This window comes from Cheilinus undulatus, linkage group 20 (assembly GCF_018320785.1).
Source record: "Cheilinus undulatus linkage group 20, ASM1832078v1, whole genome shotgun sequence".
Lineage (NCBI taxonomy): Eukaryota > Metazoa > Chordata > Actinopteri > Labriformes > Labridae > Cheilinus > Cheilinus undulatus.
In genome coordinates this window covers 31341108-31485286 of record NC_054884.1, presented here as the reverse complement: position 1 = coordinate 31485286, position 144179 = coordinate 31341108, and the positions used below count along the sequence as shown (strand labels likewise).

The window sequence follows — 144179 nt, the reverse complement described above, 5'->3', positions numbered from 1 at the left end:
ACATTTGTGTATGACGACAGTCTGAGTAATAAACACAGAACTTATTCTAGGTATTTTGAGTTTTTGACCCTCGACGATAACTTTGGGTTAGAGGATGGGGAAATAAGAGAAAGTGAAGTTTTTTTGTTCTACATCTTGCATTTCAAGTGAGGAATGCTTGTAGGAAAGCATATGTTTAAGCCATGGAGTATTATACTGGTTATTTTTGCTATTAGGTTTACAAAGTACATGGCTTTTATGCAGAATTATTCTGCCTTAAAATATATTTGGCTTTTAAAATGCAGCATCTCCAGTGCAGTACAACTAGTAGCCAACGTAGCTTTAGTTAATAGTTACAATCTTGCTGCTTTAATGCTCTTTTACCTGAATTTAAGGAACAGTGGATGATAAAACTGATAACATATCATAGAAATAGTGCACAATTTTAGAAATGTCGCAAATTTATTGCAAGAAAAAGTGAAATATCACATTGACATAAGTGTCTAGACCCTTTACTCAGCGCTTAATTGAAACACCATCAGCAGTAATTACAGCCTTGAGTCTTTTTGATTATGATGCAACCAGCTTTGCACACTTGGATTTTGGATTTTTCTGCCATTCTTCTTTGTAAATCGTGTCAAGCTCAGTCAGGCTGGATGGGGACTATTGGTGGGCAGCCATTTTCAGGTCTCTCCAGAAATGCTTGATAGGGTTCAAGTCAGGGCTTTGGCTCGGCTTGTCTAGGACATTCACAGAGTTGTCACAGGTTGTTTCCAACAAGTAGCCTGGTTCAGTTCGGTGCGGTACGCGTTTCCATGCATCAAAAGTTGGATAGGGTCCCAAAAAAATCAAACCATACTGTTCCACTTTTTTGGCACCCCTCTGAATGGGTACCAACCTTACCTATCTGTCCCAAAAAGGGGAAGCTACACACAACGATAGGGGTTTGCACTGATGTCACTTTCAGAGCGCAACACAACTGCTCAGCCAGACTTCAAAACAAATCCCGAAAGTCTGCTCTGTGAGAAGTGGGAGAAAACGGGAGAAAAACAGACTAATCTCTGCTTAAGTAAGGTATATTTGGACTCAACAGAGATCTGACTGTTTCCTTGTTTGCTGAAAATCAATATGGACTTCAGACTGAACTTTTGGCTGAGTCTGAGATCCTGAGTTCTGTTGAACAGGTTTTCATTAAGGATGTCTCTGCAATTTACTCTTTTGATCTTTTGCTCAACCCTGCACCAGTCCCCTAGTCCCTGCTGCTGAAAAGCACCCCCACAGCATGATGCTGCCACCACCATGCTTCACTGTTGGGATGGTATTGGGTAGGTAATAAGCAGTGCCTCATTTCCTCCAGTCATAATGGTTAGAATCAAGGCCAAACAGTTCAATCTTGGTTTCATCAGACCAGAGAGTCTTTGTTTTTCTCAGTCTGAGAGCCCTTCAGGTGCAAACTCCATGCGGACGATCATGTGCTTTGCACTGAGGAGAGGTAGCCTCTCTTCAATAAAGCCCAGGGTGGAAGGATGCAATGATGGTTGTCCTTCTGGAACTGTGTCGCATTTTCACACAGGAGCTCAATCAGAGTAACCAATCAGGTTTTGGGTCACCTCTCTTACTAAGGCCTTTCCCTCTGGTTGCTCAGTTTGGCCAGGTGACTCTTGGAAGAGTCCTGGTCTTGCCAAACTTTATTTTATTTTTACTTTATTTCTTATTGTATTTAAATTTGAGTTACTGAATTTTATCTAACCAAACATTCTAATTAAGACCGGCAGGACTAAGATTATAACTGTCTACATGATTAGACAATCCCCTTTCAAATCAAATATACTTCACATGAACTTTCTTTCTCCTTCCTTGTCAGTTTAACATTGAAATAACTGTATTCTTGCTGTATTCTGTCTGTGAGTGCATTGTGGAGTAATTTTCCATGACAGAGACTGGGAATGTGACGATGTGGAAAGCCCCTGCTCGCCTAATGTTTGGATTAATTAGCAAATCTCATCCCCTGACGTCCTCTAGGAGGAGGACGCACTTTATCACTCCAGCCTGTGTCTGTTTACCAAAGCAGGCTGAGCGATCCAAGCTGACAAAACGTCCTCTCCTTCTCTTCTTCCTTAGCTCCTCGCCAGAGTAATTGAGCAATTAGGCGTGATTGATTGATTTTTGGAGGGGGAGAGGAGTAAAAAAAAATTCAGCTCGGGGACACTGAAGGGATCCATACAGTAGCTTTAAATTAGTGAGAGGAATAGCAGCCAGACATCTGACTGCTGTGTGGCTGGGGAGGCCTAGAAGACAGATAAGGAAAATAAGACACTGTAAGTGTGTGGATGTGAGAAGTCTCACATAAAACTGCCAATGAGACGAGATTGATGTGTGGTTTGGAGAAGACAGAGCGGCGAGGATGAGGAGGAGGGGAATCAAAAGTGTAATTAGTCTCTGACTGATAGTAAAATGTAATCCAGCCCACATCATCATTTCCAAGGAATACTGCGAATACATTTCAGAGAGATATCACAGTTACATGCTGCTAAATTCACATGATATCTGATCAAAAGTCAACACAGAGAAGGCTTTTTCCTTCCATTAGCTGCCAACTTGACTCCAGCTTTCCAAACCCAGCCTTTTGAGGTCATTACTGATGAAAAATGAAGATAGATTAACAGCTCTATTTGTTTTTATTTTACACTTCCATTTATTTCCACATCTGTAACTGAATCACGTCCACACATGTCAGATAACATGACGTTTCATTACCATAAACAGTAGTGATATGGAAAAGTAGCATATCCATTAAAGCAGATCTTGTCTTCAATATAATCTCATTATTCCCAGTCGCTTCCATGTGCTGCTAAGGTCAAACAGTAATAAACAATCACATTGACCTCTTGTGCTGCATAGAGATGATATTTTTTCACAGTTTCCCCACAGAGAACAACCCAGCGAATGCTAAAAGGGCTTTTAAATGCACACAAGCTAATCTGTAAGGATCTGTCTGTGCCCGTTCTGCACATATGCCTCCTTCTTGTTCTTTCCCAGCCAGTTGCTGATATATGAAGGTATTAAATATGACACCTGTGTCACACGCAAATCCCCCACGCTGGGGTTCAACCGTCATTTAACCGGCGCTGGTTTATCCGTCGCTGGTGGCAGCTGCATGACAGAGATTACCTCGAGGTCTGCTGCCCACCCAGGCAGAACAACATCTTTACAGCAGGGTTTCCACGGCTGCAGGAGAACACACTGAAGAGTATACGCTGACACCGTCATTTCATCTTTGATAGTGGCTAATTTGTGCAGGATTTGGCCCTAATACCCATCCTTTATGGGATATTTAAGGTGGATCCAAAAGTAAAGTTGGTCATCTCTTGATAAATAAGATTAATTACAACTGATGGGCTCAAAGATGTACAATATGTGGATAAAAGTTTTTTGGCCACACCTGTTAATTTTGAACTCAGGTGTTTCATTCCGACCCATTGCCACAGGTATTAAGCACCTAGCTATGCAGTCTCAATTTGCAAAAATTTGCAATACAAAATGGGTCGTTCTGAAGAGCTCAGTGACTTCAAACGTGGTACTGTGATGTTGCCACCTTTGCAATAAGACAGTTCAGGAAATATAATCTCTGCTGGATAGCCCATAGTTCATGGTAAGTGATATATATATTAGAAAGTGGAAGCATTTAGGAATGACAGCAACTCATTTACGAGGTAGAAAATCAAGTAAAATTGCAGACCTGGGTCGATGGCTGCAAAGGTGCATGAGTGTAAAAGTCCCAACTTCCACTTGCATTAATGGAAGCACAAAACTGTGCAGCAGGAGAATACCGACATTGGACTATGGAGCTTTGGAAACCTGTTCTCTAGAGTGGCAAATCATACTTCTCTCTTTGGCAGCCAGATAGTTGAGTCTTGGTTTGGCGGATCCTGGGAAAACGTTACCTGCCTGACTGCATTGTGCCAACTGTGAAGTTCGGTGGAAGAGGGATAATGATATTGGTCTGTTTTTCAGCTCCACAGTCCAGTGTCAGGGTGTTACACATCTCCATCCAAGTCTTGGCGCTAGACTTGGTGATATGAGGTGTGCATGCAGCTGCTTGGCTATGGAAACCCATTCCATGAAGCTCCTGCAGCACAGTTTTTGTGCTTTGATTAAGGCCAGTGGAAGTCCAGGACTCTTCAGCTATGGAATCAACAGAGCGTTCAGTAATTAACAGGTGTGGCCAAACACTTTTGTCCACATAGTGTACATGATAGGGCAGAGGTTTGATTTGAATGCCTGCAATCTGTGCCAAGGGTATAACTAGAACCCAAGCCGACAGCTCTAAGGACTCCAGCTTCTGTACAGGCGGTACATGTCATAACTGATGGGCTAGCCCAAAAAAATCCTCTCTCTTTAAACTTATCATACAGAATTTATAAGATTTTGAGCCCGTCAGCAGCATAAACAAGTAACTTTAGCAGACTTTCTTTCATCTTAACCATTTGCCCTTGAGGACTACCTAGCATCCAAAACAGACTCCCTCATAAATGCGGTTTGAAGCTACACTAACTGAAGCAAATGCAAAACTTTCTGGACCATAATATAGAAGAAAGGGCTCTTTAAAGTTTTGAAATTAGAGAGATTTCTTCTTTAACAACAGCTAGAAACACAAATAGTCAGTTTCACAAAAACGTGCATCTGCACTCACAGAAACCCACACAAGCACTTTTACAGAAACCAATTAGATGTAATATAGCTTGATTCCAATAAGCCAGCAGAAAGCAGGTAGGAACTCCCACTGCTGACGACAGCGTTTTGTAACGATCACACTTTGAACATGCAGCAACACTTCATCTGCTCTCAGAGCGGTGATAAAAGTGTAATAAAAAGCAATGGGCAGTTGGCTTAAAGCATGTGTCAACAGCTTTTCTGGGGCTGAATTAAACATGAGAAAAGTGGCTGAGTTATTCATGAGCTGGTTGGAATCGCACAGCGTTTGAGGCTCACCGGCATGACGGCGTGCTGAGTGTTTAGCATGCATGTGAAGTCTTCGGAGCATAATCGATATCTGACACTGTCAGCGCAAACATAGAAGCACGAATACTTGGAAAGAGGAGGGAAATGTGACGTGTCAACTTCTCTTTTTCAATATGAGAAAAATAATCTGTTAAGTAGACCCTTTAACATTTAACACCTCTGCACGTCATTTCACACCATTCCAGCACAGGTTTGTAATCATTTTAAAGCTAACTTGCTGTGTTTTGGGGCTTTGAAGTAGCTATAAAGTATGGATGGCCAAGAGGGGAAACAGCCAAAGCAACAAATGAAGAGCATATTCAGAAAAGCTGCAAAGTAAAAAGCCAAAATAAATGCAATCACTGCAAATGTGAAAACATGCTGCAAAAGCTGAAACAACATTAATGGCAAACTTGTTGCAAGCTCAGCAATGATACAAAGCCCATCCACCCCTCCCCAACTCAAAGCAGTGGCATAAGAGAACCACTGCATGTAGGAATAAGTTAGAACTATTGTTGATTGTGAGGCTAACCAGCTCTGCAGAAGACGCCCCCCCCCCCAGGTCTGCCTCCTGCATGCATCAGCATCTATCCCTATCACACTGAACAGCATCTGGGACTAGTGTGCTGCAACCAAGCTCCATGCAATGTTCTTCCCTGAAGTCAAACTGTAACAAAGTGCTCATCAATGCAATGCACAGCTATGCTCAGCAAAAAGAGGTTTGAAACTGGCTAGTGTGAATAGTACTGTTAGTAGAAATGCCAAAGGCAAGGGCTGACCATAAGGCCCCGTGACTGAATCCAAAATCTCATAAGTTCATCTTTAATTCAGAGTCTACTTTTGTTCAGAATTTGAAGGAAATCCCCCACAGCATTCTGGGAGATATCACATAGACAATCCAGGGATGAACTGGAGGCCCAGTGACCTTAAAAATGGACTGATACCCTCAAAATCTTATCCTTGAGTCAGAGTGGACATTTGTGCAGTCTCTCCTCAAAGACTTCACAAGATATCACGTTCACATGCAAGGGGTGAACATGAGGCTTATTGATCATGACCTTTGAACTATGACCTCCAAGATCTAATGCATTCACCGGTGACTCATACAGGGCTTTTCCTAAGTTGAAGGAAATTCCTTGTATTATTCTTGAGATATCACATTTGCAAAAAGTTTGATATAAATCTTCCAGTGGTCTAGATTAGGGCAGAACAATTAGCAAAAACAATCTAATTGTGATTTTTTTTCCCAATATTTCAATTTAATATGTGATTATTATTAGATTACTCAACTTAAGCATTTTCCTGCATTTAGTCAGGAGCACTGTCATACATTTTACCATTTCATTGCAAAATGGATATACAGTAAAAAATGAATGTATTAAACTGCTGTTTTGATGAATTTCGAGTTCAAGAAATATAGCAACTTCTGCGATTTGTAAATTGCAGCAGGCCATATTGTGATTCAATCTACTTTGCAATTAATTGCCCAGCCCTAGTCTAGATCAGTGGATCTCAACTGGTGGGTCAGGTCCCAAAAGTGGGTCGCAGAGCAGTTTTAAGCGGGTCACGAATGTGTGTGTAAAAAAAAAGGTGGCAAAAAGTCTATGAAACACTGAAGTCTCTAGTGGACATGTGTCATTACCTTTAAAAGAGCTGATTTTCTCATGATAACCAAGTAATGTCTCAAGATCTCTGCAAGATTGGCAAAAAATTACATGCAGTGATGAAAGGGGTTGCACAACATGTCAGTTTTGTCCCAGGTCTTTTTCCTATCAGATATTTTTCTCCTATCAAACTCCAAACTGCAACATATTCAATTAACTAAACATGCATAGTTGAAAAATTTGGGAAATTTGGGTCATAATTTATCTTTAGAGAGACTGGTGAGATCTGAGGCTAAACAAGAGGGATTACATTCTCAAGTAAGGAATGAACATGAGGCCCAGATACTGCAACCACTGGTTTATGAACTCCAGAATTTAAAATCTAGTCGGTTCATTGTTGAGTTATAGTGACTATTTATGCAAGTTTAGAAAAACAAAAATACCACAAAGCATTCTTGAAAGATAGTGTACACAAGAATGACATGGATGGTTTTTGGGATGACCTAATGTAATGCCTCTGGCCTTGACCTATCATCGGTACTGAGGTATACAAAGATTTTTGGTTGCAGCCTTAATGGAAAACTTTTTTCTAAACCAAACTTAAAATTATGTTGTTGTCTCTCATTAAGATCTAGTAGATATTTTGGACAAGAACATGTTGATATTGGCTTAGTCTCTTGAATAACTTCCTCCCTTAACAACAAGTAAAAAGTTGGCATCTTCTTCAAGAAGCCACTTTGGTAATGCCATATTATCCTTTGTTTTAGATTCCCTCCCTGAAGGTAATAAGACTTTATGCAAACATTTAGTACGAGTGTGGGAGGAAGAGTCATCGACCTTCTCCTAAACACTCATTCCTGACTCAAACAGGCCCGTCTACCTAAACTTTTGTTTCCTCCATTTGAACGTGATCCAAACTGCTGGCAGAGACTCCTCCAGCACCTAATGAAGGGAGTGTCCGGAACTTTCTGGCGTTCCAGCTGCAGTCGGAGAGAGCACTTCCTAATTAAAAAAGACATAGCTGATCCAACAATACCCATTTACAAAATTTCCCTCAGCTGAACCTTGTATGTCAATTTTTTCAACTTTAATTGCTTCTAAACACGCCGTTAGTCCGTACAGAATGTCCAGAAATGAGTATTATGCAACCCCAGTGCCATTATGTGATTCTGTTTTACTTCACTCCTGAGATATCACGTTTAATCTACATTCTTTTGTACTCAAGGCTGAGAAATGTGACCACTTTTGGTTTTCTTCTCATGCTTGAAAAGCTGCCAGTAAACATTTTGTTTGTGGGAAACCTCTTCCAGCAGTGGGAACCACTTTATGCCTAAGAAATGTTCCAAAAACTGAACAGCTGGTGAAAAAAATGAACTTTAAACACCATACCTTTGAGGACAAAAAGTTTTAATGACTAGGCAAATGATAACACAATTTAATAAAAGCAACACCTTCTATTTCCACTTGAGAGAAAAAAAAAACACAGCCCATGGGAAAAACAAATCAGCATGTTCTCATCACATCTGCAGATGAAGAGCAGAGACGGATGCTCGGGCTGTAATTAGAAACACTTGTCATAAGGGAATAAGACACTTAAAAGTGTCTGACATAACTCACATTCAGCAGCAGAGGTCAGAACACATCCTAACTATGTATGAGTGATAGTCTGAGTTTTCCTCCATTATTCCCAGAGGGGCTGTGTACGGGCCAGCAAAGGTCCAGAAAGGCAACATTTCCCACATGCCATATGGAGCGAGAACATTTAAAAATGCTTTAACTAGGTGATCTGGACAAGGGCAAATTTAATAAGTAATTTTATTGCATTGTTTGGACCTATTGATTATTGAGGTTCATCTTTAGAATCTGCATTTGTAAATAGGAATGACAGATATTGACAATAAACATGGGGGTTTTACCAGGTTGCCATCTTGTTCTTGCAATTTAGGCAGTAATCTCTCTTTGTTAGTTTTGAAGTATTACTAAAGACAAAGGGGCCTCATATTGATCTTTGCCTGGGACCTCTATATGACTAAAACCACCTGTGTCCACAGGTGGCACTTCTTTTCAGTACAAAACCGAAGTTTAGCATTTTCAGCATTCAGCATCCTGGGCACAAAGTTGTCCTCAGTGTCAGCTTTTTTTGGTTGCTCTTGGACTTTGATTCAAACAACCAATCAAAATCAAGAAGGAGCCGGACCTCTAATACTTGCTTTGTCAGCAGCTGTAGCAGAGGAGAAACTAGCAGAATCTTGCCTTTTTCGGGGGTAGAAATTCCACATGTAGAGCTTCTGCTTATTGGTTCCTTTGCATTGTTTTTATGTTTCTTGATTTTTCAGACCTTACCAATACAACTGAGGTCAGTAGAAGTCAACTTTTGTAACTTTTGAGACAATAACCCTTGTAAAAAGTGTGATCAAACTGAGATTGTTGGTGCCACTGTTGCAAAAAAACCCAGCTAAGACCTAATAAGTAGCCTTCAATTAACAATATCAGTTCATCGTATTCTTTCTAATGACTTGGGAATGAAATACAGCTTGAAATTACTGACCAGCACCCCCATGAGTTCATGTATTTTATCAATGGAATGGATACACCCGCTAAAATGGTGACACTGGTTAAAGTTACCAGTCGCCTACTTCTGGGTTGAAACAGCAGACTTCTCATGACCTTATCTGGCTAGATTTTTGTGAAATCATGGACCAAAGTCAGCTTCAGAAGTAGCGCCACAAGGTTATGTGTTTGGACTGATTCTTTTCACCATAAAAATGCCTTCTCTAGGTAAAAATATGAGGAAACACTCCATAAAACGTCACTGTTATGCAGATGATACTCAGCTGTATCAATGAAGGCTGATGACAACAGTCAGTTGCCTAAAGTAGAAGCATGCCTTATGGACATTTGGGCCTGGATGACTATAAATTTGCAGCTACTTAACTCAGACAGGACTGTAGTTATAATGCATGGCCAAAATCACCCTAAAGAGGCTAGTTGGATCACGTAAGTTATGAAATGGATTTTGAATGAAATGAAGACAGATTGAATGATTGAGTACTAAATTAATATAGAATTAAATGGCAGAGTTTTCACATGTAATCCTTTGTAGATGCTAGTAAGGTTAGTCTATAATCATATTCCAGTTGTAAGTTTGGATTTTTAAATTTTGGGATACAGTTTTTAACATGTTTTCACGTAAAACAATCCAGTGGAATCCCTTCAAAATTTCTACAAGAATTCCCAGGAGTTTCCAATATGTCCCGATAATATGCAGAGAGGACAGGAAAACTTCCACTGTAAATACCCATCGAAAATATACAACATTTCTTTTAAAAATCCAACTAAAATACCTCATGGAAATTCATGAAAACAGCAGTTTACATCCTCTACCCTCTCAACTCCCAAAAATCCTGTTCAAATTCTGTAAAACTCTTAAATTAATATCACAAAGATGGTGAAATGTGCTAGCACTTGCATTGAAATAAAAGTGGAAAGTTATGGTATTTTTGAAACTGGAGCATGGATATGGCTAAAATGGTAGCTATGACAAGCTTTTCTTGCATCTTTGTACCACGTGTTTGAAAAATTTTTAGCAATTTGAATGTGGTGTGGTAAAAATTAGGCTTTAGAACAAAGCAAAGAGGAAGTTGGATAATCATCTCAAGCTTTAAGGCTGTTGTAAATTAGTCAGGAAGCAGCAAATACTTTCTTTTTCTATGCATGCAAAGACTAAGATAATCTTCAACATTATTCCATCTGAAGTCTTAAGAATAGAAAATGTACGAGGGCACAATAATACATGTAGATGAAGGAGTTCAACAGAGGAAATCCATCATAAATCACACTGGAAACTGAAGCAGTCAGCTAGAGGAAGTGCAAGTGTTTGGGTGATCAGAATGAAGAGTAACAAAAGCCTCCAATGATCACAAGTGTCTGTACAGAGCTAAAAGTTATCCAGCTGGAGACAATGTGCCAAAGATGGCTTCCCAACCTGGCTACCACATCTAACACACAGCTGTTTCTCATTGGAGGGTCACAACATGTTTTTCATTTCAGTTTAAATCAAATTAGTCCTACAGTATTTATGAGCCCTTCAAAGCATGCACACACCTGAAGCTGGAAAGGTTTTACTACAACAAAACCATCTGTACTTACACCAGTACATGCTTCTGCAGATCTTTATCCTGCACAGCATCCTTTCTCTATGTGCACGTAGGCTCAGTCTCCACACACTACTGCCCTGCTTACACAAAATGCACCCTCACATCTATGGGTAGGTTATCCCAATTCTTGTTGGAATGGAGGGGTAGGGCCATGCTCCAGAGATACATGGCCTTTCAAACATAGTTGAGAAATGTAGAGGCACAATCCAAACAGAGTGTTTAGGGAAATCTCCAAGAGTTCCTTGAAAGTCTTCAGCAAAATGGCTTTTCAAGCATCAAAATGAGTGAACAAACATCAGTAGTTTCTTCATAAAGAAGATTTAAAAATGACCGCAACCATTAATTTGTTTTAATTTAATGCTGGGTGTTGTATTATGGTCCCTTTTAAACTAGAACTCCCACAAGATGATTATATACCTTTGCGAAGTTGCTGACTGTTGTTGGTGTCTGTTGTCTGGCTCTTTTTGGTGATGATAGTCTAGACTCTCAACTAGTGGGTCAAGACCCAAAAGTGGGTCACAAAGCCATTTTCGATGGGTGGCACATGTGTGCCTGGAAAATATGTGGCAAAAAAATGTATGAAGTACTTTTTTATTTTGAAGAAAAATTCCTCATTCTCTTTGTTTGATCATGTTATGTTCCATCTCAAATCCAAACTGGCATTTAAATTGAAAACATTATGCTATAACTGAAAAAAAAATAAGAAATGTGGGACATGATTTGTCCATATGGAGGTGTTGTGAGTCTTCAGGCAAGACCTGTTAAGAACCACTGGTCTCCAGTGCAATGAAAAAACTGCCTAAAAATGAAACTGTAGAAAAAAAAAATAGCTGAAAGGGGGCATATTGCCAACTACCGTAACTGAGGCAGATATGATCTCATGATAATCAGTTCTCCCACTGTGCATGTATACTGGGACATGGACTTTGTCAGGTAAAAATGTCCATGTTTAATTGCTCTCATGCATAAGAAAGGTATATCTCCTAAGGGGCTTAAATATGGTACAAGGTCAATTCAACTTCACCATATGTATGGTCACTGTGACCTCTAGTCCAAGTGTGGATTTGTGCCAATGTGCAAAAATTCCTTTATGCACTCACCACTTACTGTGTACAAAAGATTTGAGGTTGTCTGTGTAGGTCCTGATTCATCCAGGTCATGGTTAAACAAGTCTAGGTGGAGACAACAACTGAACTTGATTGAGGTTCTTGAAGATGTTTCGTTTCTCCTCCGAAAGGCTTCTTTAGTTCTGTTCCCTGTTCACTTCCATCCATCCATCCATCTTCTGCCGCTCATCGCGGTCCACTGCATCCTTTTGGATGTCTTCTCACCCTATTTCTAAGGCTGAGCCTGGACTGAACCGCTTAAACCTGGGATCTCATTCTTTCGGTCATTACCCAGAGTTCATGACCATAGGTGAGGGTTGGGACATAGATCGACCAGTAAATCTAAAGCTTTGCCTTTCAGCTCAGTTCCTTCTTCACCACGACAGTACAGTACAGCGCCTGCAAAACCACTGATGCGGCACCAATCCACCTGTTGATCTCATGGTCCATTCTACCCTCACTCGTGAACAAGACCCCGAGATACTTGAACTCCATCACTTGGGGCAAAGACTCACTCCCACTTCACTTGACTTACAGCTAAAGGATAATGGGAATTCCTATAAGGACAGCAACAATACTGGCCAGAGAAGATTTCTGGTCTGAGAGTGGTGTCAAGCTGGAAGAATCATCTTTGAACTGAGATGGTAGACTAAGACTGTTTTTATCTCTTACCTGCAATGCAGCCTTGGATTCCTTTCGACAGGAATCTAAACAATGCTTTCTAGGCCTCTTAGGTTTGCAGTCCTGGCAAACCTGAAGAGCCCCAGAAGGACACGCCCCCAGGTAGAGCTAGGTCAACAACTCTGCTAATGACTCTCAGAACATCCACACAGATCAATGGCATGTAGATGGTCAGCAGAGGCTATTATTCTGGCTCTGGCCCCAGTCGCTAAAGAACTGAATAAGTCTTCTGGAGGAGAGGCGAAACGTCTTCAAGAACCTCAATAAAGTCAAGAAGTTGACCTTGCTCCCCCAAAATCTAATCCGTTCATCCTTGAGTCAGAACGGACAATTTTCGCAATATTAGACAAAAATTCCACAAAGTGTTCTTGAAATATTGTGTTCACATACAAGGAATGAAAATCTCTCAAAGCATACTTGACATACTGTGTTCCCAAGGACTAACCATGCAGCCCATAGACCTTTAACTTTAACCTACAAAATCTAATAAATGTATCCCTAAATCCTTGAAGCATTCTGCCCTAACCCTAATGAGGCCTGATCATCTTGACCTGTGACCTTTTACCTCCAAAATCTCATTATTTCATTGATGAGTCATAATAGACATTTGTGCAGAGTATAAAGAAAATCATAGCATTCTTGAGATATAGCACTTGTAAATTGGTCAAGACTTAAAAATCCCTGCAAGTACAGAAATGTCAGGTAACACTGTCACATTTGTGTATAGAAATGAATTGATGTCTACCAATGATGCATTAGGAACCTGAAGGGTCAGTCCATTTCTTAGGGAATCTCTGTTTTGAGGGACAAGGGGTCTTCTGAAAAAAATGGTGCAGGGATAAAAGTTAGAAGTAGTCTTGGTACCAAATGCTTACACACAAAAACAGGCATGCAGCTTCAAACAATGAAACAGTAAAGTTGGACAATGTCCAATGTCTTCCATTTTTCCTTGTTTACAACAAATCACGAAAAAATGATCTTCTCCCCATCTGGAATAGTACACATCCTTTCCTTTGCTTGCTTAATTCACATCTTCCAGACAGACACTATTTCTTAGTGTTTTTTTTCTTTTTTTTCTTTTTTTTTGCAGGAATGCTGGCGGTAAAACGTATATTTGCAGCACAGGAGACCGTCACATCAACTCTAAAGTCCTATAAAGTATCCTGAGATTCCTGAGTACAGAATGTCCTTCTATTTCTGTTGTCCTCCTCCTGCTTCAGCAACAATGATGACAATCCCACCTGGCAACAAATGTCCCAAAAAGAATGAAGTTGGGTAAGAATGAAATAAATCAGAGTGATTTGTTATGCTGTGGTGCTTCAATGTACAAAAAATGTGGATGGATTTCTCCTGAGGTTTGGATTGACATCTCTGACCAGTCCTGTGTGGGAGATTTGAGAAAACAAGCTGACAGGGTGTCTATTTTCTGTTTAAATCTGCAGGCGTTTGACTGACAACCTAACACATATAGGTGCTACAAACTGTCAGTGTTTCTCTCCCTGTCACAGAAAAAAAATCTGTTTAATATTCTTAAGTAGAAGGGTAAATATGTGGCATAAGGAAGCACTTGATTCAGGCAGGACGATTTGAGTCAGACACCGGATGGGAAGGGGACATGAAAGAGGCCCTTCATGAATCCAACTGGCCCCAGGGTCGAGTTTCAAACAACCCAACACTCTGGTGTTTGGACAGGAATACACACAAACATGCACGCTCACACAAAACCCACTGGACTGAGAACCATGTGTAAAATGTTTAGTGTGGCGACATGCACCTCATAATGTCAGGCGATTGGGAGTTTATTGTAAAAAGTCAGGAATTCAGCCCAATGAAAGGTTTAATGCTCTGTAAATGTGCTGAAATGAACTCAGAGGTCTTTTGAAAGACAAAGACCTGCAGGGAGATGGAGATGGACCACTGCTCTGCTTCTGGAACACCACACCATGCATGATAGCACGGTAAGGGTTACATGCAGGAGTAGATAAGGGAATTAATACAATTATGTATGTAGGCTTCTGCTGGGGTTTGCAATCCATCTCAGGCTTGTAAAAACCACATTCTGTCTTTGTATTTTCCAGTTTTTTAAGGGAACTTTGATGTGTTTAAACATGTTATCAGCTGGTGACTTTTATGTACCATGCACCTTAGTAGTCGTTCATCCCACTCTGGGATTTTGTGTAATCTTCTTCTTTGTGGGCGAGTTGCTGTTGCTCCTAAATGCTTCCACTTTCTAATAATATAACAGGTGACTGCAGAATATCAAGCAAGGATGAAATTTCTCAATCTCTCGTTACGATACGTTTCGATGCTAAATCATGCCAGGCGGTACCATACCATTCAGTAGACTACGATACATTTGATTTGATACGACATGGCTTGACATAATAACGTGTAATAACATAATATACAAATGTTTCAATTTCATACAATACTACACCATACAATATAACACGATAGGATTAAAAAAGATACAATAAGTTTCAATGCAATCAGTTTGAAACAAAATACTAAGCTACAAATGAAAACAAATTGGTTTGATATTGTGCAAAACAATTTGATAAAGTGCCAGTGTTAATTTTGTCGACTAAAACATGACTAAAAATGTTCAACAGCCTTTTTTCCATGAGAAAGACCAAATTAAGACTAACCAAAAATAGATCTTTGATGACTAAAACTGACTAAGAGTAGGTTTAGTTTTATATCAAGATGACTAAAACTAGACTAAAATCTAATCTAGCTTTCGTCAGATATTCAAAATCCATCCACTGTGGGTAAATCTGTTAAAGGTCACATATTTTACCCTTTCAAGACAAGTTTATGTTGGTCTCAGAGGCCCCCAAAACATGCCAGTAAGTTTGTTGCTGAAAAAAACCTCCAGTATTGGATTTGTGCATGCCTGAAAAACCCTCTGTTTCAATGAAGGTTCAATGTGTTAATGAGCTGTCTTACTCTGCCCTCTGACTGCACCCCTTTTAGGAAATGGATGTGGCTCAATGGATGTCGCTCTCTGGATCAGGAGAGGAGGGTGGAACTTTCTCCCAAGTGGGGAGGGCCATGCGAACCTGGGAAGCAGTGCTTACTCCCCGCATGACATCATGAGGGGAAAAATCTGAGAATGGTTTTAGCACACATTTTCTGAAAGGTGGAGAAAGAGGGTCACATATCATGTATTTTGCATATTATGTGACCTTTAAAATACAATGCAGCTGTAGCTATTCTGGTACTCAGCTGTAGACAGCAGGGAGCCAAGGTTTGGAGGAGTGCATATATTTAGGCAGATTTTAGGCAAGAGAATAATTGCTTGGACCAAAGTTAAGACTGAAATGTAAGCACTTTTTATGGACCAAAGATTGACTAAAATGTTTTTGAGTTTTCGTCGACTAAAACTAGACTAAAACTATAAATGGTAGAAATGCCTGATATGTAAAACTAAAAGATGTTTAATCTAAAGATGAAGACTGAGACTAAAATTAAAAATAGCTGTCAAACTTAACACTGTATAGTGCAAAACAATATATTACAATAAGATTTTAAATGTTAAAAAACTACACAATCTAATACAATACAAAACAAAATAATACTGTAAAGATTGACACAATATACTATACAAAACAATAAAATACTATATAATACAAAACAATACAATAGAACAGAATATCAAATAACTAAGGAATGGTGCAATTCAAGATGATACAGTAATCCACAAATATGACAAGATACAAAACAAAACAATAGGGTATAAAATGATTTAAAAATATATAAAATGTAATTCAATACAAGCTGAAAAAATATGATATTAATAAAGGAAAACAAAAACAATACGATTCAATATGAAACACTTAAATGGGCTCCAGTGCTACACATATTTACCTGCCTCTACAGTAAAATCAATGGAAAAACAACAGGCCACATGTAAACAGAGAAGCACATGCCAGTGTAAACTATAAAGAACCAACATGTATGACACATTAACAATATTGCACAAGATTTGCACAAAAAATACCACATAAAAGATAAAAAAGGAAAAAGACGAGATACAAAAGTATTAAGGGTGTGCTTGTGGCTAGAAGATATTTTTCCTCGCTGAGCTGCTCATGACCAGAGACAACTACAGTCAACTACAGACCCTTTTAAACTTCAGCCAAATAATCAGAAACATTGTATCTAACAGCCAAGATTAAATTTGTAATGTTACCAAGTCTTAATAGCCATCGGCATCCCCATCAGTCTAAAGTTGGCTGGTTCCTGAGCTTCATTTTTACAGGCACTGCTGATCTTAGTGTTGGGGACAGCTGTGCAGAAATGCTGGTAAAGAGAGAGTCATAAACTGGGGAAGAAGAGCGAATGTTCAGTCTGTTGTATATCCCTGGATGTTGTGAGTTTGTTCACCAAGGACTCCCAATGGTAAATGCTCGGCAACATCTATTAAGATCTGGGCAGATGGAGTGAAAAGCTTTAAGCTTCTCAGAGCTGCAGACCAAGAAACCATCAGTGGGTTTAAGAATTTAGTCCTAAACCATTCTTAACCGGTAGTTCATGGAAAGTATTACTAGAACACTCCACCAAAATCTGCTTTATTTGATCACATTTACAACCTACCAATTCTATCCATGTGTTGCTGCTGCTTAAAGGTTTTGGTTGCCATAGAAGATTGACTATCACCACTTTAACTGCCTAGTCGCTGCTGTTGTAAAGGCAGTGAGCATTAGTGCTAATTCAAATTCTTGACTTTGGCGTGCAGGTTATGCCTCTGCTTCTCCATTTATCACAACTGAAGGGGAAAAATTAGAGAGCCAACATTAAAGCTGATTCAACCACCTGTCCTCCCAGTTTCTCCCTCAGCGCTGCACTGATAACTCCAGCTGTGCCAATGTTTTTGGTTCAAAGGAAATTATTGATCATACTTCAGAGGCGTGTGGCGCCAGGCTGCAGATACAGAGTGTTGGGGTAGACGGGGACAGGGCAGGTTTAAATGAGAAAAGCAAAATGAATTATGCAATTCTCAAGCACATCCACCTTTTTTCTCATTATGGGGAGCCAGCTGAGTGGTAATTAAATTCATGCACTGATAGAATTCCCTGCTTTTCTGCCACCAGGCTCTTCTTATGCACTTTGTCATTCTGGCAGTTTCTAAAAACCAAAAGAGGGGGTTTAGAGACGGAGGCTTGTTGCTCACAAAACAAGCTTCTCAGTCAAATTCTTACTTGAGTCCTTTTCTTTTCCTTTAACATGAAGTTTCATGTGTTAAAAAACGTGACGTCTTCCTGAAAAATGGAACCTAAGACGTTAAAAAGTGCCTGTAAAAAAGTATTCACCCCCTTGGATGTTTAATCGTTTTAGTCAATTTTTTACAAAACAGCTTAAGATCTGTCCAGTTACACAGGGATCAATCATGAACAGCCCTTTTCAAGTTCAGCCACAAATTCTCTGTTGGATTGAGGTCTGGGATTTAACTTGCCAAGCTAGAACATTCATCTTGATGGCTTTAAACCATTTCTGTGTAGTTTTCACTGTATACTTCTGGTCATTGTCTTTCTGGAAAATCTGGAAAAATAAATCTACTCCCAAGCTGTAGTTCTCTTGCAGACTAATAAGACTATCCCCAGGATTTTCCTACATTTTGACACATTCATTTCACCCTTTACCTTTACAAGCCTTGCAGGGCCGGCTGCTGAGAAGCATCCCCACAGCATGATGCTGCCACCACCGTGCTTCACAGTGGGAATGGTGTGTTTGTGGTGATGTGCAGACCACAGATAACCTTGCAAAGCAGATGGATACTCCCATTTCCTTGTTTGTCACTGGCGAGTCCATCTTGCAAAGCTCCCATCTGAACTGTATGGGCCCGGTCAGAAAGTGACAGGACCAATCAGCGATGAGGGGCAGTACTTTCAGGCATGGCAGAGTCGTGACGTAAACAAGCAGCAGCAAGTGGCTGGTGCAATTATGGTGAAAGAGCTTAGTGCGTATGCTGCTAAAGCCTAAGTTTTATCAGAACTTGACGACATTTCTTTGTGAAAAGACGAACAAAGAACAGCAGTGAGTTGTTTTCTTTTCAAAAATGGCAAAAGTCGAGTACTTACATGTCTTCAGTCGCCATGTTTCATGTTATTCTTCGGTAGCTGCGCACGTGCAGCTTGATAGCTGCTACGTCACGTGTTTTGTTGCTCTTATTGGCCCGTAGAGATGTGACAGACAGAACATTCATTTAATCATACTTCGAGTTTTTTTCAAAGCCTCTGCCATTTCTCAAAGGTTTCCTATTGAAGCTTTCCCAAATAGATGGGTGAAACAAATCCATCTGGCGTGTCAGGTTAGACCAAAGAATGTTTTTTTTCCATTTGCTGTAGTCTCCTACATGCTCTTTGGCGAACTCTAGTTGAGATTTAATGAGTCTTCTCCAACAGTGGCTTTCTCTTTACCGCTCTCCAAAAGCTTTGACTGGTGAAGAACCTGGGCAACAGTTATATGCAGAATCTCTCCCATCACAGCAGCTGAAGCTTGTAACTCCTTCAGAGTAGTCATAGGTGTCTTGGTGGTCTTTCTCACTAGTCTCCTTCTTGCACGCTCACTCAGTTTGTGAGGACGGCCTGATCTAGGCAGATTTACACATGTGCCATATTCTCTCCATTTCTTGATAATGGATTAAATAAACTTAAATTAATAAATAAATGATGGGATGTCCAATGCCTTGGAAATGTGTGTGTATCCATCTCCTGACTAATACTTTTCAATAACCTTTTCTCTGAGTTGCTTTGAGTTTTCCTTTGTCTTTATGGTGTAATGGTAGCCAGGAATACTGATTAACCAATGACTGGACCTTCCAGACACAGGTGTCTTTATACTACAATCACTTCAGACACAGTCACTGCACTCAGGTTATCCCCATTTCACTAACTGTGAGACTTTTTAGCACCAGCTGGCTGGAGCTCTGTTGAATTAGATCAGTCACTTTAAAGGGTGTGAATATTTATGCAGTCAATTATTTTACCTCTCATATTTTAATTTAATTGACACTGCTTTGTAGAAATCTGTTTTCACTTTGGTATAAAATAATTTTTTTTTTGCTTTTTTGTCATAAAAGTCAAATTATTTTGACCATAGTTGATTTATAAAATCAGTAAAAGACTCAGACAACGAAGAGGGTGAATATTTTTATAGGCATTGTATACTGAGACAGAATCTCAGACTTTAGATTCATTCTATTGCATTAGAGGGCAAAAAGGACTTGGGATAGCAACTCTCTTCATTGGCAGCCATTGTTTACAGGTTTGCAGTACAAGTAAACCACACCTGTAGCAACTGCCTTGTTCTCTTCAAATAATACTGATTAGTCATTCTCTGACAGGGAACAACCGTAACAGCTTGAAGCTTTGCAAGATACATCCAGCTGATGACAGACACAGAATCTGGCCAATCCATCGGCTTCTGGTTATATTTCATTATAATCATTAAACCAAATTGTCCTCAGAGAGTTTAATCCTACCACATTACTTGTTACCTCCTATGCTTCCTCTCTGTATCCGTGTGGTTGTCTGGACTTAGAGAAAATGATGAGTAGCCCACTACCACTGCAGGGGTGGCCCCAGTTTGTCACGGTAATGTATCGAGCAGCTTTGTCCCCACAGATAAGAGCAGCATCCAGGAACGTTCCACATTTCCCTGTCTTACAAGACCCTTTAGACCACAGCTGCCAAGACGCTGTCATACAAGCAGCCATGCACACCGACCTGCAGCCAGGAGGGTCCTCCTCTGGCCTCGGGGGCCATCACACGGTGTGTTAGACTAGCAGGTTTCCTCTGAGGGTTGAAGAATTTCTCATAGAATAAGCGCCGGTTCACAGTCATTAGAGAAAGTGTGAGCCAAGGATATAAAACCTTAAATATACTGTTGGTATAAATATACTGGAACATTCTGATAGACACGAGAACAAGAAACAGGGAAATTTCAGCTGGATTTCTGAACACACAGACCACACAGAGTTCACATTATTCAAAGATGTTATGAAACCAAGTGAGGATTTTCGTTTGGAATCACTTTTCTCATATTTTGTCATGAAATTAAATTCCAAAGTATGTAAACTGGATTTACTGCGATTGGGTAAGAGTTTATGACTGGGTTAAGTGGAAATTATTTCCCACTTGTACCAATAAATGTCAGACTGACTAGGGAAAACCCTTCAATATAAATACAATTTTATAGTATTCCATCCATGGATTTACCCTTTGTCTCCAGTTTCTGCTTTCCAGATGGGCTCAGTGGAATGTAGTTTAGTTTTATGTTTTTGCTGGAAAAAACATTTAGTTACTCAGTTAACCCAGCTAGCATAATTAGTCTGTACCAGATACAAAAACTATAGCGCTGTACTTTGTGTATGGGTTGTAATTTGTTGAAATGCGAAAAATATCACAAATATAATTAAACACCTTCTTAAGTAATTAACACCTTAAAAGATACAATGGGTTATGGAAATGTGGAGGGATCTTTTCTATATTTAAAGGTAAAATAACATTTGGTAGCTCATTAGCTACCAAGCTAAAATCACATCCCTAGGTATTACCTACTGCATACCCAAACAGTATACTCTGTATGTAGCTTACAAACTAAACTGTTAAGACTAATTTATGCTGCCTTTACATATGAAAAAAGAACATATTACATGTACTCACATGCATCTGTTACATTGGAGTGGGTAGGTAAGGGTTAAGGCTTGGTTATGCTTTACCCTTGGACGGTCATACGGACACAAACTGACACAGCATTGTGATGCTGAAATGTCTGCTAGTTAGATGTGCACAGCCAGGCAAAAATTGGCTGCATAGGAGACTCACGAAGTGGCATTTCTGAAGATTTTACGTTACATTTGACACTGCAGATGCGTGAAGTATAAAACAGGCATAAGAGTTAGAGCTAGGAAAAAACTGCTAAAAATTAAAAACAAAAAACCTAGTTAAGAAACAATCAACATAGCCGACTAAACAGTCTGATACTGAAAATGTCTCCTCCTCCATGAAAACTCAAATGCGGCTAACATAGCTATGGCTAATGAAGCTGCGTTATGTTACATTTGCTAAAGCTAATTTAGCCACATTAGCTTGTGAAGCTAAAATGATATTATTTTTAGCTACGTTTGCTAAAGCTAACATTGTTAAATCTAAAACTTACATTTCTACTTTACCTCAAGTGGTAACGTTTGCTACAATGCAATGTTGCCACTGCTGTGTGTAGCTGTTAGTCATGTAAACGTAGTTAACGTTAACGTAACACTTTCTAAAATGGGAAATACCTTGTACCGGCAAATTACGCCACTTCTGTCCTGACAGTAGTGGAGTCCAAGGATTTCTTGCATGCACAAAACTGCATTGGATTAAGAGTATTAAGAGAGAAGAGTATTGGGGCCACTGAAAAAAAAAAATTTTGAAACAAAAATTTTTTTTTCACTTTTGAGAAAAAAGTCAGACTTCTGAGATTAAAGTCAGAATTCTGAGAAAAAAGTCAGAATTCTGACTTTATTCTTCAAATGAAAAAAGTTTCAATTTTTTTTTTCAGAATTCTGAGATTAAACTCAGAATTCTGACTTTAATCTCAGAATTCTGACTTTTTTCTCACAAGTGAAAAAAAAAAAAATTTCGTCTCAATTTTTTTTTTTCAGTGGCCCTAATACTCTTCCGTAGATTAACTCAGCTGCTCTTCATAGCTTATTTGGAGTCATGCTTTGTATAAATAGTGTGCAAGCATACTTTACTGCTCTATATTATAGCACAGGGATTTTCAACTGTCGGGTCAGGATCCAAAAGTGTGTTGCCAGGCTCGTTTTGAGGGTGACGAATGTGCGTCTAGGAAAAAAAACTGCGCCAAAAAGACTGTGAAACTCTTAAAAAATGCACGTTTTTCTCTGTCACTCTGTTTTGCCATGCTTGGTACAATCTAAGGTCCAAACTGGGACATTTTTCATTAAATACATTCAACTGTTAAAAAAAAGAAATTTGGGTCACAGTTCCTCATAAAGGAGCAGATTGCGGGTCTTATGTCTGGACCAGTGCCATAGCATTCCATAGATATTGATTTACATCACTGCAGATTTTTACAACCTGTTGTTTTTTTCTATTTCTTTTCAGGAAGCAGTGAAATTCTGAAATTTAAACAGTTGTGCGTATCTTGGCCACAGATAAGGGAAAAGAGCAATGTACTAAAACGTGTCTTAAAATTAAAACAATTAATTTACACTGAAGAATTTTATTCAAGGAAATGTGAGCTCTGTTGACCCGCGAGTCTTCATGGTTTTCCCATCACTCACTGACTTCCAGCTCATGGGACCGAGCTACAAATCTGCACCTGATAGTAAAAAAACGGCCTCAGACCTCAACATTATTTCAGCAGCGCAGGAAGAGACAGTCCATTCTGCAAATTGACTCCTGCGGTCTTGCAATACCCTCGCCTCCCCCGTGTTCTCCTCTGTTGGGAGATACTCACAAAGCAGGAAACCGATCCTGTGAAGACGGGCGTGGATTTATGACACAGAGGCAAGTGCGAGCGAACAAGGCCTATTCCCATCTGGGCTGGAAGCCACCGCTGTACTTGGAGATTTATAGCGAGGATGACACAGCTGATTACTCTCGGTTACTGAAGAGAATTGGACATGGACCGGCTTCAGGCCGGTTTAGAGCCTGTGTTTGTGTTTATGATTTTACAAATGGAAGCACGGTGACCCACTTTTGTTTGACCTGCTCTTCATCAAACCTCCTTGACCTTCTTCGCCATAGTTTCCCATGGATAGACATAACAGATAAGCCGACTTCTGAGAAAATCAATGAAGGCACCAATGAATGAAAGATAATAACACACCCAGACTAATGGAGAAAACACACTGAATGTCGAGCATGCCATCTCTGGATGTGAAGAAATGTGGAGACTTCGCTGTGACCCCATAAACCGCATATGCTGCGGACATTTCCTTATTCCTCTTGACAAATTTGTGGGCTTGGTGTTGCACTGCAGCCAAATCCTGGACTTTGAGAGTTCAGCCAAACCAAATAATGGCTGCACAATGGCTGTGGAGTTTTTATGACCCCTCTAACCCTGTCTGCAGCGAGAGTCTGGATTACAGTCTCGGATTTACTTAACCAGGAATCTCCCAAGTGCTCGTCACCTTGTCCGATGTCACACGGATGGCCTTCCGCCCACTTGGCATGCGCTACCAGCGAACCAAGATAATAAAGTCGTAAACTCTTGTTCTTACCAGCTCAATAAATCAACATGAGGTTGAGTGTAAACGACAAGTCAGAAACAAAGTAAAGCCAGATGTTGTCTGTTTTACTTGAACCAACATTCAACACACATTACTTTGCTATCAGTCATTTTCTTAACAGCATCTGAAAGCATCTTGTCCATTATTAAAAAGCACTTCATGCATCTGAAATTCTGAGGATCCGCCTTTAATGTGTCTTAGTTTAAAGAGAAACAACACCCTCAGACCAATTTATTCAGGCAACTTTTGTATAGTAGTACTGTTGATCAGTTAGGGTACAAATCTTGACATTTAAGGCAAAACATAATTCAGTTTTACACCTTGAGTTAAAAAATGTGCACAGTGTCTTCCCTCTACAGGTTGAAACCATCTGCTACAACTGAATTAAAAAAAAATCTCTACCAGCAGATCTGCTGCTAAGTGTGGTACGTGGTGCCACAGAGCTCAGCAGTTTTGCCTACTTTTTTAATGGTTGTTAACTTTACTAGTGGCTCCAACAATCAAAGACACAGATTGTATGACTGTAAGATTCTGGGTAATGTAGTGCTTTTGATCAAATACCAAAAAAGCCATGGCTTTCTTAGAATAAAAATCTATTAATTTAGAATATATTAAAATATGTAGAAACACATCGAATATATTTCCTCAAAACGACATTGACATCATACAAATAGTGGTTCTAAAAGTGGGGGTCAGGACCCCCTTGGGGATCACAAGACACTGAGAGGGGGTCTCCAAATGCCTTAAGAAAACCAAGAATATTTTTTGGAATTAACTTTATACCATTTTTGCCCATTTTAACCCCTTCCCACCATTTTTTTCTGCTTGTTTTTGCCACTTCTAAACCAATTATTGCCACCTTTTGTCTAGTGTTGCAACTGTTGACCGATTATTGCCAGTTTTAACCATGTTTTATACCCATTTTAACCACATTTCACCATTTGTTATGCCCGTTTTTGCCGGTTTAACCCATTTCTGCCAATTTCTGCCTGTTTTTCTGCCTCAGTTAACCCCTTTTTTGCCACTTTAATCCCATTTTGGCCACTTTTTACTCCCCTTATACAGCTTTTTATGCCCATTTTTGCCCTTTTAACCCATTATTGCTTTTTTGTTTGCCTCTTTTATCAAATTTTTGCCCCTCTTACCCATTTTTCTGGAAGTTTTTGCCATTTTGTCCAACTTTTGCTACTTCTGTCTCATTTCTGCTACTTTCAAAATCCCATTTTACCACCTTTTCCACCAGTTTTATCCATTTTTAACTTATTTTATTTTTTTAATGGATTAACATTCTTAAAAGGCTATTTACAATGGGACAAAAGAATAAAAATATTTCTTAATTTAATGAGTAGTTATTATTCAGATTAAATATAAAATATGGATATCACATCTTAACTTTATAATTGACCATGATTTTGCTGACCTCTATAGGCCTCCAGTCTGGCTGGGCCCCAGAAAGTTCTCCTGTTTATCCCCCGTATGGACAGCCTTGTCTGCATGTGACTGTTCTTGATTGTGCATGGCTGTGTTCAACCACCTTTAGGTACAGTGGGGGTCACTGTCTCCAGCACCTTTACTTTTGGGGATCGCGGGATGAAAAGGTTGAGAACGCCTGTTCTACATGACCACATATCATGGTTTCAAATGTTACGACAGTATGGAGAATAATCAAATCTGAAAAAGGAGTATCTGCAGAATAATGCTGTGGCTGATAAGGGACAGTGGGTAGGAGGGGTGTGCATGTCTCATCTCGCCTCCCTCCTAGTTCTTTCCATGATGTTACGAAGGTTTTTTTAAGTCCAGGGTAGCTTAACCTCAGCCGAAACTCTGGGGTTTTGCTAAAGTTAGGTAAAGCAGTCAATGCATGTCAGAAAAGACAAAAGACGGACACATAAAAATGCTTGATATCATCTCGGAATAAGAGTTTCTCTCTCAAACCACTTGCCCAACACTAAGCCTACTTTTAGGCCTTTTGGAGGCCTAAAGTCCTCTCCATCCGTCTCTTTCCTTTGGCTGTTTGGATGAGACTTTGTGTTAGAGAGGTTCCTCTATGTGATTGATGATCCATGGCCAATTAGAGGCTTATCCTTGGAGGCCCACAAAGACACCCAGGATCTCAGACATAAACACTGGCGGCCATGGGGTCTGAAGATACCTGTTGTCCATGTAAAAAGACCAAGGCTCCAAAACAACAGCTGTGGAGGACAATGGTTCCTCTTTGGAGGGTTCGGATGCTTCGCCGAATGGAAATACCTTTAAAAAGAAGTTGTGCCGGTCTGTAAAAGAGTCTGGAAATTCCATGGGTGAAGTCGGTATTCAAACGTGGTGCCATAACAGCGAGGAAAGACTGGTCAGTGGGTGGCTGCTTCATTTGACTCCCTGTGGTTGACGAGGACCAGGGCGCCAGGCGGGGGCTCATTAGACAAACTATGACAACAAGATGTTGCCCTTGAAAATCAATTATAAACAGAAGAGCGTCTGCATCTGTTTCTGCTTGGAGTTATGCAGAGCTGTCTGTCTCTTTTTGTTTTTTTTAAAAGGTCTGAGTCCACTGCCGCTCAGATGGTCGTCCCTGTGGGATTAGTGATGGCACTAAAGCCTCTGGGACAGTGCTTGTAAATCACAGCAGATGAACTGGGGCGATGACAGGTCTGGGAGGCCTCGGTGATTTGACTGCAGCGTTTATTAGAGCTTCCTCGGAGGGGGGTGTGCTCTCATTATAGGCTTCTTAGTGTTCCCCCCAGTGTCAGGCATGTAAAACTAGAGTAAAAAATGATTTTTGTGAGGGCCATATGTGAGCAGAAGGCCTTTTGAATGGGCCTTTCTTATTAATGCCCATTAATGACCCCTCAGCACTTTGCTTACACAACCTGGGGCCCAGGCTAACTTCAATTGATTCAACATGTCACCTTTTCACCACTAAGCGCCAAGGAGCTGTGTTAAAAATAGAAAACTCAGTAAATTCCTGGACCTTTGAAATGACTAGAGAGACCTGTTTTCCTCCTGACACACCAGCGCCACAGTTAACCAGACAGCCTGACACAAAGCCTGCCCATCAATCTTACTGACGTCTGCTCTTAACTTGAGGATTATTCGTCTTTGCTTGTCTCAAAAGTTGGGTTTATTATTTTTAATCAATGCCAGTTTAACAGAGGATTGTTAAGATCACTTCAGACTAAAGATTTAGTATAAAACAAGACTATTTTAGAACACTGCAGGGAAGAGCTGCAGCTGTGTGAACTTAGTCGTTGCAGTTCAAATCAAGCCGGATGATGGTGATTCTGTTTGCCTTTTCTTTTTACTCAGACAAACTTCCAGGGTTCCTGTAGATCCTTGAAAAGTCTAAAATAGCCAAAAATTGCACATTTGAAATTTGAGAGGTCTTAAATTTTAGCAGACACTTGAGTTAGATATGTCCTTATTCAATCTTTGTTTTCCAGCCAATCTTATTCTATTTCAATCATCTTCCCTCACAGATTGTTGCTTAAATATTCTCCATAACTAAGGGAATTCAGTGTTGGATGTTCTAAATTTCTGGATAATGACCCCAGACCCCTCTCTGATTTTATCTGACTCACTGTGAAAAAACACACCCTGTTGTTTGTGAAATACTAGTCCAGTTCTCTAACATCTGGGCTACCAAGTTGACCACTTCAACATTTCCTGGAACCCTACCTTGTTTTAATAGATCTTCCCTGACAAAAAATTATTATTCTGCTTTTTGATAGTTAAACTATCTAAAATTAGAATAAATGTACTGTGTTTTGATGTAACAGAGCAGTGGTTATCAACCTTTTTTCCACTGAGGCCCTCCTTTGCATATGTAGGTTGAGCTGCACCCACCAGGACCCACACGGAAAAAAGTGACATATTGCTGTCAAAAATACACATAACTTTGTTATTGTTGATCGTTTGAGGCAAACACAACCACAAGTGTTATTTGCAAAAGACCTTGGTATGCACCATAAATATGGGTTTACCAAAGTAATAGAGAAATTAAATGGGCCAGAAATCATCAAATTTGGACATTTATGACCCAAATGATTATTTGCTCTATACCATTTGACATTCAAAACTAATTCCTGGTCTGGTGTATCGATAAATCTCTGTGCAAAAAGTGGTTTTAATTTTTCTCAGTTCAGGTCTAAAGCTTGTAGGAACCCTGACTACTCACACAAAAAAATATTCTGCCTGCTAGATACTCTGGTCCTCTCTAGCAGCTTCATGGGTAGGCAGCATGTGCAAACTAGCTAATAACCGAGATGAAAGTCAAGGCTGATATCCTACTTATAAGATAACCAAGCTAGCATTTTTGTGTTCCTGTGCCATGAAATTGAGTTGCCAGTTTATAATGCGGGCGCAGACACACATGCATGAAGCATCTTTTTTTGAAGGGTTGTGGCTCAGTTGCTAGAGTCAGTTGTCCCGCAATCGGAAGGTCGTGAGTACGATCCCCATGTTGACATGTCCTTGGATAAAACACTTAACACTGCCTTGTTGGTGGTATGTGGGTATGGGTGTATATGAATGGGATAAGCTAATACCAATGGCCAATTCTCCTTAGCAACCTCTGCCATCAGTGTGTGAATATGGAGTGAAGGGTGTGAATGGGTTGGTGGGACCTGCGCTTTGAGTTGTCTGATGACTAGAAAAGCGCTATAAAGCCTCAAGTCCAATTTCAAAGGGAACTGGAGATGACACCCGAAGATTTAATGGTCACTAGCATGCATGCGTTGTCTCCTCCAGTTGCAGCGATGTGAGCTGACAGGCTTTCAGAATGCTGCAACTGTCCCAACAGTTGCAAATTTTAACTCATCATGAATTTTGATCTGCACTGGGTTTACCCTCTAAGACTGATGTATATAACAAGAAGAGACACAGGTTATTTACAGTAAAATAACTTTTGAACCATAAGTTGTAGCCACTTACTTTTTACCCTCTGGAAGCCCACCATTGTGCCGTTCTAATGATGATATCCATGCCTTCATACCCTGTGTAGAGGCTTCTCTAGCAAGCCTGGAACTTTCTGGGGTCTTTAGAGATGAAATCAACAACAGTAACTCAAATACCAAACGTCCTTTTATCCATTTTCAATCATTTCTGCCGCTATCCTTGCATCAGCCACCATATTGTTTCCCACAGTAAATGTCATGTGGGCTGTTGCATCATACTTTTCCAAACAGTGAATGTCAATACACTTAGATTCTGGTGGAGATGACCTGAATAGCTCATAATGGAAAGAAAGAGCACCACGTGAGGCTCTCTTTGCTGCATGTGAAGCCAGGAGATGTTAGAATATGAACAGCCACACCCACATAATACAAAGTAATGGCTTTCACCAGCGAAACCTGGTCAATGTAAAAGACAATCTTCCTTAAAATATCAGCTTCTTACTGTTTGAAGCTGAACCTCCAAGACTTTAAAGTTGTCCATTGTTCCTCTAAGTAATTTTTAACTGTGACTCCAAAGATACCAAATCCCAAACCCATTCCCCAACAATGAACCCCCATAGGACCAGCATTCTCTGGCTGCTTTTACTCTGAAAACCTATAAGTCATCACCATCACACAATACAAGCCTTCTCTCCTTTGTTTTTTGTTTCTCCCTGGAGAGGATGTTTACGGCCGGTTCATTTTTTCAAGAAGCAGTGAAAGCAGCGTGATAAAGGCCCTCATACTGAGACCACCACCAGAGCTAAAATAACTGTAAAGAGTCTCTGAAAGACCCCTTTGGGTTTAGCAGACCTCACAAAGTCCTCCTATTGTTACTCAGCCATTCCTCTCCTCCTCCATCCATCTGTTCTCCAGGTCCTGTCTTTAAGGCCACCTTATGGTCAGGAGGCATTAAAAGCATGTTAAGCTGTGTCATTATTCACTGGAGTGTGTCGAGCTATTATCTATAAAAGAGCAGTTTCTCCACTTTAAGGGGAACTCGCCAAATCCACAATAGATAGGGTCAGTGTGGTGTGTCCTCAGTTTACCAAAAATCCCCTCGTAACAAATGTAATTTCCAGATAGCTCACAGTTCATGCTGTGTCGATGCTATAAGCTGTTCCAAAAAAGTTGGGGCAGTGACAAGAAAAAACAGGGAAAGTTGTGGACTTCCCAGAAACACCTAAATAGTCCACAGTTTAATAGCTGATGATAGTAACATGATGTGGTATTAAAGAAGCACTCCTGAAAGGCTCAGTCATTTACCATCAATGATGGCAGTTCTCATCTTTGGGTAAACAGAACAACAGTTTAGGACAATCATAATCAACATGTATTTGAAGAAATTTAGAGATTTAACCATCTACAGCTAATTTATCTTTAAAGGATTTAAAGAATCAGGAGAAATCTCTGATCATAAGGGATGGGGTTGAAAACTAACACTGAACTGGTATCATTCTTAAATGGACAGTACAACACTTTGAAAAAACATTTTTCACTTAAACCAGTTCATTGCTGCATCTACAAATGTAATTCAAGACACTACCATGCAAAACAAAAGCCATTAATCCACATCCACCAGGAGCTCTGATGACTTCTCTGACCCTGAGCTCATCTGAGATGAACAGACGTGAAGTGGAAAAGGGTGCTGTGGACTCACAAATCCACATTTCTAATTGTTTTTGGAAATACTGGCTGTCAAGACCACTGAGCTAAAGGGGGAAAGGAACATCCAGTTTGTTATCAAGGCAAAATTCAAAAGTCAGCATCTGTGATGGTGTGGGGGTGTATTAGTGCCCTTGGCACGGGTAACCTGCACATCTGTGAAACCACAATTCCTGCTGAATAGTACAGATTTTGGAGCAAAAAAATAGGAATAGCGGCAAGCTGGCTATAATGTGTGCACTGCAGGAATAAATAAATATTTAAATACTGTTGGGAAGAAATTCTGAAAACTCATTTGGGGACCCAAAAAATTTCTCCCACGACCCAACTGTGGGTCCCAACCCAGACTTTAAGTATAGTTTACCATACTCGTACTTCTTTGACGTCAAACCAAAATACAAGTAAATGGAAGTATTTTAAATGTGTGCTTTATAGAGGTGTGACCAGATCTCGGATGAAAAATAGTTTTACTGATATAGCTTTTTGTATTTCAGTCTGTTGTAAACAGTGTCTAAAGTACTTTCAAAATAATCTAAATGCTTTTATTACCTCCGCCAAGGAGGTTATGTGATCAGGTGGGTTTGTTAGTTAGTTTGTTAGTTTGTTAGCAACATAACTCAAAAAGTTGTGGACGGATTTTGATGAAATCTTCAGGAAATGTCAGAAATGGCATAAGGAAGAACTGATTAGATTATGGGAGTGATCTGGATCACCTTCTGGATCCAGGAATTTTTTAAGGGATTCTGTACTATTGGGAGATAGGGCTAATGGTGGAGGTTTGCACTGTTACCACTTTACACCAGGAGATGGCGGACATGAGTAACTTCAATCCAAGCAGTATTTTGGCTGTGTTTCCATTCAAAGTTTTGGAGTTTATAGAGTTTGAAAGACGCACGCCCAGTCGAGGAGACGAGTCGGAGCATAACAGAGAGAAAGACAGCTAATTGTAGCGAGAATACTCACAATGCTGGGAGGAACAGAGGAATACTCACCCTCTCCAGTGACTTCCAGTCATCCAGTGAGACCATGGGTGAGACTGTCAGTGCATCTGTTGGCACCAGCAGGCAATGCTTCCACCATGATAGTCCAACTGTAGTGAAGCCAATGCTTTGCCTCATTGTGTTTCCACCCCACCGGGGTGAATGCCGTGGTGGGGGACACATGGGGATAGATCTAGGAATTTTTTTAAGGATTCTTCACTATTGGGAGATACGGCTAATGGCGGAGGTCTGCGCTCTCTGAGTGCTTTTCTAGTTATATAGTAATTGTAGCAATGAGTGCATAGTGTAGTAAAGTAAAGATGTGGAGGACTATTAAAATGGAAAGTTTGATTTGAGGAGCATTAAAATGTACAGACTGAGTCAGAGTTAGACAAAACAAACTGTGTGTAAGCTTTGATAGCCTTTTCAGTACAAGAGGAGTTAGTTTAAACATTTCTGAAAAGACCTGAATGCATCACAATTTTGACTTCAGCTGTATAAAGGACGTATTATCCACCCATGTATTTTTTCCAAAATTGAAAAGGTGTAAAATCTCGTCTCATCTCGTGAGATAAGAGTCTTGTCACACCCCTAATGCTTTATCATTATTAATCACAACATATTTAATATAAGGACTTCCAAAAGATAAAAATGTTTTAATTATTATTAGTACACTAATTTGAGTTTTCAACCATTTTGGTCTCATTTTGGATTTTTCTACTCTTTTAAGGTAAGGATAATTGACTTTTGGTTTGGATACAGATCTGTTTTTAAAGAGGATTGAAGATGAAAGCATGAACTTAGCCACAGAAAAAAGGAACTTGTTATGGATTGAAAAGGAAGACACTTGCCAGGTTTTACACTGGTTAGCACACCAGTAATAAAACAAAAAGAAAAAAGTCACGGATGCCGTTTGCTTATTTTCCCAAGACAATACCAGGCCACATTCAGCAGGAGTTACAACAGCATGGCTTCACAGTAAAAGAGTGAAGCTATTAAACTAGTCTAGACCTGAAAATGCATGTTGCATTATGAAGCACAAAATATGACCACAGAATTCCTGCGCTGTTGAGCAACTTTGAATAAACATCAAGCAAGAATGGGAAACAATTCAACTTTCAATACATCAACAATCAGTATCTTCAGTCCCGAGACGCCTACAGTGTGGTTACAAGAACAGCTGATGTAACAGTGGTAAACTGTCCCATCTTTTTTGGACAAAATTGCAGGCTTCATAGTCAGAACGTTTGCATATTTCCAAAAGAATGATACAGTTAATGAGTTTAAACATTAAATATCTTGTGTTTGTGTTGTATTCCATTGACTATGGGTTGAGAAGGATTTGCAAATCACTGTTTTTTGTTTATATTCACATTTTGCACAATTCCCCGACTTTTTTGAAATTGTAGTTTCGAATATTTGCATCATTCCAGATTGAGGATGGAGGTTGGCATCTTATGTGACTGTAGATTCACCTTTGCCTTGTAGCCCCCAATTGGAGCATGAGCCCATTCCTACCTCAGCCTCTTGGTTCAGGAGCCAGATAGAGTGTTATGAAACAGGATGAAAATAGACATGAGATGCTCTTAAATGTGTGTTAGAAATGTTTATTTTGACTTTATATAGACACTGAATGAGTCTAAAATATCTTATATTTACTTTAATTATATCAAGCGAGGAGGAGGTTTTAAATTGACGATATATTTCAGATAAAAATAAAGAAAATTATAGAGCTGAAATGCATTAACCAGAGCTTCCAGACTAATGTTCAGACAGCGGGACATGGAAGAGTGATTCCTTGGACTTGAATCCCCAGAGCCGGTCCAGCTCTCACACTCATCTGCAGAGAATAAACTAGTCCTTGATGCGATAAACAAATATTATTCATTCCAGTCCAGAGGAGGGGAGGGAGGCCTGGCTGTGTGTGCACTCGTGAATGAGGCTGTTTGTTAATGTGAGGCCCTGACACTCTGTTAAGCATGTCAGTCATCTCTCGCGGTAGCTTCCAGATTACTCTACAAAAGATTATGGTTTGACACAGCGCCCTGCGCAGCCATAAACTTGGCAGGTTTGACGCTGCTCTCAGAAAGTGTATTTCTGCAGGAGCGAACACGGAACATTGAAATTGTATAACTACTTTAGGAATAAATAACACGGTGTAAAATCCCGGCTATAAACCTTCTTTTTCAGCACTCGCATAAAAACCAAACCCAAGGAGGTTGACCGGGTCAGCGCTGGATGAAATCTTGTAGAGGAGCATATAATGGTTATCTCCGGTAATAAAGATGCTCTTGTGCAGGATATGCGATGGCCTTGTGTGTATTGTTGGCATTCATCAGGCCCTGCATCTTGATGGTGCATGAAGATTACACCGTGTAGCACAGAGGGAGCTGGCAGTGGAGAATGAATGAGATGAATCAGGAGAATTGGATGCCCAGCTTGGATTGGAGTTCATATATAACACCTGTTATTAGAAAGGATTTTCTCACAATAAAACTTATCATACACGTCGTTTGATTCTGTACATGCACAGTGTATGGTCTCTGCAGAATTAGACCCTAAGTTAGTCAGCAGGGAGTGTTTTTATTAGATATGATCTGTACCGGTATAATCGCCCTCCTGGGTCAGTAAAATGTTATTGTTCGAGGAAATGAAACACTGCCACGAAACAGACAATCATGCTGTTTTATTATCTTTGTTTCAATAAAGCAGAGCTGCAAAGTGAAAGCAGTGTAGAGAGTATTAATCAGAGGGTTTCCATCTTGTTGTCCGTGGCAGCCAGGGCCAACGACATGATCATTCACATAAATAACGCTCCAAACAGCCGGGCCAGTCAGAGGACAAGCAAGGGCAGGAGGCAAAAGGCCAGACATTGAATTAGACAGCAATTCTGGAATAAATGAATCAAGTCTGCAACTCAGATTTATCGGGTGTTTGGTGGAGCTTTTCTGGTGTCCTGCATTTCAGTGGGTATAAAACTCCAGCTAGAGTTTATAAGAAGTAAAAACTGGGGAACTGAGCAGAGGTGGTACAGACCTTAAAGCAGGGCTGATCAAGTACATTTATACAAGAGCCAGCTTTTTTTAAACAGGCAATTTGAGGGCTGAACTTTCAAATAAACTAAAGAAATTTTTTAAATAGTCTACTTAACATATTTTAAATATATTTTAAATGTACATCGTTTTAGGGGGCGACTGAGGTATTTTAGCTAAATATTTCTGTGGCTGTCATGTTGTCTATGCTGTGTAGTGATAAATGAAAAACCTAAGCAGGAAAATTGCACTCCCAAAATGCCTGAAGCTGAAAGTTTCCATAGAAAACTGCAGTTTTGATCAAGAATGAGCTGCTAAATACATGTTAAACATGCATTATATTTGCTAATAATGGCTTATAGGCGTATGAAACATAAAATCATTCCTGATTAAATCGTTTCCATCTAAGTTGTTTTTGGTTGTTTTAATAGCTGTAGGAGGTTTATTAAAAAAGTAAAATAGAAATTAGTGCAACATTTTTCCTCTAGATTTTTTACCCTGCACATATTTTGAATTTGATCATGATCTGGGGCAAATGAGCAGATATGGCCCCCAGTTGATGATCACTGCCTTAAAGGGATATTTAAGTATTGATGAGAGAGTCTCTTGCGCTTCAGCTCCTCCACAAAGTGGAGGTTGGTGCTCACAGGAGGACCAGCAACTAACAGAAGTGTTTCAATGGATCTACCAGATAAACCCAATGAGGAAACTGGAGCACACGAATCACTTGATGACATTTAATCAGGTGCAGAGGACTAATGTTTCGTCACGCACTGCATCTTCACCAGAGTCAAACAGTAATGGTGCAGTTTGAAAACCTTAAATACCCTCCTAAATAAAGAGTTGGGTTTTAAAGGGAATTGACAACAGTCATGGCATTAGCCTCATGTGATTTCAGTGAGAGTTGCCCCTTGGGGAAGCTAGGTTTTCATACAGTGAAAATAGCATACCGGCTGTAGCTTGTCTAGTTATCTGCCATTAGAAGAATAAAGCAACGTACATAAACTTACCTGGATGACAAATTTCCAATCAACTCCTGTGGTGTGAGTTGGATTTTCCAATTTATCTTTAGAAAGCTGAAGAAGGTCCCATGTTCAGTAAGGCAGGGAACTCTGGATGGCGAGTGATGCAGGCTGCAGGCAACTATGCGCTACTATCCTGGATCAGAAATTCTCGGAATTGAGTAATTGTGATTATACCTTTTATTGTCTTTAATTTATCCATATTTGAGCACTTGTTTGTCTGTTTGTACCATATTGTTCAATAAAATTTCTAATAAAAGAAATATCAAAAATCCTGGATCAGGAATGTCCTGGTGTCTCATTTATGAAACCAGGCTTAGACTTATGGAATCCAGACTTAGTTTGTGTGCCAAAACTTTGGAAATGGCCTACACCAAAAATAATTCCGATTTTTAAAACTGTGCCCATGTGCATATTCAAGCAGTGTTCTCTTTATAAACCCTGATCAATCTGGAAATGTGTGTGCGTAGATCTGCCTCCTGTTACACCCTCTACAGGCTTACATTTAGCCTTAGACAGTCAATGCAAAGCTCCTTGTGAATGAGAATGCATAAAAGTTAGATCAGAGTTTTTCAGCAGTGAGTCATGACAGCAACCAGAAAGAAATTGAAGAAAATAAACTTTCTGATACTGAAACTGAGGTGCTTGCGAATGAAGAGGTGATTGGTAAGAACAGTCACAATCTAAAAGAAAGATAAATTGATAATCACCATGTTTCCACCATTTATATACTCCTCTTACAATGTACAAAAAATCCACTGTTCACCGTTGCGCACGAGTTTCACTACAGCTGTTTGTTTATGGAGCCCATGCTAATTTCTTCACATAATTTAAGATCTGTCTCCCACTAGAGGACATTATTAAGTTTGACTGATCTTTATGAAAGGTGAAAGCAACAAAAATTCATCATTTATTATTTACAGTGCAAAAATTTTCATTTATAATTTAAGGAAAGGGGCCCAGAGGGTGAAAATGACAGGAAATAATAAAAAATGTATGTGAATTAAATTATTAAGTGATAATTTTTTTGTGACGGGACAATAGAAGTGATATTCCAGTAACTAAATAATCGTTTTTATCATTTACAACAAGTGGTTACCATGACTTTGACATTTATCATTTACAGTGCATTGTTTTTGTGTCTGCTGCCTGGAAGAAAGATCACACTTCCTCTCAACTCTTGACTTAAATATCTGAAACTTCACAGCAGCAGTGGAGACAGAACTGAATTACACTGGTTGAATGATGTAAATAAACAGTAAGTTCATTCTATTTCAGCATTTACAACAAAAGATAAAATGGGACAAACACTGAATATGAGCATTTAGCCATTATGAAAAGAAACATAACAAACACGCGTTTATTTTTATTTTCTGGTTTTACTGTTTGTCTCTGGAAAATACAACAAAAACATCAAGTCTGGCAGTATAATAAAGCATGGATGTTAAAAAACAGTGGACGATAATTAAAAAGTAAATAAATATAGACTTCATAGAAATATAATATATAAATATTATATATAATATAAATATAACATTTATAAATTATAACTAATGTAACTATATTGACGCATTTTGTGAGGCTTTTTCAGATCTTTTCATACTCGTATCACTGTTAATATTACATATTCACGTGTTTTCTATGCACACCGGCAGTTTGACGTTACGTGCCCCGGAAGTATTTCTCTTTACCTAACGAGGACAAAATGGCGGCGCGCTGCATGTGAAGGGGTCGGACGAGGTGAACGGGAGCCGGCTTTATGATCCGAGAACATGTATAAAACGCCATGCAGCAGATTGTCAGGTAACACAACAACCAGTTTGATATAATCTTATACTTGCCGCTACTTAAAAATGTATTTTTGTTTTATTCTGCTGAAAATAGCCGCGGAGGCTAAGGCGGAAGCTAGCAGCTAGCTGTAGCATACAGTTCTCCGTATAGAACCTGAGATGTTTGTTTGGAGGCTAGCAGTGACCTTAAATAGAAGTCAGGCACATCTGTACAGTCCAAAATTAGCGAATTAATTCTTGGTATTATAACAACAACACATTTGCTCTGTAATGTAACTCTTGTGCTAACATATAGCATGTTAATACAGAGTGCTATGTAATGTTATGAGACATGTAACCGTTACATGACTGGTCGGTGAGAGGAAGACTTTCACTTAATTCAAGACAACGACTTCCTCTTTCGCCTTATAAAGTTGATACGTGTAATAATAAAGGACCTCTCTTATATAGTTTAAGTTGCTGTTTGTGTTTTTAACCAAATAGATGACTTTATAACGTGAAGGACTGTCTAAAAGACCATAACATTGATCCAACACCCTTCAGAGTGTCATTACCAGTCAGTACACTAGCATTAAAGAAGTGTTGTTTCTCTGTCTTTACTGCCATTTGCCATTTTTATTCAAGCTATATAATAGATAAACCTGTAAATCAGTGTATTAGTTTATGATTTAGGCACTTATCCTCTTCAGACTGTTCATTTGTTGTATTTAAGCTTGGCAGATACCATAAAAATACGTAAACCATAGTTCTTTTGTTTGCTTTAATTTTTATGCTTTTTTTACCCATCAAACTGATTTACTCTTGAGTTTTTAAAGTTTTACTTTTTAAAGCGGATTATGATTCAAGACAATGACATGCTATAGGCTATAATTTTCATTATTGGTCGTCTTTCTCACCATGTGCAATATTTAGGCTCTTTTTCAACAGTGTTTTCAGTGTGGTCACTATCTGGTGTTTGCATTCATGAACCAGGGGTCTGTATCTGGACTACCATTAATACTGTTAATAATGTCATCACTGTTGTACTTGGCCTCCATTGTCACATAACTCAGAGTCTCTCTATTACGGCTTATCTGCTAAGATGTTTGTTTGGTTATTTAGATCCCTATCAGCTTTTGCACAGCAGCAGCAATTCTTCCTGGGGTTTACTCAATTCCAGTGTGAGAATGCAAAACATTCAGACAGATAATAACACAAACATAACATAAACATCTTAATAACACAATACAATGGCACAGGTACAAACACATCACCCACGCCCTAACAAAAACACACAACTATTGTATTCAAGTAAAAGTACAGTTACTCTGGTTAAAATTTCCCTGAGTAAATGTTCTATAAATCTACTAATCTATTAATCTAAATTAAAGTACTGGAAGAACTAAGTCCTGGGTAGAGGAGCTATGGAGGGGTTATACAGTAAATTATGATATGTCCTTATAGGCAAGACTGAAGGGAGAATAACTATCCAACCAGGTTGTTCAGGTAAAGTCACACCTTTATAATAAAGTAAAATACACGGCCATATCGATATTCATACAGAGTTAAGTTTAATATTTTCAAGTGTTTATAGTGATCCACGGAGCTGCAGTAACTCAAAAAAATCTGTGTCAAGGTTGATCTCCTGTGGTAAGGGCAAAGCAGAAAGTCAACCTCATAGTGTGGCTATTCATACTGATAAAGAATAACCTAAGCACTATACCTCCTTTAGGAACACCTTAAGTCACAGGCAGCAACTCTAACTCAGCAGATAACTTCAGTCATGCTGCAAATGTGTCTCACATTAAAAACATGACAAAAGAACCCCAGGACTGAACAACAGAGGACATCCAAACACAACTTAACACCACACCCAAGGACATAACGGGGAACATCACCCACATATCCCCCCAGAATTGACATCAGAGTGGGTGGAGCTTAGATCAGTTGGCTCTTCAGAGTTAGACTAGCAATGGAGGATCAACACTGTCAAATAACTCCAACACTGAGAACCGTTTCACTCAGAACAGAGTTAGAATTACACTTCAGGAGTGAAAATCAACTCAGAAATGTTCAACTCTTACATTCAGTTTTGGCTGTTCATGGATGTGATGTAGAATCTTTCTGTCTTGTTTGAGTTTAATTCGTGTTGCTCTACATAGTTTGGGAGTGAGTTCCACTCTTTTATAGCTGTGTACATCACTCTTTGTTGTCAGGCTGTTTTAAATTTACGTAAAATGAAACGGCCTCAAACTGCATGTCGTGCCACATAATTGAGTATCTGTGCACTAAATGACAGCTTTTCATAGCAGATGAAAGGTTTTTTTGTTGTCATAACATTTCTCATTAAAACCATCAATTAGTACATCAATCTGTTTCAAACTTCCAACCATGAAAGGCGTTCATGCATCTTAAGGACGAGTCTTTGAGTCTCATCCACCTGACAGTTTATAATACGCTTCATTTTCTGTTTTTGTCATTCACTTGATGCTCTTTTGTGGCTCTATTTTTAGTACTATGATGGAGCAATCTGGCACAGAAAATTCTCTCAGAATTAATTCTTATCTTATCTTACACTTGTTATTTATTACATGCTGCATGTTGTTTTATTTTTAGATTATTTCTTGCAGGTTTTATCTTTGCATGTACATGTTCCAAGAATTCTCTGATCTGTATTTTTGTCTGTGTTCATTCCTGGGTCATTTATGCAGTCCTGTGGTTTGTTTTTATGTTAACAAGTAAGATTTACTTTTATTGTTGATTTATCTACTGTCAGCAGATTGTTTGGTCCAAAACCAAAATAAAAATTTTGAAAAGTGGTCTTGATGAACTTGAGATTGGTTTGTCCACACGCATAATTTTTCATCTTATTTTCCATAAGATTAATGGAAGGAACTGTTGCTCTGAAAGTTCATTAAATAAACTAAACCAACTGTGTTTGTTTGATTAACTCAGAATATGTTTTCCTCATTTCTTTTAGGTTTAGTTGGTGTAAGCGTGAAACAGAAATTAATTAGATGCAACCAAAGCGCCCGTAGTCTTATCCAGCTGCACAGGAGAGATCCGTCAAACTGGCTGACGTACCAGCATCTCAACTTCCTCAAACGCCAGGTAACCATTGCAGGGTTTAGTATCTTCTTGTTCTTTTTTTTTTTTCAGTTTCATCCTCATGATTCTGTAAATATTTGCTGTTTATTATATGTCATATGTTTCCAGTTTTATTGCTGTAAGTTCTCCCCTAAGTCCCATGGCTTTTCTGTTTTCTCTCCAGTATGTAACAAAGAAGAGCAGCGAGCTTCACCAGCGGGCCATCCCCAAGCAGTCTCCCATCCTGACCATCGTGGATGAGAGAGACGACAGCATCGAGCGACAGGTGCAGAGAATACCAACTATCGATCCTGTGGTCGCTGATGCAGAGACACAGGCTGAGGGTGTTATCAGCAAGACACAGCCAGAATTATCCTCCTTAGATGCCGCTTCACCAGATGTGACAGCAGAGAAAGTTCTAACTTCAGTTGAGACGCCTCATGTTCACGTGGAGTCGGACGAGGCGAGAGAAGCTCGACTGGACAAACAGTGGAAGATTCTGAAGGCTGATGTGGCCGACCTGCCGGATATTTACGCCAAGCTTGCCAAAATCAAACTCACAGGTAGAGAGCTCACTTTGTCATTTTGTATTCATTCATACAACAAGGAGTTTTGAACATTTCTGGAAATGTGTTATTTTGGTATGGAGTCCAAGAATTGTAAGATTATCATTTTTTAATGATTTTTGCTTTTAAAATAAACTTTGAGAGGGAATTTCTTACACCAATGGTGATTGATAACACAATCAATTGTGATTAAATTAATGTGTTTTCCCCCTTTATTCAGTAGGAACTTTAAAGATTAAATTCACACTGGTAGATCAGATATTGAACATCTTTTTTTACCATTTTGACTCAATTTTTGATCATTTCTTGCTGCTAGCTTGCAGTGTTAATTTTGCTGACTAACACTGTGACTAAAATGTTCATCAAATACCTTTTTTCCATGACAAAAACTAGACTAAGACTTACAAAAGTAGATCTGTGATGACTAAAACTGACAAAAAGTAAGTTTAGTTTTTGTCAAGATGACTAAAACGAGACTAAAATGTAAGTTAGTTTTCGTCGGACATTCAGAATCTGGGGTATTTCTCCACTGTGGGTAAATCTGTCAAAAAACAGTCCATCTGTATCTATTCTGCCTCTTAGCTGTAGAAAGCAGGGACCCCAAATTTGGCAGGGTGTGTAGAACACACTAACATGGTTTGGTACCAGATTTAGGCAAGAAAATAAATGCTTGAACTAAAAGTAAAGTCTAAAATGTGAGGACTTTTTATGGACTAAAACTAGACTAAAACTAAAAAGGGTAGAAATGACTAAAATGTGACTAAAACTAAAATACATGTTATTTAAAGACTAAAACTAAGATAGAAATGAAAAATAGCTGCCAAAATTAACAAAATTAATGCTTGAATGCTAGTAAATGCTAACAAGCTATATTGTTTTCCCAGAGTGCTTTGTGAAGGGCTGTCAACCAATGACATGCTTAAACGTGTAGATCATTATGGAGATGGCCTGAATAAAGCATAATAGAGAGAAAGAGAGATAGAGAAACTGTGATGTGGCTGTCTGCGTCATTGTTGTTATATATCTGGATTATACCCACTTATTTTTTTTTGTCATCATAGAGTATAACCACTTCTGCACACACTACTACATTACTGGCTGATGCCCAGTGCTCTGTATTTGAATCAGTGTCAGGAAGGAGAAAAAATGGTATTTGATCATCTCCTATTTTAAACGTTGGTATCGATATTTGCCCTCATTTTCACGATTGGTGCATTTTTGCTGTGCGCTATTCTTTAATGTCATTAAAGGGAAGTTCCAGTTTAAACAGGCCATTTTAAAATTCACCTGTGAATTTCTGCTTTGTGATTTCAGCTCTGGTGGTAACAACAGCAGCAGCTGGCTATGCGATGGCTCCAGTACCATTTGACCCCATCATCTTCTTTGCGTCATCTTTGGGAACAGGGCTCGCTTCTTGCACTGCCAATTCAATCAACCAGGTCAGTAACCAGAAGGCTGCTTTCAGAGTTTAAAGTTTGTTCAATCCGCAGCAAGCCAAAAACTGTTGGTTTCTGTTCATACTCCTATCTTAACAATTCATAAATGTACGAACTGAGAGGTGATTTAGTGATTGGACAGTTTTGGTGACTGAGGAATTTAAATCCTTTGATTTTGATGCTTCTGATATAAAGTATTATATTTGTCATTTTTTGTTATGTTAAATTTATAAATAACTACAAGAAAAAGGCTAAATTGATCTGGGGCTTCTTTCTCTATGATTGCTGTTGCACACTTTCAATAGAATTCATGAGCTGGCATGGAATTAAACACACACACAAATTTTTGCACCTGAAACAGGGAGAAGAACTACCGTGTATTGCATGTGGGTTACTAACTGACTAGCTTAACTAAGTGTAGCCTCAAGAGATCCCTTAAATGGTTTCCTATACAGATTTCTTTATGAAAAACGAACATTAGGCGTTTAAAAATTCTCTGCAGATCATAGTGTGTAGGTTTCAGTCCTCTTGTACACTTACTTCACTGTTTTTTTGTTGAGTGTTTTTGCACTCATTTAGTCTAATCACAGCACTAGACTGCTAAATGTGCAGTGCTTTGAGGAGTGATGAATGCCACTCAGCCGAGGAGTTTGATCATTACTCACAAAAAAGCAAATGTTAGCAGTGAAGTAAGAATTACTGCTGGACTATACAGGTGTATCTAATAAACACTGTACAAATAATTCAGCTCTGCTTATTTACTTACATGACACAAGTCCCAAACAGTATCAAGTACGGCTTGTATAATTGTTTCAAGACCTTCAAACAGTGCAGATGTTCCCGATCATAAATCTGTTTTTATTTTAAGCACCAATTTCCTTTTGGAAAGAAAACATTGATGATTTGACTCAAATCTGGCAGAAAATCTGTCAGTGTTATAATGCCCAATACATCTTTAGTTGACGTGCCATACAAACATGACTCTGCTTGTTGAAGGACTAACAGCTAACAGTTAAAATGATCCCTTTGTTCTAGAAAATGTTTAAAGAACGAGGACATGCCCTCTTTACTCGCTCTGCATCCCTCTTTGGCTACGTATTTCAAAAATGCACCTATCTGACTGTGATGCCGTTGTTATTTTTCAAGCTATAAAGCTAAAAGAGCTAGTGAGTAGAGCTAGTTATATAATCGGGTGCTCATTATATTGTCTATTGTTGACGCTGTACGCAGGAATTTGCTCCGTGACTCAAGAATATTAGAATAATTGGCAACCTTTCCTTCATCCTCAGAATGAACTCTACTTAGTCGTGTATTTGGCCTGTAATTTGGCAAATACCTTGATTACACTAAAGGTTCCTGCCCTTGGGGCCAAATAACCCATTGTCCCCCTGCAGAATTACTCCATCAGTGTTTCAACTGATGTCTACATTGTGTTTGAGAGAGTTTTAAATGCTCTGAGACTGAGTGCCTGCAAGTTTGCTTGTCAGTGCAGCCACCCACTCCCCTCAAAATGAACAAGTTTCAAGCTCACAGTGCAGATAAAACAGTCACTATTCAGATTAACTACAAAGAAACTCCATAGTAAAACCTGGCAGTCAAAACTGACAATCTGAGACACTCTGATGCAATAGAAACATCCTCTATTGAACATGGATGTGGGTCATTGCATTTGACTTAGCTACAGTGTGACCCCTTCCTATGCTACCTCAGGATTACATATGTGGATATAAATGTGCAAATGTTTGCACACATGTTTTTGTAGTCATGCCTGAATAGTCCCATCGCTTGTTTAATATTGTGTTGTTCATCTGAAACAGAGCGGCTTTAACTCCTCCGTGCTCCCCCACTTCACACTGAGCAGGTGTGTAAATATCCTCCAGGTATTTGAAAAATGTCCCCCTCTCCTCATGCCGCTGAGAGTGGCGTAGACCCGAGCTCCGAGCCGTTCAGAGCGATGAGTGATGAAGAGGCGGCCGCCACTGTTCTCACTGCTCATACCCTGGGTGTCCCTTTATCTGCGAGCCCACCCTCACATCAGTCCTGTCAGTCTTCATTTTCTCCGCTAACGCCACCTGAGGTTAGGATGCCACATGGCTTCATATTTCATTGAAACAATGTTGTTTTCCTTTTGCTGCGTCTCTGTCGGCCTCCTCCAGTCGGCTCCATTTTCAAACCTACAATAAAAGGTGAAGTTCAGAGCACATGCTGCTCAACTTAGAGTTGCAAATTGGATAAGTGTGTGTTAAAACCTGCAGGAGGTACAGAAAGTCAGGGCTTCTAAATCTGGAAGTCCAGACCTGCTGTTCCCAAAGCGGGGGACTGCAAGACATCCAAGCACCAGCTCAGACTACACAAATTTAGCCAGATTTTGGTCTGACTGAAACTAATATGAGCATCGGGAACGACTGACACTTTGGTATTGTGACATGATTAATGACACGTCCAAGACGAGACCACAACTTGACGAGACTAACATGTCAGAATTTTTCTTGCATCATCATCTAGTTAGACATCCTATTTTTTTTTTTTTTTACGTTATCACATTTATACCTCAACATTCGTTTGATCATTATCAGGCCCATACCTGGACGCCAATGTACAGTGAATGGTCGGGATACACCTGTAGTGTGGCAGGGTAAGACTTTTGTTCCATAGTCTGACACAGTGCCGTCATGAACATCTGAAAAATCGTGTTCTCTGAGCCGGCCGTAAGGGAGATCTCAAGATAATTTTCTAAAAGTCAAAGAAAAACAAGGACTAATTTCATATGGTATATTTTACCCATTATTGTAAAAATCTTTCCAAAATGAGTGAGTTCAAAATAAAACCATTGTCATCGTCATAATATCCTGGAATTTAACTCTCTACACTACAGTAATAATGTAGAGTAGGGGTCAACTGATATGGATTATTAGTACTTCATGAGATCAATAACCAATTATCTATACCAGCATGGATTTAAAGCAAAATGTCAGCCCCAGCTGGGAATAACTACACAACAAAACAAAAAAGCCCCCAAATTAAACACAACAAAATAAAAGCTCATATCACTATAAGTGGGGAGGATTACATTTTGAAAAAAGTTTCAAATTTCTGAAAAATAAAATCTGTATCTCTGTTGCTTTAATAAATAATAATAAGTGTATTATGATGTAATATAATACTATGTTTTTTTAGGCTGTTTTGTTCTTCATTTTGTCCCCTCAGACTGGGGACAGTGGGGGTCCCTTGTATCTGGTGCTGTTATTTTTGCGGTCACAGGCTGTAAGTGTAGGAACCTTTGGTTGAGGCTGAAATCTAAAATATTATATGCATTTTAACATGTTTTGATTTAGAAAGTCATCAAAATACACTGAAGGGTTTTATATCTGATTTTCTAAATCGACCTATTCAAGCTCAGTGACTGAGAGGAGGCCTTATCACAACAATACAGATGTCATAGAGTAATTCAGTTTCTTTTGCATTAAATGTGGGTAAATGCTCTGTATGTATGGTACTATAAGAATCTTTCACATGCTTTCTATGGAAAAATATACACTGAATAGTAAAGAGATCTCAGTAGAATATAACTTCAACATCCCTCTGTGTTTTCATAAACGGTCCTGTGTGTATTAGCCTGAAATTCATCAGTGCTCGCTCTGTCTGAGGCCAAGAAATCCTTTTATGTGGCTTGTAGCTGGTATGTGAGCCTCAGCCTTCGCATTAGCTGACTTCATTCTGCTCACTAATCCCTCTCTCTATGTGGGGACATTTTGCGTGTCATCATAGTCTTAATTGACCAGAACTGGAGATGGGATTATTGTTTCAGAAAATTAGCCACCTGTTTATAAGAGAGGCTGACTTTGAAGTTATTTTTGTGGATGTTGTGTGAGGGCACATCTTTGATAAAAAGGTAATTTAAAGGAAAAACATCATTAAAGACGGTAAATGTATTTGTTGTTGGTTGCTTCTCGTCTCTACTGCTCGTCTGGAATGAAAACTATTCGCCTTTGTACCTAAGAAGCTGGTGTTGCTTTGTTTGGAGAAGAATGTCATTTTCCTGGCTATAATTACACACACAGAGGCACCAAGGATGTCATGTGTGACACATAATTACCTGTTGTGTTGCTGCTGTGGCAGCACTCTGTACTTTTTACTACCACCAAAAAAAAAGTTGTCAAGATCCTGGAGTTTAAAGCTTTGAGGACAAGTCCAATGAGGGGGCGACCGACTTTGATATATCAGCTACAAAAACACAAGTACAAGGCACTGAATACCACATTTTAAAACAAAAAGTTGTTTAAATATTCGATGGTATTGAAAAGCACCAAAACTTTAAATTAATAAAAGTTGTTAATAGAACGGATCAATAGGATAGGAGTGAATCCAATTATTGGCAGTGAACTACACACTGTCTACATTGCACAAAAACACAATCGACTTTTCAGAAACCACTGAATTTGCATACAGTTTGTTTAAATCACATTATTAAAAAAGTCACATTTGTTGCTCATTCAAGGGTTGGAGATTTTACAAAGACTTTTCCATGTGGTTAACTGTTTAAAATATAAACTAAAAATGTTATAATATTCGGTTGTTCACATGCTTTTTTCAGCAGTTGTCTAAAAAGACACAGCCTGCCATTTCATTGGCAAGCAGTGCAAAAAACATGCACAAAAACAAAGGCTACAAACCAAAATATTGCCAGTGTTTTGTGCAATTTAGACAATTCATTTGCAGAAGTTTGGCCTGCAGTTTCTACCCAACTACCCAATTTTGGGTGTCTTAAACTTCTAGTTTTGTTGCTGTGATACCAAAGCACATACTGAATAAATAAATATAATTTTAATTGTGAAACTGTTGCAGCCCTACTGCTGCACACTGTCTAAACAGATATTTTAGGGATTCACAATATTATGGCTATAATATAGAAATTAGCCGATATTTGCATAAAAGTTAGATATCGTACATGCAGACATTAAGATTTCTGCCAATATTTACAGCCAGACTGTCTACTAGGGGAGTGTATAAACTCTTGTATGTAGTTGTATAAATTACTTAATAACTGCTTTATCGTGGTTGAAATCAATATTTGCACATTTAATTTTGGCAGCCAGACCAGACAAAGCCTCGCTTTTGGAGCCCTTCCCCAATAGGAGGAAGCAGCTATTAAACTTTCAGGTATAGCAATTTTCTTACATCAGTGTTATCCATGATGGCTGCTAGTTTCTGATTGGCTGGAGTTAGTTTTTTAAATTTAAAGATTGGTACAGATTTGCAGTAGTGAATAGCATCTGGAAAGACATACCTGTAGCCATTATGTAATAGCTTGATTTTCCCTTTCGTTTGCGCATCGCCCAACTATCCTGCCAAGCTTCCAGGACCCCCTATAGTGCCCTCCCAGGACCCGAACTTTGCAGAACAGTAATTTTGACAGCTTGGTGGAGGTTTACTTGACATTTTTGGTCATTAAAATGTAGAAAGTAGCTCATAAAAGTGCCTGGGACTTGTATTTTTGCTGAAGTGGAATCAGCGTGGGCATTAACAGATTTTTACTGCCATCATGCCAAACATTAAAATTTGCAATTCTGACAACCCTTTATTACTAAAAACTCCAAATTGCACTAAAGCATTGAAGAATTTTTGCAGTTTATCCAGTAAAATGGTTTCTTTTTCTCAGGGTTAAAAATTTGACTTAAGCTGTCCTGTGTTTTTTAACAGTTTGGGACCTTTTGATGTTGTTCATCCTGGAAATAACTGAGATTTTATTTTAATTTGTTTAACTTTGACAGTCCTAAAGCGAGCGTGCTTTTTCAAGTCTGCTGTCAAAGACACACCTGCACCTGTGTGTGACTGATCTCAGCGCTGTGCTCATGTGTTTGTTTAGATAATCCCTCCATGAAGAAGTGGAGTTTAGCGGAAAAACAATCCAGAAATTACTTTCAGATCTTCTTCCAGTTTTTTTCTTTTAAATTAAACTCTTTCATCTTAAAAACTGTTGCTTCAGCATGAGTGTGGTTAGTCGTGATCAAAGCTCGATGTCTATTTCATATGAAAAATCAGACAAAAGCTTGATGAACAAATCAAAGCAGAGAAATCCGCCGGTGAAGATCACTTCCTATGGATTCTGCTGCTCTGCCCTAATCCCTTAATGCTCTGCATCTAAAGAGGCAGAGGAGTGTGCGAGTATGCGACCACACAGCTGTCGAATTACCTTGAGGAAAGGAGGGAAAAGCCTGGAAGGAAAGAAAAACACTTTGGCTCTTGGAAGTGGCAGCCAGACCTTCATCGGAGCTGTCAAGAGCCAAGGCTGCTCTTTGTCCCGATGGGGAAGTGGCCGTAGGGCGAACAGAAATGTTGTGGTTTCTTTTTAAAATGTTTCTCCATTTAGGAAACTGATGGAAGGGTGTAAGCACTCGCAGTCACGTAACAAAGGCATCTCAGCGTCTACAGTTTCTCACCACAGTCAGAAGTCTTCATGCTGTCATGTCTTAACTTAAAATCAGGGAGGACAGTCAGCTCCAACAGCAAAAGGATGTTGTTATCTAAGCTTCCAGTTCAAGAAGCTCTCATGAGCTGGCAATAATGTAACTCTTGTTGGCAAGCAGTGTTTGTTTTTGCTCTTGTCTAGGTGCTTAGACTGATTTTTAAACCCATATATGGTTGTTTATCTGAATAAGAAGGGATGAAAAACTAGATTTCTTTTCAAGGATTGATCAGATAAAGCCTTTGAATATTATTTATAAGAATCAAAAGCTGAATTTTCTGCAAGATTTGTCCATAACTACCTGGTTAGGTCTAAAAAATACTTGCACATCCAAAGAAAGCTCCAGTTAACAAAAGAATATTGGCTTATCATACATGACTTAATCAGAAAATACCACATTAAGAAAGCTCTATTTTATGGATCCAAACAAAATACACAGTTTTTAAGTGCTGAACATTTAGATTTTAGTCTAAAAATTACTCAGAGGTGATACACCTTTGAAATGGATCTAAAATGGTAACCACAACTTGTCAGGTGTAGTCACTGGCTTATTTTACCTGCCTGTTTGAATTTGGATGTGCATATTTACCTTCTTAGACTAAATCTGTCAGAAATGTATCTGCTTGTAAAACATGCTACCTAATGTGTCACTACAGAGCTCCTGCTGTCCCTGTGCTGGTCGTACCCCGGGCTAGTGCCAGGAGAAAACAGTGCTGGTTGTTTTTAGGGCTCGTAGGCCCCATACCAGCCATCGCCTCCGCAGGTGTTCCAGCCGTCATTACCTTCCAGTCTGGCCACTACTTCAGCTAATTGGATAATTGGGTCAGACGAAAGTTTCAGTCTGACCCCTAAAGACCCCCCGGGCTGTTTGAAGTCCCCGGCAGAGTATCAAAGACCAGATCTGGTCTCTTACTGTCACACAAGTCCTGCTCCAGTGTTTTGACAGCGGCTGCAGTGTAAGTCACACCGCGTCAGCTCCATGTTTGTTTTGACGAAAATTCGAGCTGGCGTGCTCTGCGGCTGCCGACTGTCATTCCTGCTTTCGTGACCATGACAGTCGGTCTCCTTTTGTGTCTGCGTCTCTCGTGTGGTGAGCTGTCTGAAGCTGGCACGCACAAACGAGCCCCCACACGCCCCCCGGCCCATCCTCTGCTACCACTTCAAGCTACGCCCTCCTCTGGCGCCCTGTGCAGGCATGCATTATTTACCCTCCTGCATGCCTCCTTCTGTGTGCGTCTTGGTCAGTCCCTCAGTGTGGGACTGAAGGGGGGATTATGTGCTATCTCCATGGTGTGATCGCATGGTTTATTTACTGCTAAAAAATAAGTATTCTGCTATAAAAAACTACACTTTTATCTTCCAAATATGATGAAAGAATTTCATAACTTTTACAAGAACATGAACATTTTTATGTAAGCCAAATCAGATCTACAGAAGCCCAAAGTGAATGTGCATCCAGATGTTTTTAGTCACTTCATTTTCCCATAAAAATGTCATTACTGGCTGTCTTTAAAGATATTGACTGATTTATCTAGCTGAATCAAGTTAAACCAACTTCTATGTCTGTTTTGTGCTTTAGCAGGTCTGGAGAGACGAGAGAAATGAGATGAGATCTCTAGAAACACAATCAAAAAACATGTACTACAACGGACCAATGAGGATATTAAATCTCTGGTTGCATGTCTGCTTTAGGCCTCCATAGGGACCAGAGCATCCACTTAATGCAGCACAAAAAAGCCATGTAAAAAAAGCTTTGAATGATCAGTTTTGACTATGACTTGTACAGCTACATTTAGAAGCTTTTAGCCATTCAAACAGTGAAAATGATTCAAATTGAAAGCTCCTGGGTATTCTGTTAATCTTTATACAAAATGACCTGTCATACAAAATCAGATTATCAAGAGGCAGCTCATGCTTTACATTTTAAAAGCATTTCAGGCTCCTCTGAGTCTTATGAAACAATAGACTACTATTTTGAACACAGGCTTGTGATCTTCATCTTGACCATATCTCCTTTTGTTAGCAGCAGCAGTCATCTTGTTTGAGGCATTAATCCACATATTTTGAGGTCAGGCTCAGTGCTGCAGCTTGAATTGAGATTGTAACACAGCCTGGAGAGTTCCTTTTTTTATGTTTGTATAAAATCAACTCTTGAAGCTCATCCAGTGAATTACATAAATCTGAACTGGCACAAATTAACAAGCTACACATGCTGAAAGCCCCTCAGTAACACTTTGGTGTATTGGTTAACATCAGCATAGTAAACTGTGCTGTTTTTCTGTGTATTAGTTTTTGTCTCTGTGGTACAGTGTATTTGATCTAAAATGAAACACTCACTATGAAACTCAAACTCTTAACTGTCACCTTTAATTGAATGTTGTTTATTTCTGCACCAGATGAAAATCGTTGGGATCGCCCTCGTGCACTGTCCAGGGTACAGATAGTAATCAGATATGTCAACATAAACTAAAAGCCTTTAGTCATTCTGAAAGTCATCAAATAACACTTTGAACAAATCCAATATGAAGCAGTGTTGGACATCGGAAACTTCTACTTCTTCTGTTCAGCATGTTTCTCAAGTTACATGGGATACAGTTCTCCTGGGTGGAGGCTATGGATAGGTCAAATACTGCAGTATTCTGACTTAAAAATTGTACTGAAAAACTGAAAGAAAACATCAACATTGTAGTAACTAACACCATGCTTTGCCTCTTATCTTTCAATATTTTGCAGTCTCAAACTTCCCACAGGACTGGAGGCACATGAGGTATGACATGGGATGGACAGGTGCATCTATTTAACATTGGTATTGCTCAGTTGAAAGACACCTGTTGGCACAAGAATTCACCTGTTGGACAGGTGACTTCCTGATATAATAGCAGGGGAAACACTGGGCTGGATTCGAACGCTGGCTACAATCAGCGACAAGGGGCAGTACTTTCGTGCACGGCGGAGTTATGACGTAAGCAAGCAGAAAGAAAAGGCCGGTGCAATTATGGTGGAAGACATTAGCGTGGATGCTGCTATAGCGCCAGTTTTATCAGAACTTGACGACATTTCTTCGTTTAAAGAAGAACAAAGAACTGCACTGAGTTGTTTTCTTTTCAAAAACGACAAAAGTCTACAGTCGCCATGGCATGGAGGTACTCCTTGGTAGTTGTGCACCTCGGTAGCGGCTATGTCACATGTTTTGTTTGTCTGATTGGCCTGTAAAGATCTGACAGACAGAACGTTCATCCAATCACCCTCCAAGTTTTTCTTTTTTTTTTTTTTTTTTTAAAGGCTCTGCCCTTTTCCAAACGCTGTCCATAGAAGGGTTTCCAGATGGATGTGTTTCTGGCGTGTCAGGTTAGGTATCAGTATCATCCCTGATTTTTACAGGCAGTGCATATCTGCTGAGATTCTGTCATAACTCAGCCACCATCCTGTTTTGAAATCACCAATTGTAAAACTTAAGATGTCTAGATTCACTGAAAAATGATGAACACAGATTTATTTTTAGAGGCAGTAATAGGTTATCCTTAAATTAAGTGTTCTGGAGCATAATCACAGGCTGAAAATGAGAATGAGTGACTGTGCAGAAAGGATCTGTTTAAGGACCTCTATTTTTTAATAGTCATTTATTTTTGTGAATTTCTTTTATTTTTTCCAAATACACCACAGATTTTTATTTAATCAAATATTTATACAGCAGTTGGTTTCATCTAACTCCTGGCGCGGTAGCCATTTCTTTCTACAAAAGATGTTTGCGTTTTACTGTATATAGACTGACATCTGTTTTGTATTATAAACAAACAGACAGTGGTAGTAGGTTAAGGTCATACATTTTTGCTTTTGCTTTCTGCTGTGTGTAAATGATCTATTTTCAGTTTCAGTTTCTTGACAAGGCTTATTCGACAACACTGCCTTTACTTCCCTTACCACATTCTTTGTCTTCATTGACTATCATGGCTGACTGCCTTATCACATATATCTATTTATCCACTTCTTCATCTGCCTCTGTGGGGCTGCTGTCTGACTACACCTCATTCCCATCTGAGCCCTGCTTAACTTCACCTTTTTTCCCCTCTTTAGGTTTTCTTATGTGGTGGTTGACTGATCTTCACCAGTGGTACTGGGGTCACCAGTTGGTGTGGTGTCCTTAGGCTGCTGGAAGGTGACTGAACCCAGTTTCTTATCTGTTTCTTCTCCATCACTGACATCCTCTGATAGAGCTGGAGAAACTGTTCCACTGTTTTTTTGTGAGTTAGTTTCTTTTGTTTTTGAGTCATTCTCTGGTCCATTGGAAAGTTGCTCTTGTTGTGTTGTATCTGAATTTTTCTGGATCAGAAACTTTTGAAAAATTCTCCCTGATAGACTTCGTCAGATTCATTTTTGCTTTGTAGATCTGTTTGATTGGGTTCGTTGATGGTTGTGGGTGCAGTTTCTGCCTTAGACTCTTTCTTTTGGTCACCACCAGTGTCTTTGGGGTCCAAATCTTCAGAGCCTTCAGTCAGGGGGGGCTTTGTCTGAATGTTATGAGGTTCTTTTTCTGTGGCTGGAACAGAAGGTGTTTCCTCACCCTCTCTCTGGTTCTTTTGTGGCTCTATTTCTGCATCTTCTCTTTCTACCACCATCCTCTTGGCTCTTTTTACCGTCCTGGACTGGAGAGCCAGGTAACGGGGTAGATGGAGGAGTGGGTTCTCTGTGAAGAGGAGGGCTGTTTCCAACTCCCTGAACAGTTGTCTGATCAGCTCCTGGCTGTTCAGGCGTGGGTTTAGGATCAGGTGTTGTGTTCTCAGGTTCTTTGCTACCAGCTGGGTTCAGTTGATTTTCTGTTTCAGACCCTGAGAGGTCAGAAGGTTGGACCTCTGCTTCTGAGGATTCTTTGGCTTGGTCTTCTTCTTGATCACTTCCATTGTAGTTAGTATGAAGACTCTGATTCTGTTGGAGAGATGGCTCAGCTTCTTCTTTAGTACTTCGTGATTGCAGTCCTTTGCTCTGAATGTAGCTGTCTCACTGCTCAGAGGGTTGCTCACTGTGCAGGCATAGTCTTCATCAATTTGTGTATCTCCCAGAGATATTGGTCATTTATTTCCTGGATGTAATTTTCCCTGTGAGCTCCACACAAACTTCATCAAGGGCTCAGGTCGTCTGGGCTCTGCGGAGCACAGCAGCGTCGCTTTGACTTCAGACCCATCGGTGCTGCTGCTGTCGTTTAATTTACAGGATATTGTTGGCGTGGCAACCTTGTCTATGACCTCCAGTTTAAATACTGAGCTATATAATTAATTGTTAATGTCTACTTCCACTTCATAGTCTCCACTGTCTTCATATCTGAGGTCACTAATTTCAAGCTCTGCTGTGATCCAGTTAAGAGTGAGCCTGTTTCCATACAGGCCATAGACCCATATATTACTGCCACCACGCTCTACTATTTTGTTGCCGTTGTGTTTCCAGAGAATCGAGTTGGGCCGTCCAGGAGTGTTGGGCTTCAAGTGGTCTCCCTTTCCCTTCAGGACATACTTTGGAGTCTGTCCAGCAACTGGGAAGAAGGTTAAGATGAAATAAGCCAGGAAATACGACAGACCCATTGGAGAAAGGCAGAAAAAGTTACAGCTATGCTGCTCAGCCAAAGTCGTACACTTTCACTTTGTAGTGAGGAATGAATTAACGGTCCTCTTCGACGATTTAGTCACTTCAACTGCTCAAGGGTTATTTTTCCTCCAACAAGTTTGGACGGGTTGACCAAAAAAACCCCTAGAAGCAGAAGCACAGGTAAGACAAAGGTGTGTGCCCGTGGGGCAGAGAAGCTGGGCAAACAGTCCGAGGGAAAGTGTCTTGTCCAGGTATGACATGAGAATTTCGGTCCCCTGTCTATCCCCGACCTTCACTAACATTCAAAATTCACCCTTTGTTCCGTTACATAGCCAACATGCTAGGCTAACGCGTATGTTATCTTTGGTAAAAGACTACTTTGAAGCCAGGAAACCTAAAATATCTCATGTAAAAATTGAGGGAAAATGTTAACGCTTTGTCGTTACCATGGTCACATCTCTGTTTTTTTGAATTTTAAAGAAAATTCAGCATGTCTGCTCAGGAATAATAAGTCGCTGCCTTCTGGTGGTTTTATGTTACACTGCTGTGTGTGATTTACCGCTTACACTTCTTAAAGAGTTGGCTGTAAATGCAGCCATTCTGGCCAACTTTACAGCCCCAGTATTTTCTGTCCACTTTTCAGACAGACTGGGGGTGCAGATAGATCTCCATCAGCGGCTCGGTAGGTGGTGGTCGTCAACCTCAGGCTGAGCCGGCGGCACATTTTCTGTGCCCCAACAGTCAAGGCTGCCTCAACAATTTTCCAGAATAGCGCTCTGCTTGTTGTAGTTTGGGGTACCTCACATAACACGGTGCCTCTTAAGAGGATCATTAGTTGTAACAAGACCTCGTAGCCGCTAAAACCCCACCGACCATCGTGCCCTTCAAAGACAATGAAAACCTTCCACTGCAGGGTTCAGGTCTGTTCCCTGCTGAGAGAGAGCGACAGAAGATACGGTTTCAAAGGTGGCTGTAGAATGCCTCAGCCATGATGACATTGCTGTATTTTTTGTGCAATTTATTGTCCTTCCTGAGAATTACCCCCTACTATACTCATACCAGAGAGCATTCTATAAATCACAGCAAAACCTGCAAAACAAACTCCAGATACGGCGATCTAAAGTTCTGATGTGGAAAAGTTCAGAGATCTCTCAAACAGATGGAGATGTAAAGTGTTAGCGCTGGTCGTATTAGTTCCACTTTCTGTCTGCTATAATTGACTGGTCAGGAGCATTTTTTTTTTGTCTAATGGTTGTGTGTTGGACATTTTTTGGAGTTAAAGGCCAAACTCATCAGAGGCTTAACAAAAAAAGGCAGATTAACAACAAGCTGAGCTCCATCCTTGTTGCAGATGCTGCTCTTAAGCTCCTGTTTTCTGACAGCTTCGTTAAAACAAAAGAACTAGCTGATCTTTGACACTGATACTTGACGGTTTTTTGTTCTAAGCTCTCCACCAAGCTGTTACTTCAGCCCCGGAGAACGATGAAATTCCTTTTTAATTGCCAAGCAAGATGGCACTAAAAGGGCTGGATGGGTATCTGTCTTTGATTGCTGGATTAAACTGAATATTTAACCAGACAGGCCTGTTTAATAGTTAATTTCTTTAAAGGCTTCTGTCTTAGCCAACCACGGGGTGCCAATCCGTTTCAAAGTGTACAAATGAATCTCCTGCAGCCTCAGACAGAGACAGATGCTTTCCTCTGATAAAGTCATGGAGGGTAAATCCATCTATTACATACCCCGGAGATAATGCCTGAGGGGGAGATGGAGCAAACACTGTTGCTAGGCAAACTGTTGGTTGGGGCAAATACAGAGATACTCTGGTTTCCACTGATGCTTATTTAGATAGATAGAAATTGTACACTTAAATATAAGGAAGGGATTAAACATTTAAATGTGAAGGGAGAATTTATCCAGGTTGGAGCTAGAGGTAATGAGTTTCTTTATTTTATTCAGTCATTTGCAATCAAATGTACTTTATGGTGCTCTTTATATAAAGCCTGGTCTCTGATGAGAGGCATAAAACACCTTTTCATATCGTGCAGCTTGTTAAACCTTTCTTTTCAAATTTACGGAGCTACAAAGAGGCATTTTATAGACTTTTTACAAGTGCTAAAAGAAAGCTTTTACACTAATACCATGTATTTTTCATTCCATTTCTTTATTTCAGCACGACCTCGGTATCAAATACAAGCTAGATGACTCTGGACAACATTTCGACTTCAAAAATAGTACTATAAAATGTTTTTGACATAAAAAAAAAGTATGTTAGACTTAGGGATGAGTACTCATATCTGCCCACATTACCCACATGTCTGATCCCTTTCAAGCTGAATAAAAGCACAGACAGTGTCTGTAAGGTCTTAAAAAGTATTAAAAGTTGATAAACCAATTCAGTGAAATTAAGGCTTTTATAAAAAGTCTTAGTTTGCAGCAACAACTGCCACGCAGACCAACATAAATCACATTTTAACTAGACAGTTTGAAAAACCTTCCTTATGTTCTGTTAGCTTAGTAAGCTGGTATGATGGGAGAATTCACACCCTATGCAGACTTATGTAAATAAATGATTAAGATGAATAGAACTGAGCTATAGTGAGCTATAGCTTATCAGCTACAACATTAAAGTGATCATTGACACATTAGTGCATTAGAAGCTTAAAGGTATCCTGAAATGGGCATTAATTGATAGGATTTAACTGCAGGACAGAGCCTGTAAATAGATATTTCAAGACTATGGTATTACAATGTTTGGGCTACTTGGGTAAAAATTTTGACTTTCCATCATCAGCTACCTTACAGCATTGGTTCCCAACCTGGGGTCCGCAGGCGCCAAAGATCTTATGGAGGGCGTGAGGCTTTGTCTGCTCTGAGGCTGCCAAAATTAGATTTGCAAATATTGACTAAAACCACGATAAAGCAGTTATTAAATTATTATTAGTTATTATTAAAAAGGTAATTTATTAAGAAAAGCATGTATCTTTTTAAGGTCTTTCTTCTCATAGTCGAATCTCACAGCTTTATTTGCATACTACAATTAGAAATACTCCTCGCATTTTCTTTTCCATGTTGCCACAGTTTTAACGTGAACTAGCTTAAAACACAAGTCTTAAAATGTATGAAGGTCTTTAAAAAATATTCAATTTTATGTCAGATTTTCTGTATATACCCCGGACAGATGTCTGTGCTTCATTTCGGTACCCCTGCCAGTCCAAATGAAAGGCACAAACTACCTTATGGAAATTGATGTAATTTTATGCCTTTGCCCTGTTGTGTGCTTATCTATTTTATTTACCTTATGATATGTCTCTAACACAGTGCCAGTAGTCTTTGCTTCAAGAGTTTTTCAGGCCTACGATACCGAGACCGCTTTAGTTCACCTTCCCCCTTTAATATTTCTAATGGACTCACTTAAGTGTGCTACAGCATGCCACTTCTATAAAGTTCCAACCAAGTTATCTAACAAGGTTTTTCAAAATCAAGTTCTGGTTGCTGATAATTCTTCTGTTCGGCCTATGACAAGTCTTGATCATACCTCAAATTTTCTGTGGCTTTAAATTCATGTCAGCTAACTAAACAGATAGAAATAGGCACTCTTAACATAAAAAAAGATTGATACAGCTTCCCTTTGTGTTTCTTTGTGTTACAAGGTAAAGTACAATACAGACTGCTTGAGTTAAGGTTGTAAGAAGACTTTTATCACCTCACTACATTTCTATTTTTGATCCCAGCACACTCGAATCTTCACAAACAAAACAGACAGCAGTTAGTTCAAAAGAAGACAAGAACGTGGCTTGTCAACAGCATGTCGTCATCTTTTGTGAAGACTACTCCCCTCACACGCGAAGTGTCTCTCCGAGCTTTGAGAGCTGCAGCTTGTTTGGGCAAACACGCCTCATCACAATAGTCAGCTCCACCTGAGGGGATGAACATGACTGAGTGATGGGCAGGTGGAGTCCCTCCTCTACACCTCACTGATTAGCCTTTAGTTTCTGACAAAACACCGTGATTATGGGCTTCAGTGACCGACGAGGGGAGATGCAGACACCCAAGAGACCTGAGTCAGAGGAGGGGGAAACCACCCGCCTCAGCTCTGTCTGGCTCCACTGAACCTTTCTGCACCTTTACTGGAGGGAATGCCTGACCTCATACAAGCTGAGTAATGCTGTTACAGCAGCGACAACACGCCATCTGACGGAGTGGTTTTCTCTCCCTCTCTGAAGTACTTCTGCTTGTAGCTGTGAGTTTTTAGGGGGCTAAAGTACATTCTCAGTAGTCTTGGTGAACACCGAAGGATCAATATTACTAAAGAACCTGTCCTAGAAAAATATGTTTACTATCTGATCTGAAAGCGGAATTTTAAAAGCATGCAGGTATATTCTGTTTATTCTGATTTTCTGTAGACTAAAGTATTGGTATTTGACACCAAGTATTTTGTAATCCCGCCACACAAGCCATTATTAGATTGAACTGCTGTATTGTTAGTATTCTGCCCTATTATGTTAGAACCTCCAGTCTGCAATGTTTGGGAACTGTATCAGTAGCCAGTTAAACACAGAGCTCATGTAACAGCACAGTAAGAAAGTCACATTTACACAGAAACACTTCTCTGAAAATATTTTATTTTCCAGTGTCAGTTTCCAGAAAGTTTAATCATCATATCATATTTCCTGATGTGGGCATTCACAATAAAGCGGTCAAAAAGAATACAATACACTTTTGTCACAAGGCTGTAGCGCTTGGCTATGAACAAACCAAGACTATCCACAGCTCACAGCATGTGTTACAGCCCCAGACTCTTTGCAAAGTGAGCACACTAACTACATTGCCACACGTTTTACTTTTTTACTGTAGCTGGGGTTTCATTACAGTTTTTTGCAAAATAAAAGCAATATTTCTTAAATTTCGACTAAGTGCAATTGTGCTTTGAATGTGTTTCCATTGAAGGGAGTTTTGGGCATGAGCCTCGCAATTCTCATAAAATCTAATCTCATGAGACTCTGCTGCAAGGAATCTGGACACTCAAAACCTGTTGCGTGTTGGTACGATTATGATGACATCACAGCGGTTGCCTTGGTAATTTTGAACAAAAGACGAAGGCAACGGATGATAGTTCAGAGGCAAAGTCTGTTTATATGGCAAAAGCCACGTATAAGGTAAGCCTGAACTTAAGAAAAGTCTTGTCTCCTCTTCTATCCACACATACTGTGCCATGCTGTCTCGGATTGAACTGGTCATGTGACAACGTACGTTATGTCCTGTGACTTGTAAATGAGGAAAAAGTGTTTCCATTGCACTTTTGCAATATATTTCTATATATATCTATATATTTCTATATTTATCTATTTATTTCTATATATATCTATATATTTCAGTTTTGTATTGTGCTATTTAGATTTTTATGCATTTCTAAGGGTTTATTGGAAATACAGCTACTTTTGCAGATTAAGTACATCCCCATAAGTAGGTAATGTTCAGTTAATTACCCGATTGCTTGTAATTCCAGTCTGCTACGTACTAAGGACTGGGCTCAGACTGAGCTGTTGTCTGTCACGTCACTCTGCTTCGGCAATGCCTCATATGTGCGCTGCAACACAGTACATGCATTTAAACCAGTGATGATGGTGTTGTAAAAATCAGTTTACCTCTGATCATACTGATCCTGGTTTCCTGTCCAACACTAGCAGATATTGGCTTAAAAAGTTAAATTTCATATTGGCAGATGTTAGAATTGTGCTTGTATTTACAACTGATCTCTCTATATCTACTGCAGAAATCAACTATATGCATGAATAAGTTTGTGCATTTTAGGGCGGGACCAACAGAAAGTGCGTAAGCAGAATTCCTTTTCTTCTGTTCATCTTCATTCCTTAAACTTTAAAGTGTGTTTTAACATTTGAATTGCATTTTTATATTGGTATTGATGTTGATCTGAGACAAGATGAAATTGTAAGTATTGTCGTATCCAATATCAGCAAAAATCCACAATTCTGCATTCCTAACTTTATTATTTTCCACCAAACTTGAGATTTCCCTCTCTATGTGAAAGTAACTCGGCTAAAGAGGAGTAGGAACAGTCTTTTCAAAGCTGAGATCCGTGGATAATTAACAAAAGCTGGCCTGTTTATGGCGTACCCATGAGCCAACACTGAATACTAATTTAATTCTAATGGAGAAGCTTTCTTTGGGCCAAGGGTGTCATTGCTGGAAAACTAAAAGGGGTTACGAGCATGTACCAAGAGGTTTTGAAAGTCTTGGGTGTTTCTCACATTCACAAAGTCTCGGTATGACGCTTCATTTTTTAGAATCAGTATTTACAGTGAGGGATTTCTTGGCTTTTTTAACTATTTAAATTGACATGTAAAATGAATGTTTCTTTTCTGGTTATTTATAAGCTCCAATTTTGATGCCTTTTAATGTCTATTCTTTACCAGACTTCATACAGAGGACTGTTCTGTACACGTATTCAAATAAGCATTACTTTTCCTCTTATCTATTTATGAAATACATCACATTACTGGTAAGTGTTCAGTGTTACTGTGCATTATGAAGATATCAAACCATCACCAGGGACGTCCCCTACATTAAGGCTCACTGTTATTTCTTACTACTATGTATTTTAAGTAATAGTTTCCGTGATTCCAGCTCCCTCTCTGAATTTTAAAAAAGGCTTTTAGCCGGTCTCCAATGTCTGTTATTCTGACTGAATTTCCTGAATCTTAACTGCCACCCTAGTCTTCACTCCTTCATTATGTAATCACACAGCATACCTGGGATAGTTGAGGAAGTCACAGGTGATCTTTTGCATACAAAAAAGCTTTGGCATGGCCTTGGCTTTGTTTGATTTTTGCTCATTATAGTTAAATTATGAGTAGATATATTCTTTGCTGTGCAAACACTGAAGGCTGCACTACAAGAATCTCTAACTTCTAAATTTAAAATTTAAAAGTATTCTGTTCTTTTAATGTCTCAGCAGCGCTTCCATCAGAATGATGATGCATCAAGGCAGTGGAGGCTGCTATTTACTTTAAGATGACAGAATTTATTTGGCCTTTATTTCCTTCCACTCTCTTATCTTGACACCCACAATCTCCTGCAACTCTTCTTACCAAATACCCAACTCTAAGGCTGGGCCCAGCCATCCTGAAGGAGCAGCGGTTCCACTTTGAGACCCATGTCCGTGCTCTTCACCCTACCCCTAAGGCCGAGCGCCCCCCCCTGTAAGGAATCTCATTTCATGACCATAGATGAGGGTTGGGACGAAGATCAGCTGATAAATTTAGAACTTTGCCTGGCTTAGCTCCCTCGTCACCAAAATGGTCTGGTTCAGTGTCTGCAGTTCTGCCAACACTGCACCAATCCGCCTGACGATCTCACGGCCCATTCTACCCTCACTCTTGAACGAAACCCCAGGATACTTCAAATCCTTCACTTGCTTCCCACCCGGAGGGAAAAATTCACCATTTTCCGGCAGAAAACCATAGAGATGAAATTCTGAGGTCCTCAAACCAAAACCCTCCTCCCCATGACTACACCTTAAGATGCATTTTTGCTTTATTATGCTACTATGTGGGATGGAAATCTAGTCTCACAGTTTTTCTGGACAAAATCTTCACAGTATTACCCAAGTAATCATCACAAATGCATAAAAATTACCATAGACACTAGGGGTGTAAATCACCAGTTTCATCACGATACGATACAATATTGGTTCTCAGAACGATTCGATATTTGCCGATAGCACAAAGTCTGCCACGATTCGATTTCAATTCAATTCAATTTCGAGGCCTGACGATATTGTGAACCCATTTACCACAATCTGTTACTTTTCACATAAAGGAAAAAAAACACAATATTAGGACTCTCTTGGCTGCTAGCCATTATCCGCTATCCGCGCCTAGCGGCATTGTGACTCGTGGATAGGCGGAAACTGTCATAACCAAGCACGTGGGGGGACTTTCAAAATAAAAGCGTAAGGTAAAAATGGCGATTAATATCCATGTTTATACTTTCAAGCGATTTGACTGAATCATTGCTCAAACAATTGATATATCGATCCAGATCGATGAATCGTTACACCCTTAATAGACACTGGAATCCCTTTACCTTATACTGAAAGATCCTTACATGGACTTTTGTTTTGGAAATGGCTGCACTAAAAGGCACACAAGGCTCAGTGAGTCTGCCTTTGAGTATACACCTCAGTGTTGCATTACTGTTGTGCTGTCAGTGTGTCGGTCCACCTGCTGTCTTCCTCCAGCCCTTCCTCTCTCACCTGAGGAAGTCATCCTGCTGGGTTGGGTGTGGACCCCCGTCTGTCTGTGTTTCAAAGGAAACTCTGCTGCCATATGATGGCACGTTCGTCTGTCCGACAGTGTTGTGTAATAACAGATGATTAGTGTTCACAAGACAGACCAAAGTGTGTCTCAGAGGAAGCTTAGCTACAAAATACCAACTGTGATCAATGTACCTATCTGTGTACGCATCTGCTTCTGCATTTTATCTTACAAGGCTATTTTGTAGCAAAACCAATTGATGGATAAAAAAAAATGTTTCCATTGGTGTATGACTTAATCCCTTCTATGAATTTAAAACTGTTTCCTCTTTATTAGCCCGAGCTGATGGCTTTTACCAACATCACTGAATCATCAGCAGACAAACCAAGAGGATGTATCCACTGTTAAAGTGAACTCTGCCGTCACTAGTATCTCATTCATTCATCAAATACATTTTCAAGGTGCAGAGTTCACTATTTTTCTTTGCAGTTTACGTTATTGTCATGCAGTGACGCAGACCTTGTGTAACCATTCAGATCCATTCATGACACACTTGTCCTTTTATGGCGTTCTCTTTCAGCCCACATCCCTCCAGCAATGCACAAAAAGCCTTGAAGCTCAACACGTGTGTTTTTCTCTGAACACTGTCAATATAACCATGCAGTCATTCATTTAAAAAGAGAGGTAACCGCTCTGTTCCCATTCATTTTACACCCACACAACTGCAATCACTTAGAGAATGATAGGCATTGAGGTGCATGAGTAGTCATAACCCACACTTTGTGTTTTACTCTGAACTTCTTTGTCTCAGTAACACAGATCCTGGGGATTAAACATTTCCGTCGGCTCTGTAGTGGTACCGTGAAGGGGGGGTGTCCTTTGCTTTGCTCTTTCTCCTACTTGTAGACCTTTTATCTCCACGCTGCTCTGTTGGTAATTGCTTATGAAGAGACTGGGTGGGTAGAGGAAGAGTGGCTCCAATTTCACCAGCCCACAATAGTTAATGGGGCTTCACTGCTTTGAAATGCTGCCTTTGTTTAACACCGTTTCATCCCTGAGACAAAGAGATTTATCTTTAATGTTTAGCTTTAAAGGAGACCAAATGACTCTCTGAAAGCAAATCCTATGACACTGACAAGTTACTAGAGCTTTACTGCAGTCTGAATTTTGTCATTAGAATCAGATTAAGCATGCTTTAATGTTTTAGCTTTAATATATAACTGTTTGACTTTTGCATCAGCAGGGACAGTGAAGCTGATTCCTTTCTAAATAGTATCCATCTGGTTAAAGGATTCAAGTCAGTAAAGCTAACAGCTGTTTGAGTTGCAGACCCTAAATATTGACCTCCCCCAAGCCAGTTTCAGACTGGTTCAGAGCCAGTTTAATCTAGCACCAATTCTCTTGGGGTTTTTCCATTAGATTGAGCAGCTTGGCTCTACTTGGTTTGGCCTGGCATGACAGGGAATTTGCTTTTCCACCACAATCGAGCTACCTGTTTGAACGCAACTCTCAAGCTTATGACGCGGTATTTTGAGGTGATAACATTGAATAGCTGCGCTTCAGTAAGCAGGATTTTTTTCAAAAGCTTGCCATTGTTTGTACTTCAAAGTTTCTTCTTCTGTTGGTAATCCTGCAGGTATTTCATAGTTTGGTGCAGCGGTTGCTACTTAAACACGTCTGCAAGGCATCCATGAATGATGACAAGCCGCTGTGACTTCACTGCTGTACACTCGGAGACGAGGCGGGCACGCTTGGACCCTGCTCCAGAGCAGGATTGTTCTGGGCGTGGTGATAGAAAAGTGAATTAGCACGGCTTGGTTTGGATTGGTGCAACCTCAAGTCATAATGGAAAAGCCCCATCCTGTTTTTCAATGAACTGGCTCTGAGCTTAAAAAACCTGGTTCCTGGGGACTCCTTGCTGGTCTAGGAGAAAGCACCAGATTATTACATTGGGTAACCAGGAAGGCAATGATGTAAAAACAACAAAAAAGATATAGGGAGTAGGGGTGCACCAATTGCAATTTTCTGGCCGATCACCGATCTTTAAAAAGCCTGACCTGCCGATACTGATTTTTGTTTTATAACTGACAGCATACACCTTCAATGTTCCAATCTTATTTTATTGAAAAACATTGAACAATACCCGTGAAACAATACAAACTTGTTGTTTTAACTGCACATGAGGTAGTTCTCTCAAATATAAATGAAAAGTTTAGAGCATTGCTGTCCAAATTATTAAATTATATCAGTTCCTTTAGTCTTTAATTTTTCATATTTTAGTCGGTAGAGGTACGTATGAAACCGATCTTATCCACCGATCTTATCTAAGTATCGGCTGATCACCGATCCCCCAAAATTAAGGAAATCGGCGTTGATTCCGATTTTGGACGATCGATCGGTGCACCCCTAATAGGGAGCTCCAAGCGCTACTGTTGCTAGGAAACGTAGACTCCGACAGTTCTTGGATTGAACCAATATTGAAACAACTCCAGAACAAATGATTGTGTCCACCATATTGAATCATCTTTGTTTTAGGTCATCAGTATTAATTCCTTAAACAGAGTGCAGTTAATGTCCATATGCATTGCTTAACTTTATTTTTAGACTAATTGCATGCTTCATTGTCCCTGTCAGCACACCTGAGTTCATCCACTGCAGCGTCTTCCTGCAGCCACTGTGGTGTGAAATAAGTCTAAATCTGAATCTGGACTCTGGATTTTTATTGGCCAACCAGATTCTACAGTAAAACCTTGTAGAAAGTTTCATATACATATATTTTTTTTAGACTGAAATTACTAAGTCGCCCTGTCAATACTGCAGGCTTACCAAATGACCCTAACCCTAACCCTAACTTGAACATTATCAGAAGTCATCCCAACAAACTGAGCTCTTCTTCTCTCCCATCCAGTTACACAGGGAGCTGTCTCATGTTAAATCCTGACAAGAAGAATCTCTTTCACATTCAAAGGACAGATGGTTGACATCTCACTTTAAGAACCCGTCAAGAAGCTAACTGGATATGTTTCTACTTAAGGGGATAGCGGGCGAGGGGACATGGAGAATATGGCAGAAAGAAGGATGGGTCTCGGGGGGGGGCAAAGCTCTAGCAGTAGAGGAGGACAGACTCTGACAGGAAGTTTGTCACCCTGTTCACAAAGTCTCATCCTATTTCCTCCAGCAAACAAGCCTGAAACTCATGGATGAATTATTTACTCATGCTTTTTGCCTCTGTTTACACTCTGATCCCTTGTGTTGAGAGCATCAGAGAAGATTCCAGCTGTGTAACTTTTATTTCTTTTAAATTTAGGGTCTTCAAAAGACAAAGAAACAGAGTGAGAGGTTAAGCAACACAAAGGGAAGTTTTTAAGAGAGTTTGTAGGGCTGAAACCACTTCTATTTCTACTTTATAATCCAGGATAAAACACTTCTGAGGCATTTTTGTACTTACTTGTACTTCTTGAGGCCAGATCCTTGATATTAACCATGTGCTCTCTTCGTCTTTTCATATTTGGATCAAAAACAAGGAGGTTGTGAAGCTGCTCTCTTTTATCTCCACTGGAAAAACTGAAGATTTAAAGCTTGTAAATTCACCAAACTGTCTGTACACATTCTTTCCAGTCTTTTCCCTCCTTGAATTGCTTTGTGCCCCTCCAACCTGAGCTGGCTGCGTGCTATCAGACGTCTAGTTTACAGAACACGCAGGTGAGGAGAAAGGGATGGAGGACAAAGATGTTGATTGAACAGTGCGAGTCTCACTTTGTGTTGAGTTTGTCAGATCTGCAGGATGTTTTGACAAACAGCCCCTTCGTGGACAAAGCAGGCAGTATGAGACCTGTGACCCATGTCCCAGCATGCTGCTGTGTTCACCACAGGCCAGCGATAAGAAAAAACACCCAAAACAAGGCGAATAGTTGTCAGATGTCTGAGAATTGCTGTTTGACATTGCTGTGTCTAACACTGGAGCCAGAGGTGGCCATATTAGATGGGCTGGAGAGGAGAGAGGGTTTAGACCCTGTTATGTCATCAGCGTTGTTATCAGATAGCTAATTAGGGAGTCAAAGGCTGGGCTAGTTAGACGTGTGAAGAGCAAGACACTAAAACATGCCTTTGAGTGACAACAGAGAATACACACTACAATATTGCTACCAAAAATGGAGCAAAATCTTCTTTAACAGTGTGGCAGTACAGTTTACATAACTATCAGCCATATTATGTGACAATATTATGCAGTTCATTAGGAATACATTTTACAATATCAGAAATATTCTTCCAAAAGCAGCAGCAGAAACCAGTTGGGTGAATCAGCTTACACAAGCATTTATGGATCATCTAGAGCCCGTATTATGGATAAATGTGGGTCTCAAAGACATTAATAAATAACTTAACGCCTGTAAAGTTATCATAAATGCTGGGATTGACTGTTAAGACCAATCAGATTGTAGTGGTGGGCAGTAGACCAGTTTTGATACTGTTGCCAGTAGAATTTTGCCATGGAGTAGATTTTTAAAACACCCTCATCACCAGTTTAAATGTGTACTTTACGTTGTAGTGCCCATGCGAGGCATAACTGATGCTACCATTAGCCAAGCAAAGTGATGGGACAGTCAACAGCTCAGTCTGACTCCAGACAGCAGGAGGTTTTGCTCTAGCATTATGAACAGTAACTAACTGAATGGCACCCACTTGTGCCGTTGAACCTAACGTGCAATACAGTAAACAGGTAAAAAAAATTCCTCCCTAAATTTTATGTCTGTATTAAAAGCAACAAAGTGAATGTGTTCACCTTGCAGAGCGTATCTGTCTGTCTGTCTGGGTCTTCAGCACAAGCTGGGTTGGCTTTGGTTGGTTTTAGCCCAGTGTTACAATGATTTGGCTTAGATAACTGTTTAAGGTGTGTCTAAACTTGTGACTCTCCTGATGTGAATCCATGTCGAGTCCAGTGTTAATTTTACAGCTATGTTTAATTTTAGTCTTAGTCTTTAGTTTTTTTTCACACAATAGTCATTTCTACACTTTAGTATAGTTTTAGTCAACAAAACCTCAAAAACATTTTCGCCCAGGTCTACCAGATTGTCTATCTGTGTAAGCTTGTAGTAGCCGGAAATTAGGGTAATGCAAGTTAGTCAACTATTAGATTAGTATTATTCATACATTTTTTAGTCAATTAAACTTATTAGTATTTTCATAAATGTTGGCCACAGTGCCTATAAGATGTTGTGCTCAAGCTGTTCTGCAGCCACCCACCACTAGTCGGAGCTGTAGCTCCACTTATAGGCATTCTATGTCCGCTTAAACGTCAGGAAGTAAACCAGCGCAGTAGAACAGTGGTTCACAAAATGCCATTTGGCAAAGTATGTTTTCAGTAGGTAGAGATGGTCATCTCAGAAAGGTGTGGGTTTGATTCCCCAGCTCCTTGTGTTCTTCACCACCGCTTTATGTGTGTTTTGTAAATGGGTATGGATGCGGATTAACAGGGTGCGGGATTAGCTAGTGTGAATGGAGTGAGAGGGTGTAAACACTCTGCAGACAGAAGACTGGACCTCACTATGAGTTGTTGTCTTCTTTGAGGTCCTCTTCATTTTGATTCGAGGGGCTTGTTGAATGAGCCCGTCTGGATGAAGAGGAGGGCTTCACCACAGGTCACTGCCTCAAATACAAATCTACCAGAGGCGCTGACGGCTGCTGTCATGTCTGAGAGAACAGCGAAGGCCTTCATCTGCGTCCACACTTTATCACTTCTCATTTCCAAAGGCTGTGTTTCTTCAGGACAGGAGCGGTATCAGAGCTGACACATACTCACAGCCGTTCAGTCTTCTTGTGGTCAGACACAGCTGCAGAAGAAAAAACCTAAACACTCACATTCCCTCAAACATACACACGCTCATACACATGCCTCTTCTCTAACTAGAGCCAAACTGTCGAGAGGCTTTCAAACTGCATGTCATGTCAGTCTCACCCTCGCTGATATTTAGAAATGCCCTCTGATGGTGGAAGGGGACTGTTTATTTCTATTTAAACAAGTGACCACTCTCACACAGATGAGTTTTCTGTATCCAGCATTCACAGATATCTTCTTCCACATCGTGTGAGACTGAAAGTAAACAGCTTGAAGTTGGTGCAAAGGTTTAGGCTGATCAGAGTGGGAGTGAAATGATAAAGAGCACTCCAGCAGAGGAATTGGTTTTGTTTATATGGTTGATATGTTTATAGTAGAGTGGAAATGATTGGTCAGACGAATGTCCAGCTCTGTAATAAATGACACCAAACCCAATTAAATAAATGAAGATTTATATCAGAACTGCAGCCATTTTACTTAAGGACATTTGGATTTACTCTGAGCTCATAAACCAAGCAGTTCCATACTGAATAGATCAGAAACTTTATTTCTGCTTCTCACGTGTGCAAAGCAGAAATGATGAGAAGTTTTAGCCCCTTTAGCATGCTAGCTGACTTTGCTGTGTTATCCAAGTTCATTGGATCAGTTTTATTCAAAGTTTGGACATTTTTTTTGCCATGGAAAAACATCATTCCTATTAACATTTAATAAATATATCAAATGTTACAGTTAATCTTAAACAGCATGAACTACCATTAAATGTTAGATTTTTTCAAAACAAATAACATAAATGTTGTCTTCCTGTATGAAGGATGTTTCCACCAAGGCCTCCTCCTTTATCACTGTTTAATCTGTTAGAAATTAAAGAAAATAAGTCAGCAGATGTTGATTTTTCATAGCAGATACCAGTAGTGATTTTTACTAGATAGACTGATCGCCGATATTTGGAACCAATATGTATATGAAGCAAAAAGTAACTTCTAGGAAGTTTTAGTAATTTCATTGTTAGATTAAGAAGGTGAGGATGTGAGCCTCTTATTCCAAAATACATAAATAAACTAGCCTGCCATTACTGATTACTAAAAATAAATAAAGCTATTACTTTTATGACATATAGCCAATCCAATAGTTTAGTAGACTGTAAATGAGGAAAGACTGTGGTGAGTAAAAACAGGCAAAGGCGCTGCTCACTGCAGAGCTGAATTAATGTGCTTTCTAATTAATGTATTTATTTTGCAATCTTTAAAATAAAATGCCAATACAAGCAACCGACCAAATACTAAACATCAAGCCCAATAAACAGCCAGACCGATAATCAGTCGGCCCCCCGAAACAATCATAAAATATCTTATTTCTTCATATCACCACTTTGTGTACTGGCGCTCGCTCTCATTTGACTTTCACTGTCTCTTCCTGTCAGTTGAATTCAACAAGATTTATTGGCATGGAAACATCAGTTTGCATTGCTAAAGCAATTTACAAATTTTTAATAGTAATTCTAATAACAGAAAAAAGTACTATAATTGGTATATGTATAAATAAATATGTGTAGGTGGACCTGCTCATGGAGGTGGTGTGGTGTTTCAGGCTCTCTTTTGGTCACAACAGCTCTCTTCATCCAGCAGATCTGGATGTCTGTTCACTCTTCAGTCTGGTGAATTCTTTTTGTTTGCTGCTGAAAAGTGAGAACTTGTCTGTGATGTCCTTGTGTAAAGGACAGGTGGTTAAAGAGCAGCTCTGTTTCCACTTCCTGTTGGCTACAGTGGTTGCACACTCTTTCCTCTAAGAGATCCAGCTTTGTCTGAGGTGCCCCCGTTGATGGCAAAGTCGTGCTTACTGAGTCTGTGCTCTCTCTGCTTGCGGCAGCTTTGCGTTGAAATTCTGATTTTCATTCTGTAGCCTATATCTGTGTAAAAATAACAGATATTGTATTGTATTGCTGTGCGTCTCTCTGCTGTCACTGCCCTGTCTTTCTTTATAAATTTACTTCAGTAAATCTTCCTGCAAGTGACTTAATCTGTTTTATAGCCAGAATATAAGCAGTCTCCAAGGATGAACTGAACCAGTGTTTTACTTTGAAAATCACAGACCTGCTGTGTGTATCTTTCCTGTGACATATTCTACCAATGTGGGAACAGAAAGCTTAATCAGTAGCTGAAATTTAGAGAAAAACTCGATTGGCCTGGTACAATTTTGTTTGTAGCTTTCAAAAGAAACAGACTGCAGACATGTTCTACCAATGTAGACACACACATCTGCTAAAACAAGGACATTTTGGCTTCCTCTTTATTATCTTCCTGTCTATTTTTGCCAAGAGATGTGTGAAGCTTGCGGAAAAAATAGGTAAGCTGTATTCCTCTACTTTGCCCGTGCATGAGACGTGGTGCTCATTCAGGCAGTCTGAAAGCTCTGACTTGTAAATATGCAAGCCAAAATAAAAAAAGTCAGGCTGTTTTGCAGCCAGGACATGTCTCTAAAATGCAGAGTTTGCTGGATTTGACCCTCAAACAGAGGTACATCTTAAAAAATTGATTTTGTGCAACATTTATGAAGCTGAAACACTCTGTGCCCCTTAAAATCCTTTAAAATAAGTTGTTAAATTCATATTTAAAGGCAGGGTGCAGCAGTAGTTTCTTGTACAGGGACTTTAATTAAACATGCCTTGTAATAAAACATGTCTTTGAAATCTGATGCCTTAATCTGTAAGATCTGGATCCTCCCTCACACATGAAGGCTCTGTGGCCGGGGTACGTTGCAGCATTAATGATGAAAACAGTGATTTGATTCGACATGCACACATGAACTTTGGAAACACTTCTAAAACCAGTTCTCCTGCCTTAGAAGCTTAAAACAGCCAAACAGAAATAGACAACAGTCATTAATCTAACGTTTTAAAACTTTTCTTTATTCATGGATGCAAAGACGCTGTCTGTCAGAGCCGTCTTTGATCAAACGAGTGAGAAGAAAAGCAGCATGTAAGAATAATCCCGTCCTTAAAACGTTTTCTTTTTTCTGACGTTCAAGCTTCATCCGTTTTTGTCTGCTGCTCCTTTTCCCCTCTTCACTCCTCAGACATTCGGAGTACGGCGTGCCTCCACAGCGCGGTAAATGTTCCCAGATCCTGCCCCTATCTCCACAGGCAGAGGGACCGATTGGGGCAGAGGTAACGTGGCTCTGCTCAGCATTAATTGGCTGATTAACATAAGGACAGTTTAGCACTTCACTGTCCCACACTCAGGCCATTAATCAGGGGGGAGGCTGTGCCAGCTGAACCGCTGCCAACTGCTCCACACAGACCACTAAAAAGAGAGGGGGGAGAGGGGTGGGCTCCACTCACAGGGAGATGTGATGCGCTGTTTGGCCAGACGGAGAACTGCAGTCTGCACGATGGTGCCGAGGAAGAGCGGAAGGAGACTAATCTGTGCTGTTAGAGAAGTTTACAGTCGGCTAGATGCAGAATAGAAGGAAAACGCCCAATGTTTCTTTCAGGAATGGCACAAACATTTCAGCTTTCATGTCTGATCACACCAGCAGATCTGCAATCATTTCATCACATCAAAGTTTCTGAGAGGAAGAAGAAGCAGAGAAATATCTGCAGCTGTCTGTGTGCAGCATTCCTGAGACAGACGGTGTTTACGGTTTTTATCCTCACCTCTGCTGATGACAGTGAGCTCTAAATATCAGACTGGAGTGATGGAGGTGTCCTTGGGGCTCTTTTTTTTAATGCTTTAGGGCCAAAATATAAGACATAGTAACATTTTTGTGTCCAGCTGTTGAGTACCATGAGCAATCTTTGCAGAGAGATTAAATGTTTTAGGTCCTACCAGCAGTTTTTCATCTTTCTATTTCTGCGTAAAAGGCTGAAACACTTTTACATGAGTAATATTTTTCATTTAGAGTCTTACAGAATTATTTAGCAGATGCTTTTGTTCAAAGCAACGTAAATCTGAGAGTAAAAACAACACAAGCAAAGATCTAGACAAGAAGAAACAACATCAGTAAGTGCCACAAAGAGCTTCAAGTCCAATTGGTCGCAGGTGCTGCCATGCAGTGTTAAAGGCAAAGCACATAAAGTATACAAGTTTTTTTGTTTTGTTTTTTTTTTTTTTTTCTTATGAACATTAACAATGAAACAACAAATAATCTCTGTGAGATCTCTCATCATCACCATCCATTAAATTGACTTCAACACAAATAAAGACCAAAGTACCGAGTGCTGGGTCACTCACAAAGAGCTGGGCATAAAAATCCCAGAAGTAGAGCAGGACAGTGCAAGCCAACTGTAGCTGGGAGACTCATTCTACCACTGGAGACAACAGTGGAGAATAGTCTAGCTAAGACTCAGTCTACCACTGGAGACAACAGTGGAGAATAGTCTAGCTAAGACTCAGTCTACCACTGGAGACAACAGTGGAGAATAGTCTAGCTAAGTGCATAGTGTTCCCTAAAGAGCTGGGTCTTTAGCTTTCTCTTAAACGTAGAGAGGGACTCTACGGAGCAAATGGAGTTGGGTAATTCCTTCCACCATTCAGGGACGACAGAAGAGAAGAGTCGGCTGCTGGCTGAGCGTAGCGGGCGAGAAGGAGTGTAAATTGGTGTTAACAGGCTCTCTAAAGCAGGGGTTCCTAAACTTTTCATCCAGTGACCCTGAAAATAACGGCGTCAGAGATCAGGGACCCCCATCTTCCCTCGAGGAGGATAAAGGGCACGATGTTGCTCAAAGCACCATGTATAAAACTTACATTTTAGGTATTTTTTAGAACTTTTACTCACATTTAAGCAAAAATGTCACTTGATAACTATTTAAACTCTTTTTAACAACATTTTTACAAAAGTATATAAAACATGATTTTATCTCGTATCAAATTTCTCTCTGTTTTTTGGAAAGCGTCCTGCGACCCCCCTGGGGTCCTGGCCCACACTTTGGAAACCACTGCTCTAAGGAAAATATATTTTACAAAGTGCAATACAGTTCTGATGACAATTTACATTTATTAAAGTCAAAAGGAAAGAAGTTAATGAAATAGAATTTTGCCATAATTTAGGTTTAAGGATCCTCTCTAAGTAAACTTATTTCTTATACTGTAGTTCATTTTTATATTCCTGTTTGTCAATATGGTAAAGAAAAATTTCACATTCTAGCAACAAATAAAGCTCCATCATTCACACAGCGTTCTGATGAAGCCTGAAAGTTGGACTTTTACATTGCAGGAAGAGGATCTGTTTCTAAAAGGGTGTTCTTTTTTAACTTTAGCAACCATGTTTTGTTTGTGAGTTGATCCACTGTAAAAATCAGACTTTTTCAAACCATCTCTGGACCTGGAGAACACGTTTTAAGGGATAAAGCTGCTTCCATGCTGCTCTCGTCTTTCTTTCTACTCCTGTAACTTCATTCCTTCATTTTAAAATCCTCTTTTTTCATCAGTGTGTTTTTGCAGCCTTATGTTTTATATTTTAAGGCTTTTTTTCCTGCTTCTCAGCCCCTCTGCCCTCCATTTAGACCTGCTAACAGTTAAATAACCACTTTGAAAGTGTCTAACAGGTTCTTCAGGCAGGCTGTGTAAAATCAAAGCATTGCTGGCATAGCTCCGAGTCTATTCATTTAAGTCGAGACACATCAATAGCATTTCTGTGACAGAGCAGCGATCCAAGTTCTACCGCAGAAACACCTTCAAATGACCTTAAACTGCCATACCAACGTTTTTGTGTTGGCTGCATGTGTTGTCAGTTTTTGTTTCGTTCCTTTTCTCTCATTTGACTTCAAAATGTCGCGAGTGTCTGCCAGAGCAGTTGAATTGACTTCTGAGGAGAGCTTAATCTATGTAAATCTTTTGGCTGCTTGTTTGTCAAGTGGTTGATCAGAGACGGTTCACAGGCGGCGTTGAACGGAGCTTTGAGAGCCCTCGTGTTTTTTTCAAGTAGACTTGGCTGGCGTGTATCGGAGCATCGCCCGCCCCGGAGGATGTTTGATTCTGTGGTTAAGCTCCAGTGTGCAAACAGGTGACACTCTGACAAGTGATGACTTGGTCTTTCTGTTGGCTTTAGCTGGTGCACCTGGGTTTCTGTGAGCGGAGTGACAGAGACGTGCTGTTTAGACCAGCTGATGTGTCTGAAAGCTGAAGCTGTGCAGCTGCTTCAGAAATGAGCAGAGATGCTCAGCTGTGTCTGTTGTGTCTGTGTGCTGCTGTAGTCCTCAGGAAGGTTTGTTCAAATGTAATTACATAACTATCACTCCAAAATATGGAAATCTGCTCTTATTTAGGGTCCATTTTTTGGCTTAGAATGAAACATTGTAGACACTTTGACAAACCCCCAGCCCTTGAACTCCTACCTTTCCAGATGCCATAAATCATATCACTTTACAGAGCCAAGCTATCTTGCGTTTCTTCCGTACCAGAAGAGGAAGTGCCTCCCTGCAGCCTGTTATCAATTGAGCCCTGGTGGTTGGCAGTGGATCACGTTCAGTCTTTGATAGCTCTGAGGATCTGGCAGCTGAACACCCCCTCTCCTCTGCTCCTGCCTTTGGTCTCGCCTCCTTTCCGTCCCCATCATCTGGCTGATAATTGTCGCTATAGTTATGGGTTTCATGTGTGAGTGTTTGTGTTCATAATTGAAAGCAGCAGCAGACGCCATCACTTCCGGGCCAGTCCACACAGTCACGTCTGTGTTCCTGTCCTGAAGGGCTGGCGTTCATCAGGGCGGTTTGATCAAACTGTTATCTGATCTTTTGTTTGTTTGTTTTTTTTACTCCTACTATCAGGTTTGCTTCTTTCAGTTCCACAGTTCAGGGTTCTGTCGTTGAGTGAATCATGAAAAGAGCCGCTCGCATCCTGAACAGCAGCTGATGTTTCAGTGAGATGTGTCAGGGTTTGTTTGAGAATGATGCAAGCAGAGTTACGTCAGGATCAAAACAAAAACAGAACTCAACTCTGAATAAGTTTAACTCACCTTCCTGACACTCTCTGAACAGACTGTATCGAAAATATTGGGACACACTGAGAATTTAACAAGAAAACCACAAGCAGAGCTGCAGAGTTTAAGGAGCTATGCAGCTGACAAGGGAGTTTGCTTCAAAGTCTTCATTGCAAGAGGCATCTAAAAGAAGCTGCTAAGTATGCAAATTAAATGGGATTTTGAGAGGTAAAAATGCATAAAGAGAATAAAGTATTAAAATAAATTTCTCAAAAATAAAGATAACAGGCATTCAGATTTACATAACTGCATATAATCTATCATAAAAGTTGGTATGCATATAAAAATGATGTAATCATTACATTTTCTGAGTAGTATACTGTACAGCAGGGCATTAGGACATTTATATATGGCAAAAACCCAAGTCAGTGTTGTTTTGATTGATATTAGGATTATTAAACATGATTAGTCATTGATTTTACAACAGCTGCATCACATTCATGCATGATGGACAAACCCTGTTTTAAAAGTGTCAACATTGCGGCTTGTGCTTCAGGTGGACAGAGGCACAGGCAGAGCATTTCAAGAACCTGATGCAGCGCAAGACAGGAAAATATCAGGCACTTTTAAAAACCTTCACTTCTCTGAATGTGAAATTTATCCACGAAAATGAAACAGTTTACTATATAGTACATTCACCTAATGGAGTTCAGATTAGATGAAAAGATGCCTCAGTTAAAAAAAAAAAAAAAAACATCGTAGGCAACGCTCATGCTTTTATGAATTGCGTATGCCTTTAAGGATGCCTGCAGTCAGTATTATTGCAGTAAGCTGCAGTATTTTAAATTATTTTAAGAGATTTTCTAGGGATGCACAACATTGAATTTTTGAAGATTTTCCATATGCCTGTATTTAAAAATGTATCTAAACTAATATAGATATCTACATATAGAAATATCAATCTAGTTCAGATCCATAAGCTAAGTTTTTAAAACACCCGGTAAAGTTTAAGGAACAAGGATGCACAAAGAAAAGATATCAACTGATTTATGTCTGTCCTGCCAAAATCTTCCAAAACATATTCATACATACTGTCAATAATTACAACAATGTATAAGTTGTAGATATTGTCAGAGATTTTTGTATCTGTAGCTACTGATAACTTATTTACCTACGATCTGCTGATTCAGACATAATGCTGAGAATATCATGCATACTGAAGATTTTCCCTGTTCGAACTGAAACATATTGCATTCACATGAGATTTATTTTTACTCTATGTTTTTCGGTAATTTTTCATCTGTTTTTCTGACTTAATATTTATTTATTTATTTATTTTTTACGGTTGGAGATATAATTTATACAAAAAAATAAAACGAGAGGAAATATTAAGACTGAGAACCAGAAAAAAAAAACATCTAACATAGAAAATGAAAGAAACTTTTTTTTACAGTAAGAATATAAGTATTTTACAGGATTATTTTTTTACTGTCAAAGGGAAGTTTTTAAAAACTTGTTTTACATTTTCATTACAAAAAACCCATACATCTAAAATAGAAGAAAAAAAATCTTTTTTTTACATAGTTCAGAATGAAAGTATTTTTATCTTTGTGCAGTCAAATAGAGTATTCAGGTACTTCTTCCTCCACATTTTCATTAAAAAAATTAGATAGAAAAAAACTGAAATTGTCATTTGTTAGAGATTGTGGTTTTAAATGAAAATGAATAATTATTATGTATTGGCTGCTATTCATTCTTATAAAATATTAAATTTGTAAAGGAAAATGATAAAAGTGATATTTTGAATTTTTATTGCCAAGGAATTTGAATTAAAGAATTATATTTCCATCATAAATTAACTTCAAGGTTATGTCTCTTATGTATGACAAATAAAAATGTTGAGAAATGTTATATAATGTTAGAATTGTTTGATAAACTCAACACAGTGATATTTTGTATTGTATATTGGGTTATTTATAATAACATCTGTTTTTATTCTTTTTTATTTCTTGTTATTTTTTAAAGTTTTTAAATAAAACCTGCATCTCTTACTCATTAATATCATTAACCACTTTAAACTCAACCAATTAATTATTTACATGAATTCTCTTTTTTTTATTTGATCTTTTTTATATTATTTTATCTTATTCTATTTTATTTATTGTGTTCTTTTGGTTCCTTCTACAGTACAGATGTTGATAAAGCTTTGGTGCCAAGGGCTGTCACTACATGATGTTTTGTCTCATTTTGACACAGCCATGTGACCTTGCCTGGAGGTAGCTGACCTGTTCTCCAGTTTAAACTGATGAACCCTGAACTCTTCCTGTAGACCTACCTGTAGCAGCACACGTGCATTCACACCAAACTCAAATGGCCCGATAATCTTAATGCCATCGCCGTAACACATGGCAGCGCTGGGCGGAAATAATGACATGGAGCTGAGAGGGCTGCTGATGTGAACCAGATGAGGAGCTCTGACTCTAAAGGCAGAGAGAGAGAGAGAGAGCAGAACTGGACAAACTGTGAAACGACAACATAGCACTCACAGCGGGGTGGACTGTCTGACTTTATCGTCAAATTATCCGTAAACATTAAAACAGCTTCATCCAAACAATGACAGCGCTGTGGAAACGTTCCTTCGTGTTCTTCTTGTATTTACTGCACAGGTGCATTAAAACCTGCAGGCTCTTAATGCACAGAGCACAGCTATACACAGGAACAAGCTTTTTATTTATATGATGTTCTTGGAAACTAAGTAGATCCTTTTTATGGGCGCCGTGTTGCAGCGGGCTTGGCCCCGGGCCCGTCTGAGGCCTGGTTCAGCACCGCTCTGCTCTGGCCTGGCCACAAAGTGCATTTCTCTCTCATGCGGCCCCTGACCTCCTGACGCATTTCCTGACCCAGGAAATAGAATTAACACCTCAGCCTGGGCTTTCGGAGTCCCAGAGACGCATAAAACAGCTGTCCATTAGCCGAGCTCCGTCCAGTCAGGACAAGCTAGCTAATGCTGCGCTACGAGTGAAGCAGAGATGGAAAAGGGAAGCAGGAGATTTTCTTCGAGCTGATCCCATCGCCTGGTTTAAAGTCTTTTTAGTGCTTTAATGGTTTAAGTGCCTCTGCAGTTTTAGCAGAAACTGGAGCCAAAGAAGGAGTATTGTATCCCTGCTCGTACAGGTTCAGTGTTCCTCTTGAAGCCCTATGTCTCATAGCTGAGACATAGGGCTAAAAATCAGACCACTGTGATTATTTAAGGAGGATAAATGAAACTATATAATAATTGTTAGTTGATAATTTCCCAGGTGTTTAAGCCTTACAGGATTTCAAACAAAAACAAACTATTTACTCAAGTCTCCTTCAGGGATGGGGCATGCATTTGAATATTTGAATTGTCATTCATTTATGATTTTTTACATTAAAGGATTGAAAAGACTTGAAGCAATCTTTAATCTCCCATTACCTTCAACAGCACCTGGTTTGTAACGTAGTGTTAGTACCAGATGCAGTTGGTCCATGCTTTTCTAAATGCACCTTAGAATCAGTAGAGTCTGCTATCTGGTTATCAAATGGTCTGTTATGACTAGCTAAGGTAAGGCTGGGCAAATGTCATGAAATCACAGTCAGGCCTGCAATTTTCAAATCACAAAAGGTGCAATCTGTTGTATCCCTCTGAGGCTAACATTGTTGTGTACAACAAGAAGAGACACAGTTAACTTCTGAACCACGAATCTGGCCTCTTTTTCCCCTCTTAAAGCCCCCCAGTTTTGCCAGTATAATGACGCTATCCATGCCTTTGTTGCCCTTACAGAGACTTTTTTCTAGTGAGCCTGGCACTTGGATGACTTTCCGGGGTCTTTAAAGATGAAATCCACCCCAGTAGCTCACATGTTGAATGTCTTTTTAATGTGTTTCTGCTGCTTGCGGATAATGCTGTTTTCCTGCAACGATTGTCACGTGGGCTGTGACAACCACTGACAGGCTTTTCTATCAATACGTCATGCTTTGCTAAACTGTGCATACCTCAACACTTTGATCCAGGAGGTGACGGCCTGAATCGCTCATATTGGAGAGAGAGAGAGAGACAGGGAGCCTGTAATGTGGCCCTCTGTGTCACTGCAGACAGGAACGGCTTCAAGCAATGGCTCAAAAACAGGCAAGAGAGAAAAGTGCAGGGGAACTTTTGTAAATAGGTGAATAATTTGAAGACTTTTTGTCACAAAAAATTGTTATTTTTACACTTTGTCATCCCGAAGAGATGGGAGATCAAGTTTGTGCAAAAAAAAAAAGGCTAAGTCATTGTTGTTTAATATGTGGCCAAAAATAGACAAAAAGTGGTGAAAGGGGTTAAAAAGGTGCACAAATAAATAAGTCCATTATCAGAACCCAATCATAGCTTCACGCTTTTCAGCTCCAAAATGAAGTAACTGTTAGCCAGGATGCTAGCCATTATAATCCGGGTTTTTCAAGGGCCAGGTCAATTCTTCAGACAGGCCTGCTTTCCAGTAAAAAATAGGCCTGCAGTTCAGGATTTACTTCACTTGCAAGCAAATAACTGCATACCCACCTGCTGTTTGCACCTCCTCTATTAATTTACAGGTTCTTCTATCAGCCCATGTTGAGTAAACATGTCTACTTTGTCCTTTTAATGCAGGTAGATATTACTATGATCTATGATTTATTGCCCGTCTCTCCTCCAGTCTTTATCAGAGAAAGCTTATACCTAATGAAATATTTTTAGATCTTTTTGTCTTTGCTTTGTATTTGAAACTTTACTCCAAGTCCTACTCCAGTGTTGTGACATATCTCGTTCATCAAACCAAAACAACGCAGCTCACTCTAATGTTCTTAAAACTATGCCATTGAAATCCTACGCCTCCACCATCCACCAGAGGTTTTTAATATTATGTTGGCTTTCTGATGTCATGAGTGCTGTAAATCTGGGCACGTGGGTTTAAAAAAGAAAAGTGGATTATCTGTTTATTAGATATTTTATATGGCCCATATATCAGGAGATATGGATGCAGATATGCTGTAGTTTAAGTGCTTTATCTGGTTTCTTCATTAGTCAAAGGCTCTTATGCAGGAAAGAAAGCACACACATCTCTATGCGTTTTTACCCTAAGACACACACTATTACACACGTACACACAGATTAGCCAGTTCCTGCGTTTAAGCACCCCATGTGTTTGCATTTTAGTCACACATTGCCAATCTCATGGGAGCACTTTGAAGCGTACTCCTCCAGAGCAGATCATAAAACAGGAGTATAAGTAGTTTTTCACATAGTTGTATCCCAGAACGCCCCCAACCACCTTCACCTCCAGCACCGGCTCAGCCTCCCACCCAACAGCTTGGCGCTCCACCTTCCACCTACAGTCCATTTACTCTGACAGGAAAGGGCGAGCTCTTGGCTCCAAAATTTTCTGTTTTAAGCACCTCCACTCATCTAGTTTCTCTCCAGATGTTGCATAACAATGCACAGCAGCAGCTACGGTGGAAGTTTTTTTGTCATTTTAAAGTCACCAAGGTGATTTAAAATCCTAGTAAAGTTAAAGGAATCAACACTGGAGAGTGTGAATTCAAAGAGAATTGAATCACAGTAGCTTTTCTTACAGCCAACTCTTTTGTTTTGTTAGCACTTCATATCAATGCAGTAAAAAGTTTTGGTTGTTTGCTTGTAGGATTCCAACTTTTTCACTTAAAAATGCTTAAATTTTAAATTTTCTAAAAGCACATCTGCTCCTTTTAAACTGCAGAGTAGGAGGTGTGGGAGAACCATGTGAAAACAAATCTGCATCTGTATTGTTGCCTGCTTTAACCCCAAGAGTCAGACATAATCACTGCTCCTGATAATGGCTGCTTGGAAAGGGATGGATGTATTCGTGCTGTGAATAAACCATTGTTTTTTTGGTCTCCACAGTACTTTGAGGTGCCGTTTGACTCCAACATGAACCGAACCAAGAACCGTCCACTCGTCCGAGGACAAATCAGGTACAGTTTTCTCTCTTTGGGCTTATTTTTGGGGTGGGTGGACAATGACATTTATTTTTGCAGTACTGTCACTCCAGATTTAGTTGTAGCTCTGCTAAAATTCATGTAAATTAATGATTAACCCAAGTATTTTTGAAAATCTCTTTACAATAGAAGCCCCCACTTCTCATGTTGTTGAAATGCTTTTATTATGAAACAGCCATATCAGGAAATCTGGTTAAGATGCTTGACCTACCATCACAGGAGTGAGACAAACTTCACACCACACTGTCTCCATTGTTAGAATAAATGTGTGCTAATTGAAAGAAGGATAAACTAAATGGGTGAAAAGGGCCCACACATCTATTAGGTTATAGACTGGGCACCTGCCTTCACCGGTCTTTTGCTAAGTTAGGCCCGCAATGCAAGAGGGCTCATCAGTAAGCTCTCGTGTCCCAGACCCAACCCCCTCCCTGCTAGATCTCACTGCCTCAACCACCCAGATAATTTTCAGTACAAATGCAAAGCAAACTATCACACAAACATACACATATCTCTGTTGAAATTACAGAAGAGAGAAGACAAAAAATTTCTATCCGAATGGACAAAGTGCTATCTCTTGCCAGCCAGTTAGGCCGTCTGCTTGACCTCCCCCTAGACCCCCATTTACATGCAGGAAGGAAGGGGGACCGTTGTGAGAAAGAGAACAGGAATGGCAGATTCAGGGTGAGAGGCCGTTTAGGCAGTCACATGCTACAAAATAACATAGCACAGTTACTTAAAAGAGCATCCTTATGATTGCATATTGGTTAGGTCAAGCCCCACGTACAGAAACTAGTTTGAAGTTAATGGCCCCAGTTGAAGTTCAGGACCACTATCACTATCAATCATTCTAATGCTCCAAACAATACAAAGAATGAGGCTTTCAGTCCTGCAGCATGAGCACTGAGGACTGTAGCCTCTGTAAATGGGCACCTGCTCTACTAAACGAGCTAAACCAGGACGGGCAAATTCCCTGGTAATACTGACTCCAATATAATATACAGTATATATAGATGGATGGATGGATGGTTGGATCAACGGACCACTAGATGGATAAATGGATGGACAGCTTGTTGGATGGCTTGGTTGATGGATGGATAGATGCAGGGTTGTAAGGATGGACAGCTAATTGGATGGATGGATGGGATAGAAAGTCAGAAACCTTAAAATTTTTAGTCACGTTGCCCACCTCTAGCTTATTTTACTACATTTCTCTGAGAATTGTATGCATAATAAACCTGGTGTAGGTATCCTATTTTCATTTTGACTTTTAAAGACATCAAGCAGTGACTGGAGAAGAGAGTGACAGAACAGCTCAGCATGAGTACAATTTCATTTCAGTGCAAAAGCAGCAAACACTCCATGACAACCACTGAGCCTTCAGAGCTGCCTTTTTCTTTCCATTCACCCTGGACAGGTGACAGTCTGCCACTGGTGACCTTATTGTGTGTGTACTCAGACCATGTTTGATGAAGCTTACGCCTTAAATAGGATGGTAACCATACTGATTTGCATTCATCTGTTTAGCTTCCAGTTTTATGGCACTGATACCAATAAAAGCCATGCATGCCAGCAGGGACGATCCCCTGCTTTACACTGGTCAGGTGTAATAATAGCTAGTTATCAGATAAGGAAGGAGGAGGCATGTGTTGTAGGTCAGGGTGTAGTTTACCTCCTTAGTTTGCTACCTCCTCTGTTTAGATCTGAGATAACCTCTGCATTGGTGCTCAGTGAACTGCCACGCTCTGGATATGCTCGTCTCTAAATGCCTCTTCAGGCGTCTGCCACCTTTAAGCAGCAGACCAACTGATGTCAACTGATGCATGAACCAAAAAGCACAAACCAGCGACATGCTCCCTTCAGTTATTGTCTCTGCCAGGAAACAGCTTTCTTTGCATTTCACTTATGCAGGAAAAGCTTCCTTTTCTCTCTGGTTTTTATTTGCAAAGAAAAGCACACGACCTACTAACAGAAGAGCATAAAGCCACTCTGCATTGAAGACATCTGTTGCCTGTTGATTTATACCAGCATCATTTTCATTTTATGACTGGAGAGATTGTTAGTACCAAATCATCCCAGGTTCAGGAATTCTCCACTGACATTTTGTTTAAAAGTGGATGCTAAGGCTCTTGAATTGTTGATTGAAGACGCTCTCTCTGTCTAAACACTTCTGTGGAGCATTCAGTCAGTGTGTCCATCTCTGAGTAGAAACATTAGACCTCTGGCTCTTTGTCTGTCCTCTCTCACTCATGTCATGTTGTTTAAAGACAGAGAGCAGATGTGAGGCGAGGCTGTCCTGTCAAACAAACATCACAAGGCCACATTTTACAGATCCACGGTGTCCTAATGGCTTTATGTTGGCTTAAAAGACACTCCTCTGCTACATCTGCAGAGAATGTCAGCAGAGGAAGCTGTCTGTCTATACATCAGGACTACGATGGTGTATCATCTTCATCACCTTTGTATTTTTTTCTGTGAAACAAGGAGGACAGTCGTTGCCTTTGTGGTGGCTTTGGGAACTCTGAGGTTTCCTCTTGTAATGATGCTGAACAGTTTCATCTTGGTCGGAGAATGATGTAGATCCTTTATCAACTGGTGGGTTGGGACCCAAAACTTTTGTAAAAGTATTTCCCAAGTGCTGTTAAACAGAGAGAGGAATTTTTTACACCACTTTTCCAAACATCCTAGGTTTATTCTGGATGCTTACGTTATTTTACTTTGCCAGACCAAATTACTTCAAGGGTTAAGATGATTATCCCCTTTTAGAACTGACCTTTTCATTGAGCCATAGCACAAACCACTGTTGTGCAATGGCATGCTTGGTCTTTGTAATCTTCAAAGCTTGTAAAATCACAAAAAATTGGGGGGTTATCTTCCATTTTATACACAGTATAAAAACTTCAGTAGGGATTTGAGCTGTCACTGAGAAAGCATTGTGACAAAAATGAAAGAAGTCAGTTTCAACTTGAAAAAGAGAATTGTTGATGCTTACAAAGGTTTCACTGAGTTTCCAAGTGTCAAGAACTGGAGTGAGAAGTGTCATCTAGAAATTCAAAGAGAGCCACACAGTCCAGAACAAGCCTGGAAAGGGGAGGAAGAGAACGATTGCAAAGACTCCTGGGAAAAAACTAATGAGAGATGTGTCTAAAGACCCCAGAACAACTGCCAAGGTACTTGTGAATGACTTTGCCAAGTCAGGGAAGTGTTTAGAATACAATAATACAATACAATTCAATACAATAAAATACAGGAACTTTATTTATCCCCGAAGGGAAATTCAATCATCTGGGAGTCTCATCTGTTTACTTTAGAATTATACAGTCTAATTGCTGATGGTGTGAAAGATTTTCTAAATCTTTCTGTCCTGCAGTGCAGGGATAGGAGCCGTCCACCACCGTTGTTTCTTTGCTCATATGAAGTGGATGATCCATGTTTCTCAGAATGGCCTCCACCTTGCTTACTGTGCGTCTCAAGACAATCATTCGAGCCCTGCACCAAACCAAACCAGAGCTCTTTGGCCATAGAGATGTTGCTTATGTTTGGAGAAAGAAGGAAGAGACACACAACCCAAAGAACACTGACCCCACAGTGAAACATGGCGTTGGGAGTGTTATACCGTGGGGATGCTTCAGTACATCTGGAACTGGGAATCTTGGAAAGGTGGAAAGGATCATAAAACTAGGTCTGGGTCGTCGATTTGTCTTCCAGCACATCAGTGACCAAAAACATACGTCACTCCTGTTGAAGAACTACCTCTAGAAGTCCAAAGTGAACGTTATTGAGTGGCCTGCACAACTTGAATCCTGTTGAAAATCTGTGGGGTGAACTGAAGACCGTCCATGCCAGAAGACCATCAGAGCTGGAAGAGCTTGAGAGATTTTCCAAAGAAGAATTCCTCAGAAGACGAATCTGAGACTTGTTGAAAACTACACCAAACGACATCAGACTGCAACAAAAGAGAGACTGGCAAGGAAAGCTTTTTGCGATAGATCATTTTTATCAGGATTAGTTGCTTTGGAGTTCCTTCATTATGAACTACATCAACAAGTACTCTTTCTCTGCTGTGTACAGTTTAAGGAACAACCTTATTTTGTCTGCCCAGTAGTTTTGTAGGTTTTTATAGTCTTTTACAGTTTTATGACTTTCCGTCCAGTGGCTATATTTTCAGGATTTTACACATTCGGAAAGTCCAGAATAGTTGTTTTCCACATTTTGTACCCCCCCACCCCCCTGTAACCACTTGAACATTTAAAAAGTAAGTTAGGAGTAGATTTTTTTGTCTCCTACAGGAAAAAATCCCTTGTTTTATAGTTTTTGATCTCTGGCCTTTAGTGTGATCTTACTAGAAGGCCACATTTTTGGCTTCTAGTACTGAAATTATCCAACTTGATCTTAAGACTTGGATTCCTTACATAAGCACGGGACAGCAGCACACCTCAGGCTATATGCCACACTCCCTCCTGACCCCCACTGAGTCAGCCGACAGCCACATTATCGACAGCCCATAGTTGGCCTAAACGGCTCCACCTCAGCCCACATAAATCAGACATAACACCCCTAATCCCATTAATGCCCCTGTCTCTCTTCTCACCACACCAAAAAAAAATACAAGCTTTTTGAAGAAAAAGGCCTGTGTTTGGTCAAGATTTTAATCTAGTCCTCTCTTTAATTTATGGAGCATTTACTGGTGAATCTGAACCAGACCTCACCATCACTGCTTTCAATAAAAGACGAGAAGACGAGGAGGAGGAGGAAGTCTTCATCCGCCTAAAAGCCTGAGCTGTGGTGATTTTTCTTCAGTTTGATCTCTGGAGTGTGTGCACATGCTCTCTATCTTCCAGGGCTACTTTTATTCCTGACAAACTCTTATCAGATGAGCTTCTCGTTTTGAGGCTCGGCCATGCCTGGCTGCTGACTGTCAGTGAGTGTGTGGCCCTCATGAGTCTGTGAGAGCTGAATTTGTGGAGCTATCTTTGTCTTATCTGCTGTCTGCACAAGCCCACTAAACTTTATCATCCTGTTATTCCCAGAGCTTTTGTCTCAGTCTGATCTGTGTATTGTGACCTCCGTTTTATCCAAAGTCATCTTTTAAACCTACCTTTGTACACTTTTCCTCCTTCTTCTGATTTTACCAATGCTTACATTCTTTATTTGTTTTCTGTCTCTTCTTCATATCAGCCCCCTCCATGCCGTCTGCTTTGCTGTGGCCTGTGGAGTTCCTGGAGTCACGCTGCTCACGCTGGCAGTAAACCCCCTCACAGGCTTCCTGGGGGCCCTCAACATCTTCCTCTACACCTGCTGCTACACTCCCCTAAAGAGGATCAGCATCACCAACACCTGGGTGGGAGCCGTGGTGGGTGCTATTCCTCCTGTCATGGGCTGGACGGCTGCCACAGGTTGTCTGGAGCCAGGTACAACCCACCCGCTGGCATATAGGGTGTTGACAGACACACATTTATAAAGTAGGCTAGTCACATTACAAGACTTTCAGACTTGGATATAATTCAAGTAAAAACGTTTTGATACTGATACCCCTTTCAGTAACATAGCAGTGAGTCATAGGCCCCAGTACTGGGTATTTTTTTGTTTTATTATAAACAAAAACCTCAAACGATGATCTCTTTAAGATCTAGTGTTTTTCACTCCTGTACTTCTTGATACTATCCCTCGTTAATGCTGCATTCACGCAACATGGATTTGAAAACAGGTATAAGGGTAAGTTGCTGTTTTAGGCATCAACACTCAGCTGATTTAATGTTTAATGTGCACTCAAAGTGTTATTGTCTGACTGAATGTACTTGTTATTGTATAAGATGGCACACGGAGGTATAACATCTCCATTCATGGCTCTGGCGTTAGTAGAATATGCCAAATTACAGCTATAATAACTGCTTTACGGCAGCTACAGTAGCTCATAAGAGACAAGTAAACATTGGCTCCGACTACAAAAACTCAGCCAGAGTTTGCCCAACTGATGCGTCACAGCTCATCGTCAAATTTCAAGCCTGATTAAGCACATTGGGAACAACAATCAGTATTGTAGTGTGACATAATTTATGAAAGGTCCAAGACCACTGTTCAACAACTCTAGCATGTCAGAATTTTTCTTGCATTGTCACACCCTGACATGACGTCAACAACCAGACTCCTGCCACCTACCAGCAGGAGAGCATTTGCTCTTTCTATCATTTACCAGAGTGAAATCAAGCAAGCTGTTTACCTACAGTGTATATTAGGGCTGGGCAGTTACCCAAAATTAGATTAAATGGCATCTGCAATTTTCAAATTGCAGAGAGTATTTTTTTAACCTGAAATTTGTGCCAAAATACTAGTTTAGAAGTTTTTTTTTTTTTTTTTTGCAGCGCAGATGTTATGCATGACATATCATGCAAATCACTCAAGTGCCATTTTTAGAAAAGTCTACAAAGAAATCCTACTTTTTTAATTTTTGTACTTTTTTCTTATGGAATATGAGAATGACATAAAAACTATCCTGTCCTTCAATACAACAATTCATATCCGATATGGTCCGATATTTTGACAACTCAAAATCATCACAATTTTATTTTTTCAGCCCTTGTTTAATGAAATAATGTGTTGGTTATACTAAAGAATGTTTTATTGCTTGTGTTTGTTGGAAAATACAAAGGTGAGGAACTTGAGGAAGCATTGCATATCAAATCACAATATTGGAGAACAAAATGGCAATTAGACTATTTTCCCTAATAATTCAGCCCTAGTGTACATACTGTGATTCTCTTGACATTGTATCACATTCATACTCCAGACTCAATTTGAACTTGCACACAGTCTCATAGACAGTGGTGACGGCCAAGACGGGACAAGATATTTGTTACATAGTCTGACATGGTGCAGTCGTGAAAGACCAAAAAAATATTGTAGTCTGAATCGGCCTTAACTTATATCCTCTGTGGGGGTGTATGCTGTTGTTTCCCATTTACATACTTTAGTCGTTGCTTTTTTAATTCAGTGAATGCAGAAATTTGGTTGTGTATTTTAGTTCCTCAAGATCACATAAACATTTATTTAAATGGTGTTGGTAAGATTCAAACGTGTGTCTCCTACACCGAGGTAACTTTTGGTTATTCTACCTTGAATGGTTATGACAGTACGGTTAATATTCAAATCTGCTAAAGGAGCAAAGATTTTTCAACTTTTCCTTCATTTCCTCCTGAGAGAAATTTGCTTTGCAGCCTTGCAAAAAACATGGAACATGGGAAGCAGCCACATAAACTCAGACACAACACAGAAATGCATAAATACAAAGAGACCAACATTTAAAGACATCTTTGGGCATTCATAGTAATAGAAGAGCACTTCATGATATTGTATGATGTTGTGGCAGTTTCTGGAATTCCAGGGTAGATTCGCCACATCCAAAACTCGGGGGTTTAGTCACTGGTGCATAGTACTTAGTCCTGTATTTGAGAAAAGCTGAGCCCCCCAAAGATGGGGAAAAAGGAGATAAATGGCTGTCAAAAATGAACAACGATTTTAATACTTTTTATGATCAGACTCTAAGAAATTAGATCTACATGTTTTTTGTTCGAGGATACTTTTGTATGAACTACAAAATAAACATTATATTGTGATTGTAGTCATTATATGCAAATCTAATTTTGTCCAAATCAAAGCAGACAGTACCCTGCAACAGCCTTTGATATCGTATAGGTGGGAATGTATTTTACATTGAAAAAAAAAAAAACATCAAAAAATGGTTAGCTGCCCAGATATAGTTATAAAACTACTGCCTCATAACCATTTTCAGATTAAAATGTGTAACTTTAATCCCAACGTGCACAACATTAAACATAGATTTCAGTGGTTGGCTTTTAATTCAGCTGGCTGAGTGTGAATTAAAGGAACAGCACATTAGTTTTAAGTCCTTCACACTCAGATCATTAATCCTCTCCCTCCTCGCTCTTTCACCCCCCACCCTCCACCCCCCTCCTCCCCAGGTGCCTTGTTGCTGGGTGGTTTCCTGTACAGCTGGCAGTTCCCCCACTTCAACGCCCTCAGCTGGAACTTGAGGGAAGACTACTCTCGCGGTGGCTACCGCATGATGTCCGTCACCCACCCGGGCATGTGTAAGCGTGTGGCTTTACGTCACAGCGTAGGTCTCATCGGCCTGTCTACGTTAGCCCCCCTTTTGGATGTCACCACGTGGACCTTCCCTGTCATCTCCCTCCCCATAAACGTGTATATCAGCTACTTGGCCTTCCGCTTCTACCGCAAGGGAGACCGCAGCAGCGCCCGCAAGCTGTTCTTCTGCAGCCTGTGGCACCTGCCCATGCTGCTGCTGCTGGCACTCACCTGTAAGAAGCCACGTAAGGATCCTGAGAGTCCGGCTTTACCTCCACCTCCTTTAGCACTGCAGAGCTAGCTCCCCTCATAGACCCTTTATCTCACTGAGACTGTCCCTCAGTGTCTCTTTTAACCACTTGTTATTTCTCAGAGCAGCTGGATGATGGACTCCTGATTTAATCTGTGTTTAATTTAACCCAGCAGTGCTCATCGAGATCAGGAAATGAGCTGGAAACAATTGGATCAAAATTAACAGAAACACACAGAATTATTACACCAGGTTGTAATCATTTCAATGCGTGTGTACTCACTGTATATATTCTGTATTTATTTATGTAGAGGCCCAGCTGTTCCTCTCCATGTTGTACATGACTGATGTTAAATGACCCTGTACAGTGTAAATTGCTCGTATGGATCCATGCAGGGAACTCTGTCTGCAGATTTACATTGCATTGTGCAAATGCAACATAGAGGAAGAGAATATATTTATAACAAAGTTAGGGCTGATCCTGACTTAGAATTTAGTCAGGGAAACCTGATTTTGACTCCCATTTAATCTCCACAAGAGTCAGGTCTTACCTGAATGACACTTATCAGTGCTAAAGTGAAGAAAAAAACATCTGACAGCTGTCCTTGTCTGCTAGAAACTCCTTATATTTTAAGTTAATTCTTTGAAGCCCTAGCTAAGAGCTGCTAAGAGATTTTAACATTAAAATGCTACATTTAGCATTTTTAGCAGCTTGATTTACCATGTCAAACATGTACCATGTTTGTTATGACGGACTCTTCATAGATAACAGTGCTGACTTTAAAAGTTGTGAAAGAGAAATACAGAAGGGACCTAAATAATGAGAAGAGCTAGTGAAAGCTCTGCTTCAGTCCACCTGAGAGTCATCAGCCCTTTTCATATACTCACTCCTGGAAATATTGAGGAAAAACTCAGGAAGTAGGCCCCTGACATCTTCTGAGTTACTCACATAAAAAAAACTTTTTGTCCTTTTATCGGTGCTTCCTATAGTTTGACATATTTACTATTAGAGCTGAAGGATGTATTGTTTTCAAACTGCAATTGCAGTGTGCAAATATGCAACATTTGCAGTGCAGGACATGCATTGTGACCTGAAGTACATCATGCTGCAGCTTCTTAATTTTGGTGCAAACCAAAGCTGCCAGTTTTCTCCTTTCTATGGATTTTCACTATAAAAGTCTGCCTGATATCATCAAGGCAGATCTTAAGTGAGTGTATTCTTCCTGCCAGCAGCACCTCATCCCGGGGCCCTTTTTATTTAACCTTTATTTAGCCAGGCTAGTCCTACTGAGACCGGTGACCAGTCCAGGGTGCACCCTTCATCTTGCCCAGTGACATTTGGGATAGGCTCCAGCCCCTTGCGATACCAAACCAAATAAGCAGTGTAGAAAATGGATGGATGGATAGTCCCATTGAGATCAGAGAGCTCTTTTTTAAGGAGACCTGACCAAGAATAGCAAAAGTGCTCATACAGCTGGAGCTAGACACTGATGAGATGTAATGGAGGTGGCTGGGGTGGAGGAGGGATGCAATGTTCCCATTGAAACAACAGACTGACTGCAGAGGAGAGGAGAACAGATTTTAGAATATGACAGAAACAGGATGATTGTATCAAGAGGTCGTGGCAGAATGGGATTGGCTCAGAATTTGAGTAGATGCCCATACCAGCTGATAACCAGAGCAGGGAACAGCAGAAAAAAGAAGACACGTGAATGAGTGATTGTTAATGAATGAGGGACGTATGGGAATGAGCTTGAATTTACACTAAGCTTTATCACTATGAGCATTTATAGATGTTAACAACAACTTCTGGAACAATGACGCTCAGAAAGTTCTGATTCAAGAGTTTTCACAAAAGATTAAAAAATATTTAGAGTCTACAGGTTTTGCAGTTTCAAGTTAGTCTGCAGATTGTTCCAAGAAAAAGGGGCAGAAAACCCGAAAGCCGCCTTCTTGACTCGGTTCAGACTTTGGGAACAACAAACTGCACAAAGTCAAACAAACTCAGGTTGTGCAATCCATCTGCCAAGATTGGAAGAGAGGAAAGGCAGTCTGGAATCTGGCTTTTATAAATGAAGATACACCAGTGTCCAAGATGAAGTGTACTCAAAGAAGAAGCTGACTTTAGAATACCAAATAAAGGTCGAAAAGCTGGCTCAGCTAGTCTCTTTTTGTCATAAAAGGAGAAACAGGACTTTGACCAGTCTAAACCTTAGACATCCACTCATGGTTCACCTCAGCGGCAGGTGTGCACTGCACTTTGAGAGTCACAGTAACCAAACATGGTGAGTTTTCATCTTAAGGTCACACTCATGGCTGATCATGTACTGTATGTGGCTTTGACATTGTTAGAAATGGTAGGTGACATTTAAGATAAAAAAAAAGTAAGCAACAAATTTTAAGAGTTTATGGAGAAACATGTTCCTCCATCTCTTCTCTCTTGCTTCTTCTTGTCAGGAGGCTGGACCCAGTGTGTTATATTTGAAATCTTAAAATGTCTTAAAGACCAAAGTTTGAAAAAAGAGAATTCAGCTAATGTATTGTCAGGCCAAAACCTTGTATCTCCATTCTTCATGATTTGGATTGTTTTTTTCATGAGTCAATGCTATTGTTAACCTTTACATCCACCAGTTGGTTTTAACAAAATTTACAGCAGTATAAAGCATCAAAAAGATGCCAACTATGACCATTCAGTGTTAAGTTCTTGGAAAAATGCAGTGTATTGTTCATTTCCTGTGTGATTTGGAGATACGAGGTTTGTCCAGATACCAGTGGTACATTCAAATCTACTGCAGTTGTCCAGTATAATTTATTTTCACATTTGAAAATTGCTTTATTTACCTATTGCAGAACAAAAAATAGATTGCAATTTCAGTTTTTTCAACCATATTCAAGAACATACAGGAGAACAGAAAACTTAATGAAGCAGCCTTATTATCTACGCTGAAATCCCAACATTTGCGTACAGTCTCATGCACCAGTCCCGGGATATCAGTGCCATCTCCTCTCCTACTAAGTCATGTAGAAATCTTCCTGAATATTTTCAGCTCCATTCTCAAATCAGCTCACCCCAACTCCAGGTGGGAAATTCACAAGGGATGTGAGAAGAAAAAATACCCGACCAAGTGGAGGTGTAATATCCACCTGTTAGCAGCTCAACTAAAACAACTGAAGGAAGTTTCCAGGAGTTTTCTGCATATGAAAAGGGCTGAAAAAAGTCTGATTGTGCTCCTTTCTGGGTGTTTTAACGGTTTGATTAAAGTTTAAATGAGTCATTTTCAGCTTGATTGATTAAAACATCAACAGTTTAGCTTCTGGTAAAAAAAAGAAAAAAAAAGAGGCAGAAAAAAACAACTTCATGGTCATTTGGAGACTTTTTTTTGCTGTTTTCAGCCTGAATGTTGTTGATCTAGCTCTAACAGCTTTAACAAAATGCAGCAATTCAGCTGATATATGGGAGTCAACTTTGGGTCTTCCTGACTCATTTTTTGAATCATGGACTTCTTTGAAATGTTATGAAAGGCTTTGAGCTTTGTTTTCAGATTTTAAAAACAGGACAAATACAAAGTTATTCTGAAGCAGCTGTTGTTCGACTTTGACCTCAACCCTGTTACTTGACTGTTTTGAACGCCTCATTGTATTTTGCAGCTCTGCAGACGCACTGATGGCTCATTTATGTAACGCAGCACGGTTAATTCAACACGGTTGTGATGCACCAAAACAAGGAGAATGCTTAACCTCTGTGAGAAACACGAGGGCGAATATTCTCTGACAATAAAACACGTCATGATTGTGAGTCAGTCTTCTGTGTCATCATTTACTCCCCTCCTTAAAAATCAATTTTACTGTATTAAATAGATGGGTAGAGGATAGAGCCACACACAAACCTCCATCACGCCTCGTTAGGTGGTGGTGCAGGCTCCACCTCATATTTGGATTTAAGTTTCAATTAAAGCCTTAGTGGATGTGCTGCCTTTAAGCACAATCACCAGGCCACCTCTGCACCTGTCACTCAACATGTGCTCCCCTTCCGCCCTTTACCCCTAGTTTTGGTATTTGGTTACATTTCCATCACCACTCTAACAGAAACAAGCGGCCCCTTCCCCTCTCTGCCATCCTCCATCCATAAAAAGAGAGCAGAGGGGGGGCAGAGGGATTTTGCCAAGGCCGGGAGACCTGAAACGGCTCGACATCCTCATAAAGTGTCCAAGCGGCCGGATACGGAGTTTCATATCAGAGGCTGAAAGGAGAGCAATGGAGCCAGCTGTTACAGTCAGGAGAAAAGTGGAGAAAACACACATGAACACGGAAACCTGCGCTGGGATTGGATGTCGGACACAAACCCCGAGGATCAGTGTGGCGGCCTGTCCTGGTTTACAACATCCGTTCCTACAGGGACGCCGGGTGGCAGAACAACCTCACTCTCTTCTCTGGACCTTCCACTCATACTTTTATTATTTATTCCATTACATTGCACTGAAGTGTAATATCATTCAACAACAGGCTTTTGCACAAGATAAATGTTTCAGGGCTTATAAAGTTTTATCCAAAAATTTCATGCAAGTTGTTCAAAAACTAAAAAAAAAAAAAAAAAAAAAAAAATACAACTGCCAACAAATGAAGTTTTTAAGCTTCTCTTTGCTCCAAAATTATCACTGTCAAATATTCTGCTGAGTTCTTTTAAAAATGTGAGCTTGATTTTGCAGAATGATGCAAATGCACACTTTAAACCTGAATATTAGAATAACTGTAAATCTGAGATCCTTCTGTATACTGTCGTGATCAACAGCTGTGATTTTAAGACAAAAAAAGTAGTTTAAATGTTGCTTATTTAACTCGCTTTTCCGAGTTTTGCACCTCTTCTACAGTTGCTTTTGAGTGTCATTTGTTGAGCCTTCTACTGTAAATATATCTTAATATTCAGTGTTAGGTCTATGGCTGAGCTTTTAACTGTTGCTTGAGTCTTTTACCTTAGATTCCCCTCACTACTGCTTTTTTAAATTATTTAAAAATTAAGTGAAAGTTTTAGAAAAAAAAAGACTTCAAGTAGCCCAACTGAGTTGTTCAAAGACTCTCAGAACAAGAGGTGGTTTTCCTGCCCCTTTCTTCCTCAAAAATGCACAAGCATCACTTTCAGCTGTAGCAGGCTGGTCATGGACTTGAATATATTAGTAAAAACACCTAAATAGAGCTTGTACACCTTCCACTTTAGAATTTCAATTACTTTTTAATGCTATACTTGATGTTAAAATCCTGCACACTGAGAGTAAATCTAACTAGAGTCACATTTCAGGTTTTTTCTTGCCTAACATGTAAAAAACCATACTTTTTTTGCCTTATTTTTTAAGAATTTTATTGTGGACAGCGTTCATTTACACACTACTCCATCACTTTTGGAAGCTTTTATGGTCTAATCAACAAGTCTACTTGGAAACTTGAGACCTTCACTGATCAGTACATACACACACAAAAAAAGAACTTCGCTTATGTACAATGATAATATTTTTAAATGAAAAACCTTGGTATTTTCCTTGATTGTTGTATTTTTATTGAAGTTTAATGAAAATATATATATATTGTAACTTTTCACTCTCAGGGACATTAACTCATCCTCAAAGCTGTATTTTTATTTTTACATTTGATTGAACTGACTTAATATTACGTGATTATAATGCTGTAACTTAAGTTTAAGAAAAAAGTGGTATACTGATGAACAGCAATAAGTTTAAGGCTACCTTTGGTTCCCAAATGTCTCTAGTTGAGCTATATTTCAATATTTGAGCAACTTGCAGAGTGGAACAATAAAGGTCTGTTTTCAGCTTATTATGTCATGATTTTAACTGTTAATGATTGAAATTTTGAATTTTTTTTTAGCTTATTTCATGTTTTTGACTATTTCATACTCTCAATTCAACTTTTTGTCTCATATTTTTAGCTGACTAGCTCATGATTTTTACTGTTTATCCTATAATTCCAATTTGTTTGTCATATTTTCAGCTTATTGTGTGATTTAAACTTGATACTGTAAAGTCAACTTTTTGTCTCATACTTTCACCCCATTATCTTATTATTTGAACTATTTATCCTATAATTTTAACTATTAGTCTTATATTTTAAGCTTATCTCATGATTTAGTTTTTTTGTACTGTAATTTAAACTTTTTGTCTTGTATTTTTTCTGATATTTTCAGATTTTATCATAAAATTTCAACTTTCTCTCTTATATTTTCATTTAAGGTCATAATTTTAACTTTTAATACTGTGATTTAAACTTTTTGTCTTGTATTTTAAGCTTATCATGTCATTATTATAACTATTATCCCAGAATTTTAACTTCAGCATATATCATGATGTATTTTTTTTACTGTAATTTCAACTTTTTGTCTCATATTGTTTTTCTGATATTTACAGTTTTGATCTTATAATTTCAACTTTCTGTCTCATATTTTCATTATATGTCATGGTTTTACTTTTTATAATGTAATTTTAACTGTTAGGCTCGTATTTTCATCTCTGTCTCATATTTTAAGCTTGTGTCATGATTTTAACTTTTAATTCTGTAATTTCAACTTTTTGTTTCTTCTTTTTTCATTGTGTTTCTTTATATAACTTTAACTCATTATTTCTGTCTTGTTTTTACTTTAAATGTCACAGTTGCAACCTATTAGTAACAACTTTTTAAAACTTTTTATCTCTAATTCTTACTTTTTATCCCATGATATTAACCTTCTCTCAGTATTTTTACAATATGTAATCATTTTTTCACCATCATTTTAACTTTAGTTATTTAGACTTTTTGTCCCATTGTTAAAATTTTAATGCAACTATTTTGAATACTTGGCTCAAATTGCTGAGGTTTTTCTTTTCTTTCTTTCTTTTTTTTTTTTTTTTAAATTTTCCCTTCTTATATATTTTCAACTTTGTTCTTGTTTTGTTTTGTTTCATTTTTTACTGGTGTTAATGGGCTTCCATACATGAGCCAGCAGCATTTCGTATTTGTCTCTCTTATTTTACTAACTCACACACATAAAATCATGGACATCCCCCTCTGTCCCAGTGCTACTATCAGCCCTTAAATCACTCATGTTATTGGCCGCTTCTCTGTGAGTCTAAGTTTTAACGCCAAAGTCAACAAAGTGAGGAGTAAAAAAATATGAATCCGTAAACAGCAGAGTTTCCTCCAGCAGGCCCGGATCTGCAGCTTTAATGTCCTCACATCAGAGGAGGAAACACAGTCTGTCTGTCTGTGGTAGAGCTCCGATTCCTCCAAACCTGCTCTGAAATCTCAGGATGACGGATGACCTCTGCTCCCGCTTCAAAAGGTTGGTTATTATTTCAAAATAAAACCAAAGAGCTGCAGTTTGATCCTAAAGCAATGTTTTTAGAGTGAAACTGGACTACATGAGGAGGAAAAGTATCATTGAATGAAAATAGATGCAAAAAAATAGGTTAAATCTTTGAAGCAACAAGTGATTTCGCACTTTATGTGAGCTAAACCTCCTTTATAAAGAATTTACATTACATTTTTATAGCGTTAAATCAGATGATGCCGTCACTGGAAGTTGTTATAATGACTCAGACAGTGAATTCGGAATCATTGGTGGAAAGTGCAACCAAAAGTGGGGAAATAAACGTCTGCATGTTCAGGACAGGCCTGCATAAGCACAGTTAGCATATCTGTTCGTTTTTAAACACAGTCTGTCAGTGGGTTTAAATTACAGATATAGACTATGACTCATCTACAGCTCTCATTAAACACTCACTAAAAGTTTGCTCCCTTTTTTGTTCCCCGACTTTTAAATAAAGGGCATGTTTCTGACGTCGAGCATTTTCTCTGATCTCTTTGATATTTAACAGAGGTGTGTCAAGGATGACTTAATTATTTCCAAAAAAGGACAAATTTCAGACAGTAACAATTAGAGTAGGCTAATTTAGTAGACCAGTAAAATAGGTGGAATAATAGTTCTCTAATGTCGCCTACTGACTCCATGTTTAACTTTTTAAGTCCACTAAAGTTAGTGTATTTATGCTAACCATGCATAAACACAGGCTAATCTTATGCTAATTGGCTAACTCCTTACTCAAGTTCAGTCTAAAAGCAATACTTGAGTTTATTTTACTCGTTTTTTTAATCAAATTAGCCTATTTTTTCCCTCTAATATTACACATTATATTATGTTTCAGAATTGTATATTGCACTTTGGTCAACTGTGGTTGTTTAAATGTGCTTAAGAATAAATTTGAACGTAACTTGAGATGTCGTCATCACAGGAGACAATAATAACAGACCAAAACCGTGGATATCATTTTCAGCAATTATAGGGACTATAAAAAAAGACTATTAATGGGCTAAAATAGTCTTCTCTGCCCTTAAAGGGACAACACCCAATTCCACCTGTTGAACTGGTGATTTTATCAAGAGTAGAGCTTCTTTGTAAGGCTAAAGGTATGCGACACATGCGCAGAAGCTTGGAAATGCTGTGAGGAAAAACGGCAAAAGTTAGTAAAACTACGTCATAGGCTAGGAGAAGGCATTTTCAATAATGAAATAATACAAGGGGCGAGGAAAATGCATAAAAACTATCTAAAAATGGCATTCAAAGTTTTTAATTATAGTTTGTTTGACAATATTTTCATATGTGTGCGGACTGTTATTACCTTAATCACAGGTGTCCCGACGCGTTTTGCTGCACGGAAACTAAGCAATAATAATTTTAATTGAATTTATAATTAGTTTCTAAAATGACCCATTTAGTTCATAATAACTCTTTATGCGCCTTTTCTTTTTTTTTTTTTATATGAGCCACAGTTTACCATATGTGATCTCCATTAATTCATATGGAGAGTCAGACCTCACTCAAAATTAACAGGCTTTGTTTACGAGCCAAATTGTCTTTTGAAAATTGTCGGTATTATTTTTCCCAACACTTTCCCCTTTGTAAACTATTTTATGAGAATGATTTTAAAGTTTTCTGCTGTTTGTTTCAAATAAAACATGGCACAAATTGTTCTGCTCGTGTCAGAATGAAACAGCAGGAAACAGTTAAAGTCGTCTAAATTCATTTAAACGATATGTCAGAGACATGAGAAACGGGAGTTAATTAGCTGCTTTACCCAATAAGAAAGTTTTCCAAACTCTCAGCAGAGTCCCGCACACACGCGCCTTCTCCATACTGAGGCTCCCACGGCTTGTACCGCCCACTCTTACCTCTGATTGGTCCGCTTCTATCAACAAACGGCTGTGTATCAATTCCCAGCGCTGCTATTGGCTGCCGCTGCTGTCACTCCTGCGTATGTGTCTCTATAAGGACTCTTGCTCCAACGGCAGTTTTAACAAACCTGAGATGAGCTTGGAGCTGCACCACAGAGAATATTTCCACTTTTAACGACAAATATGACTGAAAATTGCTCCATGCCTTTTCATTCCTGGATGTATGATGCTCTACGGGCTTATTTAGAGTAGTTTTTGTTTTTATTTGTGAGTTTTATTTATTTTTAGCGGCAGGTGAGCATGAGTGTCATTTTGCGAGGATCGCCGAGGTGCCAGCGGGAGTGAGTTGGGCAATATGCGCCGCTGGGAGATGATTTCTACCCGACAGGCTTATGGAATATAGCCCGGTTTGTCACAGCCTGTATGCCCCCTGGTCCAGCCCCGCGAAGAAGAAACTACTTCTCCTCAGCATCATGTTTTTCATCTGGGTTTACATGCTGTACTCCTGCGTGGGCTACTGCTCCACCATGCCAAGTTTGGTGGTGGACGGTTACCGGGGCAAGGAGACAGGTTCCGGGCTGGGTAAGAGGACAGAGGGCGGCAGGACGGAGCTGGTGTCCCGGCTGCTGGGTAAACCGCAGCCGTGGGAGGATGTAGAGAGCGACTACGAGGAACCGTCCATCAGGACCGCCGCGTCCAGGGACCTGCTCAATAACGAGCTGGACACGGACTGGGACGAGATGCGGGAAGAGCTGCGGGGAGAGCAGCAGAGAGCTCCGGAGCCAAGCGCCATGTCGAGCTTCTCCAACGGCTCCGGGAGCAAGAAGCTGCCGCAGGCGATCATCATCGGGGTGAAGAAAGGAGGGACCCGGGCCCTGCTGGAGTTTCTCCGGGTTCATCCGGACATCAGAGCCGTTGGAGCGGAACCGCACTTCTTCGACAGAAATTATGACAACGGACTGGAGTGGTACAGGTACATTAACTTATTTTCAACTAATACATCTTGATTAAAGTCAAATTGCTGATTTAATACATCGAAAAAGACCCTAATGTGACTAATTTTGATTGGTTTTATTAGGCTAATTAACAAATAAAAGGTGGTAGCATGGGGTGCTGTTGAAAAGATATGCGGATACTGGTCAGTTTAAGGGTAAAAATGTATATAGCTCGTATTTATTTGATTTTTTACGTCTCAGTTTAATTCTTTATAAATTCCCAAGCAGTCTCGCAACCGTGGGGAGTAAATTTTCTCCAAATAGCTGCACAAGGGCACCAATTTTATCTCAATAAAAGTGCAAAAAACTGGAAAATACTCACATTATTGCAGTTACTGCACGCGGGGCCGTTAATTATAATTAATGCAGTGACAAGTGACGCACGACGTCCAACGTAGAACTTATTTTATTTGATACCTTCGGAAAATAATTGTATTAATTGTCGGAAAATGTAACCACCTCGTTAGTTTAGGACGTTTTTCAAGGCTGAAATAGGTTTTTGTTATATCGTGCTGCTAAACGTATATACTGTTATTTGTGCATAAGATATTTATTACAGCCTTTAAATACGTTTTCTCAAGTTTATTTGAAGTTTTGTTCGCATTGTAGAGAATTTTCTGTAATTCCTGAAGCACCATTATCACAATGGGAAGCTAATTCGCCCCAACATGCTTCAAAATGACAAAATTTTGTCTTAATAGAAATGCTCCAAATCAAACAAATTACTCCCTTAGTACACTTATTATCGAGTAAACTCTGAGATTATAGCAAAGTGAGCCTGTTAAGCTAAATAAACATGGTGACAAGTGATGCGTCCAAAGTCTCTTTACGCCTCAGGCGGTTGGCTCGCGCACGTGAACCCTCCTTTAATTAGCCGTATTTGTTGTTTCATGGTTAATTCATTGAATGCAGACTCATTTAGTGTTTTTAATTTAAAACATATCGTCTTGTGAGATATTGTGAGCGTGCTCGGTGATCACAGTGAGGGAGGCTGACGTGTTTCTGCGATGTGCAGTGATCTCTATTGGACGCAGGGCTACATTGCACCTTCGCGGTGACGAGCCAGAAGGCTTCTGCTGTTAAGCTGAAATGTTAGATTTGGTGTTTTTCATTCTCATTGCAAAGCTTGGAAAAATAAAAGTTATTTGGAGCTGCTCCTGGCATTGCAGTGACTTATGTAGATTTTAATAGTTGAGCTTGTATGGGACAGTGTGACCATAAATGTGTGATTGTGCAGTGCAGCTCAACTTAAAAACACAATTTGCACTAATCGGCTCATTTCAAAGATCAAACATCCCAAATCCCCCCTGACTTCTTTAAGATAATTTTGGGGACTTTTTAAAGGAAAGTGTACAATGTTAGTGTTTTTGTGTTGTGGAGTATTTAACCTAATAGATCTGAATGGGTTTATCCCGTTTAGACCATTGTAATGTGAATGGGACCACGGGCCTCACAGCCCACGCTGCAAGAAAACTGCATCTGCAACACAAAGTGAGGAACAAAAACCTGCAACAATACCATTTAAGATCCTTAGAGGTTTACAAACTAACATTATCCTCTTTATTTACATTACAAAGTGCTAATATAACGAGCCGAGGGGCCGTTGAGCTTAATGGCTGCATTTGGGAGCCACTAAAGCGCCATATGTTATCTTAAGATGAAAAATAGCTTAAATATTACTAACCCTCATTAAATTTTCAATTCATTTTAGCAGAATAAATATTTTAATAAGATTAACATTAATGTTTGATCAGGCTTTTGTTCATTCCTTTATTTTACCCCCTATAAAACAACACAAATGTAGCCTATATCTTTACATGAATAGTGGTTTAATCAATGTATTGATCAGCGACTGGAATCCACTTCACTTTGCAATTTCTGCAGCCCTTTATTTTGAAAAAGCTCTCAAACTCAAGTCAGCAGGTTTCACAAAGTTCAGTCTAAAGTTGGATAACTGGAGAAAATCTGAAAAATTGAATTAATTAAAAAGCCATTGAATTTTGTGGCCTGTTGAATAAAAACAACGTTTTCTCCTCATCAAATATGCAAAACAGGCAAAAAGGAGCCTCAATGTACAGCAAAGTAAGAAAAGAAGCTCTGAATAGGGAAGTGAGTGTTGGCACATTAGAGACACTGTTTTAATTTGGCACCACGTTCCTGCTTTTACGTTGAAAGCTACACCGATTTACTGCAGGCCATCTTTATTCTAGTAAGCGTTTGGAGTAGCGCTGTTATTTAACTAACTTCTCTGGACGGGGAGTGGTGGAAAAGTGCTGTCTGCTACTTTTTAGGCCGTGAAATCTAATACATCTCCAGTCATGACTCAAGGTTTTCTGCTGAGATAGAGTGGGAGCGGATCCTCTTTCCTTTTGCTCACATTTTCTTTCCTCTCGGTGCCAAAAAGTAGCTGCATGTGTTTGTTTTTCTTTAAGAAGAACGATTTTGTTTTGCTTTCACTTTAGCTGTGTGCAGCTTCAGATAATGTTGTGATATGAGGAATTTTATGCTGCAACAGGATATCTGAAGAGTGTAAAATCCATTAGATTGTTTGTCTCTCATAGAAGTGCTTTCGGGGTGTATTTTTGAACAGTGAAATCTACTTTTATGGATGAATTTCTGCAAGAAATGTTATTTTTGTGGAGAGAAACTGGTGTCAGCAGCTCCTGTAGGGGAGAAAAAGTATTTTTTTTTACCAGGAAGATGCACCTAGAAAAGAAATCATGCGTCATTCATTGCTGATTCTGTAAAGTTTCCCATTAGGAGCAAAGAGAACGCTGAAATGTTCCAGACGGAGGCAAACTTGCGTGGCATTGAAATCCATTCTGTGGGAATATGATCTGATCACAGCGAGGGTCATTCACGGAGGCGGTTACAGACACATCTATGTGTGTTTTTGAGTTGAGCAATTCCTGTCCTTGTTTGTTCATTTGCACAATCTCTTTCTCTCCCTTTGCCATCCACTTTTGTAATGAGCTTGCACCATCTTCCCCCCCCAGCGGACGCACATTTAGAGCTGGAATTCCACCAAGTAAATACAGCCATAGAGCGAGCAGAAAGGACTTTTTAAGGGGGGAGGAGGTGGCGAGAAAGAAAGTTTGAAACTGAATGGAAGTGGTGATAACAAGTCTTATTGTGGATTTCTGATGTACTTTGACAGTTTTTACTTGTGCCAAAGACAAACACATGATTCATGCTTTTGACCGAGGGGTCCTTGTATCAGGAGGTACACATTTTCCCAGTGAGGTCATGCATGAACTGGCCCCAAGGAACACACATACACACATACACTGAGGGACATAAAAAGAGAGCGTGTGAGCTCAACAGGATGGTGTGAACAGGAACATGGGTTCATTATTTCTTGTTTTGTCTCTGCACCTGTGTGGTGAAAGTTGACCGCTGTTATCTGGCAGTGATAGGCTTAAAAACTCCTTATCATAAAAACACACTATAATGGCAAAATCAATAAGTTAATATGTAAAAAGATCAATAACTTGTGTGGAAAATATCAAAGGTCAGAGGCAGCTGTGTGTGCATTTTGAGAAGCAACAACTTAAATCATCTTACGTGGCATTTGTGGCTTTGGACGTTGTGCAGCAGACTAATTTTTACACTTTTGAAAAGTTTGAACGTGGCTTAAAACACAATCAAATGGTTTAAAGGGGCAGAAAGACAACTTTCCAAACTATGACATAAATCCAGTGGAAAATATAATCTAAAATATAAAAAAGACAAAATGAAGGCCACAAAACTCATATAAATGTAACCAAAGCTTTTGCAGCGAGTCTCTTTTTGCGCAGATTTCTAAAGATTGAAAAAAATGACAAATAACAGCTTCACAAAGGCAATTAAAGACAAATTAAACAAATAGTGAAAATCCCATAAATTAAGTAATGCATTTAAGAAAAAAAACAGAGCAGTTTATACACAATTTGGCCTCTCTGAGACATTTTGAACCCCTGGTCCCATCACTTAGTCCTTCCTCTGTGCTTTACAGGCTCACATCTAAGGGTTGTCCCGATTTTTGTTGGAATGGAGAGGTGGAGTAAGATCCTAGGGCTACATGGCCTTTCAAAGGGAGATTTCGCAGAGGCACACTCCAAACAGAGTGTCATGGGAAATCTTCCAGGACTTCTCGACTCATTAGCAAGATTTGAAAATTACAACAACTTAATATCAGAATTTAACGTTATTCAATGCACTGTGGCCCTTTTGATTTTGAACAGGCTTGTCGAAAAATGTACTCGTAGTCATGTCGGTTGTCATGTAAATGCTGTTGATGACATTTAGAAGCTTAAAGGGTCGTTCATAATTTGTAGGGGAAGATTTCAGCACTTACAACTCTGTTTCAAGGAGAAATTGTGCTGTAGAAAACAAAAGGTAGAGATGGAGCTAAGCCTTGAGGTAACGTGTCAGATTTAGGGCTGCAAAATGCTGGAAAAACTGCAGTATACATTTCTTTCTATGATGCATCTATTGTGCTATAAAAACACAGGAAGTTATCCCAAGTCAATGCAGTATGGTTTTATAGGCATATGGGTAATGTGTTTGAATTAACATAATTATCCAACAGTTTTATTATTTATCGCTCATTCTTCTTTATTGTAGGATGACAAAAACTTATCTGCATGCATTGATATTGATCAATTTAGTGATAAGGATTTTAGATGCAATATAATGGATGTTTCCAACATGTTTCTCCTGGTCAGGCTTGACTGTAGACAAAGCTTGGTCCCTGAAAGTCCATGCAAATCGGCCCTCCTTAGAAGTCATATAATAATCATAATGCATGCAAGTTGGATCGGTAGCATTAGCGCTAGCCCCATGGCTGAATATGCCACTTGGTCCTGGTCCAGTTGGGTTTTGCTGCTGACTGAACTGAGCTCTGACTTGGACATACTGGCCTTACAGTTAAGTCTAACTGGACGATCTATTTCATCATGAAACAAACAAAAAACAGTTCATACAATTTTAAGAAGACATGATTTACATTTCTAAAACAGGCAGCAGTAAAATGTATATTTTTGTTACTTTAATGAGCATTAGAGAGCGTTTAGCTTCAAATAAACATTTGTAGAACAGACTCTGTCTTTGCCAAGCTGGACCCTAGAAAATTTTCTCTTTTTACCCCTTACGGGTGGCCTTACTGCTGAATCCAAATAAACCCCCCAAAAATATTTTTCACCCCTAATTTGGCACAGACTAATCTAAAGCAGATAGCTGTCTTCAGCTTCCCTGACATGGTGTGGGAGCATGACTGTAGCTAGACCTATGTCTAACAGGCAAAATTTACACATAGAAGTGAGAAAGTATTCTTCCTTTGACATTTTTCTCAGTTATTGCAAAAAAGTTTGCCACTGCTCAGTGTGATAATTAGCTGACCGAGCTAAATTCAAAACTTTCTGATGACTTAGTGAAGGCTTACTGCAGAATAGAAATGAGACTAGTTTTAGAATACTTCTGTGTATATATATAATTTGCTTCCACTTCTAACAAACTTCAGAGTCCACAAAGCCTTCCTGTCTTTATATCATTTATAAGCTGTATTGTCCGAGTATAGTCTTCGTTTTAGGAGTTATGTCACATTTGTATGTAGAAAGTGAACTCCCCTCATGGTGCTGCAGCTTTTGAGAGGTATTTTATTTACTCCTACTCTTGTTGACTGCAGCCCTCTTCCCATGCTGTCAGTCTGTGGTGCACGTCGCTCTCTTCATATTCCATTTAGCGCTATTGGCTATGAAGGGGCTTTGATATATAATTACTGTTGTGTGGTTTTGCTGTCGTGTCGCGGGCTCTGGTCTGAGCTCGCTGTCAGGGCCCGGCAGTGTTGGTGCTGGTGCTCCTCCCTTGGAGTGACTTTAGCATTAAAGAAGGAGCATATTAGAGAGCACACACACGCACAGTCCAAGGCCACATGGTGGTTTGTGTTGCATTAGGATGCTTCTTTTTTTTGTGTTACTGTTAAATAAAACTCTTTGGAATGTAGCAGAAATGCAAGATATTTGTGGAGCTTCATTTCAGGGCTTTTAGTGTGTTTTGATGATGTTTGATACAAGTTAAAGGCTGCATACTGAACCATGTAATTATCAGCCCTTATGTGATGTGGTTTATGATCAAAGTTTAGGCTGCAGAGAGACTGCTGGGACTGGATCAGCGCCATCCCTGTATCATAGCTGTGATAAAACACCATGGAGGTAAACAGTGCCACACACACTATAAGGACAAGTGGAGCATTGTTATAAAAGGGGCTCCCTTTTAGGAAAAATCATGTTCCACTATAAGGACAGTCTGCTCAGTTTGAAAGCCGTTATCTAAAGGCCGGGCCCCCCCCCCTACGGAGCCAGACTGCAGCTCCTCGCCGTGTCGGGGACAGTTCTGGATGGGTGCACGTTCCTTTATCTACTCACTGCAGGGGTGCTCCTATTTCCACGTAGGTGACCCGTCAACTGACCTCGCCCTTCTTCCTCTTCCCTAAAAGAGGCCACCTGGTTCTATAGAGCTGGCATCAAAAACACAGAGATGAAGTTTGCATACATTGGGCGTTTTCTGTGTCAAACTAGCGTGTGAGGCCACAAATAGTTTCTATCTGCAGTCACAAAAGAATGAAACACTGACAGAAATGTCGCTGTGGCTTGGCTCCTCTGGGAAAGCTCTAGTATTGATTGGTCAGGCCTGATTGGAGGTAATGTGCAGAGCTGGGTTAAGGGTCTTTGACTGGGGTCAGACCCACGTCTGCTCTCTGACAGAGTATGTGTGCTGACCATCTGCAGGGCTGCAGAAAGCTGCTGGATGCTACAAGCCCCACTGGGGATTTTACAGCACAAAACAATGGCATGACCGCAGTTTTAAAGCCTCCTGATTTCTATAAATGACTCCTCGTTTTGGTTTTGATTTAAAACTCAGCGTATGACAGAATCAATAAGCTCTGAATCTTTAAGTGGCTCTAACCCAGTTACAGTTCTAGCAAGGACACAGATGAAATCAGATGATTAGATACTTTGGCGCTCTGATTGTTTCCTGATTCCTGGAACTCCTCAGCTCCTCCAGGGGATCGAGCGCCCGGCCAGCCAAGCGTACAGCTGACAGCAGGTTCACATCCTCTGCTCAAATCCTCCACCGCAGCGGCCAAGAGTCTGAAACTGTGCCTCTGTGTTGGCTAAACTTCCACTTTGAGCTCCCAAAAGAGTGGATTATTCACCAATAGTACCCCCTCTTCCTCCCTAAAATATCAGCCTCTGCTTCTCCCCGTCTTCCAGCTGCGCACTTTCACTGCTGGTGTGTAAGAATAGTGTCACATGTCATGCTCAGTTTGTCCAATCCTGGGCGTGGCTCGCTGCAGGCCTCACTGACCACGAGAAGCCTTTGGTCAGAAAAAAAAGCAGAGGCCCTGTCTCTTCACTGCTGAAGCCTGCATGGTTCATCAGAAACGGCGAGTGATCAGAGGGGGGTGGAGAAACAGAGAAAAGGCAGCTTTTACCCCCAAATTACAAGCGGTTAATTGTGAAAAGGGAGACCTGTGGAGAGAGGAGTGGCAGCTTTCCTCCCCCCCTTTACCTCCTCTTGGTGTCCACTGAGCTCTACCCACGCTGCTGAGGACAATATGGCCGCCGCAGACAGGAACCTCCTGCTGGAGCTGAGGATAAAAGCCACAGGAACTTTCTGTCAAACACTCACACGGTGCATGCAAACAGAAAAACAGAAAAAGCGTGGGCTATTGTTTGGGCTCAGTCACTCACTGAATCTTGTGACAGCTGCTGCAGTGTGTCTCCTACTTCCACAATGAAAAATACTAATAAAGAAGTCTAATGAAATAGATTTGGAGGAAGGAAATGGTGCACAATCCCTCCCTGTGTACTGCGTGTGAATTAGCCTCTTTTAACAAGGTGATAATTTGGATGTTGTCAGAACAGAGCCAGGCGCCCTCCCTCTACAGTTTAACGGTCATTCACTGCTGCTAAACAAACACTATTTAGCACATTATAAAGGTTCCCCTGGAGGCTGGAGAAACAAACACTCTAATATAGTTTTGTTAATTATCCCTGTGAAGTCCTCGCTGCTTCCTAAAGAAGAGAAATGGAGTCTGTGGAAAAAGAGGAGAATGTGATGACAGTAAACCTGCAAAACCGTCACATGTCCCAGGTATTAAGTCCCAAAGGTAGCCATTAAGGTGCAGGAGAGTGAGCCTGCCTCTGGGAAAAAAGAAGACGTACATACACTCTCAGAAACGGAGAGAGAGAGAGAGAGAGATAGTGGCCAAGGTCTCCTGAGGTTTCCATTAGCCTGGCAGTAAAAGAGCAGAGCTCATTAGAAGCCCTGAGTTGTCTCCCTGTGCAGCTCGGCAGCTCGACACTCGTCACTCTCTCCGTTTAGATGAACTCCCAGAGCTGCCGGGCGCTCTCATAAGACCTGTAAGAACACTTCAACTCCAAAACAACCTGGCCAAACTCAGCTCACTTCCAATTATTTTCCACCATGAGGAGTTTTTCGCTCGCTTGTTTAGCTGATCAGAATCAGACGGCTGGGCTGGAAACTGTAGTGCAACTTTGGAGGCAGAAAAACCGATGCATCATTATCAAACTGATTCAGTTCTCTAACTGGGGGAGTTGGAAACAGAGCTGATTAGACTTTTGTCAAAAAAATAGGTCATGGGTTTAGAAATGAGTAAGAAACTATATCCAAAGTAGATTGATTCTCTTAGATCATGTCACTGATGTGAATAAACCCTCTCTGAACATTTTAGCCTTGTTATTTTAGTTTGTGTAGCACTCTGAACATTTCTGCTTATCATAAACGTATATTACATTAACATTAATTCATATTTACTTTAGAGGTTTTTATTTTGTTACGAGGAGCATTTTCCCTGGACTTTTAAACAGTTACCTGAAGCGTTGATACAAATTTCCCATAACTCACCTAGAATAATATTTATTCAACCTGAACATTTTTTAATAAGTTACCTTTACACAGTTTTATTTTATCAACCTAAATAAGATGTCAGTCCTTAACATTTTCATTTAACTACCAAGGATCTTTACAGTTAAATTGCCATGAACATTTTTAGGTATGGTCTTTGAACATTACTTTGTTTGCCCTAAATGTTTAGTTTTGTTTTTCTGACCCTTACTACAGAGTTGGCCTGAACCTTTCTACTGGTGGTGTATAGATAATTCGATATGGCTCGGTTAACCGATCTTAGCGTCAGCAGTCCGAGTGCATTTGTCCGTGGAGCCCTGGATCGGTAAAATGCAGCACAAAGTGGTCTTGGGACCGGTTTTAACGTTAGAGATCGGTTCATTGAGGCGCTGCTGCTTTTCATAGCCCATTCTGCCATGCTCTGGTTCAGCGCCTTTAAACGAGAGTCCTGTGCACCGTAGGTGCTTGGTAGGTAGCTGGCAGCTGGATGTGTTCGGTCCGGTCGTCGCCTAAACGTCTTTCAGTTGCAGTTCTGCACCTCAGGAAAAAGTCATGTGGACTTGAAGGTTCAATTAATCACTCTAGGATTGTGGGTACTGTAGTATTCTTGGCAGAGATTACAAATAAACTGATTTCCTTAAACAGAGGGGTTAATGTCCTACAAACTTTACTTATGGAGAAAATGAATTGGGTTTTCACTTCCAGAACCACGCCATTGAGCTCTACTGCTAATTTCTAGCTCTTGTCCCTAGTTGGGCCTCGAAACACAGTTCATAATATGTACAGTATTCAGAAGCATAAAATGACACACTACTTTGTAGTATAAGGATTCAAAAAATACATATACCACAATAAATCAGTACAAAGCCTACATAACCATGTGGCAACCAGCAACCCCCTAAATATCATCTTTTTTTTATTTTTCTTTTTTGAGATTGTTATAACCTGAACATTAGCCTATTTCACTTTAGTCAACTTTGATCATTTTCACCCCCCCCCCCCCCAAAAAAAAAAAAAAAAAAATAGCATACCCAATTACTTTTTGACCCTGAAGATTTTTGACCAAGTTACCACAAATAACTTAAATCTGCTTACCCGGAACATCATTTCATATTAACTCTGGAGATTTTACTTTGTTTTTGTATACATCTTTACTGAGTTAGCCTGAACATTTTGCTTGTACCATCTTGAATTACTTGGTAATCTTGAACAGTTTTACTGAGTTGGTATAAACATGTATGTGTGTATATGGTTATATGGAACATTTTTACTTTATGACCCCCAGTTTTGACATTTCCAGGACTATTTCTGTTATTCTGAACATTGGTTTTTCTGGAATTGACCTTTTTTTTTTTTCTTTTTTTTTTTTTAACCAAGGTTGATGATTTCACTTGCTTTCCTTCAGAATTCCAACGTAATTGTTACCTGTAACATTTCAATATTGGTTATCTTATACATTTTTACCTGGTAGGGGTGCGCGGTATTTGCGGTAGATGGTATACCTAAATGTTATAAATTTGGCCTTCGGTAGAGATTTGGACTCTACCGACCAATCGTGATAACGCTTGTTAATGACGTCATCGTATCTGCCTCAGTGTGAGTTAGCAGGCAAAAACACGTGTTTTTTCACCTCAAAGTCTGATGGCTGTACCGCAACTAAGTCAGTGTGCTGACTCTGTCAGCCTGTCTGGGGGTTTAACACAAGCTAAGTGTTGCTTTGGCTGGTCGCAGAGGCCAGCACTGCAGCTCTTCCTCTTACAACGGCATGAACAACCATTTAAAAGTCTATTTTAACTTTAACTTATCGTCAAAGGCAAGAAAAATGCCATGGTATGATTTTCAGGCCATATCGCCCAGGCCTGTTATCTGGTTACCACAAACAATTTTACACAATTACTCTGTATTTCTCAGTAGTTTTCGCTAACTTTGAACTTTAAACTTAGTAAGCCTGTTTTCATTGTTTCCATTCTGAATATTTTCACTTAGCCTAATATATCTGAAAATATGACTTGCTTACTCTTAGTATTTTCAAAAATCAGTGATGAAATCTGTTGAAGCCAAGCTGTGCATAAATCTGTTATAACTAACTTATTTCTTTGTTTTCTTCTATTTCTGATTTACTTTTGTACTTGGCCAGATCTCCATTCCAAAAGAATTCTTTGAGCTTAATAGGAAAAAGCTGCTTATATCGAAGTTATTGTTGTAGAACTTGTGGAAATTTGGCATCAGTGAACCTCTGTGATTTGTATATAATTTGATCCAAATCAGAATAAAATTCTATAATAATTCAAGAATAAGAGCAGTAGAGGATGGAACATCTTTGGCGAAGGTTTGTGAGAACTTTCCACCTCTGGATGTGCTTTGACAAAGAAAACTTTAATTTAGCTGTTGAAAAGATTTATGAAAACATACATCCTCTTCAAGCCAAGGGCTGACATATAGCATTAAGCTTGCCTTTCTCAAATATCTCTCTTTTTGAGCCTGCTCTTTTTTTTTCTGCTTTTACTGCATTTACAAAATAGCTCGTCTGTCTGGCACAGAGTTCGAGCAGATCCCGTTTCACTCCTGGAGATACGGCATAGGGGTGAAAACATTTGTCATCGTGATCACAAACCACAAAGAACCTGAACCTGAACTTCTATCTCCCATGTCTGCTTTTGGCAGAACTTTGTAGCAGAAATGGTTAAAACTGTCTCAAACAATAATTATCTTGTCCTCCAGGCATTCTGAGATATAGTGTGAGACATCTCGGCTGAAATCCAAAGAAAACCGAAGGATAGCCTGAGGATTTCAGCTGCCACTCTTTCCATCTCCAGGTTAATTGTCACGACTGGCGCTATCCTCACTCAATTTAGCTAATTATACGTTTGCTCAGGAGGCAGGCTGTCTTCAGGAATTTGTAAACCATTAACCTGCTCTAACAGCTGCAGTGTGATTAATGGAAGCAAAATAATAGTGCACATACACTCTCAGGAAGATGATTTTCTGCTCACTGAGTGACATACAGTAAAGAGGAAATCCCCTCTTTCTCACTGGTACACTTTGTAGTTCACCTGCCTTCAAAAAGGTGTGCAGGCAGTTACGGTTGACAGCCAATTCAAACAGGATGCAAAGTAGCTAGCTCGCTCCCTCAGTGTGAGTGTGTGCGACTGCGTGAGCGTCTAGGGAGTGGGGGTGGTGGCATCTATGTTCTTGTGGAGTCTGTTTCATCTTTTATTCATCTTTGCTGTAGCTAGATCAAGGAGTCATGTGCCTCTTGGTGCATGTCAAGTGTCAGGAAATCAGTCAGAATGGCTGATTCTGGCTGCACAGCCACACAAAAACCAGCCAGAAATGCCAACACACACAAACTCACACATGAACTGAGTCTCCACCTGCAGCCCTTCATTGTTGTTTGCCCTCTTTGTTTTTTATCCTCTCACGGTTCATCAGTTTATTCCATCTGAGCTGTCAGTCAGTCACACCCTGGTCCTGATGGAGCGATGGGCAGTATTTCAAGTTTTTCAGGTTCCTGTAAAACAATAGAAAATATGTATTTTAGGTTTTTGTATAACAGATGGCCATGTAATTAACAACTGGGAAAAAATTCAGCGATAAAAACGTCTTAGTATAAAAATTACATTTCAGAACCATGAAAAATAAGGCAGGAATGTCTGCTCTAGGATAACCTTCTTATAGTTCAAAGGTTCAGGGCCCAAAAGTGTATAGTGATGTAAACTTCTGTTTCTTTTCTGCATTTATATTAGACATCTGAGTCAAAAGGGTGCTACTGGATATGCTCCGACTCCTAATATTGCTCCTTCAAAATCAAAGTCTTTGATCAACATGAGAAGTGGGGACTTTTAATGACAAATACAGCATAAATGTAATGTGTCTTTAACTGAAAATATGAGCAAAGCGACAGCACAAGATGTGTTAGTTTATTTATTTATTTAGCCTTTTTTAGAGAGAGATGGGACGGATGTAGCTGGAAGCAGGGTTGAGAGAGTCAGATAACATGTTGAAAGAGCCACTGACTAAAAGTCCCTGTAAAGTGAAATCCAAACTTTGTGTCTAAACACACTAGAGATGTTGGAATAAGGCTGCTACAAAAATGTAAAAACACTGACATTTATGTGTGACTGAGTGTTTTATTTAGGCCGTTTGAATTTTGTTCTTCTCCTGGCTTGGTTTTATTTGGGCAGGGCAAATTAAGGAGCCCATGACATCACCAATCATGATGTGGAAATACCCCGTCCCACCGTAACGCTACAATGATATAAAATCACTGAGCATTTCATCTCAGTACAGTCTGTTTTTAGCTGATGTACTGTCGTCACTGAAAGTTGCATCCAGTTCCATTCTGTGTTTTGTTCATTGTGAGGTAAATTTCCAAAATCTATCACCCATGGTGGCCCACGGGTCATTAAAAGCATTACAACAGACGGATTTGTACCAGAAAACAGTAAATCAAATCCCCAACTCCAGTCTCTCTGCTCTGACACAGAGCCAGGCAGCTGTGCTCTGATAGATGCATTTTTAAAATTTGAGAGGATCATATTTCTCATGATTGGGTGTGGCTTCAGCTCATTCAACTGACACACCCACACCATCCCACTGCCTCATTTTTCATGATTTTGAAGCTTAATTTCATAAACTTAGAGATGTTTTTCACGACTGAAATTTGGCCTGGTGGTTCATACCATAGTGGCCTTTCATACAACAAACCTAAAATAAGGATTTTTTTACCACTTTACAGGTTCTTTAAAGATGTATCAGTACATTTATTCATTTCAATTGATCTAATTTAGGTGCAATTAGATTTTTTTTTATAAAATCAAGATATTGATTCCTGTTTGAAACCATGGCAACAAAAATAGAAGTCATAAATAGCCAATATTGGGCAATTTCCTGCACACTGTTGATATTGCACAAATATGTTGCCAACAATTGGAAAGTGGTTGGAACTGGCAATAAGCAAGGGGTTCCTCCTCCTTTTCCAAATATTGCCAGGGAGTTTGTTGAATTTTGGACATTGTTGTATTTCTTCGTTTTAAATGTGAGTGAAGATCATTAAGATTGTCCAGTTTTTGATTCTGTTAAATGATAGGAATTTTTTGACTGTAAAACACATTGTAAGAGTATTTAACAACCTCAACATATGTGAATGTTTCCATTATTTCTGGACAGTTTAGATGATGTGTAAGAGGTTTGGAGCTGCACAGCGTTGCAGTGGTTTGCACTGTGCATCAGTGCAAGAAGGTTCCTTGTCCAAATCCTGGTTGGATTTCGCCTTCCTGTGCAGAGTTTGCATGATCTCATTGTGTATGCATGGGCTCTCACTGAGTACTCCAGCTTCCTCCCACAGTCCAAAGACATGCTTGTTAAATTATATGGCAACTCTTAACACCTAATGACAGATTGTGGGATCAGAGAAGTGGGACTGAAGAGTTTTTCTGCAGTTTTTTATAACTAGAAATAAAAAAATTGCCTAATATTGGGCCTCAACTCTTTTTTGGCAGCTGTGATATCAAACAGGTTTCAGTCTAGTTTGATTGTTACCAGAATACACTCATTGTTTAAATTCTGGTATTAGTTAATTCATTTATTTTGTTACAGAAAAATATTGAGATAGACACTGTGTGTCGCTGTTTGGCTAAAGAAGATAAAGAAATGTCTTTCGGTCCATTTTGCCCAGCCCTACTCATCAGTTTTTTCCATCCGTGCTGTCACTCAGTCACACCCTGATACTGATGGAGCGGTGGAATGTGTGCCGAGCTCCGCGCTAACACCTTCCGCAAACACAAAATGCAAACACAAACACACTGATTAAAGGGGATTACTAGGGCTAAACAAATTCTGGGTAATATCTCCAAGTGGTGGATTTCAGGGAGTGTTTTTGTGGGAGTTTTTTGGAGTCCATGGCGCTGAGGACAACACAATAAGTAGCTTGATTGTTGCGGCGGTGTCAGGTGACTCATCTTGTATCGTGTGTCAAACAAAGTGGTGAGATGTTGTGTTAAGTGTTACCAAAACAAAGAGGTCTTTCACCTCTGTAAACCAGGAAAATTGAGCTTCTTTTGGGGCAGCATTTTCAGGAAGAAAAAAGCGACACTTCTGTAAGCTGTTGCACATTCATGAGAGAAACAGAAGGAAAAGGAGGAGGAATTTCTTTCCAGCCTCCACCATCCCTTTCACCAACTCCTCTGTTTTATTTATACCACATGGTGGGCTCCCTCGCTTCACTGCAGGGTTATTAACACTCGGTAATTCCAGGCAGCCGCCTATGGCCACAGGCCGGTGTGGTTCCAGGCCCTGAAAAACCCTTACGGCACCACACATTCCTGCGTTGTTTCCCAAAGGTGCCAAGTAGCAACAGCAATACTTAAAAACAGATTTTCCAAGTTGGGAAAATGATAGTTACTTATTGAATTGAATAATTTGTGCTTGTCACGCCTGTGCGATGCTGCCCATCACAAGGTGACCACAATGGTAGAAAAAGTATGTCTCAGCCTCAGTTAAGCATTTTGAAGACATGACAGAGGGGGATGTGAAGCTGTGGCTGGGGGGGTAATATGCTGTTGGGGTGTCTGACATGTAGTCCATGACATTATATGTGGTGGTTAGCTCTCTATTTATTTATTCTAGCGCGCTAGTTTCTGATGTTGCCTCCAAAACCAGGCTGGGTTTGAGCCTGAAACCAGTTTAGATGGTCCGTGACCGCAACCCTGACTCCCCCTTTTCTCCATCTTTTTGGACTCACATTCTCCCTGTCATTCACTCTCCCTCTCCTACACACTCAGCTCAGACTCCATGATAAAAAATGCTCCACTCTGGCGAAGCACGACTCCCTGATTCCAGTGAAAAATGATGGATGGATGAGTTGCGTCGGTGGGGTTAACTGCGTTGTTTACATGCAGGGTCAGCGGATTCCCAGGCTGCTCTGACATGGTGCAACTTCTTGATGGAGTTAAGGGTCTGGGAGCTGCATTTATCAACCAGATTAGGAGTCTAGCACAGGGGGGTTGGTTATCAAAGTGTCACAGAGCAAGATACAAGACCAAGGCTTTGACCAATTTTGGCCATTACACTGAGGAATATGATGTTCTGGATGAGCTTAAAATGCTGTCTGCTTCATTATACTTTGACCTCAGATCCTGTTGTGGAGTCATTCACCATTTCCCTCGAGACTTCCTTTGTTTCCTCTTGTTAGAAATGTCCCAATCAAGAATTGTACAGCAAAGCCTGAATATGCAATTTTAATATCTTTCCTAAAAGTACTCTTAAAGCAATTGAATTGCACAGAAAGCCTTCTGAATGCACTTTTCGCCTTGGGACCCCTTATAGCAAACCATGTATGGTGCCCATTTTAAACATATTGATCACTTTATGTTTCTTACCAAAGAAAAAGATCAGTTGGATGGAGTTATATTGCACTTTTAGCCTTCCTTTTTGGAAGATGACAACCAATTATCAGCCTGGTTTATCATTGGAGCTGATATTGGGCATTTGGCCGATAACCCGTATCCAAAGTGCGCTACTCAGGTTCATCTGTGAGATGTGTCTTCCCTTTTGACTGTTTTTATTCCTCACACTTTCACCTGATAATCCTGCCTACATTTCTATCTGATATCACAGACGTCACATGTGTAATAGGCAGTCAAAACTGAAGCCTGTTTCAGACTGGGTGCGTGTTTGCTGCGTTTAGCTGCAGCACATATCAGCTCTGGGTTTCACTGTCACTGCTATCATACAAGAGACCTTTGTTCTTTGTGTTGGCTCTGGCTTCCTGCTGTCACAGCCCTGTCTTTTTTCCTAAGTTTTACCTCAGTTAATCCCCCTACAAGTGACATTATTCATTGTATAACTGAGCCGAGAATACAAACATTCTGTACAAACAACATGAGTTACTCCACATAAATGCGATACTGGGCTTTTGCTTTGAAAAGCACAAACCAAAAGAGTAATTATACTGTGTTTATCTTCCCCATGACATATTTTATATATGTAAAAAACTGAACTTCACTAAGTTTAAGTCTAAATTTAAAGAACAGCTTTATTTGACCAACGCATTTCGGCTTGCGGACGTCATCGGTGTCATCAAGTGACATTGCAAACATTCTACCGACATGGGCATAAATATCTGCCAAAACAGGGTAAGTATGGCTGTATGTGTATCATTTACTTGTCTATTTTGGCCAAGAGACACACAGGTCACAGGTCACGGGAAAAAATAGGCAAGCCTTGTGTTCTCTATATTCTCAGCATGTGTGGCGACCGTGCATGGGACACTGTACTCATGCAAGCAGTCTAAAACTGCTTGTTAACATGCTAGCCATGATGCTGCTGAGATGTGGCCGCCAAGTGTCATGTCTGAAGTGATTGAAGCACCATTGACTCAAACCCTATTGGTTCCAAATATCGGTTATGAGTCCTGTGAACTTCTAATAGTTGGTATCAGTATCAGCCCTGAAAAATTCATATCGGTCGACCGTACATTTGAGTCATCTCCCAACATCTTAGATTTAAAAGGAACTATTGAGCAATGCTACTGATTGCAATTTAAGTTGTAAAGATGCCAGTTTGGCTAGATTTATTTTTGGGCTTTTATGCTGTTATTTGGGGGGACCGTGGATGAAATGGGAAATTGTAAGAGAGAGTGAGAATGGATTAGACTTGGACCTGGACCACCCACTTGGAGATCTATAGCTTCTGTGGGCTGCAACCCAGGCACAAGGCCAATGGTGTCCTGTAAAGGTTGGAACTATAGAACAAATCAAGATCAGCTTGCACTGAGAGATTAGGCTTTATTTGGGGTAATTCATCTTTTACCAAGAACAGTTGGGTCCAAGAAGAAATAATCAGCCCAAGGTCCTAGTCTTTAACCATTACTCCAAAGGACATTGGCCTGGAACTCCTCATAGATGGCTGTTGTAGACATACTTTGACTGAAAACCCTGAAATGGAAACTGAGAAAACATCCCATTGTGATGCATTTGAACTGGAAATAGATCTAAGTGCTTAGTGAATTCAGTGTATTTTATCTCCCATTTGTACGGCTCTCCCCTTGGTGGAGTGGACTTTTCAACAGTATCTCCAGTCAAGCAGCAGATATGGAGGATAAAAGTCTGCTCCATTTACAACAGGCTTCTTTGGCAGCAGCACTTTTCAGAAAAGAATTTAAGCTTTCAAAGAGCCCCCCTCCATATACAATATGTGTGCCCCTCCATCCTGGTCTGACTGTGTGATACTAGGCCAGCCTGCATTATTAATCTCTTCAGCAGACAGATGATTTGGAGGGGCTTCCACTCAGCCACCTTCCTGGGTTTCCAGTGACACCATTATTCAGTGAAGCCTGTTAATTTGAAACCTCAGGCCTGGGACGAGCGCTGACAAATGACTCTGATCAGGCTGATGAAGCTCAAGCATCACTTCGGGTTCATCTCCTGGCGAGCTTGGGGTATGAAGTTTCAAGCAGGTGTGATGGATGTTGTAGAAACGGAGACTTTCTCAACAACAGGTGCAAATGAACGGACACTTTTGGTGCCAAAACACGCATCAAGAAGACTTCACCAAAGCCTTCAGAATACTCTACAGCAAGATCTCAGGTTCAAGTTGGGATCCGTGACTCCTCTCAGCCAGGAAATGAACTGTCAGAAACCTCTAAGTGGCCACATTCTCACACCTGGACTCCACTCCAAGTACTTGACAGAGAAAGCAGATGAGACTTCTGTGAGCCCAGCCGGAGCTCTTCTCTCCTCTTTGCGCTGTAAACCATCCTCTCTATTCTTTAATTTACAGCCAAAGCCGTGCTCTGTGGTTAAATATAATGTCAGACTCCAGGCACATTGGACTATATTTCAAAATGTCTGGCTTCTTCAAGTGCTACTTTGAAAGTATTCAGTGAGCCAGTAGCTGCATGCATTCCTGCCCTCCTTGTAGTAGCCTGAGTGAGTGTGTTAGATAAACACGATGCTCTCTTAAGTTTTATTTCATAGCATTCAGGCTTTTCCCACTGTGAATTGAGAGGGAACTGGAAATGAGTGCTTAGTTATTTATGAATGCCACAAAGTTTCCAAATTTGCATGTATAATCCATCATCCTCTCCGTATGCTTTGTTGTTTGTAATATATGCATTTGTGCTAAACACTCGAATGCTTGTTGTCTTCGATGGTAAAAGACCAAATTTACACCCAACTGTGAAGGAACAAGCTCTGGTCAAGATCCTTATCATCCAACGAGAATAAAGATGTTTCTTTGTATTTCCTGAAAACGCTTGTACGTCCATTGCGCTGGTTCATGTGAAGTGCTCGCTTAAGAGGCTCTTAGAAAAGAAAGGGACTCTTTCAGTACCACTTCACTCACTTCCTCCCTCTCCTCCTTCTTTCCACTTGTGAAGTGTCACTTTGCTATCAGACCTCAAGGCCTGGCTGTCAAGGGTCGAGGGAACTTTGGTGATCAATGTAAAGGATGTCGGGGTGAAGAGAAGAAACCAGCATGGTTAGATGCTGAGAAAAGTTGGGCAGCACTGATCTCCCCCTAAAATGATGGTTTATTTGACTTTCTTATTAAGGATTATTTGGTGGACTCTTGTTTTGCGCTGTTACCTCCTATGGGAATATGGACACTCGCTCCAGGCTCTTTGAGACCACACATCTCAAGCTTGCAATGCCCCTTTGACTAAAGCCACACCCTCCCTTCTTGTTGTAGATACAAAATGCCTCCTGATTTGTCTGTAGTCAAATAAACAAGCCCTAATTTGAGATTCAAATGCTTTCAACCTTCAGACATGTGAGACAATTGAAAACCTTTTGTATCGAACAGCAAAATCAACAGACAGCCGCCAAGTAGCTCTTTCCCTTTGTCTCAGAGCGAGCTAGACATTCTGTCAGGGATGCTGTGACACAAACGGCACAGTGGCAGCCCGTTATCATCAAATCAAACATGACAGGAGGGAGGCAGAAGCATCAGACAGAAATAACCCCTTTTTCCTGTCTGCTGTTTATCTCCAGCGGGATGAGGGCTCTTTAAAACACAGGCCAAAGGGCCACTCCGCCGGGCCCCCTGTTTGATGCTGTCATGACAAGGCGTCTGCTTTGTGTCTTATCGCTGTTTTTGGCATGTCTTTAAACTTGGGGATATTCTCAGTGGACAAAAGGTGCTGAGAGAAATGGAGGGGAGAGAAAAAGACATGAAAAGGTAAAGAAAACAACAGGAAAGTTTAACTGTAATATCTGTTATCAAATTAGGTTACAGCAGCTTGTAAATCCACATATTAGGCACCAAAAGTCTTAAAGCTGGAGGGTGGCTGCCCATTTTTGTAATCCTCCCCTGACATTGCAGAAAATCCTTGTATCAATGTTTAAATCCTGGAGCCAAGCAACCAGCTACCCCAAAACTGATCAAATATTTGATTTGGCACAAGAAGAGGATCGGATTGCAAACATTTTAGACTGTGTCCATATTTTCAAAGCGTGAAGAAACAAAACATCCTGCAATCCATCAAAATTCCCTCAATTCATAATGCATCATAGCTTTTCAAACTTTCAAAATGGATTATTGACAATAAGATGTTGTAGTATGTGTCAAGTGAATAACAGGGAAAGTTTCTGGGAGAATCTGTCATGGTGTGATAAATGATTTGCAGGGGTATCTTTGAAAGCTACCAGTAGAACATAGGATAAGATGACTGGTAAGCGTGCATTTTATTCTGGGTGAGAGGGAGTTGTATTGGGGTGGGGGTGGGGGGTATCGAAATGAAATATTGATGTGGATGTTTTTAAAAAAATATTTTTAAGAAGACAGCATCATCCCTCTCTGTATTCATACATCTATGTGCAACTCATAGGATTAAGTGAGCTTGCGTTACTCAGATATGACAGTTTTGAGGTAACTTAAGATGTTTATTGCCTCTGTAACTCCACCAGCTGACTCTGATTTGTGGTCATCCACAAGGTGAGTCATAAGATATCATTTAGTTACATGATTCTAATGATTTCTATCGTTTATTGAGTAAAATATTCAACAAACTGCCACACCGGGGAAACTCTATCCCATATCGTGGTTGCGTTCACATCTCATTTGAACTGTGCCAGAGTCCAATTGAATCGCGTCCGAGTCCACCTCCCAAAGTGCACCTGGGTGGTTAGTTTGCATTCACATTAATTGAAACTAGGCTTGGGTTCAAGGTACTCTGATTGGGGACAGGGTCCCTAGTGTGAAAGCATCCTTAAATGTAACAATGCCAATCCTTGTTCTGCAAAGGCCATCTTTTTCTTTTTAACTCACTAGCTAGCGATTGGATTTGGGCTCCTTATAACAGTTGAACTGCATAGTTTTCCTGTTTTAAGCCTTTAAATGTGAAGATTGCATCTGGCCAATTTACCAACAGCCATTTTGTTGGAATGCTTTCAGAAAGGGGTGGGCCAATGTCGTTTGGGCAAAGTACCCAGATTGATTGCTTTAATCAATTAGAGACATGGCACTGACTTTTTAGAATTGTTGGTAGAGTATTTCTTTGCTCCTAAATTGCAGGAAAACCACGCTTTTCTTAAAACAAACTTGTGTGTCTACAGGAGGAAACAGTCATTTCACACTTGGGTGTCTTGTAAGTCTACCTTGAATGGTTATCAAATTAATACTAACAAAAATATCCACTATGGGTGGGATTTTTACTTCCGGAGCACCCCTGTTGAGCTCTGTTGGAGTTCTCGGTATCTAAGGGAAACGGGAGGTTGTTTGCAGGGCAATTTTGGCACACGTTCTACTCAAGAGCCCTCCAAAGGACCTCTCTCACTTGAGCTTGAGAGGGACGTAAAAGTGCTCCACTCAGGCCTTGATAAGCACCCCCCCTTCTTCTCCTCTATCTGCCCCCTCTCTACCCTGCCCCCAACCCCGCCCCTGTGCCCTGACCACTGCCCTGCTCACCCCTCTGCTCTGGGACAATGGCTGACTTTCAAAGAAAAGCAGGAAAAAAGAAGAGCCTGGTGTCACAGAATTGCCTGTTTGCTGACGGAATCTTTGAAAGCAGCACCTCATAAATCAAAAAGGAGCATAATAGGCATTGTTTCTCTAAGAGCTACTTGTCCCACTAAAATTCCCTTCCTCTGTCCCCTTTCTGTCTCTTTTTCTAGCTAAAGAGTGGGCCAAGTCAGAGGTTTTATCAGGGGGGGTCTCGTCTTGCAAATTTGGCGCCTTTTTAAAGGATTCCTCACCACTTTCTTTCTCCCTCGCTATCCAACCATCTCCGTGTTTTACGCTCCTCCAACCCCCAACACTCAAGGATTCCCTGAGCTTGGATCAGCATAATCTATCACTATGCACATTGTAACTCAGGCCTCCTCCCTATCTCCACGCCGCATTGTCATTTTGAAATCGGATTAGACGGGAAGCCATTTGCCTCTTCTGTGTCAGTCCTGGACTCTTTTTGTATGTTAGCACAAGGAATGACAAAAAAGCTTGCAGCTCCTGTCACCATGGAGAGAATGACGAATAGCGTGCAGCTCAAGCCGAGCATGCTTGGTTTATATATTCCTAGAAGATGCTGAAGAGGTGCTGTTTAAACAGTTTGAAGTTGTGGCAGGGAAACGGATGTGCATGTGCTGACAGCGTGTTGTTTGCAGAAATGGTGGAAGGGTCTGTCAGGCTTTAGCATAAAACCACACACTGTATCTGTTTTGATTCTGACGCTCTATTAATGAGCTCGGGCCCCGGACTGCCTTCACCCCTCTGATGTGTCAGCAATCAAGAAGATATTATCATAATTAGATCACTGGCTCTGCATTAGGATTACACAAATCTGCCAACACCATTTCCACCAGGCGTTTTATTGGTTACCTGACGTTACCCTGGGTATTTTTGCCTCTCGCTCACCATTCTCTTCTCTCTTGCACACAAATACGTGCAGAGATGGAGAGCTGATGTTCCATGAATTAGCCATGAGCTTGATGGACATGAACTAGATTCCAGCTTTTAGAGAATATATCTAAAGGAACAGCTGAAGCTCTGGGGATGAATTCACTATTACAGACTTCTGATTGTACTGAATAGCCTGTGCATTGTAGTTTTTCTTACCTATCTTACTGTGTAAATAGTCAGTCTAGGATTACATAGTGTTTGAATGGGGTTGACTACAATAGTACTGTCTACACAATAGAGTATCAGTGTTCCTGTAGTAACAATTAGAGGGGATGCTTGGGGTACTACAATCTAACAAGAGTCTTATCAGCAAGTCTGTTCACCCTGATACACCAGTGCTTTCTTATCTAACCCCTCTTTGTTTATTTTTTACATTGTTGGGTGCCTTCTTTAATTGCTTATTTATTGTATTTGGTTGTGGGTAAAGGGGGGTTTTGGGTGTCTTTTTTGTTACAAAGCTAAATGCACTTGGTTGTAATGTTTTAGCTGTCCGTAACCCCAACCTTAGCTGTTCTCTTTATGAATTTATGGTCTTTATCATTTGTGTCAAGTCTTCTTTAATTAAGCATGATATATGGTTTATAAGTTATGGTCGTTTTTAAGCTGAAGTTACATTCAAGTATAGTACTCTTGAGGTTTATCACAATACCAGATATTTTACCTTCATTAAAAGGCCAAGTCCACATGTAGGCAAGCTTTATTGAAAATTGAGGCTTCCATACTCGGTTTAAAACAAAAAAAAAAACATTAGAAACAAAATTGATTGTCCTGCACTGATGTGATCTTTAAAGAGCATGCTGTGTTGACAGAAGTCTGTAGGAAGGAGAAAAGGAGCACCCTCCCAAAAATAAACTTCTTAAGGTGCACAACAAAAAGACTTACTTGATTGAGGCACTTGTCCCAAAAATGAGGGACAGACTACTGTCAAAACTGAGACGTCGGCACTCAAAAATGTCCTTTAAAGCAGTTTTTTTTAAGCAAAGCACAACCAAAGCTTTCACCTCGTGGTTGACGCTGAAGAAGACCACAAGTCAAATGCATCCATTGTGTCTTGCCTAAATAAAACAGCTTAAAAGGACATTTTTGAGTGCTAGCATCTCAGTTTTGACAGTAGTCTGTCCCTCACTTTTTGGGACAAGCGCCTCACAAGGGTACTGTGGCATTGTCCTTGACATGCAGAAATTGTCTTTCATTTCATTTTCAAAGTTGTCCCACCAACCAACCAGGGTCTTGTCCAAAACCGCTGATATGCTAGGATAAATAAAAACAATGTATGCCATTTTGCACTGCTAGCAAAGGATGTCAACATTTTATGAGAGGGTCTCCAGATATATAGACAAGCAAATGACAAGTCACATTGCCTTTGGTTTCTGATTTACAATGGTGGCATTTAAAAAGAGAGGCAAACTTCTTACTTTCCCCACTGACTACTCTTGTGTGCTAGGTTTTTCTATGATGTATGCACATTTTTTTTTTGTTGTTAAACAAGTCTGGGCACCACTGCTTTAAGGCATGACCACCTCTGATTGCCAAGTTGCTACCATGGTGGTCTATTAACCAAGAGAGACAAATATGACTTCTTCCAAGTCTGGTCTTGTCCAAATAAGTTCTCATCCAAATTTGGTTTTGTCCATTTATGGTTTCGCCTGATTCCAAAATCACAAGATAGCAAAGATAAAAATGCTGAACCTCGATGCCTCAAATAAGTGAGTAAACAAACCAACTGATGACATCACAGCGGCAATGTCCACCTCTTTTATCCAGTCTATAATTTAATCCCACGCACATCAAACCAACAAGCCTTCTCCTTTGGACTGTGAAAACTGATCCATGTCCCAATGTCAGTCAAACCACTCTTATCGCCTCCACCATAATCTAGACTCTGCGGTCGGCCACCAGCTCTGAAACTTAATGCCGGGAGAGCCGAGAGCGTTCACTTTCCCTTTAAAACCAGTTGTTCTCAAGTACCTCTTGATTATACGTCTGCATGTAACATATCTGTGAAGAGCTCAGCAGCCAGCCCTCATCCAAAACCAAACCCACTCTTGTCAAAAAACAGATTCCCTTTCTGAAACAAGACTCATCATCTGTCAGCAATGTTGCATATTTGTACTTTTTGCAGGCCTGGGTATGGTGGGATTACTGTGCCTGAGTCAGCATGGTAGATAAAGAGTTTTTTCTCTGATGGTACGATGACAAAGGGTGAATTTTGATGATGTTGAACAGTTTTGGAATATGAAATCCAGCTGTGAGGTTTGAAGAACAATAGAGTCGAGGCATGAGATAATGGGATTCACACAAAGTTTAAAAAGTGATGGATGGATTTAAGGGGTAACAGAGCAGCCTTGTTAGATTTGAATGGCAGGGTACTGAGGAGTCCTAGCAGGGGTGGGAAACCCTTCACGTTATCCCTAATATGGTGAAATTCAGGGCCCCATCATGTTTAGAAATTCTTGTAAATGTTTCCCTTTGTCTGATTATGTGGTAAAAAAGAGTTTTCTGTTTTCTGTCAGGAGTGAGATATCTGATGAGTGAGTGAGCATGTTGACGTTGGAAAGCTGCCTGCACTAATAGGCTTTCAGAGCCCTATAATAAAGCTAAACAGGCTCAGTGAGTCATTGATTACAGAGCACTGTACACTCCATCAACTTGATTACATTATGCAAGACTTGCTCCACCTTATCCTCCTCCTAACCTAATTTTTTTGTCCTCATATGTCTGCAGGGATCTGATGCCCAAGACTCTGGAGGGCCAGATCACCATGGAGAAAACTCCCAGCTACTTTGTGACCAGGGAGGCTCCGGCCAGGATCTCCGCCATGTCCAGGGACACCAAACTGATCGTGGTCGTGAGGGACCCGGTCACCAGAGCTATCTCGGACTACACTCAGACTCTGTCCAAGAAGCCTGACATTCCCTCTTTTGAGAGCCTCACCTTCAAAAACAGGACTACAGGGCTCATCGACACCTCATGGAGCGCCATCCAGATCGGCATCTACGCCAAGCACCTGGACAACTGGCTGCAGTACTTCCCAATGGACCAGATTTTGTTTGTGAGCGGCGAGCGCCTCATAAGCGACCCGGCTGGAGAGCTGGGCCGCGTTCAGGACTTCTTAGGGCTCAAGAGGATCATCACGGACAAACACTTTTACTTCAACCAGACCAAGGGTTTCCCATGCCTGAAGAAGGCCGAAGGCAGCAGTAAGCCTCACTGCCTGGGCAAAACCAAAGGGCGGACCCACCCGAACATTGACCCTGAGGTGGTGCAGAGGCTACGGGACTTCTACAGACCCTTTAACATGAAGTTCTACCAGATGACGGGACATAACTTTGGTTGGGATTGATGTGAAATCACTAAAGACTTCTTTTGGAGTTTTTTTTTTCTTCTGTGATTTAATGGCAAGATGTGGAGATATTGCTATATATATGTAAAATGTACAGAAATCTATTTTATAATAATTTATTTTTATTTCTAAGCAATTAATTCACTAAGCTGCCTAACCATATTTGTACATAACATCCGGCCCACATGTTTTTAACATTCCTCATTTTTATTTTGATCTCTCTCGCTCCTCCCTTGTGGTCCTGTAAACTCAGCGGATTTATCGGTGCTTCGTATGCAGATAATCAAGAGATGACTGAAGATATAGGGGTGGAAAATGAAAAAAAGCACCATATTACGGGTACAGAGTGCTCACAGAGAAGTGGAGAATACCTTCCTCATTTCATCATCCTTTTTAATCCTTGTCATACTCTCTCTGCGTTTCACTACAGCACAAATTTTCAGTTAACTTTCCCACAATCCAATTTTCTGACACTTGCATAGGCTTACGGATCTTATGTCCCTTTCCACTCAATAACAGCTTGATCAATAGGTCTAATTGATCCTCATTGTGTCACTCATGCTTAAAGTATACAGCTGCCCTTTCATTCTCAGAGCTCCTGCTGCCTGCTCTAATGAATGGCCCATCCATCAAGCGGTAAATCCCATCTCGGACTGCATAAGGGCCCATGTTAACATTATGCTAATCGGGTAAAGGTAACGGGCAGATCGATCGAGCCTCCCGCTCTCTAACTCCCCATTAGGAGCAGCGTTGGCTGAGAGCCCAGCTCCTGCCCTATCCACTCAGTTCATAGGTCACACAAAGTCTCAATCAAATTTCCTTGAGAGGCATTTGATTTGTTGAGCAGAGCAGGAGAAGGCGGGGAGCGGGTGCCTTGTTTTCATGGTAAAATCTTAGCGTGAGGTAGCAAAGGCATATCTGTCAGAGCATAAAGATCGAAAAGATGACAGACAACAGAAGCAAGGCGTCGCCTCATTGAAATAGCTCCTCTTCAAACAGACACCACTTCTTAGATCCCAGAGTAAAGAGATCAAAGGAACAGGAAAGGTTTTTGTGAAGCGCTCTCAGCATGGCAAGATTAGCCTCAGGCCGGGTTTTAGAGTCTCCGGTGATCGTCAGAACCTCATGTGCCATCGTCCATGGCCGATATACTTTATGCCTTATTCACTCTTGTCATTTTCATACATCTCATCTCTCCTCAGCAGATCTCTACTCTCTACTTGTTGCCAAAAAAACAAACCCTTTGGGTTGCTATCATCTTTCACACAGCTTGAATCTCTGTCCCCGCTCTTTCCCCCTGTAATGCTTCTTTGTTTTCGTCTTTCTACTTGAATTCTTGATATGCAAGAGGGAGATAAAGCGTGGCTATCATTCTTTGACGTGCTGCCTCGTCTCTCTGCAGCGGGTGGCGTGTTGTAATAAGGGCATAGGAAGGTGTCCATGCTGTGCTGCGCTGCGCTATGCTATGCATGCTCAATGCGGTGGCCATTAAGAAAACGCAGGGATAATATAGAAGGATTATTAAGGCTCATTTATGCTCTGTGGTAATGTCATCCGTATTTCAGCAGGTTATCTGGAAGCGTACAGATGTGGACCAAATATTGCTGAGTTTAAGCCTAACCAGCAAAACAGAATTAAGAAGGGTACTTTGGAAAATGTTTGAGTCTTTTTGAGTAAAGATTACACAAGAACTCTTTATCTGCAAGGAGTCTTTTATACCTTAAACAGCCAGCAGGTAAAATTTATCTTTTCACAGAGGGAGTACTTAAACAGCAAAACTTCTATTGTTTATCTACTGGGGTGAAATAAAACAGAGAAAAAATTGTGTTTTCTGATGGGGTAAATTTTACCTGCATGGCAGTTCCAGGTATAAATGTCCATTTTAAAATCTGTATATTTTTTTGAAAACAGTTTTTTAACAACAACAGGTGACTCTAAAAGTTTTATCACTATGAAGTTAGACAGTTATGAAACACTCCTGGGTAAATTTTACCCAGTGGCGCTTCTAGGGTTAAACATGTTCATGGCATTAGCTTGGCCAGGCATGAGGTCAAATGGCAACAAATTGGCTACACAGAGATTAGATAATTGTCAGTCAGATGGCAGAAAAGGAAACCACAACCTTTAATGGATGCAAGTTTTAACATCCACTTCAGCATGAGAATGTTTGGCTAATGATGGCTGAATCATTAAAGACATAAGGATCTACTTTCTTGCATAAAAGGAGCATAAATGAGCCTTAAGCATCCAGAGGAGGGCTTCAGACTGAATGTACACAACCGATCCTCACAACAGAAGTCCCTCCTATCTTTATTTCAAGATCAGATTGTCGCATTAAAAAGTTAAAATTTGATTGTCCCTGTTTTCTTTGGAAAATTTTGTGCCTCTTTAACTTTCCAATCCAACACAGTTAGCCTGCTTTTGTCTTTATAACAGATAATCACTCTAATTTTACTGTTTGTGTTCTTTTCCAGTTAAAACCAGCTGTCTGGTTTAGCCTCAAACCAATGGTTGTTAGCAGGGGAGATGGAGGCTTGTTACACTGTATTTCTATGACTTTTTGGGGCCTATGCGATGATACTCCTTATGAGAGTTTATGTACGTGGAGAAAGCCTTCATCCCCCCTCCTCTCCTTAGTGCAATGTGTGATTTTAACAAAGCATTTATGATGACCTCTCATAGCAAGGCGTCACACTCTGGAAGGAAAAGTCTGTCTTTTTTCCCTGTAACTGATGGAGAAACTGCATTTGAATTCTGTTAGAGTTCACGTTACTGAGGGGATGTCTGACATTTAAAGAAAACAACTGGCACCCATGGGTCAACTCCATGCAGCCACATTGGTTTTATGGTTGAGTTTTATTCAACCAGTTTTGAAATCTAAAAAATGTTAGAAATGTTTGTCTTACCCACATTATAATATGTATTTAGACTAGCAGATCTGTATGTACAAAGATGAAAAAAGAAATGTAAATCAAGTATTTTGTGGTATGTACATCAAAGGAATTAATTTTACACAATGCAAAGGAGAAAATGGAACAGATGTTTCTAGATGATTAAATACTGAACATTCATAAGATTTCTTTGTATGAAGAAATAAATAAAAAGTATATATTTTACCAAAACCTCTTTTTACTGACTTTTATTTCCTTTATACTTTAATGAGTTTTATCTTTGAAATAGAAATAACACACTCAGATGAGAATTCCTTGTTCATGATCATTTTAAGGTTTAATTAAGTCACACAAATTCTCTGACTAAAGAACCAGAACATGGACTGACAGTTTGATGTCTTGAATAATTATCACTTAATGCTAGAATGTTTTTACCATCTCATCAACTGAAGGGTAATGGTCTGTCATAAGATTTGATGAAACCAGAGGATTTTAATGCTTTTAACAGACTTAGTTATTCAACTGAGGGAAAGAAGACAATTTGTAGATGAAATTGTACATATTTATTTTATTTTATTTCACCTTTTCTTTGTCAAAGTGTGTATATATTTCTAAATGATGCCCGTCTTTACTCTATCACCCTTGACACAGGAGTTTAAACTGCAACTGGACTCTGATAAAGAAATGGTGCTATCTTTAGGCTTAGTATGTTAACCAGCACCATGCATTTCCTGCCACAGGTTTATTTAGAATAATTGGATATGCTGTATGGGAGCGTTCTTCACTGCATTTCTCCTTCTATCAATAATAAAATATAGTTGGCTTGTATCTGCAAGAGGAAACCTGAAGACCTGGTTCTCTTTTCAGCATTTCTTAACTGCTTTTCACCACTTATTGGCCACTTTTCATCTGTTAAATACTCTTAACCATTTTTTTCCCACTAAACCAATTTTGCTACATCTAACCAATACTTTGCCTCTTAAAAGCAATTTTTGATACTTTTTGTCCTTTTTGCCACTTTTTCCTGCCCACTTTAGCCTCTTTTTAACCAGTTTTTGCCACTTTTAACCAGTTTTTGCAAATTTTAACCCATTTTGGTGTGTTCTGAGGTTATACTTGTGTGTATTTTTAACCACTTTTTAACTGATTTTCACAAATTTTTGCTTTAAAAAAAACCAACATTTTTACCACTTTAAATCTGTTTTTGCTACATTTAATCCATTTTTCTCCATTTAAAAAAAATATTTTTTGGCCCCTCTTCACCACCTTGTCCCCGCCTGTTTTGGCCTCTTTTTGCCACTTTATACCTTAGCAAATTTTTATCCACTTTTGCCTCTTAACGCCACTTTTGCCACTCTGAACCCATTAAGGGCACTTTTTTTTAACCCCTTTTCATCGTTTTCAACCTCTTTTGAACCCACTTTTGCCACTTTCTGATCCATTCCATCCGTTTTTCTGCTTTATTTTCTACATCCTGACTATTGTGCACATTATGGTTTGGGTATGAAGTTGGACATTAATTTCCAAATGGTTTTGTTCAATGTGCTCACTCACATTGTTAACATTACCAGATAAAGGCAATTCTCTTTTTGAAAAAGGTTACATGCATAAATTAAAAAAAAAAACTTTTTTATTTTGATAAGAGTGGCTATTGTTCAGGTTAAAAATAAAATAGTTTTCACAGCTTAACTTTCAGTAGACCATGATTTTGCAGACCTCCATTTGGCTGGGCCCCTTATTTGGGGCCACAGATTTAGATTGACTGGCCCTTTAAGTGACTGATGCCTGACAGTCAAGACAGAGGGCTGCAGTGCTGCATGGCAGCTTGCTTCTAGTTTAGGGAGTACCTCAACAAGCTAGCCCCAAACAGTTGAATTATGCAGCTTCAGAACATTTCTGAGTAAATACACATATATCTTACCGTCTGCTGCTGCATTTGGAACATTTCCTTACCTTCAAACATCAGCTGTGGGCCACACAAACCTACACCCAGTGATCTTCTGTCAATGACGTAGCAGTTTGGTGCTTCAGCGAACTGTCTGCACAGGGTTGATCCTGTCAAGAAACAAGTGACCTTAACATTTAAGGAGAATTGTGAAGTTTGCAATCAAGAAGAAACTGTGGACTGTGTAATTCTCACCTGCTTTCAGGATGTGAATGAGAGACAGTTATTAAAGAGCAATCTAAAGCAAGAAGGGACTGAACACATGGACCTGGAAACAATGTTCTCAAATAGCTCAGGAACATCGCTTTAAGGCACAGATTCACCTGACTACACACCACCAGACTCGTGTCTGTGATACTCTGCTTGGTTGTGGTGAAAGGAAGAAGAACCAAGGACCTCTGCATGACAGAATCAAGGTAAGCCACTGCTTGCACAAACTGCCTTTGGTAACTGCTTGTATAAACAGTTTCAGTAGCTTGTTAAGATGATGTTTTTTGCTCCTTTTTGTCCTAATTGCGTTTGTAAATTTCTTGTGTTGCTGCTGTTGGTATCTGCTGGTGGTGACTGTTCTTGGCATCTGCTTAAGATTACAGCTAGTGCCCTCCACTTTTCCTACCTGCTGTTGAGTGCTTAACTGCTGTTAAGTAGTTGATTACTGGCTGGCTAACTTCTGTGCTAATATGCACTTCAGAGATGCTTGTATCTGAGAAAAATATTCTTAAATGGCTAAGAAGAATTTGTTTGAAGGCACCTGTTTGTGGAATCTGCACCATGCTAACTGTTTTTAGTAACAGCTCTGTCTTATGCTGCGTTCCATTTACCTCGGAGATTGAAAGTCGAAACTGGGAATGGCGTCACATTTGTCAGCAAAAACGGATTTCCCAGTTGTTTGCGTTCCATTTGTCATAACCACGACGAGTTGGGAAAAAATTGAGTGTCTCACTGTCACTTATTTTGGTTGGATGTAGAGCAACTCTAAAATGTACAAACCGGCTCCGAAGTTCAGTTAAAAGAAAAGGATGTAATTTTTTATTCAGACGATGGAAATGGAAACTGTCAAAAGCTTCATATGCTATGTGTACGGTAAATGGACTCAGAAGTTACCAAAGAAGTCACCACATTTTAAAGAACTATTTAAAATGGAAATAGAAAATTATATGAGCTCACTACATGAAACACAAAAAAGCAATGAAAACTCTTGACATTAGTGAATCCCTAAATATGTTTATTTGATTTATAGGTACCACATATATATAGTGTTTTAATTCATATATACATGGGTAAATCCTTTAAATAATGTTTGTAAGTATGCATGTATGTGCTTCACATATGTGTATATACATATATATATATATATATATATATAAAAACAGCTGTAAAAATGACGAATGCCATTCTTGCATTAGCCTATCATTGTTTTTAGTCGGAAAAACAAGTATACGAGTTACGATGACAAATGGAACGCAGCATATCTGCTGCTGTTAAGTAGTTGATTAATGGCTGGCTAACTTCAGTGCTAACATTCACGTTTGAGACGCATGGATCTGAGAACAGTATTCTTAAATGGCTATGGTACATTGGTACATTGGTTTGAAGGCACCTGTTTGTGGAATCTACACATTCTAACTGTTTTTAGTTACAGCTGGTGGTGACTGTGTTTGTGTCTGGTAGTGGAAACTTTTTCTGTATCTGCTTAAGATTACTGCTTCTGTTGACCACTTTTCCTGTCTGCTTGTGCAAACTGCTGTTGTTAAGTACCTGATTACTGGTTGTGCTAACATGCGTTTTTGAGACATGTGGGTCAGAGAACTTTATTCCTAAATAGCTAAGAACATCGGTTTTGAGGCCAGATTCATGTATCTACGAACCATGTAATGCTGCATTTGGTTGCAGTAAACTAAAAAGATGGAAAACGACAACAAGGGACCTTTGTTCAACTGAATCAAGGTAAGCTAGGTCACTGATTGTGCAAACTGATTTTGCTGTTGGCTTTTGATAACTGCAAAGATAACTGCTTTTAATATGTGCTTGTTTAAACTGCTTTTGAAAAGTGCTTGAAAAACTGTTTTTGGTCATTGCTTGTCTTAAATGCTTTGGATAGAGGTTTTTGGTGCATGTTCATGCTAGCTGCCTTTTTTACATGTTTTTACATCTGCTTGTGCTGACACTTGGGCTTACTTCTTTAGATAATGTTTTTGGTAATGCTTTTGATAAATTCTTGTCTTCACTGTGTTTATCACTGCTTTAGATTACTTTTTTATGGTCACCTCTTCTCCGAGCTACGTTCGACTACAGCTTAAAATCTGTTTTTGGTTATGCTTTTAGTTACTGGTTGTTCTAACTGCTGTTGCGAACACGAAGGCTATGTTTGAGTTGTTGGCTTTTTCTAGCTTGTTGTCATATGCTAACAGATGCAGGTGTTTGGTTGTGTTTGGAATTCAGCTATGTTCATTATTTGCACTGATTTTGACTGTTAATCAGTTTACAACATTAACAAACCTTTCTTGTGTGTACTTTTACCTGTAATTGAACTTTCTGGTGGCTAATTTGAAGTGGAATTGCTGCTTCATGTTTCTTTGGTGGTTGCTGTTAAGTTTTGGTTTTCCCTCAGAAAACTGTGCAAACTGTGTTGTTGATTATGATGAGTACTTACTTTAGACATTAGGAATATCTTGTTGCTAGTAGGTAGCCCATTACTGTATCTATTTAACCTTTTAGTAGTAACTTGTGACATAGCTATTTGGGATGGCGGGGCTCTCTTCCATTTGAGCGACTCATGGTTAAAGGCTCTTTTGTTGTTTGTCTTTCATGCTTTGCACACATGCTTTTACTCAGCTACAGAATTTTTGGCTTATTTCAGTGTGAGTCTAATGCGTGTGAATGTTGATCATGTATATGTCTTCTTATAACACACACTTGAATCATTTTTACTTCTGCACACACATTGGGTAAAACGCAAACCATTGGCGGTGTTTCAGTCCTCAGCAATGGCTTTATGTGTCCTGTGGATTGTTCATTCTCTTATGCATCTTAATTGTTGGTCTCCTGCATCGTGCTTCATGTTACTGCAGAGTAAACTTTATGCAAATGTGAAAGTCTGCTCTTGCCTCTCCTCTCTCTGCATAAGGCAATTAATTCTAGAGATTTTAATGTAGGGATTTCCTGCTGTGATGTTTCTGGACTGCTGGTTTTCAGTGATTCTCGTCCCAGTATGTCATGCAATAAAAACAGATCAGTACGGTAGGTCATCATACTATTCTGCTGCCTCTGGTGTCATGTTGAAATTCTGCTCTACATAAGTTACATTCATAAAATAACCACATTGCAAACATTACAGCCCAAGCAACATTTCATAAAGGAAACCAAGAAAAGGTCAGAAGTCTTTTCCAGGATTGAATTATGTAAAGACTTATTTTTGAAGTAGTTAGATGAACGCTGGCTTGCTTTAGCTTCATTAGCTTTAGCTAAAGCTAACATAAATATGCTAGCTACATAATTAATGTTACTGCATGAGCCAATGTAGTTAAGTTAGCTTTAGCAATGTGAACTTTAGCAAACCTAGCTAAATGTACGGAGCTACATACATAATGTACCTCTGTAGCTTACATAGCTACTTTGTGGGCTTAGCTTTTGCTACATTAGTTACGTAGCTTTGTTATCTATGGTAAAGTTAGTTTAGCAATGTGAGCTGTAGCAAACCTAGCTAAATGTAACATAGGTACACACACAGCATGCCTCTAGAGCTTACATAGCTACTTTGTGAGCTTAGCTTTTGCTACATTAGTTATGTAGCTTTGTTATCAACAGTTAAGTTAGCTTTGGCAATGTGAACTTTAGCAAACCTAGCTTAATGCACAGCGCTACATAGATAAAGTACCTCTGTAGCTTACATAGCTACTTTGTGGGCTTAGTTTTTGCTACATTAGTCAAGTAGCTTTGTTATCTACGGTAAAGTTAGTTTAGCAATGTGAGCTTTTGCAAACCTAGCTAAATGTAACATAGCTACACACACAACATACCTCTAGAGCTTACATAGCTACTTTGTGAGCTTTAGCTTTTGCTACAGTAGTTACGTAGCTTTGTTATCTAAGGTTAAGTTTGCTTTAGCTATGTGAACTTTAGCAAAACTAGCTAAATGTACAGAGCTACACACATAATGTACCTTTGTAGCTTACATAGCTACTTTGAGAGCTTAGCTTTCATTACATTAGTTATGTAGTTTTGTTATCTAAGGTTAAGTTAGCTTTAGCAATGTGAACTTTAGTAAAGATATCTAAAGCTAGCTTAGCTATGCTGATAGCATAGATAGGTAGCTTACATAGCTGCTTTGTCAGCTTCACTTTAGCTCTGTTTGCTACGTGGCTCTGATATTTACATTGCTGGCTTTTTTCCTGTTTACTCAGCTTGATTAATTTTTTTTGGTATTTTGCAGGTAAGACTTTTGACTTTTAACTTTGGTATCCTAAGCCTTACCTTAACCCTAACCCTAAACGGAAGTTTAATCAGATTGTATTTTGCAAGTTTTGCGTGTATTTCTGTTCTGAGCTGTAGGACGGGAGAGTGGCTGTCAGAAATGAACCGTCTGCATCCGGACAGTATTGGAAAAATGTGCCTGTTTGGACTTAAATGGAACAAAACATGAAACAGAACAAAGAAACAGACACAGATCCTTCACAATAAAAGCACATCATAAACTTTTTTCACCAATCTGGCTAAATTTTAATTTCTGCTCCCTGCTCGGCCTGCTGCTGTGGTTGCTGGAGGTGGGGGGTCTCTGTGGTTTCAGGTGACCCAGAACTGTGTGGGAGGTTTGGTTGCTGCTGCTGCTGGTGGTGGTGGTGGGTCTGCCATGCTTATCGGAAATGCCCCCCATTCACCCACACCCTGCCTCCCTATAAAAGCAGCCAATGTTTCCTCATGGCTCATAATGAGATACACCTCCAGGGCTGTTTATTTACAAGGCTCTGAAGCACACCTCTGTGTATTAACAGGGCTGCCTTTCACAATATGAGAGCTGATGTGTTCACAGACCTATCCGTGATGAGGATGTTGACATCCACAACTAAATGCTGGTTCCTGGTCATGGGGATTTCAGCCATGGTGGTAAATATCAGTTTAAGATCACGGGTGATGCGGCAAACACAGCTTCCTGATTTTCGACCAAAATGTGTGTATAATTTGTGCAATCAAATCAAAAACTTCCAGTCAGATTTCTCTATTCTCCAAGTGTGCAGACATATTGCAGGTTTTTAAAGTTGTGTAATGTATGTGGACTGATCTAGATTTTAACATTAAAAATAGCTTTGTATCACTGTTTTTTTTTTGTGTCTCAGGGGTATAGATGCTCTATATCAGACTGACACATCCTCCTGCTGGTTGTTTTCTTGGTTTTGTTTGTGCAACCTAAAAGAGACCAACTCAAAGATCCCTCCTGCAGGATACAGCTTTAAACAGGGCTCATTCAAATCAGGAGTTCTTTGAGATACTTCTGTAATGGGACCAATATGCAACAGTATACAGAATGTTTAAGTCCAAATGAGCCCTGCCAGGGCCGTCTTGGGTGGAATGAAAGTTTTTTTTTAAAATGCAGTTAAACTTCCCATCCCAGTTAGAATTGGCTGAACTCGACAAACAGTCCTGTTCATGCTTTCCAGCCCCCGAGGAAGAGGTGGGCTGTAATGAATGGAACAGAGCAGAAATCCCCACAGAGAGCACGCTGTGATGTAGTGGCAAATAAAAAGGCAGGTAAACTATTTCCTTCCTGTCAGTCACTCTCAGACTTCATCCTGAGGGAATAAAAACACTGTGATATATGTAACAAGGCATCAGGATCAGCGGGGTTTCCACTCAAGAGTTGGTTTAGAATATGTGCACCAATATTGAAAATTTGGGCCAGCAAACAATGAAAGAAAATAAATTATCTGGCATCAGCATAATCGACCTGAGAAACAGCACGAAGCGACACAGTGGCAGCACGAAAACAGGAAGTATTGCTACATGTGACAGAAGCACCCAAGCTTCAGTGTTGATTGGCAAGTACCTGTGTGACGTCTAGCCAATCAGATGGTGTCATGGGCAGGACATTAGGTGAGATTGGGGAGAGTGAAAACAAAACCAGTGGGGAGGACAAGCCTTGCAGTGGAGCCAGATTAGTTTACATTTTAACTAATGAATTGCATTGGCTATTGGTAAGATAAAATGCTGATTCAGGTAATCAGCCAAAAGCCAAGTATCGGCCCTGATAATCTGCCAGGCTGATAGTCGGTCAACAGCAGATGCATCTGTTTATTTAACCCCTTTTAAAAGTGTAAAACTCCCAGTTTTCCAATATTTCTGTTGTGTTTGTCCATAAAAACAGATCAGAGTTTGTCCAGCATGGCTTCTTTTGGTTAAAAACCCCGGCAGATAGGCAGACCAGATGTACATGAGGACTTCATGGCTTTTCTACAGCAAGAACTTTGAGAAAAGTGTTCAGAATGTCTGTCAAAGTTTAATTAATTTGCTTAAAATGGTGAGAGAATTTTCTCACTGTTCTCATGCTGGACATTTCAGGGAATTTGCTTGGTAATTTTCATGAAAATTAAGGGCATATGTTTTTATTTTTTGGAGTTTCAGAGTTATTTTTTTCTCTTTTTGGCATATTTATGGGAAAGTGTTTGGATGTTTGGGGATTTTTGGGGGGAAATTTTCAGGTCTTTTCATAGAAAAAAGGAAGTTTATCTGTAAATATTTCGGAATTTGGGGGTGGGGTTGATCTTTTCAGTTTCAGTGACATTGTTTTCTGTCATTATTAGGTTATTTTGAGAATATTTTTGTACATTTTGCGGAATTCATTAAGAGAGCTTTACAATTTGGGGACATTTTTTAAATTTCCAGGAATTACATGTGCTTTTTGGGGGAAAATTTGTATTTGAATGTTCAGGCTTTATAAAAAAGGTTCGCTGAAATATTTGGAGACTTTCTGAAGAAATTTTGGGGTACTCTTTATGGGAAACTGAAGAATATTTTAAATAATTTTAGAAGATCATTTTTAGGTAATGCCCTTGACATTTTAGGGGATTTGTGTGTATTTTGGAAAGGAAAAATTTCCCCAAATCCCTGTTCAAAGACAAGTCTGATGCTTTAACTTATCAGGTCCTACTTATCCTAGGGGAATTAAACATGCATTCCAAACAAAAGCTCAGGTCTCAGTAGGTTTAAATAAGTCGACACAACAGATAAACATCTGCTACTGACATCGGTTCATGCTACGTTACTAGCCGATGGCCAATGTTTGTCAGCAGGGCCAGTATTAGACTGATGTTGAGCTGACAGTGCATCCCTATTATAAATAGTGATCCAGTGTTGGAACCAGAAGCAAAAAGCCAGTTAGCTGGCTGAATGTTATAATGTTATAATGTCCGTTTTAAAGGCAAATAAAATGAATTTTGTTTTTCTTAGCAATATAGAATAACTGCTATGACTTAAATGTGTGCTTAAGTTATCAGAATGTGTATTTTGGTTGCACTAATTGGATTCTTGTTTTCAATCTGTAGATTAAAGTTAGTAAAGAACAGTGTTGTTTGAATAAGGATGACTTTTACAGTCCTTTTATCATGTTACGCTGCCACCTATAGGTGGTCCCATGACACTACAAAGCTAAGTACACTGACCAACAGCTAAACCAGCTGAAATGAAAACATAAAGTATTATTGAGGTTGTTGTAGGTTTTCAGCAGTGACTGGAAGCGAAAAACTTGATCAGCGCATCCCTACTTTAGTGGCATAGATGGATTGATCTCACACTGGCCATTTCAACATTATTTTAATCCTCTGAAAATGCTTAATTTTTATGGTGATGTCATAACTGCAGTGCCTTTGAGACATTCCCCTCATCAATCTCCTATTTGGACTTCTTTGTTGGAATTTAAGAAGGTGATGTACAAGGAGCCAACATGCTTCTGTAGGGAAGGAAGTTACATCATTGACTATGACGCCTCTAGAATTTACCATCATCCTCTTCTTTATACCTGCAGATGAAGTCAGTAACGTCTATGAAAACTGCTACAGGGGAGGTTTTCCTAATGGCGCTGCTTCTCGTCAGAGCCACTTAACCTCCATAGAAAAAGTATTAAACAAAGCAACCGCAGTGTATGTTACAGCACAGTATGATAAAGTGCAAACGCAGCTATCAGCATCCATTGAAGCTCAGCAGAGTGTGGTTTTCAGGCCCAGCCTCCTCCTCCTCCTCCCCTTCCTCTCCACAGGCAGGTAGTGGCTTGCTTTCATCAGAAACCATCGCTGATATTTACAGGTCTGGAGCTGGATAATTGCTCAGCTGGATCATTGAAAGACACACCGCAGAGGAAGACAAACAGGATGTGGTATGAATGACGGAGGGAGAAAAAAGGAGCTCTGCTTGGCAGGTTGAAGTGGAGCATGTACTCCTTGGCGAGCTCCCAGCTTGTCCCCTGAATCCTTGCCACCTGTATTAACTCATGACTAACCTGATTAACCTGTTCATGGATCCGACTGACGCAGATACAGGGGTGATAGATTTCTGGGCTGGCGGCCAAGCGAGCCATCTTGAAGGAAATGGTTTGTGTAATTAACAGAGCAGCTCAGCAGAATGACAGGGGGTAATTGTACCGTATGCAGATGATGTCTTATTGTCATCGCGTGTGCCTCCCGGGTTGTTTTGGGTACAGACGGCTGCTGCTCTGGGCTCCAGGATGGGAACAGACACCTGGCAGCAGTAGACACGTGATCCCCTCTCTATTGACACCACGGACCCCCCTCCTCCCTCCCTGATCAAACCCCCCTCCTCACTCCCCCTCCCATCCCTTGATACTACCTCCAGAGCAGGATGGTGTGTTTGATCATATTAGCTTCAAGCTGCCGCAGAGCAATTGCACAATATCCAAACAGACTTGTCACAATGGCTGGAAACATGGCGAAGAGGCTGCAGGGGGGAGCATTAAAAATTCAGCTGTCTGCCCAGCTCTCCCTAAAGAGACCAACATGGAGACGCTCTTTAAGGAGGAAATGGCGGGCAGCTACACACGCGATCTTACATTTTAGGGTCTGAACCCCTTGTTCAGTCTTTAACCTATGCACCATGGTTGGTTTACCCCAAAGAGTGCCAAAAAAATCCTCTTTTTTTTCTTACTTGGTAAAAAGAATTGGAGCCCTAAGCGAGCATGAATCCGTACTGTTATTTTACTGTTTTCTCTGGTTTTGTTTTCACAAGATCTTGACTCATTTATCCAGAAAAAATGGAAATATTTTCATTGAAAATATTTTAATGTTTTTCTTGAGATTTTGAGAAATGAACTTATCATTGGAAAATAAGTGGTGTTATTCAGAGATAACAGGATAAGTGGACAACTCAATAAAACAACCAGAATGTATTTGTTATTCCAGGAAAACAAGGGTTCAATAGAACAGATGGATGTGCAGAACTTTTAAGACATGCTCGATCCAAAAACTGAGGCCAACGTAAGATGTGCAATGGTGAGTAAGGAAGGAGGATTGGCACAACCCCCGCTCATGCTCTGGATGTCCTTACATATATATGGGATGTGTAAGGGGTGAATGTGGCAAGTAAGCATTGCCTAAGGGCAGTGGCCCATGACCCTGTTGAGGGGGGCGCCAAAGATCTCAGAGGGGTGCGAGGCCTGGTTTGCTCTAAGATAGTCAAACTCATTTTAAGTAAAATCATGACAAAACGTTTAATAAACAGATTAGAAGATGGTCTTTTGGCAAGAAATGACACATAGAGCTATTTCTTAGGATTTTATCAATGAAGCAATTAAATGCATGTTGACTAAAACATGTTAGCATTTTTTTGTGCAGAACTTCAGGGTGCTCAGCTTTCCTTCAATAAAAGTTGAGGGGGCTCCAAGGACGTTGGGACCCTTTGGTAGTTGGGCTGCCATGAGCCCCTGGTCATGCTGTGGATGTCCATAAAGGTGACCTTACACCTCACAACTTTTCCTCTGATTTCAAAGTTGCAGACAAAATTCCAAAGTTGGAGTAAAATCATTGAAGTCTTCTGAAAGTTGCAGCTGGTTCCCGTTCTCTCAGTCGTTAGGTGAAAGGTGGTCATAAGACTCGATTTTTAGCTGTTTTAAGGCGGTCTTTCTTCAGTCTTGGTGTTACGATAATATCAATCATATTTGGTATTGTCATAAGTTGTAAGTCTGGTCATATGCAAATTGTGTTTCTCAGTGATGGGACCATCATCCACGACCAATGGGAGCCGGTGTTGTACGTAAGCACATAAATTCCCTTCATTCTTCAAAATATGAGTGCGAGCGTAGCAGTGTTAATTTTGGCAGCTACTTTTAATTTTAGTCTTAATCTTTGGGTGAAATGTCTCAGTTTTAGTCCCATTTTAGTCATCTCTACCCTTTGTAGCTTTAGTCTAGTTTTGGTCGATGAAAACTCATGACATTTTAGTCTAGTTTTAGTCCATTAAAGTTCACACATTTTAGTCTTTACTTTTAGTCCAAGCATTTATTCTCTTGCCTAAATCTGGTACATGTCATGTTAGTGTGTTCTATCCACTCTGCCAAACCTGGGGTCTTTGCTTTCTACAGCTGAGAGGCAGAATGGCTGCAGCTGCATTGTTTTTTTTCAGAATTACTACCAGTCGAGAAATTTCAGGGATTTTAAATGTCCGATGAAAACTAAATTACATTTGAGTCTAGTTTTAGACATCTTGACAAAAACTAAACTTACTTTTTGTCAGTTTTAGTCATCACAGATTTATTTTTTATTCTTAGTCTAGTTTTTGTCATGGAAAAAAGGCTGTCGAGGAATAGTTTTAGTCATAGTTTTAGTTGACGAAATAAACACAGGAGCGTAGATCATTCTAGAGCTGCTGAATGTCCGCTCAGAACTCAAGAGATTGAAAAACTTTTCTGCTCAGAGCTGCAGTCAGAGCTCTGCACCTGTGTGTTTGTGTGCCGTGTCTGTCTAGAGATATTAACTCAAATACGATCTCCATCTTCTTCTCTATCTTTTTCTCTGCCCAAAAATTGTTGTGAATTTCCATCAGATGCATGATGGGAAATAATCTCAAAAGGAATCGTATTCTAGTCTTGTAGTTAGTGGCCACCAGTCTTTGCAAAATCTTAGTCTGAGAATAAAAACTCAACAGCTTGCCGACTAATAGTCTTCAGATTTGAGAGGGTGTCAGGTGTCAGACTTTTAGAGTCTTTTCAGAGTTTTAGCAAAGTCCTCTGGTGTAAGGCCAGCCTAATGCTACCAGTACATCAGAAGACTGAAAAGATTTGGAAAAGACTCTTGGAAAACTATCAGCTCACACCTGCTCGCATCTTAAGACAATTTTTTAGAGTTTTTAGTCACAACCTACTCTCAGCCTGAGATTGTACAAAGAGAGCAGATCAATAGAGATGACGGGAGCACGCCGTGACTCCAGTAAGACTCCTAAAATTTACTAAAGATTTTCAGTTTTTAGTCTGTGACTGTGAAAATCTTTTGTTGTAAGCCCAGCTTTAGGTAGAGTTGTTGGTGGTAATACCAGATATTAAAAGACACGGACAAAAGAAGTGCCATGGAGCTTGACCTTGGCTGCCAAGCTTGACTCTGACCCCCCTCTCCAGCCCCGGTTTGTGGCACATCAGGCCCGTGATGAATCCTTGACACCCTACATGCCTAAAACCCTGATGTCTTGGATTTTATTTTACCAGGTTTAGAAGTATTCATCTTTAAGGTGATTTATATTTGATCTTAAAAACTAACTGTCCAATCAGATGTCCTTTGGTCTTATACTTCTGAGTATCCATCACCTGGGCTTTTCCTGTATATACCTAAAAATCAAGCTGCTCTGCACGCTGGCCTTGATTTTGCATTGTGTAATAAAAATCATGATTTGTCTTTATTTTCCCTCTAAAAAGATTTTTCTGAAGGATTTTTGTCCTTTTATTTAAGGATGCACAATATTGGATATTTCTCATGCATCCATGCAACATTGTACAGCTCCCAACCTGATAAGTGGTACTGGAAATGGATGGATGGATGGAAAATGTTTAAATTGTTAAAAAAATTGAACATATTTTCAACCAAAGCTACAAACCTTTGTTTTTTGTGCTTTTTCTGCAGCATTTTTGCAATGCAACAATATCAACACAACCCTTTTCATAGCACTGTAGATAATAAGAGTGGGTCAGGCACTTTGGTACAAGCCTAGATGACATTCAGCAAAAAATAGAAACAGTAAAATTAGACCTGCATACATAAACGTGTCTGTACAGTTGGTGAGAGAAGAAGATAAATCAGAGGCTGCACACTTTTGAAGAGGCAGGATTGTCTCAGTGGAATTCCCCACAGTCTACAAAACAGCAGAAGAGATTAAAAAGTGACCTGCTTCAATGAAAAATATAAGTTCAAAAGGAAGGAAGTATGTTTTTATGCAGCAGACTGAGCTGAAAATCCAAATTTAGATCATAAAGACACCCATTTGCATTTAATTAACATTTTAGGGAATAAAAGAGCCGAGCAAACTGACTTCAGGTGGAGGTAAGGTCCGCTGAGAGCCAAATGATCCCCTATATATGGCCTCATTGGCTCATTCTCCTCTTTCTCCCCCCTCCACTGTTCCCTCTGTCTGACAGATGTCAGACGTGCTGCGACAGGCTCAGCCCCAGAGATGTTGCGGTGGAGAGGAAATGCAGGGATCAAGAGGGAGTCTATCTTATCACCACGGGTATAAAAGCAGATTAGCCAACACACCTGAGGAGGAGAGGCCTGAGCTGGTTTTACACCGGGGGTAATGACCGCCTAAACAAAGGTGATGATCCACTGAGGCCCTGAACAGCTGCCCTATCAGGTTTGCTTTTCCTCATATCAGTCACTTACACCTCACCTCCGTCGCCTTTATCGAGCCAAGATCAAGTTTTGGCTTGTCTGTTCTCTAGCCCCTTCCCTTCCCTGTGGAGGTGAATAAGGATACCTGCTTACAGGAAACTCAGATCATTTAAACTTTTCTATACAGCAGCTCTCAGAATCAGCAGTCCCTTGTTTGAACGTTTAAGCTCTAACTAAAATAAACCTATTAAAAGTTTACACTTTGTGCAATAGCAGTTTATTCCATCCTGATTATTCTACTGTGTCATCATGGCCTGATTACTGATCTATTTTCTGCCTCTTTTAAGAATTAAGGTCGTATCTTCAGGAGAGTCAGGCTCAACACATATCAGTTCACATGTGTCGCTTGGCAGCCAAGGTCAAGCTCGATGGCATCTCTTTTGTTTGGGCTTTTTCACCCCCGGTCATACACCACGAGACTGCCGGT

The 144179-nt window shown here is 39.9% G+C and overlaps 2 protein-coding genes across 2 annotated transcripts; both read left to right on the top strand.

The window, feature by feature from the left end:
* Positions 1-37098: 37098 nt before the first annotated feature.
* LOC121528313 (protoheme IX farnesyltransferase, mitochondrial) lies at positions 37099-93479 on the top strand. The gene is made up of 7 exons (XM_041815695.1): positions 37099-37206; positions 40153-40283; positions 40444-40822; positions 42140-42264; positions 81246-81316; positions 86516-86748; positions 89317-93479. Exons 1-7 carry the CDS (start codon positions 37176-37178, stop codon positions 89739-89741), a joined length of 1395 nt encoding a protein of 464 aa, XP_041671629.1. The 5' UTR covers positions 37099-37175; the 3' UTR covers positions 89742-93479.
* A 5561-nt stretch (positions 93480-99040) lies between these two features.
* hs3st3b1b (heparan sulfate (glucosamine) 3-O-sulfotransferase 3B1b) lies at positions 99041-129155 on the top strand. The gene is made up of 2 exons (XM_041815771.1): positions 99041-99873; positions 125426-129155. The coding sequence occupies exons 1-2, from the start codon at positions 99293-99295 to the stop codon at positions 126042-126044; spliced, it is 1200 nt and encodes a 399-aa protein (XP_041671705.1). The 5' UTR covers positions 99041-99292; the 3' UTR covers positions 126045-129155.
* The last annotated feature ends 15024 nt before the right edge of the window (positions 129156-144179 follow it).

Bases quoted from the DNA above. Each gene is read 5' to 3' on its own strand.
- LOC121528313 (XM_041815695.1), top strand. From the start codon at position 37,176: ATGTATAAAACGCCATGCAGCAGATTGTCAG. The intron at 40,284-40,443 runs GTAACCATTGCA...TTTTCTCTCCAG, and splicing joins TCAACTTCCTCAAACGCCAG to TATGTAACAAAGAAGAGCAG. The intron at 40,823-42,139 runs GTAGAGAGCTCA...TTGTGATTTCAG, and splicing joins TGCCAAAATCAAACTCACAG to CTCTGGTGGTAACAACAGCA.
- hs3st3b1b (XM_041815771.1), top strand. From the start codon at position 99,293: ATGGAATATAGCCCGGTTTGTCACAGCCTGTATGCCCCCTGGTCCAGC. The intron at 99,874-125,425 runs GTACATTAACTT...ATATGTCTGCAG, and splicing joins AACGGACTGGAGTGGTACAG to GGATCTGATGCCCAAGACTC.